This window comes from Thermobia domestica, chromosome 5 (genome assembly GCF_964235325.1).
Source record: "Thermobia domestica chromosome 5, izTheDome1.hap1.1, whole genome shotgun sequence".
In the NCBI taxonomy this organism is placed as follows: Eukaryota; Metazoa; Arthropoda; class Insecta; order Zygentoma; family Lepismatidae; genus Thermobia; species Thermobia domestica.
In genome coordinates this window covers 218,948,041-219,081,547 of record NC_137458.1, presented here as the reverse complement: position 1 = coordinate 219,081,547, position 133,507 = coordinate 218,948,041, and the positions used below count along the sequence as shown (strand labels likewise).

Here is a 133,507-nt window from a genome sequence, read left to right as displayed (position 1 = left end):
TATGACTTAAGCTCTTCCACAATGTGGCTTGAAGAGAAATTATGACTCTCCAGCGTAAACAACAGTATTACTGATGCAGAGTGGTTTTAACAGCATACTAAAGTGGTAGAAGGAAAGAATTCCAATTTGTTTCAATGTTACTGTTTTCTCAGTACCATAATAAAGAATCCTAGTAAGAGACGCGTTTGTCTTTATAGCTCTAATTTACGCACTACATATTTGTACATGAACTCCCTTGATGGGGCTTGGTGCTAATACCGTAGATGGCACATTCATGCAGAGCATAGATCCAGAAGACTGCGTATTTTAGCCGCACTGCCCAAGGAGAAATAATTATTTACTATTTTGTGCATTTATAGACTCTCTCTCTGACTCAGCGTCATCTTTGAAGTGCGTCTGAAGATGCATTCCCTATTAAAGATATTAACGCTTATGATTATTCCTCTCAGCTCCTTCGTGGCTAAGCGGTTAGCACACGCGCCTTTGGCGTGGGAGACCCTGGTTCGATTCCCGGCGGGAGCTCACGTAGTTCGGATTCCACGTTAATCAGTAGGCCACGTCTCATATAACCTCATTGTTGAAAGCGAAGTTAAACTCAAAATCAACTTATGATTACTTTTTAATCCTCTTCTAGTCATTAGCGCATGAACTTTTGCTGCACGGGAACCCGGATTACAGTCCCGGAAGAAGAGCACATAACGCATTACAGTGGTTTTGATCTCATTCCAAACTGCAGGTTATATTTTACATTACCTCATTAGTATCGAAAGCTGTAAATCGAAATCGAGCAACCAATTTCCTTTGGAGTACTGAAATACGGTAGTACAGTAAAATTGCGTACTCTTCCGTAAATGTATATGCCACGTTTTCTAAGAGTTGTCATCATTCAGTTTCTGATCGAGCATCAGGGAACATGACAGTAATCGAAAAGCAGCAGATAATCAATCACCTCTTCCTAGTGAGTAGTATCAATTGTGTTTATCTTATGTATGTGTCTGAGAGGAAATAAACATTTTTCAGTTTAAATGTTTTCATTAATTTGTTCATTATTTTCTAAGTACTTAATACTCTACGCCTTCAAAAGATTCTATCTTTCTTCAATTGTACAAGTTGTGGCTAATTCAACTTCTTAGTTTCTACCCCATACAAGGTTATATGTAATATTGAAGGAAGAACGTAGACTGAAAGTATTTGAGACTAAGACGAATATTCGGACCCAAGAGAAACGGGAATGGAGAACGACGGGAACTTCATAACGAGGAACTACATAATTTATACCGTTTACCGAACATTCGAACGTTAGGGTCATCAAAGCTAGGAAGCTGAAGTAGGAAGGCCATTATAGCCAGAATGGAAGAAAATAGAAACGCTTTCAAAGTTTTAACTGCCGGAATGGAGTGGGTTCTTTTGCTCATTTTATCACGTTGTGAGGTCTCTTGAAACCATTTATGTAGTTATAAGCATACAGTGCATACATGTGGTCCACAATATGTCTTTAAATATAATTTAAATAAAAGACTGATACGTAATGCTGCTCTAAATCGATTGTTAATGTAACAAATCATATTACTGAGGCAAAACATAACGCTAAAGTTTCTAAATATTTTTTCTTAAATATCTTTAATCTGAGAGTTAGAACACTTAAAATCGCAACACCTAGTAACACAATATTATATTTAACGATAACAAGTGGAATTATTTTAGTAATCTTAGAAGTAGTCTCCAAAGTTTCAGTAGTAGATCAATTGATTTAGTAGCAAGTCTGTAACTTTCAGTAGTAGTTTTTTGTTATTTTGACAGTAGTTGGGTAAGTTTTAGTAGTAGTAATAGTACTTTCAAATTAGGGGAGAAACCCCTGACAGAATATCCTGCTCCTTCAGGTTAGAGATTGATGTAGCCCGTTGTAAAAAAGCCCGTTGTAAAAAAATCAATTATCAAATACGGATCGAGAAAGGAATGTAAATGAGAAATGGCTACGGCGTACCACAGAAGTACTCACGAGCCGATCGCTTTAAGGCAGTGAGAAGTGAGAAAGGCCCTTAACCAGGTCCTTAACCATAGCTAAAGAAACGAGTTCAAAAACAGCTGAAGATCAGAATAGGAACGTGGAATGTTGGAAACTTGACAGGTAGAAACTGCAAGTTTTCGGAGACGCTAGTAAAAAGAAGAGTCAGTATAACATACATATAGGAGACTTAAGAGAACAAGGAAATAGATAATGGCTTTTATATATATATATATATATATATATATATATATATATATATATATATATATATATATATATATATATATATATATATATATATATAAGGAAGAACCATAGAGAGGAAGAGGTTGGAATTGTTTTGTATAGGAATATGAAGGAGAAATTGTTGGACATTAAGGAATTAAGCGACACAATTATTATAATCAAGCTGGAAGAAAGCGAAACCTGAAATATATTCAATGGTTATGCCTCATAAGTTGTGTGTAAAGATGGGACAAAGTAGGAATTTAGGATGGAGCTAGATAGTTCTAGTAGTAGATCTAAATGGGCATGTACGACAATCGAGATCAGGGTATGAAGGAATACATGAAGAATATGGATTGGAAGATAGAAATAAAGAAGGCAAGAACATTCCACAATGATTATAATATACGATCGTACTATCCTGAATGCTTTCTATAAAAAGGAAGAGCATCTTATTGCATATAATAGTGGTAGCTCAAGGTCTCAGATAAACTTCATTTTATGCAGGAGACAAAATATATGATGCAAATGACTGCAAGGTGATACCAGATGACAGCCTAATAGAGCAACACCGCCTCATAGTAGCCGATATCTACATCAAGGAAAGGTAGGGAGAAAACGAAAAAATGAAAATGAAACAATGCATAAAGGAGAAGATATCTGGTAGCAATTAACAAGAGATGATATATTACAAAGAAGCGAAGAAAAATACTAAGATGGAAATTAGTGTTGCAAAAGGTTATGATTAGTGGTATATCTACCTGGAACAAAAAGCAGGAGGAAAAATAATTTACAAGCTCCCGAAGGTAAGAGAGAGGCAAAAGAAACTTACTTAGCATATGCATCAAGGATGAAAATAGCGTTGTTCTCAAGCAGAAAGAAGATAAGGAAGAGGTGGAAGAAGTATTTTCAGAAATTTCTCAATGACGAAAACCGGAGGGAAACTTATGAAATTCTATCTATGATATCAGGGACGGGTTCGGCCGGTGACCATTGTAGTTATAGAAAATGTCATGTAATAATGAAAAGTTTTAAAGCCACATGAATGGATAATATGCATATCAAAACATGGAAAAGTGTGGGTTAAAATAGGGAAGGAGTGCAGTGGTTTACACGACCTTTTAATAGAATATTTTAACCAGAAAATATGAAATAACAATAGAGAAGCAGGTACTGTTTGTCACTTTAAACAACAAAGGATATATGCAAGAATGTGGAACTATAAAGGATAAAACTTATGAGCGATGCAATGAAACTCTGGGAGAGAGCAACATTAAGGATTGAGACAGAAATAAATTATAACAAATTTGGATTCTTGCTACGACGGTTGACAATACCTGTAATATTTGTTCTTACGATATTAATGGAAAGGTACAGAGAATATCAGAAAGACTTTTATATGGTTTACATCGATCTAGAGAAAGCGTATGACAGAGTGCCACGAGATCTTATTTGGTGGCACTGAAGAGAAAATGTGTTCAGAACACATACTATATCTGTGTAATTCAAGAAATGAATAATGAATGTAGAACATGAGTGAAAAGTGCGCGTGGAATAACAGAAGAGTTCACAGTTATGATGGAACTCAATCAGAAACTTAATCTTAGCCCATACCTTTCTGTAGTTGTGATGGACGAGATTACAAAGGACATCCAAGAGTTTGCCTTGGAATATGGTTGTGAACGATATCGTGATGGTGAGTGTGAGACCAACTCAGCACTAGAAGAGAAATTAGATACCTCCAGAAAAGATATTGGAGAGAAAACGGTTTAGAATTGGTAAAACAAAGAATATTTACATTATTTTCTCATGAAAAATGTAATCTACAATAGAGGAACACGATTTGACGAAGAAGAGGTGGTAATGAAGAGAAAATTCAAGTAATTGGGATCAATACTGAAAGAAAATGTAGGAATAGAAAATGGAAACAGTAGAATTAGCAGTGGTTGAACAAAATAAAGAGAAGTGGCAGGGTTATTGTGTGACCGTAGGGTACCATACGCCATAAAGAAAAGACATGAGAAACAGTAGTGAAACCTGTCATACCACACGAAACGGAATGTTGGACGACGAAGAAAGGAGAGGAACAGAAACTGCGCGTTGGGAGATGAAGATGTTGTAGTGATTGTTTGGAGTGACGCTAAAGAACAGAATTAAGAACGAAATGATCCGGTTAACAGTAAATGTGGGACCAGTAGTAGCAACGCTATAAGGACGTAGATTAAGGTTATTTAGAGAAGACCTTCGGAATACGTAGCTCACCAAGTAGATTGAATAGAACTACCTGGAAAGTGAGCGTGAGGCCAGAAAAATAAGAAGTGGGTAGATTATGTGGAAAACGATATGATACAGTGTGATGTCAAAGCGATCCGGAAAACCGATCATCTAACTGGAAAAAGAGCTTAGAAGAGGTAGTAGTAGTTGAGGATAATAAGAAGGAAACTTGGTATTTTTAAACTATATCTGCAATGCCAAACAAAATTATTCGGCGAAGTTTTTAACCTACCTCGTATATTAGCAAGATCGTAGTAAAGTACACCATGACAATATTAAACCATCAAACAATATAAAAAAAGAAGTAGGCTGACTTTTATGCGTAAAAATGCTTAAGTGCTCAACATAATATAACTTAACATGAAACGGCTACTATAAAAAAAATACAGCTGGAATATTAAAAATAAAAAACGCATTATAACTAATCGATAAGATTCAAGAAAAGTGACGCCGTTCTAGAGCAAGTATTCATTCTTATTTTTGACGATATATTACCAGAATATACTCCAAAATAATATAAACACGCGTTCACGTTAAATGACATTGAAATAATTTTAATAATAGAACCATTAGAAAAGTGATAATCTTATATCTTAAGCATTATTGTACATAAAAGTTACATAATACTTTTCCTCATCGTATTGTTTAATAATACGGAATTTTAACACATTATACAGAAAGAATTGTGGCGACTATGCAGTGAAATATATGAAACAGGAGAATGGCCAAGAGATTTTCTGAAAACGATCATGATACCGATGGCTAAGAAATCGAACCCAAAGAGATGTGAGGATTATAGAACTATTAGTCTCATATCTCATGCAGCTAAAATTCTGCTCCGAATACTGAACAGAAGGTTATATGGAAGAACAAATAAAGATGTTGAGGAAGAGCAGTTCGGGTTCAGAAGAGGCAAAAGCACAAGAGATGCTATTGGATTATTAAGGATGATCGGTGAAAGGTTTATAGAAAAAGGAAAAGAGGTGTATGTTGTATTTATTGATCTAGAAAAGGCTTTTGACCGCGTGAATTGGGAATTGTTGTTGGGAGTTCTAACCAAGATAGGGTTGAAATGGAAAGATAGAAGACTCATAAGAAAATTATACATGAACCAACAAGTAAGTGTTAGGATAGGGGAAGAATTGACGGAATTGAGTGCAATTGGAAGGGGAGTTCGACAAGGATGCTGCCTCTCGCCAACACTATTTAATGTCTATCTAGAAGAAATAGTGAAAAAGAGCCTACATGATGATGATGGCATTTCGGTAGGAGGTAGAATGATTAGATGTATAAGATTTGCAGACGATATGGCGCTTGTTGCAGAATCTGAAAAGAAAATCAATAAAATGTTAGAAAAAATGAGAAAGGGCTTTGAGGAATATGGGATGAAAATAAATGTTAGAAAGACAAAAGCCATGGTGATTGGAACGAAGGGGTCTGTGTCAAATATAAAAGTAGGAGGGGAGAAAATAGAACAAGTGAATAGTTTTCGATACCTGGGTAGTGTTCTTAGTAATGACATGAAATGCGAACGTGAAATAAAAGCAAGGATAGGAATGGCGAAAGAAGCCTTTAAAAGAAAGAAAAGTCTGTTTTGTGGGACCTTGGACAAAGATTTGAGAAAAAGACTCATAAAATGCTTCGTGTGGAGTGTTGTACTGTATGGGGCGGAAACGTGGACATTACGTAAAGGTGACGAAAATCAACTGGAAGCCTTCGAAATGTGGGTGTGGAGAAGAATGGAAAGAATTAGTTGGGTCGAGCGGGAAACGAATGAGAGAGTGTTAGAAATGGTGGGTGAGAAAAGAACACTTTTAGATATTATTAGGAAGAGGAAGAGAAACTGGTTGGGACATTGCCTAAGAAGAGATTGTATCATGAGGGACGTCCTAGAGGGTATGGTGGCGGGAAAGAGAGGGAGGTGCCGAAAGAGACTACAATTAATGGATGATATTAAAACAGAAAGATCATACGCGAAGACGAAAAGGTTAGCGGAGGACCGTGGAGCATGGAAGCTTCTCAGCTGCAGCAAGTGACCTGCCAATAAAGGCAGAATATCTATGATGATGATGATACAGAACACTACACATCATAATCCTATTTAATATAGAAGATTCAATATGCTATGTTCATAAGTCTAGTTGTTATGGATTATCGGATAAATAGGATTATATTCAACTACTACAAGCTAGCACTAGATGAGAATCAAACATCATGAATATTTCTTTTTTAAAAAAATCGTATTTGTTTCTGAGCTTGTGGATTCTTAATCGTTGCTTCTCTAATAGTGGTACGCCTGTGTATAATAATGTATATATAAATTGCGTATAAACAAAATGTGGAACTTTATTTTGATAACATAATATTCAAGTAGTATTCCCAGCACTATTTTGACTAAGTCCTTACAAGTAAGTTGATACACCTAAAAATCCCTATGGAAATGTTAATACTGAATATATGATCATGTATTAAAATGCCATTATATAGAACTTAGGTTCATAAAATTATAATATTTATCGTTATTTGCTAGAATTCCTTTATACAATCTATTTTTGATCTATGCCATTTGTTTCTGGCAGAGATGGAAAAAGAACCGGTTCTGACCCGCTTTTCAACCGGTGCAAACTCTAAGAACCCATGCTAAAGATATGAATTTGTCCGGGGCGTTTTCACAAAAACCGGTTCTTTTTCCATCCCTGCTTTCTGGAAACATCCCCAAAAAACGTTTGTATTTCACTGGACCTCTTTCCCGTTAATATTGGGTTCTAATCTCGAGACGAAACTTCATTATACTTTGCTTGTGGATATGTTACATTAGCTATGTGAAAAGGTATTCTACAGTATAGGTTTCTTGTGCAATCAAGGAGAAAGTTATAATTACTGTTATTGAATTTCTAATAATTCATTATTTGAATTATGGATTCTTCGAATATTCGTTATTCAATTATTCAAGTATTTTTGTTTGAATAATTATTATGATAATGAATAATTATAGGTACGATTCTTAGAATAGTGAAGTATACGAATATTGAAGACTAATATTTATATATTCAAATATTCGATTAAAAAGATATTCTGCTTACGAATATTCAAATAATTTTAATATGTGTAATTATAATTAAAAATTAATTGCTGAGCTCTGGCTCCATTTCGTTTCCCTTCTTTTATTCTAGTGTACCTGAACATTTATTCAAATTATACGTACGGTATGGCAAAGTATATAAAATAACCGGTAGCCTCAGTTCACTTTTAACGTTCTGATTGACTCCCCGTCCGTGATGTCATGTGGAGGGACTTTTGCTCATCTTGAAACAGTACACCAACTACCGTAATTATATGTATACAGCATTTCACTTGTTCTCTTGAACGATAAGTCGCGATACCCAAGGATGCTATAAAATAGAGGACCTGCTCATATGTGTCTTCATTCTATTAAGTGAATGAAGCCAAAGAAAAACCACAATTGACACCTCTGAATGGCTATTCTCGTTTCTACAATATATGTTGGCTCAAATCATTGCGACCTTCGAATGTAGGCATGTAGTGTGCCTCTCGTTTATTTATATTTAAGTCGTTGCTTCGAATTTATACTATAGTATGGTCATGCTGCACGCATGGGTGTACGAATAGCAATAACAAGAATTTACCCGGAATAATCTTTTATATGTAAGAAAATCACCTATCATAGGATACATATAGCTTTGACCTAAGGCTTCACGATTTTGTGTTAAGGGTCTTCACTACAGCGAAATTAAAGTACTTAGATTCAGAGCCATACCTCTAAAGTTACCTCTTAAGTTATTCAGAGCCATACCTCTAAAGTTACCAACACTGTTTTGAAGTTATTAATGTATCTTTAACAAATACGTTTGTACTTTGAAACATAATTTTGGCAATTTGTATTTATTGTTATTGTTATTATTATTATTATTATTATTATTTTTTTTATTATTATTATTACTATTATTATTTTTATTATTATTATTAAGTTTAAAATGACGCGAGGTATAAGAATAAAAGGGGCAGGCCGGGCAAAGTGAAATTTGTCCTTTTCAGAAACATAACGCGATACATCAAGACACGTGTGTCAGCATTAAACAGGTTAAAGTGGTATGACGCTATGACGTAATGGAAAATTGCACGTGCTACGTTGGGCATGAGTAATAGAGAGAATACGTGTGACATGAAAAGACAATTTGCAGAAGTCTAGGATAGTTTGTGAAGGCCTGAAGAAAACCGGAAATTTTGGGTTAAAAAACAGTTCTCTACCGTTTTTCCCGAGCTTGGAAAAAAACGGGAAAATTGGGAAAAATTGAAATTTTCGAATATTTTACTACATTATCCTTTTCAAATGAAAACTATTTTATACTTACTAGTTTACAGTTAAGATCACTGTTTAGTTATGTTTCTCGGGAAATTTTGTGGCAACAAATATATTTCTACCACTCCTTTAAAGTTAGCACCGTGATAGAATGAAGTTATGGCTACAAAAGATACTAAAATATAATCTTAGTTAGATTAATTAATATAGACGCATTTAAATTATCTTAAGTAATCTTATAAAGTTACCGTTCTATGGCAGGTAAGTGTTAAAATAACAGGCCAGATCATTTTAGTTAATACCAGTATGTTAAAATTAAATATATATTTTATGGAGATACGTATCTTCCTAGTGCTGTGTAAAATTTCCGGAAATTTTGAACCCATTAGAAAAATCTTTTGTTCGGAAATATTGGCAAAACCCGGAAAATCTGAATCTTTTTGCTCTAACATGTTTCCAGCATATAGAACTATTTCGGTAGGAGGAAAAATACTTAAAGCAACAGCTTTTAATTTTACTTTTTAGTTTTTTGATTTCTGATAAAAATCCCTCTTTATTACTTGTATATGTATTTTTCGAACAACTGAAAAAGAGAGATTATCTTATTTACATATAAACACATACACCGCAGAAGTGCGTAAATTTGAACAGCGACAAATATATTGAAGAATGTAACATGTGAAACGTCCGTTCGTTGTTATTAAAGACTAGCAGAATACCCGTTCATCGCAGGGGAGAATACGTTTCATTTTCGGTATAAAGGGTACCAAAATTGTCACCAATGAACTTAGGGCCCCTACAAATTATGAATTCGACCCTAGTATCAGTCATTTTCAATTACTTTTACCTATCACCCTCTCCCTTTAGGAGTATTATTTTGGCTCAATTTGGATTTAAACGCCATCGGAAGTGTCACTGTTTATTTCAGCCACCCCAGAAACTATGGATTCGACACTAATATCGGCCATTTTCGATCATTTTTATAAATACACCTTTCTCCCTCCCCCCCTCCCAAGTTGCGGCGCTGAATTTGGATTTAAAGAGTATCGGAAATATTAATGTTCATCTCAAGACACCCAATAGACATGGATTCGACACTAATATCGGTCATTTGCGATCATATTCATATATATCTCCCCCGCCCCCAAGTTGCACGGATGAATTTGGATTTAAACGGCATCGGGAATGTCTCTGCTCATCTCAGCGACCCCGAACACTATGGATTTGACACTAATGTCTTCCAATTTCACTCATTTTTATATCCCTCTTCCTACCCAAGTTGCGGACCTAAATTTTTATTTAAACAACATCGGAAGTGTTACTGTTCATCTCAGCAACCCCGAAGACTATGGATTTGACATTAATATCGGTCATTTTCGATCATTATATATATATATATATATATATATATATATATATATATATATATATATATATATATATATCATTTTTCATCTCAGCAACCCCGAAAACTATGGGTTCGACACTAAGATTGGTAATTTTCGATGATTTAAAACCATGCCATTTGGAGTGTTGACATTTAGTAGTTGTCCTGTCTGATAGTTCACAATGAATCTTCTGATCTTGCACATATAGCTGGTGACGATCATATCAAGATTAAACAACTGTGTGGAATCAATTTGGTCCTCCACTAACGTAAGTCCTTATGTAAGCCTGTTCACTGTAGCGTATATTTAATCCAACAGTGATACTAAATATGTCTACGGTTCAAAGGGTCGTTTTTGTGACTTTTGCTTATCGCAGAATTAGTATTACATTTTCTTGCAACGTTTCCGGGCAGTTTCATACCTCTAGTCACGCCTATCATTTTGTAAACTCTCCGAGAGGAAGATTCTGGAAAGGTATGTGTTCATTGTATTCTCAGAACGCAAGCAACATTGTATCATTGATAATTACAATCTTATTGGCTCCAATAACTTTTGAAGTTACGTCTCATAGTTCTCATATAGGTGTCATGATTTTTCAATAATACTGATCTGGCTAAAGTTGGAACGTTAAACCAGCTTGGTCCATATCAAATTCAAACAAAGTTTTATCAAGCTTTGTCAAGAATGATTATCTTCAATATTGGTAGTGTTCAAAGCAATGCCTTCATGCTCCAGGATGGTTTGTATACATATTTGGCTTTACCTCCTTAGGTGACACAAGTACTCAGTCAAAGCTTAGATTTTAGATTTAGAGTTAATGGATTATACTGTTCAATATCGTAGTCTCAAATTTCATATACTTCTGCGATTGGTATCCGAGATGTATGGTTTTGAGATCTAGGTTGACACCCATGTCTCTGTAAGCCATTTATCATTATTTTCATGCATACACATATGACGATAATCACTGGTTCTTTTTATATAAATTGAGCCATTAAATAACATACACTCCTTTGAATAATTAATTAAATTTATTTATATATTGTCGTCTTGACAACCTCCTATCGACCATCATATTATTTTAAAACATATGAATATCTCTTATATATATATATATATATATATATATATATATATATATATATATATATCGATATTATATCTAACTTCTTCCGTTTTTCTTTTTCTTCTTCGAATAATCTAACCAGCCTAGTACATATACAAAATACAATTACGCCCAAAATTTACAACTAATAAAAATTTACAAGTAATAACAATATACTAATATACAACGTACCGTTGTACACATTACTGTAAGTGCTAGATCTACCTCTTTATCACTAGCAGGATAGTGAAATAGTAGATTCTTGTTACATCGGCATGGAAGGACGGCGTGGTAGATGTTTTGCGTTGGAAGGATCGTCATATTTATCAGGCCATTTAATTGAATTATGAGTGGCATTTTCTCATAGTTCTGAGTATAAATCCTTGATTGAGATAAGGATATTTATTGCACTTGTTAATATACAGATATAGGATAACGATATCGCGGTATTTTATTATTGTTCTTTCATTTTAATCGACTTTGTACACATTTTCACACAGTTTGTCCTGCCTCCAGAAAACTATTTGATATAACGGTGTGCAGATCACGTAAGGATGTTACTTGAGGGACGTATACCTTACCGGATTCTTCTTCAAGATCTGTTCAATTTCACATCCCACATTTTAAGTACGGTGCATCACAATTTCTACAATCTTGCATTTTTTTCATTCCGTGCGTTTATCTAAATTCCATTTTGTCTTCAGGATTATCGTAAATGAGATGGTTATGTTCTGTAGTGTTCCATTTCATACAGCTGTGTAAATGATAGTCTTCCAATTCATAAACATGCTACTGTAAAGCCTCAGACCTTCTCTAGTACCACTCAATTCGGAATCCTGCATAAAAACTTATTTCTGTTACATGTAAGGTTTTCTTACCTTCCGTCTTCTCAGTGTAGACAACCATCGTATTGCAGCAATCAAGTGTGTACTTCTGCATTGCTAGTCATTCGCCGATAAAATTACAGTAGTATTCGGCTTTGGGAAGTTCCGTCAATACAAAATTACAGTTGCCGGCAATGGCAACACTCTCCAAGAATGGACTTATTTTTGTTTCAGCATTGAATGAGTCATAAATGAAACATATGTTTGACGAAGAACATTGGCATCTTGGACACAACAGTTGACAATTTCCTCCTGGAAATGAAATGTATTGTCATAATGTCCATTCTACACTCCACATCAAAAATAAATGTAACATCTAACGCCGTACAGTTAGGCCACTCAATATACACCTTATTATCCCATAATCCTGTCAGGTAAAGAGATCTCCTCTCTCTCTCCCTTTCTTCTCTTCAGTACTAACATTAGCTAACAATATAAGCGCAATTCTTATTTCAAACTACACATGTATTAGTTTCGATAAAATGAAATAACAAAACCGAGACGAAACAAGATTCATAGGTTGATGTAGGGAGAAACTGAAACACACACAATGAAAAATTGAAACCAATGGATGTCTATTACACAGATATTCAGAAATGAGGCAGAGAGAGAGGGGGGAGAGAGAAGAAAAAGAAAAAGAAAACGGATAAAACTGTGGAACTCAAACGTAGTAAGAAAAGAACCTAACAATATAAAGTTCCGTTTCCAGAAATTCAACAGGAAAATAGAAATAACGTTTGTTTTTACATATTTTTTCAGAACTATTCGAATACATAGAAGATGCTTTAACCATTCATTATGTCACTTTCATAATGGATAGCATACTCAATTTCAAGTAGAACTGTAGATCTCCGAGACATCTAGGATAATGTCAAAAGTTTAACACGCATACTTTGTTTCCCCGTAGTGTTCATTGGACGTACTGATCCAAAAACACATTCTAATATACCTAGTAGATAGCGTTGGTCATATCCTACATTTCAAACTACTAATGCAAGTTGAACAAAAAGTAAAAACGAAACGAAAAGAGAAAGAAAGATAAAATTGAAGAGTGCTATTTCACTACAAAATTTCTATTTGAAATACCCTATATTAGAAGTCCAAACTGTATCGTAATGAAAAGTTACAAATTTTGGAAAGGAAAAGATTATGTTTGTCACATATGTAGCATGTTTCAAATTTCAACGTGATTAAAACACACTAAATTATAGGATGGGAATAAATTTTGTGTCAAACTAGTATAAATAAAATCTAGTTTAAAATAACCAAGGAGGTTACCATATTCTAGTCTTTTCGGAAGATTTATCTGTTCCGAAAATCCAGCATTGATTTTATCTCTTCCGGATATAACGTAATTTGCACAGATAGAATGAACACGTCAAGAGCTCAAACGGATCATCGTGTGAGTCGGATGATGTTGGTTACGTTATAGACCACCACTCGGTCGAGGATTCAAATCCGTAGTGACCCGGTAATTGGACTGAGACTCAGAGGAAAAAAAGAGGTTTTACTTATTCCCTTGCGTTTCAACAGTGTTTCTGTCCGAGATGACCAGGATTGGAGATGTTATCCCCAGAGCACGAAATACGCGACGCCGAAGTTAACAGTTAATTAGATTCCCCAGACCAGGTATTTCGGGCTTCTGCTCCGTTTTAACCTTGGAACATGAAGTAATGTATGTTTGAGAGGGAGAGAGGGGGAGGAGTGAAAGATGCAAAGACAGTTAGTGAAACGTCACGAAAGAGAGAGAGAGACGGGACGAATATAAATATGAAGTATACTCATCATTGCAGTGTATGATGTAGAACACACACACTGTTTACTCGAACTATCGCCAATGATGCGTTCTAAGTTCTCCATCGGAAGATGAATCTGTGTTTTCACCCATTATTTTATGCGAAAAAGTCATACTACCTGATGGGGAATCGAACCAATATTTACCAATTGGAAGTCTGGCCCGTTACCACTACACCACTGATTGCTTTAGCCAATCTTTGTTTAGCAAATGGTGCAGTGTTTCTTTCCGAGAACGATAATACGAAAAGTGTATACTGCAGGTCAATGATGTCTTTCGAATGTCCTGGTAATTCCCTTGCCATTTCCGAACCAACATTCGTAAATTATCTCTATCATGATACAGGTGTTTGCTTCCACATTCTTTCGTATTGCTTGTCCAGTATAATAAGTCGATTCTTCACAATCACTTTGTGAAAAAAATATTTTTGGGCTGAACTGGATTTGAACCTATGTTAGATAGCTGTATTATTAATAAGGCCATTGCATTACCCCTCTACCAAAATGCAATCTAAAATTAGAAGTCAAATATTACTTACTTTAGCCCTGATCTTTGGAACGAACCGGCTGCTTCCTGTAACGTTATTTGCACCAAAGTGCACAACGAAATTGATTTATTTGGTTGGCTAGAGAGAAATTAGTGCCCACTGATAAAGGATAAACATACAATCGAGGAAAAAAATAGAGAAATTCATCATATTTAGCATTGAATTCGCAGTTCAAGCTCAAAAGTAAGCAAATAATAATAATAACCTATATTATAAAATTGAAAGTATATATTAGAGTTTGTTGCTCCTAATCTCTTGAACCACCTGACCAATCTCGATCAAATTTTCAACATTGATAAGGTTCGAGCATGGGAAGCTTTTTTTCATTTCATTTTAACGGTAAAACTTAGGGAAATGAGGAGGGGAAGGAGGGTTGATATATAAAAATGAATAATACATAATAACTCTTGAACCACCAAACCGACCTCTATCAAGCTTTCAACATAGATAAGGTTCGGATCTGGGACGACTTTTATCATTTCAGTTTGGAAGTTCAATGTAGGGGCCGGAGAGAGGGAGATATATGTAATAAATTAAAATGAAAATGGCTGTCTTTATGACTTCATCAATCTTAAATCACCCAACCGATCTCGATTAATTTTCCACATAGATGAAGTTCGGGCTTAGGATAGTATTTATCTATTAACTTTGACGATATAACTTAGGGTTGACGAGAGAGAGAAGTTAAAATTATAGATAAAACTTGATAATTCGTGAAACGAAGGATCAATCACGATCAAATTTTTAACATAGGTGAGGTTCGGCCCTGAGATGATTTTTTTCATTTCACTTTCACGGGACAGCTTGGGGAGGGGTATGAAAGAGGGAGATATACAAAAATAAATAAAACTTAATGAATCTTGAACCACCAAACGAATCGTGATCAAATGTTCAACCTAAATGAAGTTCAAACCTGAGATGGTTTCTGTCATATCACCTTGACGGTGTAACATAAGAGATGAAGAGGGAGAGCGACATTTAAAAAACAACGAAACATTACTGCTATAAGTGGCGAATCTATAATTTTTAGAGTCGCTGAGATTAACAGTGACACATCTGATGCTGTTTAAATCCAAATTCAGCCCCTCAACTTGGAGGAGGGGGAGACATATAAAAATCATCGAAATAACCAATATCAGTGTCGAATTCATAGTTTTGCGGCTCGCTGAAATGAGCAATGACACTGCAGATGCCGTGACCCACAACATAGGGGTGGGGTGGGATATATAAATAATCGCTTGATATCAAAGAGCGCTTTAAAAATACTAAACAGTGACTGAGTAACGAAACATATTATTATTTTTCTCAATTTAACCCAACGAAGAGGATAATTAATGCTAATAATAATAATAATAATAATAATAATAATAATAATAATAATAATAGACTACTATATTGTGAATGTGAACATTTATTATTATTACTAGTAGTAGTAGTAGTAGAATTCTTATTCTTATTCTTATTCTTATTCTTATTCTTATTATTATTATTATTATTATTATTATTATTATTATTATTATTATTATTATTTACGTACTTTTGAACTTGCACGACTTATCGTACTGGACAAGCAATACATACGAATGTGGAAGCAAACACCTGTATCCTGATAGAAACAACTTACGAATGTTAGTTGGGAAGGAGCAAGGGAATTACCAGGGCATTCCAAAGACATCGTTGATCTGCAGTATACACTTTTCGTGTTATCGTTCTCAGAAAGAAACACTACACCGTTTGCTAAACAAAGATTGGCTAAAGCAATCGCTGGTGTAGTGATAACGTGCCAGACTTCCAAATGGAAAATCTTGGTTAGATTCCCCATGACTTTTTCGCATAAAATAATGGGTGAAAACAGTTTCACCTTCTGATGGAGAAGTTACAACGCATCACTGGCGATAGTTCGAGGAAGCAGTGTATGCGTTCTACATCATACACTCCAATGATGAGTATGCTTTATATTTATATTCGTCCCGCCCCTCTCCCTCTTTCTTGGCGTTTCACTATCCTGTCTTTCCATCTTTCACTTCTCCCCCTCTCTACCTCTTACACACACATACCCACTTCATGTTCCAAAGTTAAAACAAGGCAAGAGCCCGATATACTTGGTCTGGAGAATCTAATTAACTGCTAACTTCGGCGTCGTGTTTTTCGTGCTTTGGGGATAACATCCCCAATCCTGGTCATCTCTGACAGAAATATTGTTGAGTCGCGAGGAAATAAGTAAAATCCCTTTTTTATCCTCTGGGTTTCCGAGTTTCAGTCCAATTACCGGGTCACTACGAATGTGTAAATTACGTTATATCCGGAAGAGATGAAATCAATGCTGGATTTACGGAACAGATAAATCTTCCGAAAAGACTAGAATATGGTAACCTCCTTGGGAATTTGAAAACAAGATTTTATTTATACTAGTTTGACACAAAATTTATTCCCATCCTATAATTTAATGTGTTTTATTCACGTTGAAGTTTGAAACATGCTACACATATGAAAAACATAAACTTTTCCTTTCTAACATTTGTAACTTTTCATTATGATACAGTTTGGAGTTCTAATATAGGGTATTTCTAATAGAAATTTAGTAGTAAAATAGCACTCTTCAATTTTCTCTTTCTTTATTTCTCTTTCTTTTCGTTTCGTTTCGTTTTTATATTTTGTTCAATTTGCATTAGTAGTCTGAAATGGAGCAATATGACCAACGCTATCTACTGGATATATTAGAATGTATTTTGAATGAGTACGTCTAATGAACACTGCCTAATTTGCAATCGAACCACGCGGAAACAAAGCACGTGTGTTAAGCTTTTGATATTATCCTAGATGTCTCGGAGATCTACAGTTCTACTTGAAATTGAGTAGGTTATCTATTATGAAAGTGACATAATGAATGGTTAAAGCATCTTCTATACATTCGAATAGTTCTAAAAAATATGTAAAAACAAACGTTATTTCTATATTACTGTTGGATTTCTGTAAACAGAACTTTATAACTTAAGGTTCTTTTCTTACTACGTTTGAGTTCCACAGTTTTATCGGTTCTTCCACAGTTTTATCTGTTTTCTTTTCTTCTCTCCTCTTCTCTCTGTCTCTGCCTCCCTCTCTCTGTCTCTGTCTCTGTCTCTCTCTCTCTCTCTCTCTCTCTCTCTCTCTCTGCCTCATTTCTGAATATCTGTGTAATAGACATCCATTGGTTTCAATTTTTCATTGTGTGTGTTTCAGTTACTCCCTACATCAACCTATGAATCTTGTTTCGTCTCGGTTTTGTTATTTCATTTTATCGAAACTAATACATGTGTAGTTTGAAATAAGAATTGCGCTCATGTTGTTAGCTAATTTTAGTACGGAAGTGAAGAAAGGAGGAGAGAGAGGGGGTCTCTTTACCTGGCATGATTATGAGATAAGAAGATGTGCCTTTTGTGGTGTAACTTCACGGTGTTAGCTGTCGCATTTTTTTAAGCGGAGTGTACCATGCATGAACGTATTCATATCTTCGATGGGTATTTCATTCGAAGCATAATACTTCTGTATATGAAATGTTTACCTAAAGCTGAACGCGAAATCAGAACCACATGAGACCTAGCCTTGAATCGAACTCGGTTCTTCCACAATAAATTATTGTCGCTAGTCGCTTAGTCAGGAGGGAACTTGACTGAAGGTTTTCATGTTTGTAGTCTCACCATGGTCTTAAATATAAACTGTCCAACGTAATTTTATATATTGTATGCAAGGCACAATCGTGTTTATTCGGACGTCGTCAAGTAGAGAGGTAATTCATGAATTAGATCTTGAATGTTAAAGATATGTTGTCACCGTTCACAAATACCAATAAATTCGAGACGTTCACATTCATATTATCTTCAATATTCTTATGCTGCATGGCTTCGATATTCTAGACCATAAGCATTGCCTTCTTTCCATGCATGGTGGAGTGCCCCAAGAAACCTTTACTTGGAACTCTTAAGTAACGTAAGAAAATTATTTCTAGCTAAATCTTACAATTTTATAATGAGAATTCAACATTAAAACCGAAAATGGGTGCTCTTACAATTACTATTTCCAATAAAGTTTGAAGAGCCAAGATGGTGCCCATTCCTTGGATACTAAATCCATACAGAAATTTTAAAACTCGTTACTTGTTAATTGCTAACTATCTTATTGTGATACCAATCCACAAAAAAATAGGCAAACATGGTCGTCCTTGAAGATATTCTCATACTTATGCCTAGCACAATTTGAAATTACAAAATTAAGCGACTTCACTGTCTAAGGAAAATGAAACCCTTATTCGAGACGGCTAGAACGAAATTCTATCCAATATAAATTTGAGAATATTGAGGAAATATATCAGAAATCCCAGTGTTACCCGTGATTATGAGTTTATATGAACCTATTTTCATAACAGAGAGTGCATAAGAGAAACGCGTTGGGTCGAACAAAAGCGTTGTTGATACGCTCCATTACTTAACAAGGAGTGAAAAAGAAAGCACTATAATGTCTTGGCATTTTTCCTGTAGCATAAAGTCAACTTGAACATTAGAAATGCTATAAAAATATTTATTGCCTCACTTAACTCTCCTGGAAATGCCATACGGATACAACAAAACGATCTTCTCCCATAAACAGACTTTATTGTCAATGCTACACTTCGTACGACAAGTAGATAGAAGGAAGAGGTCAGAATGAAGTAAGGAAATAAAAATTTCACTCTGCTATAAAAACGTGATCATATCAATGTAAACTTTGTTGTTCCGTGCCAAATATTTACAACTTTATCCCTAAAACAAATCCAGTGAATTAGAATTCAAATTTCTGCAGCAACTCATATGTAAGAAAACATTATTTACTATCGGTCTCGAAAACTCGTCAGTGTTGGCATCTTCTATATGTATAGTTATCATATGTTTCAGAGATGAAATGTTTTATTTTTGTAATGAGATTAATATTAATTATGTTGCACTTTGCTGTGTTAGAAACAGAGACGCTGTAACTACGTAACATTTCACAAATACTATATGATACAATATTTGCACTATGCGCTCTGCTAGTAGGATTATGTTCAACACTGTTAAGAGTATTATGTCACCGATTGGAGTATATCTTTTACGTTTAGAAGATAAAAGAAAAACAATGTATATAATCTGCTATATAATAGTGTATGTACAGTACATAAATAAGTAACAGCAGAATGAAAAATATTAATTATTTGAAACGAAAGAAAAATTGCGTATTCTTTTAACAGTTTACTTGTCTAGTTGGAATGCAATATAAATTTGGAATTATTTTTATTTGTTTTCTCCGTAATGCAAGTCAATTAAAAGATTTCATACATTTTTTAACTAAAAATTTGTCACATGCCCAAAGTATTTGAAGGGAAAAGGGATAAGTCCACTTTTAAAAATTTTCAGGAGGGCAAAAACAATGCTCTGAAACCAAATAACTTTTGTCTTTGATTTTTTTTTTTAATTTTTCTTAGTGATTTTAGAAGGACTGGTCCCACTTATCCCACAACCAACTACACCATTCGAAAGACATTTGTTCAATGTATAATTGGGCATAAAAACATCCTTTCTGCGAATTGATGAATTTATCCGTTTTATCCCGCCAGCCCTTCATTTAATGTTCCCATTTGGGAACATTGGCGGATGAAGCTATACAAGAGTAGTATTTTCGATTGTTAAACCCACATTATTTTTATTGTTTGTGAGAAGCAAAATACATCTAACAATGCTTTCGTTTATAGGTTATCTTTGGTGTTGAACTTCTGCCATTCATTATGTAAACAGCAGGCCCAGAACGAGAGGGGGCTGAGAATTCATATCTACAGTAACCATACAATTTATGTTCCAAATAGATATGCTAATTTTATTTACTTCCTTTCTAAAATCATCTTCCTTTTTTCGATAAACTTAGAATACGTGTGTAATTCCATTCCTGCTCTGGCTACGCCATTGCTTGTAAGAGAAACACAAATGAACTACAATTTACTGTGCTTAGATTCCATGATTCGCAGGGAAGCAATGATTATGCGTGCGCTTCTTGCACTGAAAACACTCTAAGCGAGCATTCTTTGAGTAAACTACGCATCTCCCTTATTTTCTCGATTTCAGAAATTGTCCACACTGAGAAAAAATGTAGGTGACGTACTTAAAAAGATAGGTTCCATGCGTAATTCCTGTAGTTTTTGGACTTAACGTACAGCAGACGTATAACTGAAAACGCATGTTTTATAATACTTTCTGTATAAGAAAGTATTATACAGAACTTTCCGTATAAAACAATGTAGGCGGTCAGGATCTCACATATAAATGGACGTATATAACATATAGCTGATGAAGGTAACATAAGTATATGCATGTGATGTACGGAAAACTGTTAGATGTCAGACATCCTGCAACGGCATGATGTAACACCTAAGGGCAGCGCCTATGTAGCATACGGATAACGTATGCTCCGTACTGATTTCTGTAGTAAGCAAGAGGATACCGTATATTTGTACAGCGATGGACACTTCTAAATGGTACAGCCATATGGAGATTTACGGCTAAGGTGTACCATTTAGAAGTGTCCACCGCTGTACAATATACCGTTGTCCGGAGAACGGAGTTTTCTCTGTGCATCAGGTTTCCTACACGATGCAGGAATGGATGTTCTAGGACCAAGTCTAGGTGTTATTTCTCATCTTCTGCCTCATAAGAGCCAATGTCACTTCCCCTCTGAACTGAAGATATTGTGTATCATTCTTGTCATGCAACTCGCAATGAAGAATCCAGCTAGACACAACAGCAGCGTTCAGTCCATTAGAAAATAAATTACACCACCATTTTTTTACTGCGTAGCAAAGGACGGTAACTTGACAACAGTTTATCGAATACATACACTCACCCCATGCTAGTGTTATATACACTTACAATTTTTGGTTCTGGAATAGCGATTTTCTTGCCAGCTGTTCGAGAATATCGTTTCGCAGCTCCCATAGGCTCGTGAGTCAAGTAATTAGATGCGAGTGTGACGACAGAGCTATCATTCCATCTGCAGACATACACAATACCATCGCTTTGGAAATAAAAATTTCCTCTTTCCGTTTTCTTCATCTCTTGCACAGATTTCAGGGACGTTTTTCTATCTGGCCTTCTCTAATAGTACTAGTTGCTTTGACTTTCTTCTCAGCTAGTCAGGAGAAAACGCAGACTGAATAATTAATCGTGCGTTATAGTCGGCGAATACTTCAGTTCGATTCCTTGCTCTTCTATACAATCATGTGATAAATAATTCAAATGAACCTTCTCCCTTCATGTTTCACAAAATAAAATACTGAATATAAATTTCCAAATTATTTGTAAATTTTAATTTTAGATTGAGTAAAACAGGTAAAAGACATAAAGTTTACACATTTATTATACGTATGAAAAATCCATTTGCACTAAGTAATATCTTACATAAGAAAGACTTAAGCTTCCTTTATACAACTAATATAAAATTAACCACTCATGGAAATTCATAAAATTCCTTACTATGTGCAAAACTTGTGTTCGCAAATAGGGACATTGGCAGGTTGCTGCAGGGCCGCAAGTTTTTGAAAAGACTTCGCTGGTTACCCATCGGTGGTCACTTACGGCATGGGGTTGTACAGCTTTACCTATTTGTATATGACTTTTTTCCTTTTTATTCTATTAGTGTTTTACAGGGACTTTTGGTCATTAGGTTTGTACTTGGAATTTGTGTGTTGCACTGCCGTATATGAGCATTTAACTGTTAATAATGAATGTAATTAATCTAATTATTGTGAACTTGGGTGAAAAAACTCATTACTAGTATAAGTATCTGATAAAAGTGAAACTATAATCCATACAAAATAAATAGGTGAATACATAAGAGATTAAAAGTCAATAAACCATTAAATATTTATGAAGTTTTGTCACGTTGGGTATCGAAGTAGTAACTTCTCTCCAAATATAATGTCAAAAATTATTATGTCGCCTCGTTATTCTCATACTTGTTGGCAACACTGGTACATACTGGCGCCAAATCTTTCTTTGTTTTGAAAAATTAACTGAATGGCAATTGTTCGCACACGCATCTCTTTTTATATGGATTGCGTAACAGCCAGAGTACTGTTATGTTTTTAGAGAAGTTCGTCACCAGTCACGAGATAAAGGAAAGAATGTGCAATAACGTCAGCGGTTACTTGGAATAAGAATAAAACGGAACCATAAAGTGAATAATTTACTGTTAATTGTTCGAATAGCTTACATTTTCGGTTACTTTCACAATTACCGCTTCAAAACACAACACTACGTGCGCCTTGTTTCAACAGGAAAAACGGCGTTTCAGTCGAGCAAACAGTGTTCGCTTAATAGTTAACAGAATGTGCACAACATACAAAGCTTGTGAACCAAACCTTTTGTGCAAAAATTCATGAAATGGGCTATTTCGTTACAAAACTATTACTCATAGTACAAATGTTTGCTTTCATCCAATCAGCAATCAGAAATGTAAGTTATTTTACAACTTCTCAAAACTAAACTATATCATGTTATTTTTACTCTTGTCGTTTCTTCACTTCCACTTTTAAGAATAAAACTATGCTGTTCCTTTCAACAAAGTTTCAAAATACGTTGAGTTTTCAAGATTCCAGCTTAAGTTAAGAAGTATTGCTACTTAATTTTAGACCTATTGCTTCCACAAATCATATATCTGAAAACAAGATACGACAAGTACTTTCTCAGTGAAAACGTGCAAATAACTACAGTATAGAGATTAAGAGAATTCTAATAGAGCGTTTTAATTTAATGAATAGATTTGTTAGGTATTTTCAATGTAATTTTATAAAAATGAAAAGTGTTTTAATACTTTTTGTCTATTTTCTAATTTATTCTTTTCTAAACACTACTAAATTTGATTTCAATGTATCAGTTAGTTAGATCTGAGAGATTATTTTAATATTTACATATTGTATACCTAATTATAATAAAGGTAATAATTATTATTATAATAATTTAAGCTATACTCTTAGTCATACGGAGTCTCAGAACACAAGTAAATCAGGTCCAGACGCCGAAATTGTGAGAAAAAGGTACATAAAATTTTAGGATACGCTCACGTACATGGGAAAATTACCACTACTTTTTAAATTATAAGAGTCATTTACATACCATTACATTTAAATTCTATACTCTAAAAGAAGAGCCAGACAGAAATCCATAAAGATGCCTTTACCCAAAATGACAAAAACTTTACTTGATTTCCTTGTGCACTCCACCTGCCGCTTTATGTTACTATCTACAAATTGAAAATTAATTTCTAAGCAAGTAATGTCACTATTGTTATATAAAATAGATATTCAGTTTCTAATTAGAAATTGTTTTCTATCCCTCACTCAGTCAGGCTTAATTTAGATCATTTAGAATATCGTACATCACAAAGTTTCCAAGGAACTTTTTATGGCTCTAAAAAAAGGTAACTATTATGAAAATGCAATACCTAAGTCTACGAACGTATATGTGTTGTCTTAAAGCAATTGTAAGAACCTACCGTAAAACTCTACAAACAAAAAAGAATAATGTGTGAACAGAAAATTGCTATGTGATGCCAATACAGGAATTAAATTGTGACACCATTACCACATCTTCTGTAGAAAAATACAAATTCTTGTTGAGAGTTTCTCCCGATTTTATTCTAAGACAGAGAATATCATTTTAGATCTTAGACAGTTCTTAAAAATATGAAGACTCAGAAAATTAATGTTATGTTAATTATATACAGTAGTTTGAAGATTTCTGCGTACTAACCATGACGACATATGATGACCTTGTGTTTATACTTAATAGTGTGAGAGACTCAATATTATTAGATTGTGGAACAAAGCGTAGTACCTCTTTGAATTGGCTAAAACTGTATCCAGGCAGTGAGGAGACCACTGAGAGACATGAGAAATGAAAGAAAGTATTTAGCATTACGCCCCATGGTTATGCTTGGTAGTTTATATGAAGAGGGAGATTAATGAAATGAATGTAGAGAATACTGGTTGGAATGAGAACCACGTAAGGGAACTGGAGAATCTAGAGAAAATGCATTTATTAACCATCACAAGACCAGATACGCTTAAATTTATTGTATACTCTTTCATTCATACACCGTGTCCTAGAGTAGAAACCGAGAAGAAAGAAACACCAAGGAAGAGAACAGCATCATCGCACAATTGAATCGTTGAGTTCGAAAATCGGTCATCTCCATAGAAGCTGATTTGAAAGGAGTGACAAACAAAACTAAATTAATCAATATGTATCTGACATATAGGGTTATATCCATTTTTAGAAAGTATAAAAATGTCAGTTCTACGGACCGAAAATGAAAACAGCCCAATATGTCAAATGTATACTGACTAATTTAGTTTTGGTTTTCACTCTTCTCAAATTAGCTTCGATGGAGATGACCGGTTCTCGAACTCAACGATTCAATTATGGATTCGATTATGAACCTTTAGAAATGCACTGTCCCACGTTAAGGGCCTTGTAGTAACAATTGTGAATCTACTCGTCGGCCAAGATTCCAATGTCATACATCTTATGTCATCTTCTGCTCACACTATTCATCAGACGTTTCTTTCCAGTAGAGTAAAGACTTTGTCGAATATATGGCTGAGTACTAGCAATTCACCATGTCAATAGCAAATCCTCATATCCTCTGGACAATACAAAATTGGGATGGAACTTTAGTGTCAAGCCAAACTTCTAAACTAAAGATTGTTAACTGGTTAAAGCAGTACCGATTTCTCTCTATCTGTTCTCAACAGAAAATGCTCGAGAAGAATTTAGAATTCGAGAGAATTTTTGGTTCCTTATTATAATTATTTCCTTTTGGCTTGAGTTTTTTTCTGACCAGCGTTTACTTGCTGTGGAAGAGGAAATTTAGAACATTTACTGCTTTGATAAAAGGCAAACTCTCCTATACTACCTATAATAATCGCCTTTTTCCTTTGATTACTTTAATTTCAGATTTTTTGTCAATAAAACATATGCTTATCGGGATTAAGACACACTACAATTATACACGCAGATGAGATTCTGGAATAGAAAATATAACCGCTTTAAAATGACTTTTCACTGCATACCGAATAAGGGTTCGGTGTGAATTTTGAAAATCAAATTTGCCATTGTGTCTAATGTAAATATCGCGCTTAAATTTGCTTAATTACTTCTGTGCCTTTAGTGTTTAGACCGATTAAACTCTACATTTTGAAGACTGAAATCATAATACATTTTAGCGCCAGTATTATCAAAATCCCAGTCAAGGTTCATTTAGTCTCTGTTGTTATTTTAGTGTTTTCAATCTCAGTCAACAACAAATTCAGTCAAGCCAACAACAACAACAATAATAATAATAATAATAATAATAATAATAATAATAATAATAATAATAATAATAATAATAATAATAATAATAATAATCATCATCATCATTATCATCATCATCATCATCATCATCTTGAGCCACTCCTCCTGGGAGATTTTCCAGAGGCCATTGATTGTGGCGACGAGATGCAAGTGCTCTTTTCAGTGGGTCAAAAAGTAAAAATCAAATGGGACCTGACATCAAGCAACTTTACTGATATATCCTGGAAGGAAATAGCCTGGATGCAGGTGTCTGCCAGCATCTGTTGCAGAAATCTCTGTGTAGAATTGGATGTGTGTGATGAGGCTTTATCCATATGCACACGAACTTAATTTGAATATCTTGTGTATAAATTGGTGTGAGAAGATCTTGCTTATAAAATGAAGAGTTAATTTTGCAGTTTTAAGCCACCTGCTGAATCGTTAACTATAATTCATAGTAGTATTTTGCGAAAACCAGAAATCCCTTCGAGAGACCTGCTTTGCACTGTCTGGTGAAGTCATTATGGGTTTTTGCGTCTCACATGGTGTACGTTACGGCTTAAATTTGCCACAATCTGTTAGATAAATCCATACTTCATCCAGTGTGTCAACAAACTTACAATTTCCTCTGTATAGATGGTGTACTTACAGGTGCCTGCAGTGGGTCTTTTCTTCTTTCCATCTGGTGCAATAAGAGCATGTCCACAACTCTTAATAAAAAATCATTAAAACATTTTAACAAAAGAGACACTGACCAAAGCTTACAACTTTACTTTATTTTAAATTATAATTTGTAACTGTTTCGGATATCTAGCATATCCTTCTTCAGACACGATCGAAATTAATGAAAATACAGACATATATATAAATGTTGTTATAACAGAGTTATTTAAAAGTTATTAGATATATTTTCTTAGAAAAGAAAGCCACATATTTTATTTTGAAATTTGAGGAACGTTGACAACACTGTTATTTGTCGTACGCAGGAACGAAATATCTCAATTACGCCAGATATTGGGAACAGTCATATAAAAACAATGAAGGGCGTAAGTACAATAGAAGGGAGATAAAAATTCGGAAGCTCGTACCATTCTCCACTCTCCTTGTATATTTGTCGTCTATCTTCACGTTTCTGGCAGCCCCTATTAGTTACAGGAACATAAACCATACCTCGTTGGAAAACATATAGAACACAGATTCCAACTAGGTAACAACTAGGTATTTTTTGTGCCCCCATGCCCAACTTGTAAAAGAAGAAGAAGAAGAAGAAGTTTTAAAAATTAAAAAAAAAAATTAACTTTGTAGAACTCTGGCAACACTCTTGTTTTTCGTACGCAGGAGGGGGACTCAAAAGTTACCTCTCTAAAATCTGTGTCCCATAGATTTACCACAGAGGTATAGTTCATGTCCCTGTGACAATTATGAGCATCGCTAGGGCTGCCAACGTGACGACAGTAAATCGAAAAATATGTACGAAGTGACCATCGAGGTACGAAGTTCCGAAATTTTATCTCTGTTGCTATTGTATCTATACCATTCATTTCTTTATATAATTGCTACCAATGTATGGTGTACTTGTAAGATTAATTTTTCCTGCGTGCGACAAACAACAATGTTGCCAGCGGTCCCACAAGTTTTACAAAAATGTGTTTTTCTTCCAATTGTTTTACTTTCTTCTTCTTTTACGTGTTGAGCATGGGCGCACAAAGGTTACCTCGTTGGAATTTGTGTTCTATACGTTTTCTAATGAGGTATGGTTCATGTCTCTGTGGCAATTAGGAGGGCTACTAGGACTACCAACGTGAAAGTCTACGATTTTCTGCGCCCCACCCCTTTCCCCCCAAACGCCAAGTTGTCGACCACGCTGGGGGGCGACGACATTGGTTTTCACAAACACTATAGTGCATATAACAATAATTAGAAATAAAATTGCGTTAGGCTTTCCATGCATGCTCAACCCCCCCCCCCCCCTTAGATCCTGGACTATACCTACGCAGAATGATTTCTACAGTGAGTATGCGTTTCGTATATACTATCGTTCATAGAATGATTTTGATTCACTTTCTTGTCAACGAGTTTTGTCCACGTGACATCCAACCTTCTTCACAGTTCGACTAGAAAAATACAGTTGGTTATATCAGGCCCGTATTTATATATTGTATAATATATAAACCAATATTAGAATTGAATTCATAGTTTTTGTTGTCGTGGAGATGAATAGTGAAGTTTTAATCCAATTCAACTTCAAGCTCATACCCCACTCCCCAGGGAGGGGGCTGAGATTTTAAAAAAAGAATAATCGAAAACAGCAGGTATTAATGTTGAATTCATAGTTTTCGAGGTCGCTGAGTTTCACGGTATATTAGTGTTACTACACGCAAAAAACAAGTATAGTTAGAAAAGCCAGAAAATGGGTGACAGTTACAATACTGCATGGTTAAAAAAGTGACGACCATGCTTCTAGGCTACTGATACCATAAAATATTGTTGAAATGATATAGCTAGATTTACAATAAAATTGGGGTAAAGGAACTATATTATTGTTCAATGAACAACGGTTTTAGCTGGTATTTCCAACTATATAGACAAGATGTAGCTGGAAGTACAATACAGTATAGTTGCAAAAACCACATCTCAAAAGTAGACAATACACGTAACAATACTATATAGTTGAAAATGCAATGCTGTATTGCTGTGAGGACGATAAAATATTGTAAGACGAACAGTACTGCATTGCTAGAGATACGATATTATTGGAGCGACGATTGTAGCTTCCACCATACTGTATTGTTGCTACTACAATATATTGTTGTTGTCGTGACCATAGAGTGTGGTACACCTGACAATATCTTCGCTGTTTATATCGTGTCTGCAACCATACAGCATGGCAACTGTAACAATACTACATTGTTGGCAATACAATATCCGTGGTGTCCATATTGTATCGTGCACTATACTATATTGCTGCTGGAACGATGTTGGATTGTACTGCCAACTATGTTTGATGGTTGTTCGTACGATCTGTTGAGAGTCCATATTGTACCAGATACTATAATATATAGTTGGTCGAACCATGTCGTGAAAGCCAATATTGTACCCCCTACTAGACTGTATAGTTGTTCGTAAAATCTTTGTAGAGTCTATATTGTACAGTAAGGGACACCTCTGGATGGTACACTTTTGACGTAAATTTCCATATGGGTGTACCATCCTGAAGTGTCCCTTACTGTACCTGTGTCTTATTGTACCTATTACCATGCTATGTGGCTGTTCGTACGATGGCTTGAAAGTCTACATAGCATTGATAGTGCATACGACACGCTTTCGATAGCGCTTTTTCTAGCTTCCATAACGCAGTTTGGTCCTGAGAAACGGAGGCGTGTCTTACAAGATTACGTTACGTATTACCTTGCCCCTGTATAAGAACTATTTTGCTCTATTGTATCCTACCCTTGAATAGCAACTTTTTTCAATTTGTACCACACAAATTTTCAATTTCTTTCATGTATTTTGTTTTCACAATGATACACTGCTATTTGTATCTACAAGGGCAAAAGTATAAGTTTTAGCTAAAAATAAAAAAAAAATAAAAACTGCACTACGGATGCTTGAATTAGCGCCGTAATTATTACCAATATAATATAAACCTTTATTACATCGTACGAAAACATAGTATAGTAACAGGTACAATATAGCCTCTGAAAAAAAAACTCTGGAAACTTGAAAAATGCGTTGCTTATACCAGCAATGCAATATACACTTTCATTATATCGTATGAAGACACTATAGTAACAAATACAATACAGACTCAGGACATGCATTCCATTCAAAATAAATTTCAGGTGGGAAAGCAGTGAATGTTCTCCAATTCTATGCATGTAATACCTCGCACTAATTTCCTCTCTTGTATGTGTTCAACAGCGATCTCGGTCCCTAGACGGTATATTTCTTGATCACTTCTTTATTACAGAATCGAATAAGTGAAGTGTAAATGAATGGTTTACGACAAACGATAGGACCATGGTAAAAAAAAAATGTACAGGGCGTCTCATAAACAATATTAAAAACTCAGACCAGAGATTCCTCGCATGAAACCAAAGCCTATTTAAGAAAGAACTTCAGAAGTGGGAAGCGGCATAGCTATACACCTCCGAAAGTGTGGGGAAAAATGAATTTCACATCTGCCTACCAGATGACGACAGAAGCTACCATAAACTTGAACAAAGCGTTTTTAAAGCAAAAGACCATAATTAAACTTTATTTACAAACTTATTTTCCACACAGGAAAAGTTTTATTATCGAGTGACGGATCAACCGGGAATTCTACTTGATTGCCTTTACAAACTCTGTCCTCCGTAAACCTTGATTTACAATAATGAGGGAAGACTGTAGAGCAGTAAAGAAGATTATGAGGTGGAACCCCCACGTACCCCGAATAAGCAAGGTTAGACGTAATAGAAAGACTCATTTGAGTAACATGTTTTTATGAAAAAATATATACAGAATTTGTTTAGAACTTCCTTCAAAAGAAAAGTGACAATTACGTAACTTTACAAAGACATATTTTACTTTCACTTTACTACCGAAACGTTATAAATGAAACTTATTCTCACAATTAAGTGAATTAACTGAAATATTTATTAAACCCTACTAAATACTACACTTTTGTGTTTTCGTATCAAATACTATACTATTAGCACACAACATCGAAATCAAAAGAAGAGTATTTTTTCTAGATGCTAAATATAAAAACTAAATTTACATTTACCATATAAGTATTTAAAAGGAATGTTTCTCATTGAATATTTACTATACAAACATGAACATTAGCAATCAAACTTTCTGATTACACTCTACTAGAGACTGTTTTACACACTGTACTTTTACCAGACATTTATAGACTTTACTTAGTCAAGAACACATTGTACAGAAACAAAAGCAGAGCATTTTTCCAGATGCTCACAACGAATAATACATTTACATTTACCATATAAACATTTGCATTAAAAAAATAAATTTTTACTTAGTATTTAACATACAAACATGGACGTGTTAATTACATAATGTTTATTACAACCTACTGGGGACTTCCAGTTATTAAAGAATATAACAGACCTCATACACAATTTGATAGACTTTATTAAGAACACATCTGTTGTGTAAAATGTTTCACCAGCTAGTATTATGCAACAGTACAAAAGAATTTGACAATATCTTTAATGTGCTTAAATCACTACCGTCATGGTCGTCCACTAAATTGCACACCACTTGATAATAAACTACAGGATGGCCCAAAAGTAGGTATATAGACCAATATCGATCAACTTTGACATTTTAACTTATTAAGATAATACATTTATTTCCTTCGGTCTGTTCCGAGCTTTAGGTATAAGTGAAAAGAAATTAAGAACAAATAACGAAGAAACTAAGTTAAACATGTATGGATAATAATAAGTAAATGATATAAAATGTCATGAGCCGATCAGTACGGGACTGTATACTTATTTTTGGGCCACTCTGTATACGTAATAAAACTTTCAAATACAAACTAAACATTTATTTGAGACTAGTCAATTTTATATGTAACTGTACCAGTATTATGTAGCTTTTAACTAGATTTCAAATAAGAAACAACAGACGACAAGGAAAAGGTTTAACATCGCAGCGGCATGCTTATAAAAGTATTTGCAGGCAATATCCTGAGCTACAGAAACTTCAATAGAAGCCCACCTTCTCCCCATGGTTTACTAATTACATCGCTCTGAGACAGCTTTTGTTAGCATTTTACTTACAAGAATGATCGTATACACTTTGACGCTACAAAAAAATCTTCCATAAGCCACCCAAATCTAACTCACAGCCCCAAAATTACTTGTGAGGGATGGACAGAAGATGTCTGGGCGAAACGTGCAGTGTAACACTAGTAGAAATTACTTAACTGTTTCCACAAGAATTTTATGATAGACGAGACCGTACTAGAAACTTGAATGGTATGACAGTAACGTTAAATCTTTAATTTATTACCAACTGTTCATTAAATTACTATATTGTAACTTGTATGCAATCAACCTTTGTATATAAAATCGTAATTGTAAGACATTACAATCTATCTACATACGTTGCAAAATAACACTTTGCAGAACATCATTGTGCTTTAATGAGTATTAGTTAGTGTTTAAACAGCAACATGGGAACGCGTATATAGGTAGGAAGGTTGAATAAAGAACTGAGAAAGTATAGAATGCAGAAAGCCTTCATTAGTGATTACAGTAGATAATGGAAAAACACAAGGATAAATTGTTACATTCTGAGAATTGTTAGCAGGGTTCTAATTTTTTCACGATGGAGAATTCTCTGACTTTTCCAGGTTCACAATTACAAATTCCAAGATTTATATATAATGTAAAAGAAACAATACCAACCAACTAGAGTTTCTTAATCTACACATGTAGACACGGCTCCAAAAAAGCACCTCCAATCACATACGGACAATTTTAGTTTCTTTTTTATTAATAGGGATACCCATTTAATAATATTTATAAAAAGAGAACTAAAATCGTCCACGTCTAGTTTGTTGTCTAAGTTTGAAGAATGTGCCGAATAAAGGTGGTATTCTCTTTCCAAGCTGTGTGTACATGTGTATATTTTTTGTGTGATTGAAGATACGAAAGATTTGCAAACCAAATTACTTTCTTTTGTAATATATCACCTACCAAATAGCCAGGTGAGGCACAAATAAACGCAGCAGACCTGTAAAATCCTCATATATATATAAAGCCTCATATTTCCAGTTTTTGTAGTTTCAAGAATTCCCTGACTTTCTAAGGATTTCCAAGTCAGTGGAAACCATAGTGTGGCTGAAAACGAACACGTTAGTGTAACCATGTTTACATCTTTGCGCCCCCTTTACTGTAATATTAACTTGTGCCTTTCTGTATTTCATACTTCACTTCTTTATGCTTCATAAGCCCTACCTAATTTATCCGTGCCAATGTTGTTTTCTAAACAATAACTAATACCCTTTAAGGCCTAATATCAGTTAGTATTGTCACAGTATTAGTTGTCAAAATCTTTCATGTTGCTGAATAACAAAATACATTACAAACAAACAGAAACGTATAAGGCTCCATTACTCATCTCTTTAAAATAAGTAGGGGGTCCTGAAAGAAAATTATTAATGTCGATACAGTTCCACTGGTCGGTGAAACTTATTTCATAAGCACAATAATGTTCACTGTATCCCACTGTTTTTAAGCATTTACACAGAAGGAAAATGTTGGAATATTCATCCGACAAAATTTGATGTATACAGTAAAAAACTGGACCGTCTTCTTCAATTTCGAAGACAACCATCTGTACGTGAAACACATACCCTTTATATCTACACCAACTTACACTAAGGCATTCTTTATGCAAAAAAGGAGGCAGAGACGTTGAATAGTCGAGAAACTGATTACTTCTCATTAGAAACACCCTTGATCCACGTCCTAATTCGTGATCTGAATGTAATCCGTGGTTTTGACGAAATCGATAACAGAGATGTAACTGATGTTTTAGGCTCAGTGTTTTCAGAATATTTTTTCGGGAGCAGGAAACTCGGGCTACCATTTTAGATTGATGATGTTTCGATTCATAGCGCATACTCCAGGTGTTAACAAGTGGACCTATTTCACGAATTATACGTGCATAATGTATCATGTGATGATGTTTGGGCTTTAGTGTCTCTCCAAATAGCGATACGTAAAGTTCATGGTGCTCCTGAATTTGAACAGCAAGCAATTCTGAACAATTTACGTTAAGGACTCTTGCAGTAGCAATGATTACGATTTCTCTTAGCAATATGTATAAATGCCAAACAGAATTATCTGAAGGAACCAAATCTCCCATCATCAAACCAAAATATCGTACAAGATATAACATTTCTGAAGCAGATACATGCAATTTTTTATTTTGAAGGTGGTCTGAAGATATAGGTGGCGGCTTGTTAACATTACTTGGTGTACTTCGGAAGGTTCCGATTCTGCTGTTCAACATTTCTAAGGTGAAAATTCGTACTTCGTTTACAAAATAGTTTAAGATAAGGCTCATATCGTAATTACATACGCCTTCTAACAGATCGTGCATGATATCTACGCTATAGTTTTCTGTAACGTGAAAATTTGATAATACATGCCACACACACTCTTCTTTTATACCAGTTTGGGAACAGTCTCCAATAACAAGTTGTTCTTTATAATTTTCCTTTGTTCGTAAAGCATCACAGTCTTCTTTTACCTGCCTGTGAATGTCAGTTTTCGTACTTAAGCAGAATCTACATGGAAAATTGGCTGAAAAGGATTCCGTGAAACCCAAAACCGAATGAAGCCCCAAATTGTCTCCCAGTATGGCACATACCTTAAATTTAATATTTATCTCATTTTCACCATAATGTATGAAGATACCTATACGCTCCAGAAAGAGTAATTCTTCAATGAGAACAGAAAATGTTTGTTTGTTGCCGTAAGTTTTTCGGTCTTTCGTGTAGAAAAGTTGAGCTAAAAATATGTTTTCCAGTTTCCCCATGAATTCTGGAGGCAAACACGCAACAGTGTAATATACAGCACCAACTTTCTTTAAACCAGCATGGCTTCCCAAAGCATTGTTTGTATCATAATCATCGTAATAAACAAACAAAGGAAAAGTTAATTGAGCGGAAAATGTCAAAATATTTCTCCAATGCCGTCCTTGAACGCATGAGAAAAGCACACTACTCTCTTCGAGAGCTGTTTCTGATAAATGAATCAATGTTGACAAGACGTTAGGCATTTCCAGAAACCGCTTTAGTACATGTCTCATTGGAACAAATTTGCCGAACACAGGTATATTTTCTAAAACTATCTTTTCCTTTTTTCTTTTGTAACACTGCCTTTGTCCTATGATGTAATTTTGAGGCATTATAAGGTCACCAGTTTTTTCCAGGCTTTTTAATCGCTTATATTCGCTATTGAAATTATGAAATGAAGATCCCACAATGGTGAACATGTTTTCTACTTGTTTGACGATTCTTTCGTCAGTCTGAAATGTGTATAACTTGCTGAAAATGTTATCCCTGAGAAGTTGTACGATACTGCCGTTCAAGAGCTCCTCTACACATTGTAAAATATACTGGATGTGCTTTCTGGTGAGATGCGGTTCACTGTATAGTTTGGCTATAAAATAAAATACTTCTTCCTCCATAGCCTCCTGATAGATTTCAGGTAAGCTGCTTTCTGAAAGTCTCTCATTTGTTTTTTCATCTATGTTTTCATTTGCTACTATAGCAGCATCAGTATCAACACCACAAGTTGTTTTATGTTTAGACACATGTATTTTATTTCGAACAACATGAGACATAGACAGAACATCTGGGAAGCCGTGCTGCTTATGTAAATGCTTACGAAAAGAATTAAGAATATCAAATTCACGCCCACACAAATGTTCTCCGCAGCGATACACACTATTTATGTGCAAATTGTGGATACATTTGAAATGTTGCAACAACAGTTTAACTGACCTGACATTACATCTACATATATAACACCTCGGCATTTTACTTTATGTCAATATTTCACAACAAACAAAATACGCACTATTGATTTCTACAGCAGTTCCTCTAACATAAATTCATTTACAGCTGTATATTTGTCCATCTGCAAAAACATTATTCAAGGCTGCTGCAGTTTATTTGCGTTATTAAACTACTTACAGCTGTGAACTTCTTGTCCCACTGGGTAAAAATTTCGTAGATATGTTGTTGGATGAATATCCAAGCTTGTTCACTTTCCTTCGGGTACTGCAAGTGTAATACATGGAAACACTTGAAGCAGATATCCATGGCCTTCAAAATTGTTTCCATCCTGTATAACTGAGTTTCGATGCACACGAAATATGCTTCTGGATTTTTTATATCCTTCGCTATAACTACAGGCAAAGGTTGAACACCACAGCCGAATCTTTTCATCTTCTCATGATGTGCTTCTAAATTTGCCTGGAGGTCAGATGCTTCCTGCAAAACACAAATATTTGATAAGATTATGTTCAAAAGCTGGAATAAATATCATGCATTTGAAATAAAACCTACTGTAGGGACAATCTTAATGTATGTATTTATGCGGACCCTCTGCTCAATGAATGAGGAAATACTGCAGACAATGGATGTATGAGCATTAGCCCAATGAAAGTGAGTCTTCGCCTTGGAAGTTTCGTTTAGCGAAAAGTATTGGTTCGAGGTGCTAGCTAAGTGATGGTGATTTATTGGCTTTCCATTCTTCATTATAGAAGTCCTGGGGGCATTTCTTATGTTTGCATGTGAGGTTACCGCTATTTTTATGCGCATCAATATGATTCGTGATTCTTGAGTTTTGGACGTTCCAACCAATAATAAAAGAATGTACAAATTACCATGTGGACATGATAATGAAACCTTTCCAATGGGTTCGATTTCGGAATTACATTTATGTAATTATTCACTACTGCGGAGGAAAAAGTTAACTAGCTACTAGGAGTATTTGATCCTTTCGGTCTTTCTTTAGGTCTCATCTAAAATTCGCTTCCTACTACACCAAGAAAAGTCTGACAATTTGTCGCGTGAAAAAATCTTCCTCATATGCTCATATAGTTGAATTTATGTCTGGAAAAGGTAAATTGAAGTTCAACGTATCAAAATGAACTCTTATTTTTTCTTCACTTTTGGTATTGTACCGCAACACGGGAGTGCGTTTAAGGTGATATAGCACTTGACGCAGTTGTTTACTTTCTGAGACAATATAAACACGGTGTTAAGATGAAAACTGTGCCTTCCTTTATCTAGGACGAACCAGGGGCGGATCCAAGGGGGGGGGCAATTGCCCCCCCCCAGGAGAGGAAACTTTCTTATTTTATATATATAAATAAAACCCATCCCAAAGTTTGGAGCCCTTAAAGTAACAGTATGGCAACCCACCGTCCCCGCCAGAAGTCGGTCCTGCATTCGCCCCTGGGATGAACTTAAAGGGAAATTGGAAAGAGTAAGAAAAAAAACGATGGTCCTTAAATTCATGCATTTTCTGTAAATTTTCAAAGCCATGAAAGATAATAAGGGTACATTTTACCTAGTAAAATTACAGTCCTTAAACATTACTTATAATTCGAAAATAAAAAGGCATATTGCGTGATTTAGTTGCATTATAGACGGGTTTTAGATTGAGTACAAATATCACAATTCAGTAAAGTAAATGGGTAAATAGTACCAATACAATGATTTTCGTTTAGAACCACATATTCGCTATAAGCAGCATTCAATGGAACTGTGCCACTAAACAAAAAGATAAAATCGCAATTCTAATTTAAGAATTAGAAAAAAAAACTGTTCGTTGATAAAAATTACACACACACAAAACACGATTTTCTTCCCCTGCTTTTGGGGCTTTATGTGTAAATTCATATAAAATTATGTTGCGCAATGAGTGATAAGAATACGGTACGAAGTGGGGCGCCAAGCTGTATAAAACTTATGGTGGCGGAGGACGTGACCAACTGATTCAGTGTAGGGGAGTTTCATTTTCCGCAGCCCCTTATCAAGGGCGAAATTTGGAGGTTGCAAGTGATGTAATGTAACAAACGCACAAGAGCCACCTAGTATCAATGCATGTGAAGTGTATTTGTAGCCGACTTGGAAGTGAGTACGGAACGCTTTCAATTTGGCCACAACGACACATTTTATACCAAATTGATATTTGGTAGCTATAATGCGTTTGGACATAAGTAACATCATTTTCTACCTGAAGGTCTCACTATGACTAAGAGATTGCGAAAAATTAGACTCCGTACACTGAACCAGTTTGAGACGCGTTATCCAGCTGTATAAGTTTTATACAAGAAAGCACCGTCCAACTTTATATCGAACTTGTGAGTTTTGACATTACACTGATTTTTCTGCTACGTTCGCTTTAGCTGCAATATGGAAATGATCTTAAAACTTGAGAATCAATTTTCCCCTTTCTGCAGCGTCGATAACGAAACTCACGTTCGGCTGTGCAAAACTACATGTGAATAATTAAATAGTGCCAACAAATGTAATGTGTCCCCTCAAACTTTCGATGAAACGTAACCATAAAAATTAATTTCACATACATTTAAATTTTGCTGGTTGCTGCTAGGTTACATTGTAAACTATCTGAAACAAGAAATGCGAAGAGTTGAAAAAGAAAGTGACGTCAGACTCAATACTAAAGTGTCATATATATATTTCCTCTGTTCTGACAGAGAGAATGAGTGTTAGTAATTTCTTTCTCTCTAAACCTTCGCATTTCTTCTTTCAGAAAATTTGAAATATAACTTACAGCAATATATATATATATATATATATATATATATATATATATATATATATATATATATATATATATATATAATTCGAATATATATAACTGAATATTTATGGGATTTCGAAAATTTATTATGAAACTTGAAGAAACAGTTACTCGATTTAGACCACCTTTTTGAATCATTTAACAATGTATCTCGGATAAACAATCTTTCGATTGATCTGACGCAAACATCCACTCTTCCTTTGCACTTTTTCATTTTATTTCTTCCTCAGGTTTTATTTGATCCATATACTTCTCTATTTCTACTATACGGTATTTAACTTAAAAAGCAACATACCTTAACATGAAAAAGGAATCCCTGCTGCGCTTCTAACTTTGTTGGCTTCCAGTATCCTTCGCTATCTTTCCTCTTTACCGACGAAGTAACAGGAGGAAAATGTCTACCTAAAAGTAGCAGCAGAATTACATTTCTGGCTCCTGTAAGTATAAAAAATGTAAATGTAATTAGTACAATTGCTTTAAACTGTAACGTCTTAAAAGAATATGCCTATATAACATGAATAATATCACATTACGAAACCTAATGGATACAATGTATTGAATACCAAATACCATATCCTAATTGCATTGGTTTCTAACTACGCATACGTTGGATTAGTTTTGATACAGATCCAATGAGTAGTTTCCATTTTTACTACGATTTTACACTATACGAATGTGACTAAAAAGTGAGGTTGACATTCGGTGTACTTTCAGTTTCTATAGGGTGAAAAGAGAAGTAGACTGACATTTAAATCCATTCAAGTACGATGTACAATTCAAGTACGATCATATTAATTGTTTAATTCACAGAAAATAGCCACAATTTAATCATTAATTTTTACAAAATTTATTGCTGGTATTAAAATGTGGTCGCGTCGAAATTTATAACATATTTGCTGTCATGAGGAAACTATAGACACACGAGTTTAGATATAAATAAAATGTTTACTCCTAGAAGTACATAAAGCTAAGCTAAGCTAAGCTAAAAAAAATCTGGGTTAAATTAAGTAAAGAACAAGTTTTAAGGTTTCGTTAAATGTCTACCGTATGTTAAAACAAAGTGCTGGTTTTCGACAAGTTGGAACGGAGGGCTGACTTCAACAATTCATAACTTGAATTACTCTCATTTGTTCGAAACCAAACTATGATAGCTTTTAAAGAAGTTTATTGTTAATACGTATATCAAGTTTTAAATTGATCTGATGTTGTTCAGAAGAGTTCTTGTATATTTTGTAAGATAACGTTTCTTCAGAACTGAGAAAGCGTATCAATAGAGAGATTTAGCTCGTTTTGAAGTTCAGTGAAATGTCAAGCTAAACCTAAAACTGTTTAGTGTAGATTATGATTTTCATATAAATGTACATTTAATCATGTACATATGTTCGGCGAGCGTATTAAAGCAGGCGTGTGATATTGCCAAGTTGACTGACGAACGATCCCAGGATGGCACATATCATTTAAAAAAAAAAAAAATTCGCAACACTTGCTCGCTTCACATAAAGTACTGGAAAACCATTCCTGTATTACCAAATGAAACTTATTTGCACTACTCACACACTCAAATACTTAATTATATTTAACATACTACGTGAGTCTTACAATTAGTGTTGTAAAAAAACGTTTTTTTACTGTGAAGTTTTTTTTTAATAAAAAGCCGTTCTTTTTCATTTTTTTTTCAAATGTGTTTTTTTTTTGAGAACTATTATTTATTGATTTATGTTGCAGATACGTGAAATAATCAGCAGAACTTGAGTCGAAGCCCTCGTAACTTACATATCGTTCATTTCTTTGTACCTATACGAAAAAAATTGTCTGATTATCCCTTTCGGACCCAGGTCATTTTTGGCGTTTCCCTACATTTTCAGTTAGTGAGTTATTGCTCAAAAACCATTAATCCGATTGATTTGGTTAAGGCCTAGTTTGTTAGAAAAGGGATGTTGCTATTTTTCATGTAGGTTACGTTGCACTGTTGCCAATGGGAGGGAAATATTGAGGGAAATGTAGGGTGAAAATTTACAAAAACTTCCCTAACCGATTTTCAAGATTCTTTGTATTCAGCACCACTGTTGCTACATCGGTCCAAATCACCTAAAAATATTTTTGGTCTGTTGATAAGGTACAGTGAAAACCTGAAGTCGCTGGCTTAGATGCAAGGAGAGAAAGAAAAAAAATCTGTCATCATACACATGAAATTTCGACAGTTTTTACGCCTCAGGAGCAAAAATCAAGATATATCGGAGCTACAGCTTCTCTAATAAATTATCTTATTGAAACTTTTATGGTGCATCCTCTAGGTCAAAGAAGAGGCTTTCAGATAGTGGTACGTTTCTTCCAATGTAGCCAGCAAGAGGGAAATAATAAAGACAAAAGGGAGATTTTCCAAAATTTTCCCTAAAATCGGAAAATAAAATTTTCTGTTAGCTGGCACCACTGCTACCAGACACACAAAAACTATCTTAAAATAAACTTTGGCATCCCTCTAATATATCCTACAAGTATCGTGACGGTATCTAATAAAGTAAGCATGCCATTTAAAAATATCTCATTCTACCTATAAAAGTATGAGTTATCTTCCCACTTAGAGAACAAGGTCTACTGTAAACCTCAACTATACTTCCCCCAATTATTCTATTGAAACTTCCTATACTGTTGTTGTATAGAGCAAAAACGATTCTTTGATACGCTGGTACGTTCGTCCCGATGTAGCCAACAGGAAGGAAACAATGGAGACAAAACGGATTTTGTTTTCAAAATTTTCCTCTAAAATCGGGAATTAAATTTTTCTATAGCTGGCAACACTGCTACCAGACAGACGCAAACTATCTTAAAATGAACATTGGTACACCACTAATATGGCCTACAAGTATCATGGCGATATTTAAGAAACAAAGCTTCTAATTACAAAAAAATAGATTACGGTCAACAGAAAAGTAGAGAAAATCTAAAAAAAAAAAATCAAGGGTTAGAACCTAATACGAATTGTTAGTGCGCCCCCTAATTACTCCACTGGAACGGTCTGTACCCGCTTTTGTTCAGTAAGGACCAATGTTCGACTGCCGTAAGTTGACTTGCGCTCGGACATATAAGTACGGATTTATAAACAAAATTCTCGAAGTTTTTTCCAAATTTAGGGAAACTTTAATATCCATAGTTGGTAACGCTGCGCGTAGGCTATTTGAAAAAAAAACGAAATTCAGAAAAAAACGAGAGGCAATGTTTTGTTTTGTAAAAAAAAATGTTCATTTCTGAAAAAATACGAACGTTTTTTTTTTTTTTTTTCTGTTAACAACACTCCCTACAATACTGATAATAATTGAGCTTTCCTGTTACAGTTCACAACAGTTAAACATGCGCTGAGTGAATGTGCTACTTACCTACATCTAACTCATTCTGTTCAAGAAGTCTTGCATAGATCGCTGCGTCTGGTGCACTTTGCTTGGTTTTCAAGAAAATGTGTTTCAACTTTTCACTCTCTGTGTTCCATTTTGCATATAAAGACACTTCCTTATCAGGAAACCTTTTGGTAAAATCACTTTCGATCTAAAACAAGAACAATAAGTAACATAAGATCACTTTTATTCGAAAATTGTAAGAAGTTATTTAGCTTTCAAAACCTATTATGACCATATTTTAAACTTATGACTTAAACTTAAACGTATGATATATTTTGACCATCCGTGTTCTAAGACTTGTGGGAAACATCAGTGAAAGACAGAAAACCAGATATGTTTTAAATGGGAGTATTAAGCTTGATGTAATCGTAAAAGCGGTTTCTTCCGGTGCTGGCTGTTTAACCAGCTGTGAATAATCTTCATACAGATGTATCTAAGTAGTTTTATTTTGCAATTAAAAGTGGATGCATCCGGAGAGAAGTTTCTTGAGGGCTGACCCCACTTCAGCACACTCGGTATACATGATTTTGAAATACAAAAAATATGCAACTTTATACAGTTTAATCATAGATTTAATTACATATCTATCACTTACCAATGTATATCCCAACGGTTGTTTTAAAACTGGAAATTCCGAAAAATACTCTGCAACTGGTTTACTGCTGTTACGCAGATCAGCTACTCGTTTGGATGAAGTTTTCTTCCAATATTCACAGACCTTCTCCCAAGGTTCCATGGAATTTTTTAACCAAAGAATGCATTCCTCAAGGTCTTCCTCGTCATTCTCTAAAATTATCAGGATTTCGAATATTAGTAGTGTGAATTATGTACATGGATCAATAATATCCATTATACATACTATCTGCTCAGTGAAGAAAATAATATAAAATGTCATCACCAATTGGAGACCAAATTCTAACGGACAGCAGATTGCTCAACGTGTAAGTTAGAAATCAGGGGTTTTCGATTGAACAACACTGTCTTCTTCGGTCGTAACAATAAAAGGAGACTAAAAGGTAAAAACGGTAAAAGACGACTGATAGTTCAAAATCTAAATATCACATTAAGTAAAACTAAAGCACTGACGCACTGCTTGATTTACTAACGTGATTTTTTAGGATTTGAACGTCGGTCATCGTTTACCATCTATACTTTTTAAGTTTCCTTTTAACTTTAAACCGAAGAAGTTTGTGTTGTACAATCGAAAGCTCTTGATTTGTAGTTTAAGCTTCGAGGAATCTGCTGTCCATTGGAATTCAACACTCAATATAGTCTAAAGACTTAATAATAATGAATAACCATATCAAGCAACTAATTGTACGTTTAAAGATTCTCTAATATTTATCGATCACTTCATACATTGCAAAAACTTGGAAAATAGAAGACTGGTTTTCGATCTACATAAGTGAATGCGCTCTTGTGAATGTTTTTTCGTTACGCAGACACCAACGAAGTCAGGTCCATAAAACACCGGTACTCTGTAATGCCCTACGTGCTTCTAACTATTCAGATATCTTGTTTCTACCACTTGCCATTTAACACGTAACTGTGCTTTAATATTGATCGAACTGAAGTGATACTCTAAATAAAGAACTTATTTAAACTAACACTTAAATTTTGATTTTCTTAGGTATCCACTTAAATGTAAATATTATAATTCGAAAATTTATCATAATACCCCGATAACTCACGAAAATGAGAACTGGCTCCTGAAACCCTATAACTGTAGATATACTAACACAGTTCAAATCTACGGATGGATGCAACCGTGACCTCGCGAGGCGATTTTCTCTTGATTCACAAGGCTCTAAAAATGACAGACGACACGATGGGAGAAATGTATAAAAGGTTGATTACTCGGTTTGTAAGCACCTGGAACGTTCTATCGCACGTTCTACAATATTTGTGGGATTCATAATTTAACATATCTACATTTATATCAAACTCTTTACCTTCGGGAGTAATTGGACTGCTTGGAGTAGTATCTTTTTTTCCTTTAATCGGAAGAACTCCACTGTGTCTAAGATGTCGCTTTCGATTATTGTATTTATCCCATAATTTTCCTCTTGCTAACACCTTCTTTCCTTGAAATGCACTATATGGTACATAGTAGGTATGCTATTTGAGAGAAAATTAAAATTAGGTGTGACTCACAAAACAAAACAAAAGATAAATAAACAAAACAAATTAATTTAACTTAAAGTTCACATAGTATATTTAACTGTGTTCACTATATCTGCGCAGTAAGCAAAAGATTGTAAAATGTATTCACCAAGGGATACCAAATTCCAAATTTCTCGAAGCTAAAAACACTAGATGAGAGCTTTCGACTCTGCAAGACAATCTGCACATCACGCATAAACGTAAAAGGAAAAGGTAAATATGATTAGAGAAACGTGAGTATTAAAAATTAAGGGGACTCCTATGGTTCGTCTATGGTGTTCGACCAGTGTCCTCGTGGTCCTGCGTTCAATTTCCGGCTGGAGAATACCACTTTTAGGGCCCATCCAGCGTCAGGCGGCGAACTGGGGAGGCACCTAGATACAGACTTGATAACAACTTAGTCTAGAAAGTTCCTGATACGCCTGTTGGCGGGCAGTGACGCAAGCGGGTGACCCCCACCTAGTTACTCAGGCGGATGTAGTTTCACCAATCGTTAACAGATGTCGTTGGGACGGTCCCAACGCCATAAGGCCTCACACATGAATTTTTATTATTTGTTTTATTACAAATCTAAAGATCACATAAATTAACGTGAATCACTAACGTAAAAGAACGTGAATGATTCAGCTTTACGTATTAGATTTTTAAGTTTCTAGTACTCGGATGTCATCCTTGTGAGTACATTTTACTATGTTTACTTTTAATTTTGTCTTGAAAATGAGAATAGAAGTTAAAAAAACCAGCAGAGTCATCTTTTACAATAATAAATTACCAACAAACTGCTTTTGGTTACATTGTCCTAGGACAATATGTTTTGTTTTTAGCAATTAATGTTTTTGACAATTCTTTCAACAGTGAAAATAGGCGAGTGCAATAATATGGCTGCCAAAGACAAATCGCTTAATAAAAAAACATGACCAAAGTTCGTAATTTATGAGGCGAAGAGTAGAGTAAGCTTGAGATATTTTACGAATCAACAAGCAACCAGTTCTTGGATTACTTGAAAGAAACTGACCCATATGTGAACGTACTAACCTTGTTTTCTGTAGGGAAGACTTGAACAATGGAGTCAGTAATTGTTGAAAACGTTTGACTAGTGATTCTGGAATGAAAAATACAAACACATCATAACTGTACGATATATGCCATGTGGATATTACTGTTACGAGTGTTTTCAGCAAACCAGAAGACACTGATTCATGCATGAACATCATAAATAAATAAATAAATAAATAATGCTCTCTCTCTCTCACACACACACACACACACACACACATATATATATATATATATATATATATATATATATATATATATAATTGAAAATCATTATGTTTGTGACTCTAAAACTCCTGAACCGCCCGACCGATGCCGATCAAATTTATAACATGGATGAGGTTCGAGGCTGGGCTAGTTTTAGACTATTCACTTTGATGGTAGAAAGGTGGTGTAAAAATAAATAACATTTAATAACTCCTGAACCACTCGACCGATCTTGAACAAATTTTCAACATAGATGAGGTTCAGGTCTGGGGTCGTTTTTATGATTTTAATTTGATGGAGAAACGTAGGGGTGGAGAAGGAGGGGGAGATATATAAAAATCAATTTATATAAGACTGGAAGTGACTATTTTTGTAACTTAATAACTCTTGAACTATCCGACCGATCTCAATCAAATTTTCAAGATACATGTGGTTCGGATCTGAAAACATATTTGCAATTTCACTTTAATGGTAGATCCTAGCGGAGGGGGAGGGACGTATAAATAAAAACTAATAAAACCTAATAACTTTTGAACCACATAACCAATCTCGATCAAATTTTCAACATATACGAGGGTCGGGCCTTGGGTGTTTTCTATCGTTTCACTTTGACAAGCCAACTTAGCGGAGGGGAGGGGGGAGATATACGAAACACAATCGAAATAAAAATAACTGCCTCTGTGACTTCATTACTCTTGAACCACCCGACCGATCTCAATCAAAGTTTCAACATACATGAGTTTAGGGGCAGGGATTACTTTAGGCTATTCAGTTTGACGATGCAGCGTAGGGGAGGGGGAGAGACATTTCAAAATGATCAAAAATGACCGGTATTAGTGTTGAATCCATAGTTTTCAGGGTCGATGAGAGAAACAGTGACACTTCTGATGCTGTTTCAATCCAAGTTCAGCCCAGATAGTTGGGTTAAAAATGATCGAAAATGACTAATATTAGTGTCGAATCCATAGTTTTAGGAGTAGCTGAGATTAACAGTGACAATTCTGATGCCCCTGTGCCGCAGCAAGGAGGGGGAGCTATATATAATAATGATCGAAAATGACCTATATTAGTGTCTAATCCATAGTTTTCGAGATCACTCAGATGAACAGTGACATTTCCGATATATATAAATGATCGAGGTGTATTTTACAGTGTAGTATGTTTCAGCTGATATTAATTCAGCATCTTGCACCTCGCAAGATTTGGATCTATATCACGCAAACTGGCTGTGAGTGAGAATGATAGACAGGAGTTACGGAACCACTTCTCTATTTTCTTTTAATGAGAGCGCCGAATAATGTTAATATAGGGTATCACAACAAAGCCCACAGTGCTCTATCGGTAAGACTGAATCAAGGAAAATTCCTTTTAGTGCCAGGAATTGACGGTCATGAGAAAGTCTTTGGGAATTACCATTTAAAAACAAGATGGTGCAAAAGCAATGAAGCAAAAGCCTCTTGTGAAGAAGTTTGGAAAACACACGCAAAAGATATTAAGCCAAAGAGACAAAGTACATTCTTAACTATCTTCAAATTTACCGGCCATTCTTCATCCAAAAAAACAGGAAGAGAACATTTTTTGTGGTGGTTGTGGAGTTTTTTTTTATTTTCGTTGGCTTTAACGTGGGATGTGTAAAGAGTGATGGCACGAGGAGTCTTCGAATTACAACACACATGGACCATATGTATGATACTTTTTAACACTCTCAGCCCCAACCCTGTTTGAGTAAATTTCATCCCGGGACCAGACTACAGTTTGCTATGAACACCGTCAGCCCATGTGTATCTATTTGATACACGTGGTCCATCAGTAAACCCTCACTGTGTATCAAAAAGATACACATGGGGCTGAAAGTGTTAATGCGTACCCTTGCTCGTTATTACTCTATATAAAATAGAAACAGCTGCAAAGGTTTCATATTTACCCAAACAACAGTCGTACAGAATATCTATTATATATATATATATATATATATATATATATATATATATATATATATATATATATATATAAATGAGTATCACTTTCTTCTACTGAAATTTAAGTCGAAACTACTATTCCTCCAAGGTAAATCAACTATTTTGAAAGTCAATTCTCAGCGATCACTTTGACAGTTTCTAAAATTTTTTTTCTATCTGAATTACGTTCATTGTTTGCTGAATCGAATGGACTTTTAATCATTTTGATATCTCCAAAAATAATAGTTATGAAGTTTTCCGTCGAACATAAATTTCTCCAAAAACAGCTCGTGTCATCACTTAAAAATAGTAACAAAAAAAAAAAAAACACGAAAGAAATAAAACAAGAGTTCAGAATGTTTAAAACCCTCGTCTTGAATTTTCAATATACTGCCACATTAACTGTAAAAAATTCAAGCAAATCTAAACTTTGAGCAACACGGACTGGATGATTTCACATGAACTGATCCTACTTCGAATACTTGACTCACTCACTGTACGCAAGATTTAAGATTCTTCAAGGTTAGTCATTACGTTATTACTAATTTGCCACACAGATATATTACATGTTAGCCCTTTCAGGTTTTTCTTAAAAAACAAAAAACTTTAATTACCACTTAACCTCTTTCACGTCACTACACGCTCTATATCATGATTACACTTCAATCACACTTTGAAACAAATCAAAATATAAAACAAATTTAGAGCTACAATAAGAATGCAATTAAAAATACTTTAATAAATAAATCTTACGTATAACAAAACAAAAACAGAAAATACTGCTCTTTTATTCAAGTATTTTACTGAACAAACCTTTTGTCGGCGCCAATGTGACGTATGATTACTTCAGTTAGTAAATTTCTCGTCCTGGAGCTCAAACAATTATGTATCTTGTACTCACTTAAAACTTCTCTTCCATCTAAAGAATTTTCCAAAATGGTTAACAGATCCTACAAGAAAACATTACATTATTGTTTACAGTAACTCAAGGATACAATATTGAGCACAGTAGTATAAGGGAAATTTGTAAGTAAAATACAACTTCTATGACGAAAATCAATATCTGCATTATATTGAGAAATCCTAGTGATATGCAGCAATTGATTTTATCACAATCAGTTCCACAAATATTGGTGATGGCAAACGAAAATTGACCAAAATATATTACTATTATTTGAAGATTATTTGAAGCGGTTCCCTCTGTCAATACTTAGCTTCAGAATCACCCGATTATGTTTCTGCCAGTAAGTTTCAAAACACCTTGCTCTTACAAATGGCAACCTAAAGAGTCGAAAGTTTCAGAGAAGGAAGTCTAACCCTTTAACGTCTTATAACTGTGCCTAATTCTGATTCTTTATTTCTGCTTTTTGAAATACTTTCATTTCTAAAGATCATTCTACCTTCTGATAAAATCAAATGATTATATCCAAATAAAATATGGTTCATTCTTAAGAGCAAGAGTTGACTGCAATATCATTTGGGAGAAACATAAATAACTGTTTCTAAAATAAATCGCCTCTGCTATGCAATAAGAACTATCAGGGAAAAAACAAATCTACCAACAGAATAAACCATATATTACGATACCTTTCATGCAGTATTAAAATACATTATCATATTTTGCGGTAATAGTAGTAAGAGTGACATTACTTTTAAATTGAAAGGAAAGTGGTTAGAATTTTATGCCTAAAATGTAGACTTTCCGTCGACAGCTGTTTAAAAGATTTAAGTATTTTACCACTATAAAGTTTACATATGTATCAGGTAATAGTATATACAAATGTCTGAACTTCAATACAATTTACATGCTTATAATACGCGTTGAAGAAATTTATTTTCACGTCCTATCTAAATTTGAACATAGACCAACCTACGAGGATTTAACTATAGTAACACCGCAAAATGATGCAGTGGGTCACAGTCTGAATACTTACAAAGTTCTGTAGTACACATTGTGCCTGGAAACTGGTTTCTCCTATTACATTGACCGGTACTACAGCTTGAGCCGTCTTAATTCCTCCTCTTGCTAGAAGCATATTGCAAAGAAAATGGTTATTTTATCCATGTATCTACATATATATGTGTACAGGAACGTATACTATCTTCACTCATAATTGCAATGTGAGGTACAGTATGTCAGTATGGGGTCAAGTAAAACAGTACATGGCACAGAACATTTTATTACAGAGGTAAAAAAAAACATCATTAAAAAACATCTAATTTTACACAAACGTACACTTACGTATTTTACATACACATACTACATGCAAGATTGATAAAGGAATCTTTTGATACAAAATGGCGGGTCTTGCCTAATGACAGTAAGAAGACAGGTGTTAACATGATGATAGCTGCTTGTTGATCAAGCTTTATATTACAGGAACATGTAATTGTTAAAAGTGGATCCTGTATATTGGTGAGTAGTATATGTTATCTAACCAGCGTGTGCAATATCTTCATACAAAGCAGGAATTGAATTGATGTTGATATTTGAAGACATACGTTAAGCACAGACGATCTCTAACTTCAGTAACGATTTTTTTTCTTTCCTTTGGATGCACGTTTTTGGGAGCTACGTTGGACGATGAACGCCATCTTAATTCTTCATGCATACCATTACAAAGAAAAAGTGGAGAAAACTGAAGGAGATTCTCCCGTATACTCTTATCTAACAGTATTGCCAAGATGGAGGGAACACGAAGAATATCATTCGTAACCCAAGAAAATGTAATATCTCAGAATCTGGACGTTAAGAACGCAAAGATATGAAAAAATAGGCGTCTGAACATTCAATTAAGAAGGGACAGCGACGAAGAAAAGTACATAGAAGGGTCCTAACTAAACTGCAAGAACAATGTGAATTTCAATATCCATAAGTAACGCCTAACAATCATTTACAGATACCAACAATGATACATTAAGTCAGGGTAACCACTCTTTCGTGATTTCAAAATTCCGTGACATTTTCCCGGTTTCGAGAAAATCTTTTTCCTTAAGTGATCTGCAAAACGTACTTCCTAGTTCACCTCAGATCTGATCCTTCTTAATATTGGAAGTTGTGGGAAGCACTTTATCAATTGTGCTTTCTAAGCTCCCATGCAATAAATGGGCTGGAAAGTAGATGATTATTTGTAAACCACTTATAACTTATTTAACAATTTTCCAGCTCGTCGAACAAACTACAAAAGATTCGCAGAATTTCTGTTTCCGAAACAAATTTCCAGCTTAGCATGAACATAAACATTTAGATGTTACTTCTCGGGCCATGGAAATAATGCTGAACAAAGAACAAGTGCTGCTGGCAAGAAGAAAGTACCACAATGTGGAAGTTTTGATACTGTACGACATTTCACAAATGACAAGCTTCTTGTTGCAAAGCTACGTTCTTTAACATTACCAAAGACTGATGAACCTTTTCTTCGCGAGTTTCAGGGAAAGCTGGCTTAGAAAATTATAAATGAAATGGAATATTTAAGTTTAACGACCCACGGTTATGTCGGTTAGGCTAAAGGAGACGGTGATAATGAGTGAAATGAAGAAAGTGGGAGGAAACGGGAGAACCCCAAGAAAACCCATGAGCACGGTTTTTGTCCATTACAAAGTCCACACGGCGCGAGCTGGGATCGAAGCAGGGATCCTAAGCACCGGAGGTGAACGCTCGACCACTGAGATCCCGCACCCTCGAAAGCTGGCTTAGCTCTTTCCGATTGCAATTCCCTCCAGGCCAGTATATTGTCTGCTGCTGGTTGTTTTGTAAAAGATAGCGTTTTGAAGAGCCAGCGATTAGTTATGATTGATTTCAAGGAAAGTGAAAACGTAAAGTAAGCTAAGTTTGTAAACATGACTAACTTATACACCGAAAGATGTTTTACGAAAAGCCAAGACTATCGGAAAAAGACATTCTTGAATTTCGAAAAGATTGTCGCGTAGGATGTCAGAAATCTGTATTGAAAGTAATGGAGAGGTCACCTCTGGAAACCAAACTGACAAGAGCAATTTGGAGAGTATTCTATTTACAGGTTTCTGTAATTCTTGAAGTTTTAAATTTCCAAGTTTTCAACTCTCCCCTGGAGTCTTGGTCATGAAGGTTAAAAGCAGGAAGAAAAAGAACAGAAACATCAAGGAACAGAAAGGAACGGACTTACAAAGAGGACAAGATATGTGGAAAACACATTGTCAAGTGCGTCAGCTATCTGCAGATGGTCTTGAAACAAACTGAAATATGGCAGTCAGTTTGTGCGCCTTTTCTATTTCTGTTGCAAGTTTGCTAACTCATGTTATTTTTATTATAATGCCAATACTGTGAAAATTTTGTGATAACAGCCTCCCATTCGTCACTCAGTCATCCCTTGTCTAGATTTACTTTTGGTTTCGTTAAATGAATAAATAAAATTTCAAAAAAGTCTCTCTACTTCATTTCTGGCTCCAAATAAAATTTTTGAATCTTCTACCCTGCACTGCGTTTCTTTTAAATGTTTCGATAAACCTGACACCGGATTTTCGCTTTCGAATCTCTAATGTGTTCCTTCACTCTCTTGGCAACTGCATTTTATTTCGCAAATACCATATTTGTCATTGGCATCTGTGTAATAACTCTTAAATTGGGTGATGTGCTTTTCTAGCGTTTTAGGTGGTTTTAAACCTATACGTAAATCGTATTGTGTGTAGATACTATTTCCAGAGCTCCTACTGATCTGGAGAAATTTATTTCCCTGACTTCTCCCTGACCTTTGATAGGAAATTCCATGACTTTTTCATGACGTATGTCGGATGACGCTGACATATAAATAAAGAATAGATAACGGTGAATATTTATATATATGAGAACATTTATTCTATAGAGACAAATAGTAATCAACTGCTCATCGTGCATTCCACTTACCTCCCATAAAAATCTGAGCTACGTCTCATACTGTGACCATTAATGGTTGGCTAAACTGAAATTGGGGACAATTAATGTTAGAAAAAAATATATTTTATAAGACATCCCTGACTTTCCCTGATTTTCAGCCTTTTTCTCTGAGTTTCCTCACCTGCACCATTTTCACTGAGTTTTCCCTGACCATTAAGAACCCTGATTTAATGTAGTTGTCAGTCTAGGAAAAATAGGCAATCCTATCCATCTTTATCCTTCATGTCTGTTTCAGGTTTATCGGAACTTAAATTCCTTTTAACCCGATTATACCAATTATTTAATAAGGAATAACAGTTAGTTCACCATTGGATGAAGATGCCGGATTTATGCGCATACTCAACACGAGGGGTGATGTGAAATTGTTCCTGTGACACTAGAAACGATAAAATTAACTTATACATTCGTGAAAGGAGAGAACAATCCAATTTGTTTATGCACCACGTCATCTGTAGGTGCGAATTCAATAACACAGAAACAGTGAAAAAATGAATGACTGGACCAAAGATGTTCTCAATACATGAATACTGGATTATTCAAGCACAAGAGCTAGGCCGTAGTACAAGATTGTAGTCTGAGTGGAGATCACAGACTTCAGGAGTGAACGTGTGTGTGTGTGTGTGGCTGTTCTGAGTAGGGTAGTGGTTAATGTATCGGCACGGTATGCCAAAGGTCCCCGTTTAGTCATTCACTTTTCACGTGACGTGTAATATTGTTTATTCACTTAAACTTACCTTGTTTATTCACAGTCAATTCTGAAATCACCACTATTTTCTTACAGGCACCTCTTCAGTGGGAAAAGAAGGTGATTTGAACAGCAGTACTAACCATTTGAAACCTTTCCTCTCATAAACATCTGAGAACGTAGGTTTTAACTTCATATTAATAACACTAGCAATATCTCTGAGGTCAATCTGAAACTTTCAAATGATAACTTTTATAAGAAGTAATAAATTTGGATTCTAGAGAAAAAATGTTACTCGTAGAGAGTAGGGGCGGTGTAACAATCGAGAGAAAGCATGGGGTCTGGAAAAAAAAACCCATAGAGCTAAAACGTGGTTTGGAGAAAAGTTCCTAACGGGGAAAAATGGGGTCTCGGGCGAATTCCAGAGCGGTGTTCATACGGAAAAATGAAATGAAATCTTTAAGTTTTACGTCCCACGTTTATGACGGTTAGGCTAAAGGAGACGGTGATGATGAGTAATGAATGAAATGGTGGAATGAAGAAAGTGGGAGGAAACGGGAGAACCCCGAGAAAACCCACGAGCACGGTGTTCATACTGAGTCTCCAGCGAACGAAGCTACTGTGTTTATTACAAAATTGTTTAGCACTCGCTCTAGCTCAATTCACATGCAGTATTCAATGACCTTTTAGTATACTATAAAACCCATGAATACTGACTGACTGACAACAGTGCATGCCAAACTATGCAGTTCAAACCGGTATAGCTACAAGACGAAACTTCGCATCAATAGTAATCATTAAGTGTTGAATAGATGTCTGCGGGCAGAATCCAAGAGACAAGGGTGATTTTGTTATAGGAACAGCACAAATCAACGGCTATCTTTGGAAGATAGTATCTTATATTTGCATCTAAACAGAAATACCCTGTTTCGAAACGACATAAAATTACAAATCTTCACAAAATTAAAGATTCTAAACAGAATTTCCTGATTTTTCCGGTTTTCTTGGTTGACTGGTCACCGTGTAAATCGCGAGTTTCGATCATTCAGGGAAAGAAACTATCCGGAAAGCATGTAAATACGTTTATTAGGGTGGATCGAAGAAAGAAATGCAGTTTTAAAGCTCTCACCACTAAAACGATGAAATATATACAGTATGTTATAGCAGCTTTAAAATATAGGATCCAGACAGCTGTAAAACGTTGTTAAAGTAGCCAAAATTTCAACAACAATGGCCATATCCGCTGCTGTAACAATACTTCACATTAACGGTTGAAATACATACTTTGCGACGTCTTTCTCATAGATAATCAAATCCTTTCAATAATAGATATTTAGCTTTTCTGAGGCCTAAAGATACCTACTTTTGTCTCATTAATAAGGGTCATCGTTTGAGTACGGTAAAGTTACAAACTCTTCCATTTACCCTAAAATTTATCACAGAGATGATAATTTGCCATAACCATACCATTCATGTGCACAATGTAGGTTTGAAGTTGAACTGTAATCAAAGTTAAACTTACGTGGCTCCGGTGAGTTATTAACCGCTGAATCCAACACGTCTTCACAGTTTAAACTTTCGTACAAATACGTTTCAGCGCTTTCACCAGCAGCAGCGATAATAACAGTAAAGTCACACACCTGAAACTGAAATTATATGCAGTACTTACTGAAAATAGATTCATTCGTTGTACAAAGGATACATGCCAGTTTCTGGTGATATTTCAGTTACATTTGTAATCTTTTAAAGAGATAATAGCTGTATATTTTAGCATTAAAAAGACTCGTTAATATGTTTGTTAGTTTTTGAATTAATTTCTTGGTACCAATAAATTTAGAACGTATTTTCATCTCGTGAAGCTTTTTTTTTTCTTTCGGAAAATCTACCATTTTCGGCATGAAGCATCCTATAATGACTTGAATGTTATTACAAATTCAATCTTCAATACAAAGAAACGCATTGTATAATGTTTAAAGACATAGTTTCATTGAGGCTAAAAAACAAAACGAATCCACTACAAAACAAACAAACAAACAAACATACACACACACAAAAAAGTAGATCCTGTAGCACAGAAACTGATCTTAACATTTCGCAGAAATCAACGCCATGCGTCTATCTAAATATATATCATGTTAGCCATAGCTTCGTCGTCACAGCATTCTTTTGGACTAGAAAGTCGAGAATACAAAGAGGCCACTGAATAATCCACTCTTTCCTCACAGTAGAAATACTCGGTCAGTGTTATGTGTCACAAAGTGAATTAAGGCCCTCACCAAGACAATAACTACATAAATAAGTTTTGGAGAAGCGAAAAGAATGCATCTTGAAAGATAGCTATACGTTGGATAAATAGCATCTTGAACAATAGCTACACGTTGGATAAATATTTTCTTCAACTCCGTATCGTATTGTAGAGAATATTTTCTTGCAATTGATCGCTCTATCAAACAAGTAGAACTAGAAGCGTAATGTCGATAGGCGTATTTTACAAATGACAAAAAAAGATGATATTTTTCCAAAAAGTCTACCTGTAGCATGGTATTTTTTTCTAAACGACGATGCGTGGCTGATGGACCAATATCTTCCAACAAGATAGAAATAGCCTATAGGCAATTCTGTCATACTGAGATATGGTCCTTTCAACATGTTAAGGAACACCGTCCCGAAGATGTTGCTCACAAAGAAAAAAAAAGTTTTAGGTAAGTAGATCAAAAACCAAACAACTAGTATGTTGCACTGTGGACTGATTTAAATCAGGGAGATATACAGGAAAAAAATATCACGGAAGTCATTTCACCTTGATATCTAATACTAAAATTCATGTATTTGCAATACTGTCCTTCCTATAAAGATCAGTATTTCAGATATAGTTCCGACAATAAGATAATGTGCAAAGCTTAGTGGGTTTTAATAACGTGCTTTTTTCCAGAATGGCGCAGCCTGAAAAAAGAAATTGTCGCAAAACCTGTCACGTATAATCATATGCAGTTTTAAAGTTATGAATATTTATCTGAAAGTAGATCCTATCATAATCACTTCTGAGATATGTGTCCGGAGTTCTACTTTTAACATTCACTTGAAGATGCTACTGAGATACAAGATCAAACGCTCATCCATATTGCAGTCATTCCATGTCAAATCAACACTAAGCTTGAACCTTTCAGATTCACTTAACTTTTAGTACACGGTGAGACAGAAGTCCATTTTTTTTTTTTTTTTACTTTTAAACATATTTTTGAAAATTGCCCAACCCCACAAAAAATTCCGCAGTTTTATATACATAAGTTGTCATAAGTCCGTAACCCTCAGTCATATAAAACTAATTTCCGGCCCATTTTAAAGTTGTTGCAATGCCCTTCAGTTGATATGCAACACAAGAGAGTCTGTAAATAAAAACAAAATTACAGGAACAATTATGAACTGATTGGAGCTAAACTTAGTACAAAAATGAGTACATATTGTACCTTACTTGATTGTCATCAGTGTGATCCAACAGTTATGAATATTAACAAATGAATTAGATATTTTCGCTTTTAGGAAATGCGCTGTATTAAAATTAGTGTATTGATAAAGTATCTGTTATTACTAATTGGGGAAGCTCGAACAAATACCCTAAAAAACGTACTTAGTTAATTAACTGTATTTCTGCTGAATTTCGTACCTCATTAACAGAAGAACTACTACTTTCCGTTGTTTCTGACACTGGAGTGGAACAAGATATCGGCTGGTGTAATTTCATATCCTCCTTATACTTCTCGTAGCTCTTCATAAATCTAATTCGTGGACCCACCTTTGGGATTAACTCCTTTATAAGATCCGGAGTGAGATGTTGGAACGTGTCGTCGTCAATTTCTTCATCTGTAAATACGAATTCAGTGATGATTTTTAAGGTATTAAAACTGGCCCTTGAATCAAAGTAATGATAAGAACAGACTTACGGTGGGCACAAAAAATGTTCATACATTTATCTCAAATTGTTCAACCGTTTCCTTCTGATGTGATCAGAAACAACAGGCAGCATTGCTATCAACATGAAGAAATCATAGGAAATGCCCTCTTCTTTCCCTTAAAATGAGAATTCTCAAAACCACTGGGACACGCGTCCACTTATATTTAATATGCAATTAATCTTTCAAGTTTCATCTTCGTAGCTTGAAAAGATCGTGAGATAGTCAACTTTTCGTACCAATTTTGACTTTCCAGCTCCCACTTAGAATACGCACTTTAATCAAAGTAACATCATAAATATCCTGGTCGAAATGTTAATTTCAAATGATCTAATCGTTTTCCGCCATGCAACTAAAATAAGATCCTACTATAAAACGCAGGGTTGGCAAAAACCATGGTTTTTATTTAAAAAAAACCAAAAAAACCTGTTTTTTTGGTTTAAACCAGGTTTTTTTGGTTTAAACCAGGTTTATATGGTTTAAATGATTTGCTCTATATATTCATATCATATATGGACAAAAATAAGTTTGTTTCGCCTTGATGTTATTATGCAACAACCGGGTTATGCTGGAAGGGGTCACATAAGCTTAAAGCGGAATAAAAACCGCTTCTCGAGTTACATCCGAGAGAAATTGTCCTCCATTTGAACTCGGAACCAGGACTAATTGGCCACAAATGCGATACGTCTGCCGACTCACTCACGAAGGAATCCTGATAAAAAAAAATACGTTGTACTGATCTTTACATGCTTCTTAATATAACTGTCAAGAGTCATTTCAGAAGGACAAAAAGATAAACAGTTGCACAAGTGAAACCATTACACAGAATTAATTACATATGAACAATTTCAAAGTACGACGGAGTACAGAAGAACTAATCTAGTTCAAGTTAGTTAACAACGACTTTTATTCGTACAAATTAAAGAAATAATCAGTAAGAAAAGTGATTAAAGATACGAATTATTTGAGTCCACTTTGGCTCAGACTCATTTATACATAAATAGATACCAAAGATACTTCTCATTTCACTAAATGCCTCTCGTGGGGTCTGTATGACGCCCCCCCACACACACACAAAGTACGGCATTTTCGATGTATTTTATCAATAGTAAACATTGAAACGAAACAATATTTAGAATTTTTCTTCGATTACAATTACATAACAATAATAATAACTACAAAAAATCACAAAATAAACATTTATAAACTTGTAAAAAAAAAGTTGCTTTTGTAGTATAATCTTTTTGAGTAATGAATGGGGAATTTAGGTCTGAATATAATACGAATAATATACGGGAGTGAAACGTGGTAACCCACAAATGTGTGTTCATCAAGATTTTACAAACACTTACACTTTTACGAACATTTTTTTGTTTTTTGGTTTAAACCAGTTGGATTTTTTTTGAAAAAACCAGCTGTTTAAACCTTGGTTTAAACCATGGTTTAAACCACCTTGGTTTAAACCAGCCAACCCTGATAAAACGTACACTGATTCCCACGTTAGTTCAGCCACTAAGAAGCTATGGGTGCTAAATGAACACTAAAAGCCTTCCTGTTTCAACTGACATCCTAATCACTACTCGCTTTGCAAATGAGATAATTTATAGGGCCCCACCGGGAATCGATACCTGGACCCCTTGATTACAAGGTGAAAAACAGATCTAATCTAACCTATTGATATTTTTAGGTAACGCTGTACAAACAAAGTGGCGGAACAAGTTTACTTTATTGGGTATCTCAAAAGTGCTTCAAAAATTACTTCAAATGTAATGACGGGCAAATATGTAAAGCGGAGGCAGATTTGCGGGCTGAAAGCCAAAAGGGGAGGAGTATTTTTATCGTTGGGTCCTCAGGGTAGCCGCTTTCACTTTCTTCAGCATCGCCATGTGACTAAAACGAAACTGTAGCACAAAAAATAATAATTTTGCCATTACTACTACACACGACTGTATTAAATATACGTAAATAGGATTACTGTTTTCGCAAACTATGTTGTCGATTGGCCTACTTAGAGTAGATTTGGTTACGTCCAGGTAGGCCCCAGATACCTAAACAAACACTTTCTGTTACCAGAAATAATTGTCAGAAAACACAAAGCAACCTATGCTAGGTGGCCGATAAAAAGCATGAATTTTACTTAACTCGGGCAGAGCAGGGCGAAAGTGGTAGGCAGGCGGGTTAGCGCGGGGCTGCATCCGTAGGGAGCAATCATATCAGCGATGGTGGGTATACGCATGAACTCCTATTTATTATCTGTAAATTAACTTTTACATACTGTTGATTGTCAGGAAAAACGTACATATTCATTTTAATTTTTTCACCATCAAAATTTAATATCGTATTTTACCTGTAATGTTCCGTTTGGTAAAATAATTAATGTCCTAAATTAATCAATGTTTCAGATATTCAATGTTTAAAATAATAAAAGGAAATACTACACCAGGAACAACGAAATTTTCCAACTCCAGCAAGTTCTAGAACAAAACTCATAAAAACACAAGGCATTACTGCTGTATGCCAGACCACACGAAAATAAATAAATAAAAAAAAGATTATTACTCAATATCTCCCCCAAAATACTAGGTTGTGACCCTGGCTTACTTAGTAGTGCTTACTGTTCGAAATACAGTGTGGACGTATGACATACAAACCAACTTGTGCAAGGTGGACTCTAAAAGCACGAATGTCATCTAACCGCGTTGGGCAGAATTGCGGCAGGTGGGCGCCAGCGATAGCGATCGGGTGCGTACACAGGAGCAGGCGCTTCAGCGATGGTGAGTATACGTATAAATGAGGATAGAGGAAAACACACACTATACGTCATACAATGCATGACTTGTGTGCAGAATAGGCGAGGGGGGGGGGGACTAAATGCGATTCAAAAAAGTACAAAATTAAATGTTAGATATTGCTCTTTCCTGTGGTTTGAATTCGTTTCCACACATAAACTGTTCGACTGTTACGTATACTATGCCCATCACACAACTTTAAGAATTTCCACTCCTTATTTCCGTATAACCTGATAAAACTCAAACACGATATGTTACACTTCTGATTTACACACCTTTTTCACACTGCCTTTCCCATAATCATAACAAGTGTACCTCTCCGCTAAATAGTCCCTTTCGCCTCAATAGACACTGCCCCTTACAACATCAAAAACAACTAACAAGAACAAGTATTTTGTTAACTTCAACTATTCCCCTCACCTTACTTTCAATCACCCTTCCACATAAAGCAAAATAAATTCTAGAATTCATCTGGTAAAATTTCTAAGATTGGTCCGCCGATACAGCAGTTAACTCAAAACTAACTATTATATCGGAATTCTTGTAGCAAAAACAAGTTAAATAATACATTAGTTTTTATGAGCTTGAGGTAAAAAGCTCTCCTAAACTCCAACAGTATAAATTACACACACACACACACACACATACACACACACACATATATATATATATATATATATATATATATATATATATATATATATATATATATATATATATATATATGACCATAACTACATACCCATAAAACTCACATAGATAAATACAATAAATACAATTCAGCTGCATCTCTCATACATATTACTTACTTCTCACTAAAGTACAAAATTGCAAACTGCATAACCAATCTTATCCACAAAATTGAAAACGTACTAGAAAACTGCAAGGGTTACTAATACCACAAACTTATTTTCTAACATCCCACCATCGAACCGATTTTTATTATTTATAATGTTTGTGTTGACCCTGGCTTAACTTGGATATCATACACCCCTGAGGGCGGGGGAGGGGTATAATCGAAGTAAAAATACCAAAATCGAGCAATAGATAAAACATATAGTCCAAATGAACACAAATTTGTGTGGCCAGGCTCGTGCACGTTCACTAGAGAGTCTGAACTTACGCGATCATTATCCTTACCATCACTTTAATTATTATCGGGTGCGTTCACAGGAGCAGGCGGTTCCGCGGTGGCGAGTATACGTATAAATGAGGATAGAGGAAAGCACACTTTATACGTCATATAATGCATGACGTATACGTCATATTAGTTTGGTGTTGTTAAATATAGTAGTATCAAATTGAAAATAACAAGACAGAGATGTAACGTCAACAGCTAAACGTATACGCGAGTTAGCAAGAGATCGCAATAATCGAGGAAAAGATGGCTCTGGCAGTCTTTTGAAATGGTTAATTATTTCAGAAATATAGGTTTTCTGAAGCTTAACTTTTGTTCAATTGTTTTCCGTATGAGGAAATTAAGTAGCAAGCTCTGCGATCGAGTGCTGAAATATAAAAATTCCTGTAATATTCATCTTGTAAATGAGACTGCCAGAGCCACCCGGTGCTCGATACCACAATGCGCATGAGTTCTGACTCTCTAGTGAGTGTGCACGAGCCTGGCCACACAAATTTTTGTTATTTGGAGTAATATATGTTTTATTTTCTGGTCGTTTCTGATATTTTTATTTCATGATTATACTCCCCAACCCGAGGGATGTAAGGTATCCAATTTTAAGCAGTGTCAACTCAAGTATCATAAATAATGAATCGATTCCAGGATCGGGTGTTAGAAAATAAGATTGTGGTACTAGCAACCCTTGCACTATTGTGGATGGCCTTGATCGTTTCGAATTATGTGCTTAAAATGGACAAGCTGCATAAGCATGTATGCCACCTAAATTAGAGACATTACTCAGAAAATCACACCAAATATAACATTAGCTATTAAAAATATTCATTTAATCTCAAACATTGCATTCAATTGCGCTCCTTTGGGGGGCGCGGTGGCTTAGTGGTAGAGTCCCGGGTTCGATCCCAGCCTCCGCCAAGTGAACTTTGTGGTGGACAAACACCGCGTGCGTGGGTTTTCTCGGGGTTCTCCCGTTTCCTCCCACTTTCTTTATTCCAGCATTTCATTCATTACTCATCATCACCGTCTCCTTTAGCCTAACCGGCATAATCGTGGGACGTAAAACTCAAAGATTTCATTTCATTTTCATTTTCTGTTCTAAACGTTGCGTAAGATTGACATGTATAGCAAGGAATGTGGAGCGGAATTGAAATGAAATCTGTAAGTTTTACGTCCCACGTTTATGCCGGTTAGGCTAAAGGAGACGGTGATGATGAGAGATGAGTAAAATCGTGAAATGAAGAAAGTGGGAGGAAACGGGAGAACCCCGAGAAAACCCACGCACGCGGTGTTTGTCCACCACAAAGTTCACTTGGCGGAGGCTGGGATTGAACCCGGGACCCCAAGCACCAGAGGTGAACGCTCTACCACTCAGCCACCGCGGCCCCAATACAACTAGAAGAGATTAGTTATATATATATATATATATATATATATATATATATATATATATATATATATATATATATATATATATATATATATATATATATATATATATACGAACCAAAGGAATAGATTCACTGAATCGAAAAAAATGAATGAATTGCTAAAAGAAAGTATGGGAATTGTTCAGTTTTGGGGACGGGGGCAACTTTTCAACCGAATTTTTGCGATATTCTATTCACATTCGGTTAGGTTAGGTTAATAACATTTCATTCCGAGGTAACGTTAGCAAGTGAAGGCGGGTTAGAGCCCCGCAGTACATATTGTTTTCTAACTTTGTTAGTGTTGGCCCCATCGCTAAACAATTACCGAAAATACATGCCCAGATGTATTTTAGGCTTACTAGTGCAAAATAATTTCAAGTGCTTTACGACGGATAAAATAAGGGAGGGCATACGAAGGATGACTCCCTTAGTTACCCTTTCCCACTGATGTATATTCACCATCGTTCACGCGCCTCATCCCTGAGAACGTAGCTTCGGCCTGCCCTGACTCGGTTACATAGGGTAAACATTTAGGCTTTTCAGTGGCCGCGTAGCACAAGCTCGTTTGTTTTTTGGAACTGTAATTTTTATGCAATACACGCGCAAGCCGTATTTATACACAAATCGTAAAAGATGTATAATTTTTCAACAGTTACTTCTGGTGGCCCAATTGAATTTTATCTGTGCGAAGTAGCTTTTCATGTCGCCCAACGCAAATGTTTTAGGCTATAATAAGAAGGAAATTTGTGGGATATAGTATACGACAGTGCCTCATCATTTAGCGAGGACTCACGAAGTGCAGTCTTTTAAGGATTATTCATTGAGGATATAGGAACTTGAAAATGAGGTAACAAGGCGACTTTCATTTAATTACTGAGTAATATAAAATAAAATGTACGTCGGTTTGCGTTGTGTTATGGTATGCGAAGAATAATAATGTGCCCTTGTACGTAGTGTATGAGTATATGTGGGGGATTTGAAGCACATATCGCATGTCACGTGCACGTGGATGCTTCTTACTACTTCTAAATGTAATAAAATCATTTTTATACGTAGTGCAACAGTAGGAAGTATCCACGCGCATACATCATGAGGTACTGTTGTATACCATTACCAATTTGTGAAAGAATTATATTTTCCCAACAATTATTTCGGATGGTCTACCGAAAGTAAACGTACACGATCCTAAGTACGGGATATACAGTTTAAGGACAGTAATGCTCTTTTTTCCGTAAAAATTATACTTGCTAAGATGACCCGAGTAATTTGCTAAGTGAACAGTTGTTAAGATTGAATAACTTGACCATTTCTTTAATAACATCTACTTTAACATATATTAAAAACTCAAAACAAATAAAGCCCTACCTTTGAATATCTTGATGTATGTGCTGAGATTATTTCTTTCTAAGAATGCCTCCATACTCCTTTCGTCAAGGGTCGAAGCAACATCCCAATACAACAAAAACAAACTCTTCCGCGCCAGGTCAGCCTGGTTGCCTGGTTGGTTCAACTCACAGTATTGCCAGAGTAGCACACTCGCATTTCATGTTGTGTTCAAAGGACAAAATATGAACAATACACATTGTGCACGCAACTATAAAATGATTAACTATATTTTATAATTCTCACAACAAAACCGCTATGATTATTAGAACACAGCACCAGGTTGTTTCACAAATTTTCTCAGTGGGAGCAGCAATTTACTTTGACTATACCGTTTAACTATAATTTTATTGTACACGTAACCCATTTTGTTTTTTGAGTGTAATAATAGTGATTGTATAGGTAAGAGAAGAGCTATTTCGACGTCGAAAATAAGAAAGATAACTGCCGGATTTTCATGACGTTGAAGTGCATCTTTATTCTTTGGGGGGGGGGGAGAGGATGACTTCTTAAAAAATAATCAGATATATGCTAGCTAATTAGTAACTGCTGTAATCAGAGCGAATTAAACACATTAACATATTTTCTTGCTCTTGCGCGGGACTCTGCGGGTTGCGTTTTACATATTACTTTATTGTGAATCTTAAAAAGAATTTAAAAATTTTGCGCCCCCTAAATTCTGCCGCTCTGTGCCGCCTGGGTTACATACTGAAACATAATATGAAGGACCCAATACCCGTGAAAATCACTTTGTAATATTCAATGCTTAAACGCACAAAGATTATTTGTTTCGGAATCGGATTAGAAATTTTGGACTTAGCATTAATTTCTTTATACTAAGAAAAAATAATTTTGAAGAACTTTTATATAATTCTTCTTAAACAAGATATTACATCTTAATGGATGCTTGTAGAGCTTGGAGTCTTATGAACATTTAACAATCACATCGTACTGTTCGGAAAGTAATAATAATAATATATTTTATATTTTCTAGAATGAGAATTTGGTGCCAACGTCAAGAAGACATACGTTAGATTGCGGTAAAGTATTATTCGATAGTTTTTGTTATTGATTGATGAATTATCATTGTTATTGATATATAATTGTTTAGCAACGGAATTTTTGAATATTTTTAAGTTTGAAATCTAGGATTCATAGTAGGGCCTAAGTAATATCTTTACTATAGTTATTATGAATTCGTTATGCGAGATAATTCTGTAAATGTGCTGTTTCTACTTTTATTACTATATAATATATTTAGGAACGTTACTGCCGTTTATTAACGTATGTGAAGTTGTTCCCCCACTTTCAAATTTCGAATTCGAAACCAAAGCCAATCGTTTGTTTTTCGTTTGTTATTACTTGTTTTGAAGAAAAAATCGTTTGTTTCTAAAAACGTACAGAAATATTCAAAAAATAAAGTGGGGTCCCCCAACTTCACACAAGCCCCCCACTTTGAAATCTAGATTCGAAAGCGATGGCAATCGTTTCTTTTTCGTTTGTTATTGATTGTTTTGAAGAAAAATTCGTTTGTTTCGAAAAACGTACGGACATATACAGAAAATAATGTTGGGGGCCCAACTTCATAATGCCCCCCACTTTCAAATTTCGAATCGAAACCGAAGCCAATGTTTGTTTTTCGTTTGTTAATGATTGTTTTGAAGAAAAATCGTTTATTTCGGAAAACGTACAGACATATTCACAAAATAAAGTTGAGGGGACCAAATTTACGCTGCCCCTACTTTCAAATTTCGACTCGAAACCAAAGCCAATCGTTTGTTTTTCGTTTGTTATTGATTGTTTTGAAGAAAAATTCGTTTGTTTCGGAAAACCTACGGACATATTCACAATATGAAGTTGGGGCGAACTTTACGGGGGTCTACCCATAAGAAATCCACCCCTGAAAGTTTGCCGTACCTTTTGGTTACATATAAACGTAACCAAGAAAGTTCTGCCGTTTTTTGTGGAGATCTGTGTCCAATTGACTCTCATACCATGAGTTGAATGGAAATGGAGATAAAACGAAGGTCAGTAGCAGATGTGGGTACAAGGGCAGGCCCGTGCTGGCCCACCGGGACACCGGGACGTGTCCCGGTGCGCCCTACGAAATATCACAGTATAAATAAAGGTACAAGTTTTTAGTAATAATTTCTTACAGTTTTATTGGTAAAGAACCCGTGAAAGGTGCAGTGCGCCCTTTACATTAGGCGCCCTTCCGAGACCACATCGAAGATGAACGATGATATTTACTGTTCTGTATAGCACAGCTCTGTACAATAAATACACACCGTTACTGTTGGCGAAGAACCCGTGAAAGGTACAGTGCGCCCTTTACATAAGGCGCCCTACGAAACATCACATTATAGATAAGTGGTTTTAGTTATCCTGTATACCAGCTTTGTTTAATAAATTCATATACTGACTGGTAGTACAGAACCTGTGAAGAATACAAGGCACCCTTTACATAAGATGCCCTGCGAAATATCACATTATTTTTTATTTTATTCTTCTGTATTTCAGTTTTGTATTATAAATTCATACAGTTGCTATTGGCAGAGAACAGTTAAAGAATATAATCTAACTAACTAACTAACTTTATGGCCTATGGAACCCGGAGGTTCAATGCCGCGTTCACAAAAGCTCTCCACTGACTTCTATCCTTAGCTAACTGCATCCAGTTTCTACTTTGTATTCCAATCTCTGTGAGATCCATCTTAATATTGTCCTCCCATCTACACCTAGGTCTTTCTAATGGTCGTTTTCCAATTGGTCTTCCAGTCAAGACTTTGAAAGAGTTTCTACTTTCTTCCATTCTAGCTACATGACCTGCCCATCTAAGCTTCCTATATGTAGCTCCTCGTTACATAATTTCCGCCATTCCCCATTCCCGTTCCTCTTGGGTCTGAATATTCGTCTCAGAATCTTGTTCTCAAATGCTTTCAGAAAGTTATATAGCTATAAAACGAAACAATGTGATACATCAAGAATAGTTCTGATAGTCAAACGTACGATGCGTTTATGTGATACTACACTGACACTAGTCTCTAATTTACGATTTATGCGGCATCGAAGCTTTCACAGTCTTAATATGCATCCATATATCCGAGCATATTGATTGTTCCTGTGTGTTTTAAAACAGTGTTCGTATAATCAGTACCTGTTGTATTTCTGAAATAAAGCTGTATTATTTTCCGTAAAATGTGGTATTCCTGTCACCACGGCACGGCGCGTCCTCAGGTTGTGGATTGAGGAGAAGGCCTCTGGGATATAGAGGTTAGCTGTGAATATACTGAGTAAGCAGTCGCGGACAGACAAGGGGTGATAATCCAGCTTGAGAATTTGGTGTGAGGCTAACAACCTCATCCATTAAAAACAAAGGATTTTTCAGATAAGTTCGCAGAATCCTCGGATCAGAACTGATAACTTGGCACGAACTCCGCAAAGTAAAATCGACATGAGATTTGGAACATAAAATATAAGAAGTCTCTATAGGACAGGCGCGTTAAAATTTGTAAAAAATGAGTTTAGAAATAGAGGTTGGACCTAGTGGGATATCAGGAAGTTAGATGAGAAGGAAATGGAAGAGTCAAGTCGGGAAATTTTACGTACTTTTACGGGGAACAAATTAAAAATTACCAATTAGAAACAGGGCTTTCCGTTCACAAACAAATACGTAATATCAGCAATTGCATAGGTTGAATTTGTTAATGATAGATTTTTCTTTTACTTCTCTTAAGGTCGGTGGTGTAATATTATTATTTTAAATGCACATGCCCCAACAGAAAATAAGGATGGCGATTTTAAAAAAATACAGTTTTTACGAAAGAATAGAACGGGTATTTGATCATCTTCTGCAATACCATATGAAAATTCTGTTAGGCGGTTTCAATGCGAAGGTAGGACCAGAGGGTATTTCCAAACCAATTATGGGGAATAAATGTTTGCATAAGGAAAGTTGTGACAGCGGCGTTAGACTCGTGAACTGACAACATCCAGAAACCTTATCGTGAAGATTACAAAATTCCAACATCGCGACATTCATAAATATACATGGACTTCATCAGATGGAAAAACACATATTCAAACTGACCATGTTTTAGTAGACAGAAAAGAACAGTCTAGCACAACTGATGTTCGGTCGTTCAGAGGAGTTGATTGTGATTGTAAGAGAGAGACTATCGTTGAATAAAGGAAATATTCAATATCTGAAAACGGAGCGGTATTTTGTTTAAAATAGAGAAGAGTCAGGTGAGAGGGGAGCCAGATTGAAGTGTCGAATAGATTATCGGTTTTAGAAGGTTCGGAGTGCACTAGTGTTCAAGATACGTGGTTGAAATTAGAGTTAACTTTAAAATTTCAGCAAAATAAATATTAGAGCACGCAGAAATACGTAGGAACAAACCATGGTTCAATCAGGAATGTACTAAAGTAGCAGAGAAGAGAAAACAGAAGAAACTGCGTTGGCTACAAAATTCGAACGAAATAACTACACAAAATTTCATTGTCATCTGGCAGAAAACTTCTAAAACTTTTAGAACAAAGAAACGCTACTTTTGAAAGTTAAAATTAATTAACTTGAAGACAATAGTTAGAACAAAAACATTCGGGACATGTATAAATGCATCAACGAACTTAAGAAGGGCTATCAACTTTGTACTTATATATTAAAGAAACCTAAAGGAACAGTTCTCACTGATACAGATAGCATCTTAAATAGATGAAAAGATTTCTTTGACGATTTGCTTAACACATAGCCAACGTGGAGAAAGTGAAATGCATGCAGCATAACCGTATATTCCAGAACCTAACCAGGCAGAAATAGAAATCGCTATTTAAAAAAAAAATAAATAAATAAATAAACACACATCTCCGGGTGTAGACGAAATTCTGGTTGACTTAATTTTAGCTGGAAGGGAAAAAGTTGTAGAGCAAGATACACAAACTCATTCTCATTATCTGGAACAAGGAGGATTTACCACAAGAGTGAAGAGAATCAATCATTGTTCCAGTTCAGAAGAAAAGCAACAAAACAGATCTAATAATTATCGAGGTATTTCTTTCCTGTCAACATCCAATAAATCCTCTTAAACATTGTGTTAGCAAGATTGACTCCATACGCAGATGAAATTATTGGAGATTATCAGAACGGATTTAGGTAAAATCGATCAATTATCGACCAGATATTTACCATTCGACATATACTTGGAAAGAAATGAGAGAATACAACATCCTGGCACATCAATTATTGACTTTAGACTCTGGTAGGAGGGAAACATTGTACAACATGCATACAGAATTTGCAATACAGAAAAATGTAGATTAATTAAGATATGTTTAAATTAATCCCGAAGTAAGGTTCGAGTAGAGAAATTCTTGTTCACGAGCTTTCACGTTGAGAATGACCTGAAACAAGGAGATGCGTTGCCGCCATAATTATTTAACTTTGTTCTGGAAAACACTGTATGGCAAATCAAAGACAGCAATCAGGTACTAGAGCTGAATTGTATTTGCCAGGTTATGGCGTATGCTGATGATGTAAATTTAATAGGGAATGATAGAACAATAGAAAGGAATGCAGAAATCTTAATTAACGCTTGCACGGATATAGGCTTAAAAATAAACGCAGAGAAAACTAAATAAATGGAAGTTTGTCGGGATCGTAATACTACATTTTATGGATGCGTTAAAATACCAAATAATATTTTCTTTCGACAAAGTGGATACTTTCAAATATCTAGGATCATTATTAACACACCAAAACCATAATCACTAAAAAAAAGTTGATGTCAACTGAAAGCAGGGATTTCGTACTATTATTCGGTTAAAAATCTTTTGTTGTCGCCTAATTCTGTTGAGAAATTTGTAGCTCAAAATATAAAACGATAATCATGTCTGTTGTGCTGTATGGTTGCGAAACATGGTAACTGACTCTGAGGGAAAATCGCAGACTGAAAGTATTTGAAAACAAGATTCTTAAACTAATATTCGAGCTCCAAAAGGAACGGGAATGGGGAAAGGCGGAAACTTCATAAGGAGGAACTGCGTAATTTTATACCATTTACCAAACATTGTTAGGGTCATCAAGTCTAGGAGGCTCAAATGGTCAGGTTATGTAGCCAGAATGTAAGAAATTAGAAACGCTTTCGAAGTTGTAACTGGAAATCCAAATAGGAAAATGACCGTTAGTAAGACCGAGGCGCAGATGGGAGGACAATATTAAAATGGTTCTCGCAGAGATTGAAATATAAAGTAGAAACTGGGTTCAGTTTTCTAAGGACAGAGATCAATGGAGCGCTTTTGTAAACGCGGCAATGAGCTTCCTGCGTCCATAGGCGTGCTATATTAAGTTGTTGATACATTTAGCTTCTTTTTATTTGACAGAAATGTTATTACAGGAACTAAAAAGTTTTTCTATAGTAAAGAGGATTTCGATTCGAGGTTAGCTATTTACGTTAATACTAAAACAAATTTGGAAATTTGGTGGTGATTTTCATATAAAATGTCACCCATACTTTCTTTCAAAGTCTCTCTCTCTCTCTCTCTCTCTCTCTCTCTCTATATATATATATATATATATATATATATATATATATATATATATATATATATATATATATATATATTCCCGTTTGTATGGGCGCCCTTTTAGTAGACTTGTCCACCGCCCTCATTAGTATCCCAGCACGGCCCTGTACAAGGGGGGGCTCGAAAGTTCATGAAATCACCAAGAATAAATTTACGTGGGAGAACCATTTTAATACAGTATTCAACGTATTCTCCCGAAACCTCAATACACTTTTCACAACAATGTTGCAACTTTTCTAACCCTTGTAACATCGTTGTGAACCTTACATTTCTACCTTTGCATTTCTAACTGTCGGCAATCATTTGAAAGTGAATATCGAAGAATCATCAAATAAAGTAAATAGGGACACGTCATTTTGTTATAAAATTACATGTCGAGTAGATTTTATCTGATCCCAAACTGTTATCGTCGAATATACACGGTTAAAGGAGAACTCTGATTAGCTAAATTCAAAAGATCTCACTAATTTAACCATCTACAAGCGATGTGGACTTTGTCTCCTCCGTGGCCAAGTCGGTAGAGCACGCGGATAGTCATCCAAAGGTAAGTGGTTCCCACCCACCCTGGAGTACATTTAGTTTTTACTTGTTTAAAGTGTTGTTTAGAGACTCACCTTAATGTAAACACATTACGCATATAGGCGATTTAACATATTTTGGGGGAGTAATTTTGTGGTTCATTGATGCTTACGGCATGGGAAACATAACTAGAACATACTTGACACGTTCTCCAGGTATATGTCAGGCATGTGTCTAAAGGGGACATAAACTGTGACTATCACTTGCCAATCATTGTGATTGTGATACATTGTGATTTCTCTCTCAGAGGTACATAAGGCACATACTAGACACATTCCCATGTACCTGACGGAACATGATAGACATATGCCTGCTATGTGATTGTGCTCTTAGGGAAGTTGGCCCCCCAACTTTATCTAGTGAATATATCCGTAACTTTTTCGAAACAAGCTATTTTTTAAACAATCAATAGCAAACAAAAAACAATCGATTGACATCGGTTTCGAATCAAAATTTGAAAGTGGGGCGGCTAGGTGAAGTTGGCTCCCAACTTTATTTTGTGAATATGTCTGTACGTTTTTCGAAACAAACGAATTTTTCTTCAAAACGAACGAATTTTTCTTCAAAACGATCAATAACAAATGATTGGCTTCGGTTTCGAATCGAAATTTGAAAGTGGGGAGGGACAACTTCACATACGTCGTGTATTATGTAAAACAAAGATTTATTAGAAATGAAATAACACTTTAATTATATTTTTTCCTACAATTACAGACATGTTATTATGAAGGAATGTATTTATGTTTGAGCATCAAGCTATAAATGTTTTATATGTGTTTCCGCTATTTGTAAAGTAATAAATATTACACCTTATAAGGTGATAACAATTAATCTCGTCAGCTATACATTACCCTGAATTACCGGAAGATTAAATTATATTGAGTTGTTTCAATTTTTTATGGTGTTCATTTATGTATTTTGCGAAATTTATCAGTTATAGATAGAAAAGAATATTCACATATGATAGTAGCGTTTTTTCAAAGGAAATTTGCTTGATAAAATATATTGATATAGGTGGAATTTCTCGTTTTGCATTAATATACAAGTAAATTTATTATTTTATTGGCTAAAACTTATGTATAATTTGAAACTAAGGGGGCAGGTGTTCAACCCCAGCGCTAAATGACGTCAAAAACCTGCGTGTAAGTAAAACAGAGAAACAATCTAACAAATACAGCATTAAAATTGTTGCAAAGTTACTCTGTTCTCGCGTTTTCTCTTCTACATGCATTGCATTATATTCGGCAACTTTTGATTGCTTCATACACTTTAAGACATCAAGCGAATGTTACATTATCACAAATATTATTTTCGTTTTGTAGCATTAATATGTGCATTTTTGTACAGAATTCAAGAGTAAGAATGAGTGTGATTCATTCTTTGTGTTTGTCCGAAAAGTTTTCTTATAGTCGTTTGGATGAATTTCTAACGAAACACTTGAGATAAGCATTCTACAATCATTTTATCAAACACATGAACTTTACGTTTATAGATATGTTAACATCTGAAAATTTGGAATGATAATATCACATACATAATTGCCAGATATTTTATTAAATTTCACTCTAGATAAAGAGAATAAACTGGAAATTTACATTGATACTCTTTCATTTCTGAAAGCCAGACTTTCAGCATAGAAATCATATGTGTATATTGATATTGCGGAGAAATTTGTATGTCACCCATTTCAGAAGATTGCAACAATAGACCCCTAAATACTGACTTTAGTAGTTTTTTGGCATCTAGTAGAGCAAGTTCCTAATTATATATTCATGACACGTAGCAAGCTGCTTTACTTTCTTGCATTTTACAATCAAACTTGACATTGATGAATAGCTTTTAATTATATATTTTACTTTACTTTTCCGCATTTCTCTTGTATATGAATGAGTTATACATCCGTTGCACCTGTTTTAGATACGACACATTAGGTTGTTCAGACGTTGAATTATGATATTAGAATGAAAACAAAAGAAGCGGCTCTGTTGGGTACTGAATTATGTTGATAGTTCATAATTATTTTTCTGTGTAGATTCTTAGCATGCATTAGGAAGGGTGGATATTGCTTTGTGAAGAATGAATAATGTGTTTAACGTATAATAAATGTCTTCCGGTGAAAGAAAAGTTAATTGGACAAGCAGAATACAGAAAAGACCTTTCGGAAATAAAATATGCAGATCACACACGTAGAACAATTTAATATAAAGTTGGATTCATTAATATGCGGCACATGTAACGCGACAGCTGCTGGTGGAGAATATTATGGAATTTTGATCGTTGGAATGAGTGAAAGAAAGTACTGGAAACGTCGAGATCTTTCTCTAAGCGTATTATTGTTGGAATAGGGGAAAGAACACTCTCGAAACTTCTGGAAAGATTTAAGGGTATAAAATAAACGATTTATTTGCATGATTCGTACAATGTATAAGAGATAAGAAACACAAATATACTGTTGGAAGAAGAAAATTGATACATAGAAGGCACCGGAAGAAAAAAAACATTAGTAGGCACTAACTTTGTAGTTTTCTTGTATTATACTTGTTCATTTTTATATGGGAAAGAGACATATTGTAATTGTCTGGAGTATAAGGGGGACGGAACTGTTTGGTTTTAATCGGGAATTGATTGCGGATTTTCCGGTAATGAAAATGATATGATTCGGTGTACTTTTATGGAATTATAACGTGACTAAGATATAGTATAATGTAATATGGAGGGTACAAGGAATCAACATTTTTCATTGCACCGGGACTCGAATTAGTACTCTCCATGTGGAAAACCGTACGCTAAATATTTTGCTTGCAGTGCGAACTTGTTACTTATACATAGCTATGAATTGTGTAAGATATAACAGGTATATATAAATTATATTGTACAGAAAGTTAGCAGAATGCGCCCCGGGAATCGAACCAGGATTTTCCACGTGAAAAGCCGTACGACAAACATTTTGCTTAGCAGATGTTGTTACTTATATGTAACTATGAATTGTGTGAGACACAACAGGTATATGTAAATTATATTGTAGAGAAAGTTAGCAGAATGCGCCCCCGGAAATCGAACCATGGCTCTTCCACGTGAAAAGCCGTACGACAAACATTTTGCTTAGCAGATGTTGTTACTTATATGTAGCTATGAATTGTGTAAGACGTATAACTGGTATTTAGAAAGTATATGGTAAGAATTATTATTATTATTATTATTATTATTATTATTATTATTATTATTATTATTATTATTATTATTATTATTGTAAACTGTTGTGTTTTGTTTCATAAACGCTAGTGTAACAATGAGGTTATATGGCGACAGAACGTTTAACGTTACCGAAGATTGAACTTAAGGGTTTTTCATGTTGAAAGCTAAGGCAATAAAAAGAGACCCGAGATTGTTTGAACATATTACCCAGGATGAAATGTAGTAGTGAAGTTAAAAGGGAAACTTTATACTTATATTTTGTAATTGGAAATCGTAATACAGCAAATAATTAATTTTTAATTCTTTATTGTTTTAGGTGGTGAAGGAAATAAAAAATCTTAATAGAAACACGGAGAACAAACCTTATTTTCCTGAATTGTTTGTTGTTGAAATATAGCGGAGGTTTTTTAGTGAAAAGGAGTTATAGATTGGCCTTAAAATATGGATTTACTGACATCGTTAGATCTTAGTGGTATGAAATATCGAAAATATTGGATAATGTGTGATATGAATATTGAATACTGAAATATTGAATACTGAAAAAATTATTATAAGTGTTACATCCAACGAATATACTTTCTAGACTAAAGGAGACGGTGATGATGAGAAATTAATGAATATGGTGGAATGAAGAAAGTGGGAAGAAGCATGAGAACCACGACAAAAACCCACGGACATAGTGTTTGTGTACCAAAAAGCTAACTTGAATCAAGCTGGGATTGAACCAAGGACTCCATGCACCAGAGGTGAACGCTGTATTGCGTACCCACCATACCTTTTTTCTATGTATTATATTGGATGAATAAAGTATGCATGTATAAGTTGGTGGAATGAGAATGTAGGCGGAAACGGGAGAACTTTATACTCACACAATGTTTAAATTAGAAATGCACTTTGAATGAGGGAAAGCATTTCGTTTCAGAACTGACTTATTTTAATGATCAGCGCTATTTAATGTTTATGAATGAGGAAAGAAACTTACTGTAGCAGTTATTGGAGAATTATACTTTTGAAACTCTTTATACTAAATTAGGTGTTTATATAACTTCATACATACTAGTAAAGAAGATATATTTAATAACACGTAATGTACATTAGGGACAATTTTGACATTATTTAAACAGTGTAGGTAACGACTCTTAAGGCAATACAAGAGACGGACAATTTGACAGCGCAGATTAGTCTTACACCACAATAGGAATAACTTTGCTTTAAATAAGAGATAACACTTTGAACGTATAGTTTGGTTAAAATTGCTTTACTTTAGAACTCATAACATTAAGTACAAGGTAACCAACACCATTGGCGATAACTATTAGCAGGACTGTGAGCGATGGGAATTAGCGTATTGGAGAGACAGATACATTTTGCGTACGTAATAATAATGAGTATGAATATTTGACTTTGGCACCTAGAAGATTATGCAATCAACATTTTATAAATGTTTTGAGGATTGCATATAATATTTACAGACAGTCTGATACGATTTTGTATTTTATGTGATGTGTGATGAATGTTTGTTTGAATTAAAAAGGGTATTAAATTTATAGGTCTTGTTTGTAAGTTAGAAAAACAAGTACAAATTTTTGTAATGGTGTTATAGTCGCTAGAAGCGAAATAATTTAATACATTCTATTACAGGTAGTAGCTAACATGTCCTTTTTTACAGTTGAAATAGATATCTGTCAATTTAAACTTTAATAAATACTAGTCTGAATTTCGACAATTTCAAACTTTATTATAATTGTTACAAATGCATAAGAAAATAGTATTTTAATGTTTTAGTTGTCTGCATATACAGTGCAGATATATTTGTGAGTGAATACATGACACAGTTATAACATATTAGAAGTGATGAATTTAGATCTTCCTAAACCTTAAAGAGATTATATTGTGCAGTTTTCACTTATTGAGTTAAATTTGGTAATTTAAGACGAACTGTGGTTTTGCTTTTTACCCACTGCAGTTGTATTGTATTGAAATACTGAACTTACTATATCTGGATTTTTAGTTACTGTTTTACTGGTTCTATGAATGATTTGGGAGGGCTGTTGTTTAAAGTGGAATTTGAACCATTACTAATGCTTGTAACGAGAATCTACATATATCTGTTGGGAAGTGTGGACTTTCTTTTACGCAGATTAAAAGTAGCCTGTGTGTAAGACAGCAATACGAAAACGAATATTTGCACAACGAATTGAATTACTATTGCTTACAACAAGATTTATTTTAACTGTACCTGGGACTTTTGATTGATAAGTAAATTAGTAAATTATATTTTAAAGCGGTGTTGAGATTTATTTTGTATTAGGTTATTGACTACTGTTTGGATTATTTTTAATTTATGTTTTATATAACAACAAGGTTATGAAGAACAATATAACAGTAATATGGGTTTCGAACCACAATAGGAATAACTTTAATGCGGTTGCTGTGTATGTGAACTGTTATGGAACATTAATCACTTAGTATATAGCATTTTTATATTATTGTAACTGCAAGAGAACTGTATTATAAGACTACCTAACACATGTAAATAATAGTTAGAGCTAAAATACTGAATTACTGGCAACTGAATTGTTAGTAAGAGTAATGTATTTTTAAAGAAGTAAACTGGTATTAGAAAAAAATAATCTTAGTTGTTTGTATGTTATATGAAGAAACTTGTGTTTAAGAAGCAGTGCATTAAAAGAAAAAAATAATTGTTTTCGAAGAATATGGTAGGAAACTGAAAATATTTAATACTTTATTTTAGATTTTTAGAGACATTACCAACGTAAATAAATGATGAACTATTGTCGATTGAACGGGAATCACTGAGGTTGATACCTTGTGTTTACTTTATGATATGAAGACTTTAACATTCTTGTTTACACAGTTACTTTTGAATGAAAACAACATATAATCTTGTATGCAGAATGGATTGAATTAAGGGCGTACCTACGCGAGGGATTCATTGGATGCGGACCACATTTAAAACTCTATAACCCAACAAACATTTCAAAACTTTCTTAAGAGAATTATGGTTGCAGTAGGAGAGAAATGTGTGATATACTGTAGAAAACTCGATGTTACAGTACCCTTGTACTCTTTATGTCTTATAAAAAGAAGTTAGTGTACTCTTTTGCTGAGAATATAAATGACAATATTGTAAAAATACGTGTCGTTTTATTCCAACTAGAACCATGTTACTTCAATAATGCTTAAACGCAGTGACTGTTAGTGCAGAATCCACCCTCCAACAAATTTCAGGATGTGCAGACCCTTACTTGGTATATGATTTTAAAAAGAATAAACATTGTACGGTAACCTCTTGAAAGTTGTAGACCCACAGTGAAGTATAGTCGGATATGGGGGGAGGGCACGGTGACTCAGTGGTAGAAGAGATTTTGATGTCTGTGATTTAAAACCGAGCAAGTGAACTTTGTGGTGGACAACATCTCTTTTCTCCCGGTACTTCCATTTCCTACATTTATTTATTGGCTTAATTAGCTTATCCGATCTTTCTCTGTTGTAATAGAATCATTGCAAGACTATGATCATACCTTATAATTATTATTAAATAATCCTTATTGAAGGTTTAATTTACTTCATGATTTCCTTGGAAACAAAATTTTTTTGCTTGAGATGGATTGTTTTCTCAGGGAGGATATGTCAAAATCATGAGAACTTGCTTACATGCTGTGTGCCAAACATAATAAGCCCTTGGCGGGCTAAGATCGAACCATGGACCCATCACGCGCCAGAGGTGAACGATTTGAAGGCGATGAAGAATATTTTATAACCCCACAGTAGTATTAATAATTGTTTGAGATTTTTAGTATAATATGTGATACACAGGTTACACGAATTTTATTTTGTTCTTTTTGAACTAATGTTTAAGAGGACCAGAAGGATAGATTTCAAGAACTACCTATGGTCCAAGGATTACAGTTTTAATTTTACAGCTTTATACACATGCATTCAAAATTATAGGGTCATTAGATGGTTGTATAAGACTCTTGTTGGACTTGACTTGATTTTGAGTTTAACGTCCCTTTTCACCAGCGAGGCTATATGAGACGTGGACCTACTGATTAACGTGGAATCCGAACCACATGAGCTCCCGCCGGGAATCGAACCTGGGTAGACTCTTGTTGGAATAAATATTTTCGCTGGAACCTTTTTTAAAATTTAATGTAAAACGTTAAACATAATGAAGAAAATAAGAACATGCTGAGGTGAAATAAACTTGAAAACTCCCACCGTGCAAAAGAATTAAGGAAAACAGCCTCTGTTTTCAAGCTGAGACTATCCATGGTTGAAATTGACCACCAAATATAACGATTATTTTTCTCAGATGATGAGTTTGTATGCTTATGCCAGTAGTTAAAACTGGAAAAGTGAACCAGGTAGTGTTTGCAAAATGGTATTAAATGGTTCAATCTCAGAACATGTGCAATTGTGATGGACAAAAATTCCATGGGTAGTGGTGCTGGTGGACAACAACAAATTCACGAAACATCTGTTGGTATTAAAATTAACGATACATGAACTTTCAAAAGACGGAATGTTTCTTTATCTGGACTGTTAATACTTCTTTGAAATTTCATCGGAACAAGCATTCAACTTAAACTATAATAAACGAACGAACTATCTAGTTGTATTATAGGAGGGCGATACAGGTGCGGATGAAAAGTTTATGTATTGATTTTGAATACGAGTTGTGTGCGAGTAATTCAATTTTATTTAACTTTTAATATTAGAGATTATTTTATACGACCATTTAATATTTTATTATTTCTTATACATATTCGCTTTCATCATTTGTCCATTGTAATGTTAGTAGAAAAAAAATGTTTTATTTAACCACATAAGCACGAAAACCTACAAGAAAAATACTAGACAACATTCATAATTATTACTGTACGGAATACCTCTTTGAACGGAAACAGTTTTTATGTCCATTAGTAGAGTGTATCCATATGTCACGAGGATCCATTAGTTCAATCCCAGACAATGACAATTTGTGGTGGACAACACCCTGTGGATTTTCTCAGGGTTCTACATTTCCTGCCACTTTCTTCATATTCAACATTTTTACAATCATTAGCCATTCAACGTTGCCTAGTTGTAAAATGTCTCAAGTATATGAGTATATAAGACTCATGCCAGAATAAATGTTTTCTCTTTGCTCTCAAGCCAGAAAAAAAAACTCGTATCCACGAAGTGAAATTTGGCGAGTAGCAACTCGAGAAATTTCACTTCTTAGATACGAGTTTCTTCTTTTCTAATGGATCCTCGTGCCAAATGGATACACTCTACTAATGGACAAAAAAACTGTTGCCGTTCAAAGAGGTATTCCGTACAGTAATAATTATGAATGTTGTCTAATATTTTTCTTGTAGGTTTTCGTGCTTATGTTGTTAAATAAAACACTTTTTCTACTAATATTACAATGGACAAATGATGAAAGCGAATATGTATAAGAAATAATAAAATATTAAATGGTCGTATAAAATAATCTCTAATATTAAAAGTTAAATAAAATTGAATTACTCTCACACAACTCGTATTCAAAATCGAGACCTATAAATAAAATACCCTTTTTAATTCAAACAAACATTCATCACACTTCACATAAAATACAAAATCGTATCAGACTGTCTGTAAATATTATATGCAATCCTCAAAACATTTATAAAATGTTGATTGCATAATCTTCTAGGTGCCAAAGTCAAATATTCATACTCATTATTATTACGTACGCAAAATGTATCTGTCTCTCCAACACGCTAATTCCCATCGCTCACAGTCCTGCTAATAGTTATCGCCAATGGTGTTGGTTACCTTGTACTTAATGTTATGAGTTCTAAAGTAAAGCAATTTTAAACAAACTATACGTTCAAAGTGTTATCTCTTATTTAAAGCAAAGTTATTCCTATTGTGGTGTAAGACTAATCTGCGCTGTCAAATTGTCCGTCTCTTGTATTGCCTTAAGAGTCGTTACCTACACTGTTTAAATAATGTCAAAATTGTCCCTAACGTACATTACGTGTTATTAAATATATCTTCTTTACTAGTATGTATGAAGTTATATAAACACCTAATTTAGTATAAAGAGTTTCAAAAATATAATTCTCCAATAACTGCTACAGTAAGTTTCTTTCCTCGTTCATAAACATTAAATAGCGCTGATCATTAAAATAAGTCAGTTCTGAAACGAAATGCTTTCCCTCATTCAAAGTGCATTTCTAGTTTAAACATTGTGTGAGTATAAAGTTCTCCCGTTTCCGCCTACATTCTCGTTCCAACAACTTATACATGCATACTTTATTCATCCAATATAATACATAGAAAAAGGTATGGTGGGTACGCAATACAGCGTTCACCTCTGGTGCATGGAGTCCTTGGTTCAATCCCAGCTTGATTCAAGTTAGCTTTTTGGTGCACAAACACTATGTCCGTGGGTTTTTGTCGTGGTTTTCATGCTTCTTCCCACTTTCTTCATTCCACCATATTCATTAATTTCTCATCATCGCCGTCTCCTTTAGTCTAACCAGTATATTCGTTGGATGTAACACTTATAATAACTTTTTCAGTATTCAATATTCATATCACACATTATCCAATATTTTCGATATTTCATACCACTAAGATCTAACGGTGTCAGTAAATCCATATTTTAAGACCAATCTATAACTCCTTTTCACTAAAAAACCTCCGCTATATTTCAACAACAAACAATTCAGGAAAATAAGGTTTGTTCTCCCGTGTTTCTATTAAGATTTTTTATTTCCTTCACCACCTAAAACAATAAAGAATTAAAAATTAATTATTTGCTGTATTACGATTTCCAATTACAAAATATAAGTATAAAGTTTCCCTTTTAACTTCACTACTACATTTCATCCTGGGTAATATGTTCAAACAATCTCGGGTCTCTTTTTATTGCCTTAGCTTTCAACATGAAAAACCCTTAAGTTCAATCTTCGGTAACGTTAAACGTTCTGTCGCCATATAACCTCATTGTTACACTAGCGTTTATGAAACAAAACACAACAGTTTACAATAATAATAATAATAATAATAATAATAATAATAATAATAATAATAATAATAATAATAATAATAATAATAATAATAATTCTTACCATATACTTTCTAAATACCAGTTATACGTCTTACACAATTCATAGCTACATATAAGTAACAACATCTGCTAAGCAAAATGTTTGTCGTACGGCTTTTCACGTGGAAGAGCCCTGGTTCTATTCCCGGGGCGCATTCTGCTAACTTTCTGTACAACATAATTTATATATATACCTGTTATGTCTTACACAATTCATAGTTACATATAAGTAACAACATCTGCTAAGCAAAATGTTTGTCGTACGGCTTTTCACGTGGAAAAGCTCTGGTTCGATTCCCGGGGGCGCATTCTGCTAACTTTCTCTACAATATAATTTATATATACCTGTTATGTCTTACACAATTCATAGCTATGTATAAGTAACAAGTTCGCACTGAAGCAAAATATTTAGCGTACGGTTCTCCAAATGGAGAATACTAATTCGAGTCCCGGTGCAATGAAAAATGTTGATTCCTTGTACCCTCCATATTACATTGTACTATATCTTAGTCACGTTATAATTCCATAAAAGTACACCGAATCATATCATTTTCATTACCGGAAAATCCGCAATCAATTCCCGATTAAAACCAAACAGTTCCGTCCCCCTTATACTCCAGACAATTACAATATGTCTCTTTCCCATATAAAAATGAACAAGTATAATACAAAAAACTACAAAGTTAGTGCCTACTAATGATTTTTTTCTTCCGGTGCCTTCTATGTATCAATTTTCTTCTTCCAACAGTATATTTGTGTTTCTTATCTCTTATACATTGTACGAATCATGCAAATAAATCGTTATTTTTATACCCTTAAATCTTTCCAGAAGTTTCGAGAGTGTTCTTTCCCCTATTCCAACAATAATACGCTTAGAAAAAGATCTCGACGTTTCCAGTACTTTCTTTCACTCATTCCAACGATCAAAATTCCATAATATTCTCCAACAGCAGCTGTCGCGTTACATGTGCTGCATATTAATGAATCCAACTTTATATTAAATTGTTCTACGTGTGTGATCTGCATATTTTATTTCCGAAAGGTCTTTTCTGTATTCTAAGTTTCCAGTGCTTTCTTTCACTCGTTCCAACGATCACAATTCCAGAATATTCTCCAACAGCTGCCGCGATGCATGTGCTGTATATTAATGAATCCAACAATCTATTACCTTGTTCTACGTGTGTAATCTGCATATTTTATTTCCGAAAGGTCTTTTCTGTATTCTGCTTGTCCAATTAACATTTCTTTCACCAGAAGACATTTATTATACGTTAAACACATTATTCATTCTTCACAAAGCAATATCCACCCTTCCTAATACATGCTAAGAATCTACACAGAAAAATAATTATGAACTATCAACATAATTCAGTACCCAACAGAGCCGCTTCTTTTGTTTTCATTCTAATATCATAATTCAACCTCTGAATAACCTAATGTGTCGTATCTAAAACAGGTGCAACGGATGTATAACTCATTCATATACAAGAGAAATGCGGAAAAGTAAAGTAAAATATATAATTAAAGGCTATTCATCAATGTCAAGTTTGATTGTAAAATGCAAGAAAGTAAAGCAGCTTGCTACGTGTCATGAATATATAATTAGGAACTTGCTTTACTAGATGCCAACAAACTACTGACTTTGTCAACTTACTTAATAACTTGTAACTTTAAAATACTATTTAATGCGTTTTCTTCATGCTTTTTCTCATACATGCATTTTTAAAACACAAATACTTTTATTTTTATTTTTTATTTTTTATTTATTTATTTATTTATTTATTTTTTTACTTTCTTGAGAATTTGGTCATGACAAAACCCCATATTCAAATTGTTATTGTTAATACCTTCAGATATTTACTAAGCAAGTTGAGCTCTACATTCTTCAACGTTTGTCAACATTGGATGAGCTCTGTAGGTTGGGCAAGATAAAGATCAGAAGGAACAATCAAGACACAATATTGAAGTTGGTTTCTAGAAACATCTGTAAAACCATATAACAAAACGAAACAAATTAATATTTCTTCTTTATTTTTTCAACAGAATGCGGGCACTCAAAGAAAACATCAAGGATTGTTGGAGGAGGATTCGCTTCACCAGGAGAATTTCCATGGCTTGTTCTTATAAGATTAGAGAAGAATATTCACTGCTCAGGCTCCATTATTAGCACTCGTTACATATTAACAGCTGGCCATTGCGTATACTCGTAAGTTTAAACAAATGTGTAAAATTTAAATATTATTTTAAAAGTATTAATTAGTTTAGCCCTCAGAGCAACGTTGATTTCTACATGTGTACCTGCACTTTCGGAGCCTCCCACACAACATACTAATTTCTTTTCTTTCTTTTATTTTAAATGCTTTTGAACATCAAATTATGATCATAAATACTTGTAGATATTGAAGTGGTTATTATAACTAAGTCTTAGAATATATTTTATTATACAAGTGCGTACCCAAAGGGTTTTTCGTGTCCTAACATCCCTCTTCTATGCAATATTGTGAAAAGGTTAAAAATACTATATTAATATAAAAGAGGATATGTTTTGGCTAAGAAAGGTATATATGATTTAATGTTGAGTCTAGCGTCCCTTTCAGTAGCGAAGCTATACGAGACATGGACTTACAGTGTAACATGGAATCCAAACGACATGAGCTCCTGCTGGGATGAATCCGAGTCTTCCACGCCAAAGGTGTGTACAGTAATTGCATTGCCAAGAGGGAGCTGTAGGAAGCGTTTATATTTAAACGTTTGAAATCATTGAGAAAATGACACATATTATTATTATTATTAGTAGTAGTAGTATATATTTATTATTGTGATTTCCCCACCGGAGAAAGTTTGAGGTAGACAACATCGTGCGCGTGGGTTTTCTCGGGGAAATCTCCTTTCCTCCTACATTCCCATTTCACCAATTATTTCATCATTATTCATCCGTCTCCCTTAACCTAACGGATATAACCTTGGGACATTAAACTGAAAGATTCCATTTCATTTCATTCATTTGTTGATGCATCACAGTATAAGCCACTGGTAGCCTATATTATTAAAGATATAGTCATATTTAATAATTATGTTATCAATATGCATACAACAGGCACGTAGCCAAGGGGGGGGTCCGGGGGGTCCGGACCCCCCCCTTCGAGACCAGAAATGAAAAAATTAAGGAAGGATAAAATAAAATAAAATGACGAAAAGAAGGATCAGCGTTAAAAATTAAAAAGAAAACTACAGGAAGCTTTTGCTTACTCTTTCTTATGAGGAGATTTGTATTACTTGCAATATGGTGGCGAGGTAAGCGAGATATTCTGGAAGAGTCAGGGAATTTGAAATTTCAAGAAAAGTTATGGAATTCTCAGAATTTCTGCTACTAGTCAGGGAAATTTCAAGCTTTCGAAAGCATAGTGCCGTTGTGTAACAGCGTGGACATTTTAAATCATAATTTTTCGTCATCGCATCCTTGCAGTATCAAACATGTTATTTCAAGGACAATTTTATATTGCTCCTTTAACCTGTCATTTGGAACCGACAATAGTTGACGGAATAATAAAAACAAAAATTTATGTTGAAAGAAAGTTCTGTTAGCATTTGATTCAACAGAGAAAGGAACGTATATATTGTAAAACTAGTTGAACTTACACATGCTTGCCACAGGGGCTGCATTTGGAAGTCAACACCTGTGAGAGTATCACCATGGATCTCAGCAACGGCGAAAACTATGGATTTGATACTAATATCAGTCATTTTGGGCTATTTTTTACATGTCTCGGTATCCACACCCCGCTGAATCCCAGCCCGCATACAATTGTAAGTAAATTTGCAAGTCATCGCTAATGGAAATGTCACCATTGATTTCAGTGACCGCGAAAACAATGGATTTGACACTAATATCAGTCATTTTGGATTACTTTTATATGTCTTGGTATCTCACCCCCCTCAGGTGACCCCCGGCCCGGAGCCGAATAGCGTGAATTTGGAAGTGAATGCGATCCGAGTTTCACCATTGATTTCAACGACCGCGAAAACATGAATTCGCCACTAATAGCTCAAGTGGTAGAGCGTTGGCTTCGCATTCAATAGGTCGTGGCTTCGAATCCCGCTGCCAACCATCCTGACTGAGATTTTCCAGGGTTTCCCTCAGTCCTACCAGGCAAATGCCGGGATGGTACCTACTAAACAGGCCCTGGCCGATATCTTCCCATATCCTTTCCATTGTTAATGTTGTCGGATGTCCAGTGTAAAATGGCCTCTGAGCTGTATCTGGTGATTGTTAAATAAATAAATATCGGTCATTTTCTACTACTTTTACATGTCCCGGTAAACGCCCCCTGAGACCCCCTGGTTCGAATTTCGACAAAAACGTTTAACTCTGGTCTGGAACCTGGACCAAGGTATTCGTGACTAAAATTTGGTAACTCTCGGTCAATTTGTCTGGTTTCCAAGCCGGTTCCGGTAAACGCCCCCCTGAGACTCCCCTGTTTAGAAATTAAAAAAGAAACGCTTCGTCTTGATCTGAGGCCTGAGCCAGGTACCCCTGACCAAAATTTGGTAACTCTCGGTCTATTCGTCTGGTCCCCAGGCCGCACACAGACAGACAAACACACAAACAAACTCTTTATTTTATTTATATTAGAAGATAGTTTACAAGACAGTATTGAGTACGTACTTTTTATAATAATTGAGGTCATAACGAAAGGAAAATTGTTATATTTGAATAAACAGGAGAAGGACGTAAATATTGTAAAATCTTTTTCAATACTTTTTTTTATTATTTTGCTCGAAATTTCTTCATAGTTTGTTATTAAAATACTTGCCAACATATCCTAATTTTATTGTCCTAACAACCCAATATATGTTGATAGTAAAGTAGTTAAGATTGATCGAGCTCCTGTGCCTTCAGAATTTCATGTCACTCTGCCCCCCCGTTACGAAATCCTGGCTAAACGAACCAATATATGTTCCAGTAAAATAGTTTAGAATGATCGAGCCCCTTTTGGGATGACCACAATATTTCATGTCACGGACCCCCCCCCCCCCTTCACGAAATCCTGGCTACGTGCCTGCATACAACCCAAATTAAGTCATAATTTATTCTGTCTTCTTTTACTTGTACACTTTGGTTGCAGCTTTTCTACCTTACAAAAGTAGAACAAAACGCGACGTTATTCTAAAATGTCAGGCGTAAGATCGATATTCGGAGCAACGGATATAAATTTGTATATTTTTACGTGTGTGACTTGAAAGCTGTTCGTACAATGTTGTACAACTTGGTCTTGAAAATTTTTGGAGCAGTGCGTAATTACACACGACCATCTTTAAAACTTAAGTTTTTTTTATTTTCATTGTTTCTGATCTATTATCTTCTCCGGCGTCAGAATCTATGGAATCTTCCATGTCGTTAGAGCCATTATTTTTATCATTTTCTTGGAAAATAAGATTAATATTACCCATGAGGTACAAAAGTCACTACTATTAAAATTGCTGGATAATATGAACTCCTCAGGCGAACATAATGATATATCACATTTTTATAACTTTCGAGTAAACTGAAAAGAAAGAATACGATTCCAATGAAATCAATGCAATAATACTTACCAAACAAATTTTTCTCGCCTTCTCCAGGCATTTCCGAAACATCATTACCTATATACTCTTCTGTGGTTCAATGACAACATTCCACCTAATAAATCAATTTCACTGGAAGTAAAAATTAGCATTATATTCGTTCGCACACCTCATACAATTAGCTCAATCCGTTTGCTAAATTGTAAAGGATACTCAGTTTTCAAGGGATTTGCAGTCATTCAGAAACACCCATTTGAGAACATAATTTGATTAAACATTAGAAAACTTTAAAAATACACTAAACCCCGAAGTTTAAATATGAGGAATTCTACATTACTAATCAAAAATTTCTGTACGATCAAGTTGGAAATTTATTAAATGCTTGGTTAAAGATGTAATATAACGTCATACTTTTTTGTAATAAAGAAAAATATTTAGTATCTACAAATAAGAAATATCACATACGAAGGTCTCTCAGGACTACTGTTCGTTTGAGATTCAAGCAAACACATCTCATTGCTTTGTCTGTATTTTGGAAAGCTATACATCTATTCTAGAATAGTTCGTACAAAATTTTGCTGGGTTATTTGTTTGATATTTTCCAAAATGTTTTTGGTATTTACATTTCAAGAGAGAAAAATATTGATTTCTTCTGTTGTGATTAGTTTATTTGGTATTATGAAGTAATTGAGAAGGTATGAAATGATTACTGTTTTTACACTCGTGGCTAACTAGTTAGAGGATGGGCAAACGCCCTAACATATAGGCCTTCCTTATAGGGATGCACGCGAGACGAGAGTGAAAATTTTATGCGAGACGCGAGACAAGTCTAAACCATGCGAGACGAGACGCTAGACGAGACTCGGTTAAGTCTCGCACGAGAAGTCTCGCGAGACTTCTCGCAGTCTCGCAACATTTAGACGCCTAATAATTACATTTAATTGTATATTTAGTGATTTTACATTTATTGAGTTTTCTAAGTTGAGCGTTAATGCCTCCAGGAACAAAAAAGTGATTTGGGCAATAGACATTTTATGAGATTTATTATTATTCAAGGTTGATTTTCAGAATTAAAGCCTTCTTTAGTTTCTAAAAAAGAAAAGCTTTGTAAATTGGAAATTGTTTACTGCATCGATTTAGGACTTTATTTTGTGACACAAACATATACACGCGGGGGCGCACGAATACATGAACTTCTGTTTTTGGTCTGACAAGCGAATAAGACTCCCTATTGCTGCGAAATGTGATATTTCTGATGTTTCTGTCTTTTTCACATTACTACTAGCGATTAATCTAGGGGGATGACTGGGAAATCCCCTCTCGTCAAAGTTTATCCCCGGCCCGGCTCGCAGAAGTAACATATTTTTACATGGAATAAGTATTTTCTTTCTATACATTTATCAAAAACATCCCCCTCTAGTTCGGAAGTTTAATTCAAACACTAGTTTGGTAGGATGGCCCTATAGGTTTGGTGGGAGATGGTAGGAATGGCCCTATATCTGGTGGTGATGTCACGGTGAATGACCTAGAAGAATCTCCCTCGCGAGACAATGGCTGTACCGTAAACCCACCCGCTCTGAGCCTCTCTCTCCAGCTGCAGGGGGTGGTTGGTAAACATCCACAAGCTATGCACATTTGTCACCTCAATGCACAGTCTCTTTTGAAAAAAATAGACGAATTCAAAGCTACTTTTAACTCCTTAAACATGCATGCCATCTTAATATCGGAAAGCTGGATGAAACCATCATTGAGTAACACTTTGATCGAACTCCCAAATTATCAACTTTTGAGAGTCGATCGCACGGGGAAGGGGGCGGGAGGAGTATGTGCGTATCTACGAAACGACCTAAAAGTGAAAGTGGTGAGTCAATCGCCTAATATTTATACATGCGAGAGTGAATTCCTTATATTAGAAGTGAATTTAAACCACCAGAAGGTGCTTTTAGCAGTGGTGTATAGACCACCTAAAGCAAAATTTGACAACTTTCTAAACGAGATATCTAAATACATTCCTGTATACCAACATATCATGGTTTTTGGGGATACGAATTATGACTTACTTTCGATGAAAGATGAGTGTAAAAAGTACAAAGAATCCCTTCTCTCACTCAACCTTTCACTGTGTGCGTTGAAGGCAACGCACCATACAATCAATAGTGAAAGCCTCCTAGATCATATTATAACTGCAGACCCCTCTAGAATTGTCAGTCATGGGCAATTTCCTGCCCCCGGCTTTTCACGTCATGATTTAATATACGCTAGCTATTCACTAAAAGTTCCTAAATATAGACCTAAAATCTCCACTTTTAGAAATTTAAAACACATAATTGATGAAGCATTAGAAAGGGACGCAGCGCAAATACCCTGGAATGACATTCTAATTAAACCTTCCACTGAAGGCAAGCTAGAATTATTCAATAGCTTTATTCACACTCTCCTCAATAAACATGCACCTAAAGAAACCAAAAGATTTAAAAAACCTGCTAACCCATGGATCACACCAGACATTTTGCAGCTCATGAAAGAACGGGACTTGGCATATCAGAAATTTAAATGGTCCAGGGAAATTAATCCTAGTGATTCTGCCAATACTTTTGAAGAATATAGAATCCTCAGAAATAAATGTACACAAAAAGTTCGAACTGCTAAAGTTAGATTTGCGGCTGATCTATGCACTCAAAGTAATAACCCCAAATATCTTTGGAATAAGTTGCGCATGTTCGGTATAGGAACCCGTCAGACTGACGTACAATCTATACACATTCCGCTTAACGAACTAAACGATCACTTTGCTCAGGTCCCTACTATAGACGATGTTACAAAAGAATCTACTATGAAAAACATACGCGAAAACCCAAGCATCCACGAAAAATTTAAATTTAGAACGGTTTCTGTCCTAGAAATAGAGGTAGCTCTGAAAAAAATTACATCCAATTCAATAGGGGCGGATGACATCCCACTACAATTCCTTAAGAAGATCAGGAGATATATTCTGTTCCCTTTAATGGACATATGTAATTCCTCTCTACTTTCGGGTTGTTTTCCTAGCCAGTGGAAATTTTCTCTCATTCATCCCCTCAAGAAAATAGCACAACCACTAACGGCGAACGATTATAGACCAATAAACGTGACGCCGTGTATTTCGAAAGTTTTGGAGCATATTGTATTAAATCAAATGTCTGATTTTATAACTTCCCATGATCTCTTATGTCCATATCAATCTGGCTTTAAAAAAGGACACTCCACACATACGGCTCTTATAAAAATTACAGATGACATTAGAGAAAGCATAGATAAGAAACAACTCACAATACTGTTACTTTTAGATTTCACTAAAGCATTCCAGTCGGTCGATCACGAAATTCTTCTAACAAAACTTAAGTCACTCTTTCATTTCACAGATACGTCGGTTAAATGGTTTCGTTCGTACATTCAGAATAGATATCAGCGTGTTTCTGTTCTGGACAATCAAAGTTCATGGACAACTGTGCACTGTGGAGTTAGTCAAGGAACGGTCTTAGCACCGATTCTGTTCTCTATGTACATAAATGACTTGTCTCAACAAATTCGCCACCTTAAATATCACTTATATGCAGACGATGTTCAAGTATATACTTCCACAGATCTTGGAGATATAAATGACACTATCTCACTCATAAATTTAGACCTGGAACGCATAAGTGCCTGGGCCCAATCTAATAATTTATATCTAAATCCCAATAAATCTAAATGTATCATAATAGGTTCGAGAAATATTCTCTCCAGACTGCAGAGCACCGCACTTCCTAAAATTACATTAAATGGCACACATATAGCTTTTGATGAAAAAGTGAAAAATCTGGGCCTCATATTTGATCAGAATCTTCTATGGGCGGATCATATAAATCATGTATGCAAAAAGGCGTTTGGTGCACTGCACTCTCTATACCGTTTGAAAAATACGTTGCCTTATCCAATTAAGGCATCTATAGTACAAAGCCTTGTACTATCACATGTTGATTATTGCATTGGAGCTTATGGCAACGTAAATAAAGAAGCGCTAAGAAAGTTACAGAGGGTTCAGAATGCATGCGTTCGGTATGTTTTTAATCTTAAACGTTCAGATCACTTGACGCCGTTTTTTAATGAATTGGGCTGGCTAGATATCCAAGCTCGCTACATATATCAATCAATGACAATTTTATTTAAAGTTTTGACATTTGGTATGCCTATATATCTTCACAATAAACTACAGTATGTTAGAGATAGCCACAATCGTGATACTCGCTCTAGCAGATCAACACGGTAGTCGATACCTCGTCATAATACGAATCAAATGGCTAATTCATTCACAATCTCTGGTATTAGAGAATGGAACAGACTTCCAGCAGATGTAAGGAATTCACCTTCAATTGCGACATTCAAAAGAAATTTGAAGCAATATCTGATAGCCTTAGCCAATGTATACCAATCTCGGGAATGATGTTTTTTTTTTTCATAAAGCTGAGCAGTAGCAACCAATTGTAAACAGAAACTTGAGGTATGTATCTATAATACTAGGCTAGTGGGGAGGTATGGGGGAGGGGGGAATGTAAGGTAGTATACTTTTAAGAATATATATATCGTTCTGTGTATGCTGTGTGTATAGTTTTCTTGTTTTTATGATAAATAGTATGAGGGTATGGGGGGAGGGGGTATGTAAGGGAGCAGATTCGTGTGTAGGGGTATATGTGTGTGTAGGTATATATGCATTAATGTAGTAATTGTATTTTTATGGATTTGATATCAATTGTAGTATGTATATCTTGTATACATTTGAGTTGGTTGAGTGTAAGAAAAGGCAAACATAGCCTTAACTCTGCCTTTAAATAAATAAATAAATAAATAAATAAATAAATAAAATAAATATATCTGTCAGTAATTCTATTTTCTAAATCTGGCAAAACTATATAGGTTGAAAGCGAAAGTTAATAAAATGCGATAACGCAACATTGATACAAGCGCGAACGAATCGAAGGAATTGGGTCGTATTGTGTTGTGAGGAGTTCTTTTGTTGTCTAGAAGCGCTTTTGGTGGTATAAAAACATTTTTATAATGGAAAATCACCCTTCAAGGAAACGACCAAAACGTGTAAATGTTGATAGTGGCGACGATATTTTAGAAGAGCCAAATATTGCTGGAGACCTCTAAGCTGGAAAACAATGTTGGATCCAGCAACAATTTATGCTGGTTTTGCTGTAAATTATGCTATTGATTTGACAAAAATTAATGGTCCAGCAATCAAATTCCAGCACAACTTTTCTTTTAATTTGAAGCGGAGGGGACATAAGTTCGGATACCATGTTGAACTCTAGGTTCCGTCTCCTTAGGATGTTATGAACATTCATTCTATTTAAAGCAATGGCAAACCACCATGGATTCACCTTGCCAAGGAATTTTAGGTCAAATACCTCCCTTCGCGCAGAATATCACATCATCATTCATTAACAGGCATAGAACAACACATTGCAAAATTTTGACCCAGAATATATGCGAGACTGCGAGACTATGCGAGAAAGTCTCGCGCGAGACGCGAGATGAGACTCAAAATTTTATGCGAGACGAGACGAGACTTTTCCATTTCTCGTCTCGTCTCGCGTGCATCCCTACTTCCTTACCACATTTATAGCTAATTCTCTTTGGATAATTCTCATAATAGTGGGACAGTACATAAACTATTTCGGTCCTCACCATGAATTTTATATATTAAACTCCTCTAAATGTAGGTAATGGATGAAGTTTATCAAAATCTAGAAACTCACTGTTTGAACTACCAGACTTTAGACTATGTCAAATATCTGCTAGTTATACCTACTGCTTGAAAGAGCCTCCCTAGCAAGTAGAGGCTTACCAACATAATCAGTGCTGGAATCCTAGCTTTATATTGTAATCTCACCTATCCTTTGAAGTACAGCGAGTCCTAGTTAACGAATTGTATGGTATGATCTCATCTCGAAAGAGTCCAACCCAACCGAAGAACTCTGGGCTTAAGTAGGGAGGATAGGTTCTTGGCCTTACCTCTTTACTGGTCTTTCAGAATTGTGTCCAGAGGTTCAGTGGAAGTGTTGAACCTCCACCTCCAGAAGCCAAACAAACTTATTACTCGGTCATTTGGAAGGTATTCCATAGGCTTCCCTCCCTCGGAAAGAACTGCAAGTCTCAATGCCATGCTTACCTCATTTTACGAAAGAGTTACACTGTATCTTACTGAAACTAATATTTGACGTACAGTCTGCAGCAAAAAATCTGCAACATGAACACAAGTTTATTCTGAAGCTACGCCTAACAGCGCAGAGAATCAACATACGTCTAACATGGAACATACGTAAAGTGTTGCACGCCGATTTCAACGAAATTTTGCAGGTAGATACTAGACACAAAATAAAGTGATCAGTTTTTGTTTGTTTGTTTGTTTCGGCGGAAAAGCGGTTTGAACGGGCCTAGGCCCCTCCCGAAGTATTTTCAAAAAAGCTCGAAATCTGCAAAAGAACATAAGCAATTTGCAGAAAAAGGCAGTACATATACCAGATAGAAAATTAAGGAATACTTTTTTTTTGTATGAGAAAACGGTTGCAGGGGGAACAATGGCTCGCATTTAAATATCTCAAAAAATAATGACAAAGGCCAAAATCGAAAAAGGGCACAAGCGATTCCGAGGAAACTATGCATGCAGATACTAGACCTAAAAGTAAGAAATACGTATTTTTTTCATTTCTGCGGAAAAACGGTTTGAAAGGGCCTAAGCCCCTCCAGGAAAAATTTCAAAAAAGGTCGCAGTCTCCAAAAGGACAGGAATAATTTGCAGAAAAGCATATGTACATACTAGATATACAAGTAAAATATACGTATTTGCTATTTCCTGAGGAAAAACTATTGCAAGAAGAGGCACATCCCCACCAAATTCATCCAAATACTGTGGAAAGGTCACAATCCATAAATCATCACAAATAATTCGGATGAAAGTATAAATGCATATGTTAGACGTGCAATGTAGAAATACATATTGCAAGTACTATTCACCGCTTTATAACACAGGCCAGCAGTTTCTTAAGTACAATATCTTACGCAACAAATGTGTCACAATAATGACATTCCACAAAAATGCTGTAAACAAAGTAATCTCTTACACCAACCACAACAAATCACAGCAACGTGTTCAGAAATGTCACATGTCGGGATGTGATTCGTGGCAAAATAGAACTCTGCTGGGGTCTTAAATTGTGCAGGCTTGTCTGTTGTGTAGCCAATGTAATACCACGCGTATTGGATGACATATTTGTATCTTGGAGAGGAGAATTGATTATGTGTCAGAGATTGTAGTTTGATTATGTTATCCCGTAGATGCAAATTAATATCAGACTGTTGCAAGATAACAATGTCCGAAAAGCGGCGCACAAATGTCTTCCACAAGCGAAAAAAGTACACATCTAGTGGTTGTAGCTTCCAAGTTAAGCCTTGAGGTATTGTAAGTAGCACAGTATTTTTCTCTTCCTGTTCAATGGAGCGTAGGGTATTTTCACAATGTCCGCTTCAAACGTCCAATAGAAAAACTGTTTGATGCTGTGTTGTAGGAAAATACACGTGCTCTAGCCAATGACGGTAAAGTTCCTTTGTGACTTTTCCTGATTTTGAGGCAGCAAGATATACGTTACATGGGCGAAACACAGTGTTGTGCACGCGTGGACCGAACTCACCAGTTGGCTCCTTCAGAATAATGAGTAATGGTGCAATCAAAGCACCATCGGCAGAGATGGCCGGTTGTATTGTATAACTGTGTGTTGTCATACTTACGGATTGAACAACTGTTTTCACTTTCTTCATTCCCTGAGCAGCCAAGGTTCGACCGCCATGCATTTCTAGTTGGAAACCACTTTGATCGGAGTTGTACACATTAGCTGGGCCGAATTGGATAATATGGTGTTTTACATTGTCAATAAACGCAATTATGGTTCTCAATATGTCCTCTTTAGTTTCAGACGTATGTGTCGTACCTATAAATTTCACCTTTCGCGATACGATTTTGTATGTTGTTTTAAATTCCCACAGCCAGGTATTTGATGCTTTAAATGATGGAAGGTGAAATCTGTTGCTGGCCTACAGAGCCCATCGTCCTAGATCAACATCGTGTACTGGAAAGTGTGCCTCACGAGCGTCTTGGAATTGCCGAAGAACGTATTGAGACACCTGCGATATCTTATCCTTCCGTGTTCCTCTACCAATGACTTGCTTTTCCCAGCGTTCTAGCTGCTACCTTCAGGTTACCTTTCTAAATTTTGCTTGTACGGATCGAAGGGATAGTACCACTTCTCCAGTAGACAGCCTTTTGTTTGTATGGAAAGGTGATGTCTGCTTGACCATGTACGGTTGTGCCGCCATCGCACTCGTCATCCACAGGAGAATATTGCGCGATATCCTCTTCCCTGTCGTCCTTCGCAAATGCTAATGTTAATATTTCTTCTGTGTCCAACGTAACCATATCGTCCATCCAGTATTCCAGCAAGCATTGCAACATGCATGTTGTATACCATTCCTGTGCTGTTATTAATGACTGGTCGATGTATCGCTTCAAAAACAACAAACAGTAAATGCAGAATGTTAGCGGGATTCATGGTGGATTTCTCTTCTTTAACACGCTGATGGAATAACGAATTTATATCATACACATATGAGTGTCTGACGCAATGTACTTAACTTCTTGATTATATATTGTGTACACATGGTAGATATTGATATCTCATTTTGCATGTGTGGCTCATTATCTTGAAGTGTTCTTTTGTGGCATTCATGTATCATTATCACAAGTAAACAAGTTGTTGCGCAAGCCAAGGGCCAGATAAGTATAATTGCAAATCACCTTGTCAATTCGGTCACACAGAGTTACTATCGCTCGAACTTATCATATGCAGCGATGAGCATGACCACCTCGTAGGCTTGCTACTGCAAGATAACATTATACATATTTCATATTACAGTTTGACATCTTCTACTGCCCAATTATATGCACTCAACCCTTGAAACGGTTCTTCAGAATACACATATCTCGCATTGTTTGTTCAGTAAATGACACTTTAACAGCTTCCAGTCTGTTAGACGTAAGATATTCGTATGTCGTTTCGGAAGTTGTTTCTTTTACGTGTAGTTTCTCCATGAGTGGGACATGTACATTGGCTCGTAATAGAAAGACATACACAGAAATATATGTTGGGTATGTGAAATATATACTGAAAATTTCTGCAAATTGTTTGTGAGGTTTTGGAGATTTAGAGCTTTTATGAAAATATTTCGGAAGAGGCTTAATCCCCTTCAAAGAGTTTTTCCGCACAAAAGAAAAATACATATTTCTTAGTTCTAAGTCTAGTATCTGCATGCATGGTTTCCACGGAATCACTTGTACCCTTTTGTCGAATTTGGCCTTTGTCATTATTTTTGGAGATATTTAAATGTGGGCCGTTGTTCATCCTGCAACCATTTTCTCACACAAAAGAAAAAACCCATATTTCTGAATTTTCTACCTGGTATGTTTATACGCCTATTTCTGAAAATTGCCCATGTTCTTTTGGAGATTTCGAGCTCTTTTGAAAATACTTCGGGAGGGGCTTAGGCCCCTTCAAACCGTTTCTCCGCAGAAACGAAAAAAATACATATGTCTTACTTTTAAGTCTAGTATCTGCATGCGTAGTTTGCTCGGAATCGCTTGTACCCTTTTGTCGAATTTGGCCTTTGTTATTATTTTGGAGATATTTAAATGGGGGCCGTTTCTCCCACTGCAATTGTTTTTTTCACGCAAAACATATAAACCCTATTCCTTAATTTTCTATCTAGTATATGCATACGCCTTTTTCTGCAAATTGTTCGTGTTCTTTTGGAAATTACGAGCCTTTTTGAAAATACTTCGGGAAGGGCTTAGGCCCCTTCAAACCGTTTTTCCGCGGAACTGAAAAATACGGGTCACTTTATTTTGTGTCTAGTATCTATCTGCAAACTTTCGTTGAAATCAGCGTGCAATACTTTACGCATGTTCCTTATAAGTGGTACGAATCACGCCAGGAGAAACCTCGGCATCCTTCTCTGCACACTTATTTTGGAGCAAAAGATTTCATCGTTTCACAACAAACTTATATGCTCATGTTGCAGGATTTTTTCTGCGGACTGTACATCATCCACACCACATAGATATTGCAATTTGCACTAATTGCACTTCACCCGTAGAGGCGGCAATAATAAAAATTCACAACCATCAACAGTATCGTGGTGCAGTATCATGTACCGTCCCAGGTTTAGTAGCCTATGTAGCCTGTAATAGTTGAGCTTGCATTGAACGGCCCTTAAAACTGTCATACATGCCCTGAGCCTCTATACCTACTTAGAAGGCTAGTGATCACGTATGCTGATACCTTACTTCCCCTGATAGGTTATGTATGGCCATTGGCCTGTAGACTCATGCTCTTTGAAGTAGAACCAAATACAAAAAGCAATGTTTTAATTCTTTCAAGCTCTGCGATTATCAAATCAGACATGAAGCGTTTGACTTCTGGTCAGCGTATATTGTTTTGACCACCTATTTAATTTGTTTATGTGCCGCTTCAATATATCTATTCAACTTCCTATTCAAATCCTAGTCCAAATTTAAATTATTCTTAAGAGAAAGCACATATTTTAGTAATTAGTTTAGCGAAAGAAACACGAAGGATGTGAATTTCATGGATTTCTGTTTTGTTTCAGATACCCAATAAGTGACCTTGATGTTGTTCTTGGAGCTCATAACTTAGACTTTGTAAAGAACGCTACAGTAATGCAATTAGAATCCATCTACATTCATGAATATTTCTTGAGAGCAGAAATTCATGATTATCATGATATAGCTCTTGTTCGAGTTAAAGGCTGGATACCATTTACAGACACAATTTTGCCAATATGTTTACCTCATCCAGGTAATAGTTAATGTAAAAAGTAGTTTTCATTTACGTGGATATTTTTTAAATACAATTATTCATTGAATAACATAGTAGATGGCTAGGATTTGAAGTACTGTATATGAAGTAAATGTTATACTAAATAGTTCATTACAACATCTGCAATGGAATCATTAGAGAACACGATTAATGTAATGAATAATTTTATACATAGTGCTTACTTCGACATAACTTTTGCTAATGTACTTACATCGTTCACTTATCGAAAGCTGTACTTGTCTTTTGCTGCTACTAAGAAGCCAGTTGAGAAGGGTTCATATACATAAACAGATATTGATCTCATCTAAGTGCCAGATAAAAGTAAATGTTAAAATTTGTACCAGCTAAAAATACGAAGAATCTACCCGTTTAATTAAGACGTAGAAGTGGTGAAACATTAATTATTTCTTTATCTATTAATACAATGTTTTGGTTCCAGTTGAAATGTCAGTTTACACTGGAAAAGAAAACAATCGACATTAGAATTTGGTCATGTTCGATACGTTACTCTTATAACTTTAATAGGACAGACGTAATTTTTTTTCTTAGATACGACATTTCTGCCACTGTCAGAGCTCGTATGTTTCTTTCTGTGAAGTGATTATAAGACCAATTTCCTTGTAATATATGGTGGATCAAATAAAAAGAATTTTGGGTTATCAAAAGCTAAAATCAAATACGAAAACCAATTTCTTTCGCGATTTTGAAAAACTAACTTTTTGTAGATAAGTTCCTATACGTCGAATTGTCAAGTGATGTAACTTCACTATAATAGAGGGGCTTCTACGGCAATCTACGTAATGTAATATAACTGTAAGATCGAAGTCGTTTGAATGAAGAAGTGTTAGCATAAGTGTTACCTCAATATTTCCAGTGATGGAAAATGAAAACGCGAACTCCGTGACATAGTTGTATTTCATACCACGTATACCTTAATCATCTGTGTGTAAAACAATTAAGTTAAATCTCGTTTAATGTTCCAATTGCTTTTCTCAATGAAGGACATGTTTTCTAACAATTGTGCTTAAAAAAACGTTCAATATTTCACTTTCTCAACAATAATGTCTACTGTTAGTGTTAATATTTAATTGCTACCTATTTTCGTACAGTGATATTTTATTATATAGTAAATTCAAGATTATTCGTGGAACTCTGAGGCGCTGTGGTAGGAGTCACACTTTCAATACTGACTTAATAAACAGTCGTTTATTTATTTATTAGTTTGTTTACGTTCAAGAAAAATCTGTCCACGTTTTTCATTAGGTTTCATGTTAAAACTCATGTTCTGTACTTGTAAATGCATTTTTAACAAACTTTTATCAGAAAAGAAGCAAAGAGCAAAAGATAAGAAAGGAAAGTAAGAGAACAAGAATAATTATTCTATGGATAATCGATAGTTTACTTAATTCTTATATATATTTAGTTATACAAACGTATCTATATTTATTTGCGAACTTTAAATTTTATGTACTATCTACTAAGGTTCGGACCCATCAGGAAAAACAGGAACAATTGCTGGATGGGGACGAATGTCTGAAGAAGGTGATCCCTCTTTAATTCTTTTGAAAGCTGAAGTACAAACAATGTCCAGGGAGACTTGTCTCAATAATTCCGGGTACATGTCTCGACAGCTAGGAGTTGACAGTTTCTGTGCTGCCAGAACGGGGATAGATTCATGTTCAGTAAGTATCATAAGAATATTATCATTCTACAAGAATATTATCATTTCTATACTATCTACAAGAATATATCACTCTAAGAATATTATCTAATTCTACAAGAATATTATCATTTAACAAAAGAAAGCTGTGCCAAGGTGCCAGTGCAACTTCTCATGTGATTTTCGATAAAATTAGAATAAACAGATGGTTTAAGATGTAATATTTTCCTATACGGTAAGAATGCTATTTATCAACATAAAACGAATAGTGAGGAATACCATTATCAAGATTTTTATTATGACACTAGCAAGATTACAGTACGGAATACAATGAATCCCCAATCATAATTAACTTGTACACTTGAATATTGTCCGAATACATACATACATACATACACACACACACACACACACACACACATATATATATATATATATATATATATATATATATGTGTGTGTGTGTGTGTGTGTGTGTGTGTGTGTAATATTGAACAGAATAAAATTAAATTCTTGTTGCCATACTTTCGTATGTAAGTTTTGAGAAATAACGAATTTTGTGGCTCTAATAAATTCTGCTGAAACAGATTTTATAACTTTATGTACTGTACATGTAATCTTAAATAGAACATATATTACCTAGTGTAGCCATAAATACTGTTGCAAAGTACCAGAGACTACAACATGGTCCACAGTGAAAAGAATTAAAGAGTATGGCGTTGGAATTTGCGGTAACACATTATGAGTGTCTATCAATTTCTAGGACTCAAGAAGCTGAGAAAGCAGTGGGGCTGTACATACGAAGAAAATTCCGTACTGAATCAGGCAATGATAGCCTATGATTTGAATATTCCTATCGAGGCATATCCATGACACTCGGTAATGGTCATGTTCTTCTTGCTTATCGATGGTCAGTTGAATATTTTCTTGTCTGAGGCCGCAAAGGTAACATGAACATCAACGCCTGCTTCAGTCTACGACAACAAAGGGCACAGAGGAAGTTCTTATTATCAAAGGGAGCTTCAATTGTTAAATAATATGGTGTATGCGTCATCATCTCGGGAAATCGGACACAAAATTCCGAAAATCTAGAGAAGCCATCGTCCTGTGTCAGTTACAATGGGGGAGGAAGAGATTTTTATGCTGGCACAACACATTTCATTGTGTGAGAAAGGCGTGAAAAACGATTGTCCAGTTTACCAAAACACTATGATGGAGAATGTAATGAAATACTTGACAACCATTCTATTCAGAACGCCCTACTAGACATTCCAGAAAGATTCCGCTCTTGCCCGAAAGGCGAAATCAGTGGAGCACAATGTGCCTCAGTACCGTACATATTCACAGATAAATGAGTTCCTAACCCTGATCTTAATCCACTAGGTTACAATCTGTGAGCAGTGCTTGGGACTGTAGGCTTAAGACTAGTAACCACAGTTGATTGATTGAAGCGCTCTTTACTGACTGAAACGACTTTTGTTCTGGAAACGGTGTAAGCTGCAATAGTCGAGTGGCTTGCCAGGCTCCTAGGCTGTGAGGGCGCTAACTGTAGACAGTTTAAACACGATTAAAACAAACCGTTACACATCCTTTATGCATATTAAATTACATTTGACCAAATTGCTTGTTTCCTTTTAATAGTAACACAAATAATCTCAATAGACACACTTACTACCGTAGCAGATACACATGTAATATCTGAAACTATGCTTACATAGTTTCCAGACGTCCACAAGCAAACATCAATAGTTCTGAATGTGTTAAGAGTTCCTACATGGCATTGTGGATATGTAGTAAATATTGACGCTTTTAATTAAAATGTAAACGTAGGTAATTTAATATCCTCCGAGATATTACACAACATGTTGTTCATAATTCCCCTTCAAGTTACATAACTATTTGACTGAAATAAATAAATAATCCATATTAACAACATAATTAGCATCATGGTGAAAAGAATAGTAGAATTGAGTGTTTAGTTGATATGGGAGTAAAATGTTCCGCTCAGCAGCAAGAACAAATAAGACATAAATTTAAAATGGCGTACAAAACCACATGAGTCACTACTAGGAATCTATAACCATAATAGCCATGAGGGATCTCTAATGTTTAGTTGAATTTACACGTAAAGAGTTGGAAGTAATTAGAACTCTGTAACTACCTTATTATTCACTTAGTAGATAGATGCAAATGTGCTATAGAAATGTTGAATTTAGCAACTTACCCGTACGTAGAAAAATGCATTGATGTACAAAACTTAGGGACGAAAGTTAGTTTGACATAGTGTGTAACTCTCATGCGGCATACAGCAACAAGTGCTACAATGTGTACTTTTATGCAGAAACAATAACTTATATTAATATCACTGCGTATAGATGTAATTTTAATTTTAGTTCCAATAGCATCTAGTAAATCTTGATAATGAACAACTCCCCACGTATAGATATTGAACAAAAACCACGAAAACCCTACTTTTGCAATGTATTATATGCTACTAGTAAGTAAATATATCTCTCCATCTACTAAAGGGTGAAACATCTTGGAAAAAGGTTTCTATCTTTATTAGCAAGGACTTAGCAAATGTACAGGTATATATAATGAAAAATCAGTTTCAGAGATTCCCAGCAACATATACGTTGACGTATTTTTATAACACTGCTGCCTATTTTACTTTGATAAGGTCTATAATTACGTTCAAAAGAGGAATTATTAGAAAAAAAGTATTTGGAAAAGCAATTTGCCAGTTCTTAGAACAAATTTTTATTTTGTCAATCGCCATTAAAATGCACTCAACTGTTCTAATATAGTTAAGTGAAACTCTTCACAGCAGAGCTTTGACGAACATTTTTCCATGTTACATTCAATTTGACACAAATATAGGGCAAACATATTTCAAACATAAAACTAGAAATCTGGTTAGCGTTCTTGAACTGTTCCCAAAGGAAAACGCTTCGATGCTTCCAAGGCAAAGAAATATAGCAGCCTATGCCATGACCAGTGAAATATCTCCAATTATATAACATTATTTTCTCTAGTCCCTACAATGCAGACCAATTTTAAAAAATCAATGAAACTCTGCCTTGTGCGGAAGGTCAGATCCCATTTATGGGAACTTTTAGAAAAATCCTTGAGGGAACTTTATTCCACACACTTAAAAATATGCAATTATAAGCAGAAGCCTGAACGTTAAATGTTATCGCACAGCTAATATTATTTTGTGTCAAATGCATTCTAAAATAACATCTCCTGGGATGAGTATGTCATATATCTTTCCCGCATAGAATATGGGCGCACTACCGAGCTCATATTTTCCATGTGTGCACTTTCATAATATGGAGCATAAAAATTACACTATTAAAATGCTGTTAATCAACAATAAGCACGATCAGAGTGCCGGGAAGAACTTCGTAGTTCATTCCTACAGGTCACCGCGTGAAGTCTTCGGTAAATATAGTGAGATTAGAAACAAATGAAAACTTTCGGGCAAAAACCCGTCAAGTCCAAAAAGTGAAAGTGTAAAGGAGATAGCTTCACAAGGGTTTCTCCTCATCTGATTTTCTTCAAACTTGTCGCATATATACTAGATCGAAAATAAATCGACGCGTATTTTTTTTATTTCTTTCGGAAAATAGGTTAAGCGGGACCAAGGACACCTTTTCAAGAAAGGGTCCTCTGAATTAAAAGGGCCACTTTAAAGAAACGAAACTTTGCCCATGCAAAGATGACTTCAAAGCAGGAAATATTGGTTTTCTCCTTTCTGCGAGAAAAGGGTTGCAGGGACAATGCTTCCTTCCAAATAACAAAGGACCCCGCACAATCCGTACGGAAATTGGATTTTGGCGGAAATGCTTGAAACCGTGATATGTTGTAGATATTATGTTACTAAGAAAAATCTCAACGGTCACAACCACAAATCACTGACCATTTGGCCACTACAGGGCCACTTTTTTTAAAACAGCAGAAGGTAATGTTATTCTGGATTTCGGTGGAATTGCTTGAAACCGTGATATGTTGCAGATATAATTATACTGAGAAAAAAGTCTCCATTTGCAAAACTATGCATCACTTACTATTTGGCCACTATAGGACCACTTTTATTTTAAAGAGGTGAAGGTAACAGTATTCTGCAATTTTATGGAATTGCTTGAAACCGTGATATGTTGTAGATATTGTGATCTTGAAAACCACTCTCAATAGAGACAACCACCAATCAGTGACCATTTGGCAACTGCGAGGCTACATTTTTTAAAACAGCGGAAGGTAAGAACACTCTGAAATTGTGATAGAATTGAATGAAACCCTGGAAAATCATATCCCACAACCCGAAAAAGGGATTGGGAGAGTATCTACCAACCTCATTTAAGCATAGAAAGGAAAGCCCTGGAAGGCAGTAGACAATTTTTCTCAGAATCACGAAATCTACAGCATGTCACATTTTCATTCATTTACACCGAAATCAAAAATATCGTTATACCCGGCTGTTTTAAAACATCTGGACTTGTGGTGACCAAATAGTCATAATTCGATAGTTTTGTCCATTAAGACATTTTCTTATGATGAGATCTTCAACATATCTCAGTTTTACTGAATTTTACAGAAATCCAAACCATAATTATACTCGGCTGTTTTCAAGAAAGTAGCCCTGTAATGATCAAAGGATTAGAGATTTGTGGTTGTGTCCATTGAGACTTTTTCTCAGGAAAACAATATCTACAACAAATCACGGTTTCTGTCATTTTGACCAAAACCCAGAATATCACTATCTTCTGCTCGGCTGCTTTCAAGCAAGTGGCCAAGTGGCCAAACTTTCAGTGATTAATGGTTATGCCCATTAGGACCTTTTTTCAGGATCACTACATCTACAACATATCATAATTTCAGTCATTTTAAACGAATTCCAGAATATCACTATCTTCGGCTGCTTTCATAAAAGTGGCCTCGTAGTGGTCTAACGATCAGTGATTGGTGGTTATGCCCATTAAGAATTTTTCTCAGGATCACAATATCTACAACATGTCACGGCTTTAGTCATGTTTACTGAAATCCAGAAACTTCGGCTGTTTCCAAAAAAGTGGACTTGCCGTGGCCAAACGGTTAGTGATTTTTGGTTGTGCCTATTGAAACTTTTTTCTTAGGAACACAATATCTACAACATATCACGGTTACAAGCAATTCCACCAAAATCTAATTTCCGTAAGGATTGTGCAGAGTAATTTGTCATTTCGAAGAGGGCCGAAGGGGGGCAACACTTTTCTAGCGAAAACTACAAAAAAAAGTATTTCCTACCTTGAAGTCATCTTTGCATCGCCAGAGTTTTTCTGTGATATGTTGTTAATGTCGTGATTCTGAGAAAAATTGTCTAGGGCTGTTATTTATCCCGTGAGATGAACATCTAAATGTTGTCTATGCTTAAATAATGTTGGCAGATACTCTCCCCATCTCTTTTACAGATTGTAGGATATGATGTTTCAGGATTTCATACAATTCTACAATTCCAGAGTATTCTTACCTTCTGTTGTTTAAAAAATGTAGCCCGCAGTTGCCAAATGGTTACTGATTGGTGGTTGTCTCCATTGAGAGTTTTTCTCAGGATCACAATATCTACAATATATCACGGTTTCAAGCAATTCCACCGAAATCCAGAATAACGTTACCCTCTGCTGTTACCCTGTAGTGCTTCATTTGTCAAAGATACGAACTAGATCTGACAGCTCTCAACGAAATGTTTCTGTTTCTTAAATGTATTATTATGTTCTATACACAAGGCTGTCATATATACCACAAGCACTGGAGAAAAGAACTTCTCGCATAAATGGAGGTCTTCTGATATTGCTGCCATAAACATAGACTGTCCGAGTAATAGAGGGAAAAAACGAACCCAACTGGCAAAATTGAAGGTTAGAGGTTTGTAATTCAAAAAAGTAAACTTTCCATTCACATCTGAAACGGAATAAAGAAATTGTAATTTTACCATCAAGTTACAGTTTATATAACGATTCAGTTTTATGGACCATAATAAATTTTATGTGACAGACTAGTGAAAGTCGAAACACAAAGATGGATATTCTTGTAAAGTTGTTTGGTTGGAGTTCTTTCTCAGTACCAAGGGTACATAAGACGAGGATTTACAGTGAGAAATTTAATTTCCGAACAAACATAATGCGTTCAAATATCAAGATTGTCCTACTACGAGTCGAACGCTCGTGCGCCAAAGCGGTGCGTGCTATCCAATAAACCAGCAAGGATGGCAGAAATTACATTGAAACATTTTAAATTACTCTTATATGCCTGATTGAAAGAATTTGTAAAATGAACTCAATATTGGCATCAAGTGAAATTCAGGTCTAGAAATATTAATCATGTGAAACGAAAATGAAACCTTTCAGTTTTAAGTCACAAGTTTATGTAGTGTAAACTACACGTGACGGTGATAGATATGAAAGTGAACAAAATGGTGGATTGAAAAAGTTGGAGGACCCCGAGAAAACCCACGCAGACGGTACTTGTTTACCACAAAGAAATATCAATCATAATAATTATAATAACTCTATATTGCATCTACAGTATGTAGTATAAAACATGAAATGAATTATCATCTCATATTTGTGTATGTTGATCATTTTCTCCTTGACCATAACAAATGAATTTTTCAAATTTGCAGGGTGATAGTGGAGGACCACTAGTGAGTCAGATAGCAGAAAATAAAATGGAACAAATTGGTAAGTAATTGTTTTAAAGTATGGAAATTAGAACTTCATATACATCTATCTATCTGTAACCAGTGGCGTATTTAGGGGGCTTCCTGGCTTAAGACTCCCCCTCGAAATCTTATATACTATAGTAAAGTATATGAAATATCTTGCAGAATTTTCACATTTTCAGGCAAAGCCCCCCGTCCTGAAATTAGCAAAACCCCCCGAAACAAATTCGTAAATACGCCACTGTCTGTAACTATATACATTTGAATAAACTGTATATCTGTAACTGTATATATCAATTCTATAAAATAAAACTGATGGAATATTGTGAACGGCCAATTAGTGCTACTTTATTTTAGCAGAATACTGATTTACTACATAGATTTATCACTTTACTAGTAGATTAGAAATATATATATGCATATTTAAGACATTCAAAAAGTTTATTATCTAGTAATGCTAGTAAATTAGAATTAGAACATGTGTGCTAAACAATTGATAGATAAGCAGACAGTATAAAGGTGATTAAACAAATTTACCACTGGCGAAAAATTCCTTGAGTTCACAAATCACACGGATTGTGAATTAACCATGAATAAGAAGGAAGTAAGGGCCGGTATTGAAATCACTTATACCCAAGCCTATAATATATTAGGAGAAAAATTCCAGCCAGTAAAAAAGCATTTTCTCAAAACTTCACCTGGTTAAGGAATAGTGTAAGTTGGTATATGAGACTCACATGAGCAGACTCTGTTTCAGCAAGCAATATGAGTATGTATCTGTGCATGTTGCTTTTTAATAGAATTATTATATTTTGGATGTAGTTTTAATTCCACTAAGAAATAATTTCTTAATAATTATCCATGGATAGGTCATCGTTGGCATAATTTAAACGCACTTCTCAACAATTGAAACTGCAATAATAGCGATAGAAGGCCATGATTTTTGTATGCATGGTTCATACTTGGCCAGATGACTCACCCAAATTGTAACTAGCAGCAATTAGCATGCGTGCATGAAAAATCAAATACCGTTATATCAGAGGTTGGGTATTTTGCAGATTTTTATTCCACTTCGTGCAAATAGAAACAGTTATAAAGTTATTAGTCTGCCTGAAATGCTAAAGAGGGCATTCCTGATATTAAAGTATGTCTTCGTCGTGTTATTTTGTCCTTTCTACGGTGAAAATTCGAAAGAACGTTTGGATAGATGATGCGTAAGGTCACGTAAGGAGGTAGAGAAAAGAGGAGAGCTTTTTCCTTTTATAACCTATATTATAGGATGGCTCATTTTAATTTTCCACGGAAATATCTCGAAAACGGTTGAAGATAAATGAACCAAACAATAACTCAAATAGGAAATGCCGTGGGGCAAGTCGAATGGTACTGCCATGCTGTCCATTATGGCTGCCCTTCATGGAAGCCCAGAGTCCAAGTTACATGAATGAAATGATACCTCGTTCAATAGATCTTTAATAACTAAAGAGCAAATATATTTCATAACAGTCAGCATTTTCAAAATGGCCGCCAAGATATGGTGCCTGTATCAGATAAAACGTCCAGTACCACTAATATGAAAACGGTTGGAGATAAATGAACAAAGCAACAACTGACAGAGGAAAATGGTATGGAGCACGTCGAATGATGTTGTTTAGGTGCCCCTCAGGGCTGCCTTTCATGGAGACCAGCTCCAAACCTCGAAATTTTAAATGGAAACATGAATCTAGATGTCGTGTGATATTTCGTTTGATAGATCTTCAAACACTAAACAGCGTTGTGGCAAAAGCTTTTTCATATGGGTCACCGTTTACAAAATGGTCGCCAAGACATTGTATCGGTGTCAGGTAAGACGTCCAGTTCCACTAATATGAAAACGGTTATAAATAAATGAACAGAATAAAACTCGTATAGCATATCACAGATTGTATTTATCATTCCACGGTTTTAGAATGATGCAACAGAGAAAAAGATGATTAAAGTAAAAGTAACATAATGCAAAGGAGGAAATCTAATTCTTAGAAAATTTTCGTTCCAACCTTTCTCCGTAAGTGGGTGAAGCAGCAATGAATGGCAAAATCTCATTAATTACCCTGGTAAAATCTAATTAATAACACTAATTATATTTAATGATAAATATACAATTAATGATATTTACGTTTTTTATTCTTGTAATTCAAATAGGTTAAATTGATGATGAGACCATGTATAAAAGGAAGTAAATATAAACTGTTTCTCGCTTCTTATATTTCAGGACTAATATCTTGGGGAATTGGTTGCGCAGATGCAAATTACCCTGGAGTATACGTGAAGGTAGCTTTCTACACACGGTGGATATATGCTCGAACCAAAGATTCGTCATACTGCAAAAAATAAAACTCCCAACAAAAATAAACTGGAACAAATAAATAACAGTTTTACTTCTAAAAGAAATTTAATGGTAAATGTAGTTGATATGTTACGTAGGAAAATATTACAGGAAAGAGAGTTGATATTCAACAAGTAAACTCATAATGAACGGTTATAAGTTGGATATTACATTTCTCATTTAAAAAAATGTGAAATAATCTTTAATATGTTTCGTTTAGTTTCTTGGAAATAATACATTCTCCAAAAGATTTTCATTTCGTACCGAGAGTAAGTATACTCTGATAAATAATAACCATTCATAATTCTAAAAAATCGCAAATAAACTTTTATATTAATATTTGATTATTACAAAATGTATTCCTTCCGCATAGCTCTATTCTGTAAGCTTTTTAAACAGATATTGAAGCATAATGCGTTGCTGTAAATGAATAATATGTTGCAGACTCTTCCGTTTTTGTGTGCTGGAACTTAATATCCCAAAGTGTATAGTTCTCCAAGGTACAAATACGTAACTTTTGTTAATTTTGAACTTGTAAACGGATCAGAAAGTCATTATTCATAATTAAAAGAAGTCAATACAAAAAGAAAAGATAAATAAACACAAATTTGCTGTGTTCATATCTTTTAAATTAATAACTTAAGAAAAATACATTTTATTCTAAAATGTGTTTCATGTGATTAAAACTAATACTACAAAACTAGACTTGCTACTGATTTTCTCAAGGTTAAAAAAACATAAGTTTTTGATAAGAAGTAAGTTAAAATACGTATAGATTTATTTTAGTGCATATATCTGCTATCATCTACATGAGTTTAACTATAGAGTCCTACAAGATAAATCATTCTTTCCTTCCTAAACTTATAAGAAACTAGGAAGAAAAACAAAATAGAAAATTTTAGATGGCATTTTTTCGAATTTTACAACATTACTATTATACATTAAATAATACTTAAACATTATTAAATACAATTTTATTATAATCATAATAGTAATAAAATGACTATAAAAATTTTAAGTTACAAATGGTATTAGTTATTTTTAACAATTTACCAAAAAGATAAGTTACATTTGATACCCACTTATTACACTCTACATAATATTTATAAAATATCAGGGAATGTAGCATCTTCTACGAAATCATTCTCGCCAGATTGATCACCCCGACCTTCTCTTGGTTGCGTCTGTGTTCCGAGAGTTCCTTTCCACAACTACTTAGCTGTTCCTGGGTCCTGAGATTTCCTACCATTCTCTTGGCTGAGCCTGGGCCCTGAGAGAAACCATACACCGAGCTATCGGTTCTGACTGGCCTTTGAGCTTTACATGAAAATGTTTCTTGACTGCGACTGGCCAATTGAAAAACCTTAGTCACCTACCATTAAATTAAGCGACTTCATTAGTTCGAACCATCTTTAGAATTGCACTATACTATATAATAGTAAAGTTTTTATAATATAACGGTTGTAGGAAAAAGTCCAATTCTCTGTGCCATCATTTGTCTCTACCATCCTGCTTTCAGCAGAATTTTACATGGTAGATGCGTCGAAGTTAATCTGATTAATCTGATTGACAAGGACACTTTCCTACGGGACGATCATTGTATTAACTGGAAACAGGCGATAGATTTCTGTCTGAATGTGCTTGATTGCCTAGTAAACGATTTACAATTAAGTCACCAGTTATTCGTTCTTTGCGTTACTCTGTCTAGAAGAAACACAAACTAATGAACTTATTCTCCAGAAATTTAGACTACCAATCGCTCAATTTAAACCTATAGTTAATTATGAGGAAAAGGAATCCAGAGATTGTATATTACATTTGTACTTCTTGGCACTGTATTTAAAAAATAAATCTTGTTCTGGATTAAAACAACTCATTTCTCTGTTGACTTTAACAGAGAAACAATTTATCAACAAAATCAAGAACAATATACCCTGCGATTTTCAGACAGGATGCGCATAACGCTGAAACGTATGATTTTCAATTTGTCACTCCGATTAACAAACTTTGCTTTGAATGAATGAAGTGCACAAGTTAAATCAACTATTAACCAAATACAGACGCAAAATAAATACCTAAATACCCAAATTCATGACATTAAAGCAGTAACTTCGAATTAACACTTGGACACGAATTTCACGGTAGCATCTGAAGAAAAATGTAACCCAAATTCACCATGAGATGCTTCAACTAGACTATGCTACTCCAACCAATCAACGATTTTGATTATTTATCTAAATTTCGAAATACTCGAGCAACGCTCGGTTATTAGTATTAAAATTTTATTAAAGAATAAAGTAAATGATATTTTAATAAGATCTGTACTTGCACGGAAAATGATACAAATTAATCCAAATCTAATCTGTTTACTTACAGAGCAAAACCTCGGATTATTTTACCAATACACAAAAGCCTATCTAATTTCTTTGACTGTTCATTACACGATATCGTCATACAAACATAAATTATACACAAAATAGACTTTCATCTCTTGTGTAAAATATTTAATAATGGCTTTTCAACAATAGCAACGCATCTTCGTCTCAAAATGCCTGAATTTGCAGTTCGGACCAGCGCTGGGATATAGGAACTGGACTTGTTACTTTGTAACACATACAAAACGTTTCCTATGTATGTACATGAGCAAAAGTGAATTCACATTTCCGAATTTCATTCCCTGCAACGTTAGACAACCAACAATACTGCTCAGGTTTGTTTTTTGAGAACTACACAAGGCGTTCTACAAGTGCACTAGTTTGTTTGAAAAATGTCAGTCTGGCAAACTTCAGAAAAATAGAAAAATATCCATGCTTCTGCGATGAAAAAAAAATCAGTTAGAAGACATAGTTTAGTATCTATAGAGCGATTAATAACAAGAGAGAGTTAATGAGAAATTTTATTTAACCTTAGATATACCAAGGAAAAATCAATGTTGGTCAAACATTCATTTCATTTCACAGGTTACAGTATTTTGTAAAATTTCTGAATATTTCACATTAATCGTTTCAACCGAGCCAATGGCACATACCAATCGACCCAAGTTAACCGAGCCAGTTGAACCGAGCCGGAGTTCAAGCTGAGCCGGTGGCTAAGGGCTCGAGCCAAGCCGGTTGACACCACTATTTCCAACTCGATAAAGTTTTTGCATAACTATCGTGAAGAATGAATCGATTTAAGCAGTGTTTAATAGTTTACACGGTACGGTGAGTAGAGCCATGTTTTTTTTTTTTTTTTTTGCCCCTTGTTTGGTTATGACCCGAGTACTCTAAATAATATCCTTAACTTTAAGAGTTTTATGAGCATACAGAAAACCAACTTGAAACTTGATAAATTTCATTCTACCGCTTGTTGAATAGAAGAAAGGAAGATCGTCTAGAATAGACACGAGAGGCACACGTACAAGGCAAGTATATAGTATATTCAACATTTGCCAACATTATTTTAGTATGAGCAACGATCGGAAAGCTCCTTTACAAAAGTAACTGCTCTACAGCTTAATGATAAAAAAAATGTATCTCGCTATTACCTAGTTGTCCAGAAACGTATTCGCTACTTAAGCTCTTGTCACAAATACAGTTTACTTGACATCATGCATTATACCTAGGTAATGTATATGTCATGGTATCTATATACGTAACTGAACTTGAAAGTTTGGTTAAAATATTACATAATAGCTTTGTCTGTCAATTTGCATTTCACAGTAAAGTAAGCATTTTGTCTGTTCTTTTTAAACTATATATATATTACTCCCTCCCCCCAAAAAATATATATGCTTTCGCTGCTAGAATGGCACGTAGGTCTATTTTAAGAGTCATTATTATCCTTTTGACCGATCGTCAGTACGCAATTTATTTCAGAAAATTTGCTTCCCTCTTTCATCATATAAAAATTTACTAAAAATTGTGAGGAAATGTTGGAGTTACCAAATATTTTTGCATTCTGGAAAAGATTTATTTGTCGCTTTAGTGTAAAATTCGCTACACACTATAAAAATATGTAGCTCAGCTACAGGTTTAGACTTGTAGCGCCGCTACAGCTAGAGCTACAAAATTTGTAGCTAGTTATTGTAGCTTTGCTACAAATAGTGCGCTACTTCCGAACCGACTAGGAGTTCTATTAGTAACAACTATCACCTAGTATAACTTGGGTCATATAAAGTATATAAGGAAATGTTGATGATAAAGTAACGCGATACATTTTAAAGTAACTTAACCAACAGATTGAACTCTAGACAAGATATTTCACTTATCTGTCAAATTATATTTCTATATCTTGATTTTGCTCTTAATGTGCCTATACTATATTAGGGCTATTCAAAATTACCTTATATATATTCAAAAGTTTGGACTACTTTTTAGAAAATTCATTTTCGATGATTCTTGAATCTTCACGCTTACGCTGTGAAGCACGAGTGAACATCACCGTGTCATTGGTGCCCAAATTGATACTCATTAAACTCTTTTACTCATATCTCCAGCAGAACAGCAGAGTGTATTAACAGTAAAGAAAATGTGAGTTAATTGTCACTTGAATATCTTTTCTCCAATGAAAATCCTGCGGTGTTGTATGGATGCAAAACATAGTGTTGTAAACAAAACGTGTGACGTTTTATTTTCAACAATATAGAAAATATCGTTCTGTTTAGTGTTTGTTTTTTAAATGTCCAATAAAAAATATTGCCCTACCCACGTCAACCGATAAAAGCTACTGGACACTGTTGTGCAATTGTTTAAATTGGTCGGCTCGCGGCTTGTTCACCACAGAGAAGAGCTGTGAAAGACTCTCATACATCACGTCTACCGAGCCGATGGCGCACCTCAACCGAGCCCACTCAAGAGGATGGTTCATCTGAGCCGAGTCGAACAGAGCGGATAGCTCATCGCAACCTAACCGATTCTGCGGTGCGCATTACCGAGCGTTTATTGGGTACCTCTACTAGAAGGATATCATCTCAAAAATCTATCTAGATATGTGTCAATTGTTGACGGACTGTGCAACTACTAATGCTACTGTGAGAATTTGAGTTCAGATTTCTAAAAGGTCAAAGGTTTATTGTTAATGAACTTCGCTGCAGTGCACCTTCGTTAATACTGACCCAGAAACCATTAATGTTATCCATGAGAGTATTGCAAAATCAAAACCTTTGGTGTTCTATAGAAATTACAGGCATTTTGCATTAGAAGTTACATCCTCTGATGGTGTCTCGAGAATACAAATGTGTGGCAGAGTATAAGGAAAATATTCAATAGACGGGTTCCCAAATCTGAATGCTAGTTCAGTGTTTTTTTATCTCTACCTTACCCTGGAAGTTGAAACATCGCCCTGCGCAGGCTCTAAGATATACTAAGTAGTGACCCACTATGGCCTCAACTTATTTTGATTTATCATCAGACAAGCTTTTCTATAGGAAAATTTGAAAGAGATCTCACTTTCGAGCACAACATTTATCTTTAAAAAAGGATCCAACCAGTTTTTTTAATGTATGGCTTACATCAATGTATGGCTTGCTTCCACTACTTTGAACCTGAGACAAAATCGATTTGAAAAGAGTAGAGAACACACCTCATCCTTTCTTGTAAAATACAGTCTTCCAAAAGTCCTGCAAAAAATTAAAAAGCTCTAACTGAAAGTACTACTTACAATTTTGTATTTCGTTTCTAACGTTTAGTGGAATTGTTAAACTTTTTGTTGGCAACAATGAGCGGATGTAAACTTTGACGTCATAATCGCAAATCACGAGACAAAGATCTACTCAAGAAAAAGCGCAGTAGTAGTTAGGGGTGGTTACTTGTGGCGCATTTCCCCCCTCCTAATATTTTTGATCAGCGCAGAAGGAACCAACTAATTATACAGTTACATGGCGCAAAGTATTCCCATAACTACTATGCTAAAGTGAGATTGAATATGCTTTTATGACATTTAAAATCATAAAAACTCTATAACATTAATAAATTTTCAAAGTAAAAAGCACCAAAACCTGTGCACAGGTGGACCTGAGAGGACTTACGCCTTTCTCTTATTTGTTTGTTTGGTTTGCTTTTGGCTGCCTCTCAGGCTCCTTTTTCTGTTTGTTTCTCTTTCTGCTGCTGCTTTTGCTGCTGCTTCTGTTGTGCCTCCGTTTCTCTTTCTGCTGCTGCTTGTGCTGCTGTTACTCTTGTGCCTCCGTTTTCTTTTCCCGACTAGCGCTAGTCTCCATTCACGTCAACTCAATCTGATTTCCTTGGCTTATAGATGAGAGAGTGAAAATCCTTCTTCTGGCTTGGAGGCGACTCGAACCTGCGACGACCACGCCGATAACGACTCATAGCTGGCCAGACCATGAGCGAGCATACTCGGCTAACATGTACTCAAGGAAATCAAGTGAAAATCGGGCCTTGTATATGAACAAATACTTCTACAAGCAACGCCATCTATTAGCAAAGTGATAAACTAAGTGATATGTAACGCCATCTATTGAGTAGGTGAGTAACTGCTTGAATATGTTCACCTGCCCAGCAAATTTAAAACGAAAAATAAGAAAATTGTGGATATCTTGGTTCCTATAAGAGATAGAGGGTTGATATTTAATTTTTGGCAATTAGTGTTTGGCTGACCCATAAGTGTTGCCAACCTATAAAATTAAAAATCATTAAGCCTAGTAACAAATTTGGTCCTAAGTTTGCAACACTGCAAAAAATAAAATTCATAAATTTGAAAAATAAAAAATACTAGCATAATCTACATAAAATTCTAAGACTTTTTTAAAGAATAACATTTTCCCGAAAACTCAAAAATAAACCCGTAAAAAATTCCCGAAATTTAGAATTGGCTATAACATCGTCAAATATTAACCGATTTTCAAAATACAAACGTCAATCAATAGAGAAATAAATTTAATTTTTTTTCAATGTATTGTAGGTTGCATAACTTTAAGGATATTATTTAAAAACTCAAATAAATCTCTTATTTATGTATGGATATTTAAAATTCGAATGACATTCAAAAGTACTGCTTCTCCTTATGCATTGTGTATGTTTAAAGATCTCAGTTTTATGGCTTTATAACCATAAAACACTTAGAACACACTTAAAATTACAAGTTCGGATACTGATAATGGAATCTTCTGCTAACCTCGTTCTCAATAGAAAACAATGACTTCTTAAACTCTGTCCACTGATCATAATTCAAGCTGAATAGACAGCCGTTAATATCAAAAACTACTTGAACTTCGGTTTGCACATTTTTCACAATTACATTGAAATTGTTAGTAACTATAAACTTCTTTTAGGGATCCATTTCTAACCACTCCATTTTTTACTTCTGACGACATATTTTTCATTTTTTTCATTTTTTGGATTTACATACAGAACTCAACAGTTGGATAATTATCTTTTAAACCAGTGTATTTGATTTTTATTCCATCTTTAACGATCTCATCAATCATTTTATCTGTTATGTGTTTTGTAAATCTAGGCGGAAGAAAGACCTTAAACTCTTCACATTCAACTAAAATGCTCTTTCCAAACTTAGTTTTAGTGTTTTCCATTTTCACAATCTTATATTCTGTATTTAATTCTAATTCTCTTAATACAATAACCTGTTTTGGGTCAAGACTTCCAAGCTTGTTTAAAAGTTCAATATGACTCGCCATCGTATTTATTATATAGAAAATCAATCAACACTCTTCAATTGTGATCGATGATAATGGAGCTATATGGTTTAAGGGTAAGGGCGTTGTTAAAATTTTAGAGTATGAAAAGACAAGAGACGCAATTCAAAACAACGTCAAAGAAAAATATCAAAAACAATTCAAGGATCTAAGGGCTAGTATCACGGGCCCTTTATCAGTTAGTCATCCTCCAACCGTTTTCATTAACGAGCCTGGTCTCTACTCATTCTTAAGTTCCAAAAAAGCCATAGGAGACCATGTAAGAGAAAAATATCAACGAGAGTATTCTAGTTTAAAGGGTATCAAAAAGATACCCTTGCATCCTCAAACTGTTTTCATTAACGAACCCGGTCTCTACTCATTTCTTACTAAGATAAAAAAAGCCTAAAGTAGAACCGTTTCAAGATTGGGAGATCCCTGAAACAGGGAGTTTAATTTCGTTTATGGAAAACTTCCATAAACATTACAAACATACATTTAACTATCTAAAACTCTTCTACTACTTTCTCATTCTTGGGATCATATGTAGTTCTTTTGTCCAATTAAAATCGCATAACATATAGTATTAGCAGCCACAGCTTCAGCAAAGTCTACAACAATCTTTATGTTTGTTCTCTCATTTACCGATACCTTCTTCCTCTTACTACAATTAATCACATACATTGGCCTGTTATCTATAAACTCTTTAGGGTCATAGTACATTTCAGTGTTACCACATGTTATTCTCTTAAATGCAGTATAGTCTTCGTACATCTTAAAATAATCCTTGTTAGCAATATCTAAGTTTCTTGATTCTTTTGGAAATACCTCATTCCTTCCATTCTTAAGATAGATATTCTTTACCTTACAATGATCAAACTTACTTGCATCTGCTGTTTGTTTGCCACTTCTATCAGTTTGGAACATTACAACTACGAAATCAGGCATATCAAATTGTCTAGAATTAAATTGAGTAGTAACATCAAATTCCAAGAAAGAACCTGGAACATTCTTTTGAACACATTGATAAGTATGGAATGAAAACATGACTTTAGGTTCTTTAAGAATATTCAACTTTAACTTGTTTTCGTAATTAGATTCGTATTCAACAATAGGCATTCTTATCTCCATGCCTTTTATTGTTATTTTCCCATCATGAGGAGCTGCTCCTGATCCAGTCCATTTGTACAATCTGCGGCAAAAAACCTGCAACATGAACATATAAGTTTATTGTGAAATGAAGAAGTCTTTTGCTCCAAAATAAGTGTGCACGGGAGGAGGCCGAGGTTTATCCTGGCGTGATTCGTTCCACTTAGACGTTATGTTCATTCCCTGTGCTGTTAGGCGTAGTTTCACAATAAACTTACATCCTCATGTTGCAGGTTTTTTGCCGCGGATTGTACAAGACATCGTTATTGTTGTTAGCTTTTGTAAATGTTATTCTCAATCCACCTTTTCACATAACCTCTTTATAATCACTTAAGAAGCCTGGAATTAATCTTAATGGGTACAAAACGCTAAAGTCCTTTCTCAGACAAAATTTATCATCCGTTTCAAATCCTGCTTGTTTTAGATATTCAACTTCTGGCTTGGAAATCTTTAATGTTCCGACAGCTGTAGATGTTATTCCTGGTAGTTCAATATTATCTATAACAACTCCATGCTCTCTAACCTCAATTTGAGGAAAGAAGAATGGTAAGAAGTTATCTACAAGTTTTATAGTAACATTTGCGCCAAATGTTCCTCCAACCGATGCACCAACAACTTCAAAAGTCATATGACAATCTGCTTTGTGTGGATGTATAAAACCATCGCCCACATCGAAATCAAACTCAATATCTTTGTTAGCTTCATTCAAATTATTAAATGTTCTTGTGTTAGCTTTAAAACTCTGTAACTCGTAACTCTCAACACTATCCATTTATTATAAAAAAAATCATGAAACATAGTTCATAAAAACTGTTTGAGGATGAGCGTTCTGTAAGGGGGGTTAAAACTCCCCCTTGGCGCTTTTATGGGACATACCCATAAAAGAATCATACATAATAACATTAAAAACTTATAATCCCCATCCCAACTTAACCTTAGCATTCATAGCAGTACCAACCCCAAAAGCAGCTAATCGTTCACCAATTGACGCATCACTACTAAATGCTCTTTTCCATGCTTCAGTTTCTAGTTCCTTATCTGCAATATGTCTTGACTTTGTATCTTTATTGTCTCTGTAGTATATATCGTGTTCTTTACAAGCCTCATCTAATGGATTAATACCTTCATCGCCTCTCTCTAACCTTTCTTGAAGCTTAGTCCAAGGCCCGCAAAATCTAAAACCTGGAATATGTAATTCAACTGGAAGTTTATTAATCAAGTCATTTACTAACCCTTTCCCAAGCTTCTCATCATTCCAGAATCGTGGTGGTAATGTATTTAAGATCGTAATCAAATAACCTATACCTTTTGGATCATTAGGAATAAACTGTGAAAGCTTATTATTAATCATACTCACTATACCTACTTTCTCATTGTAAAAGTTATTATTGCCAGCCTTTTCTTCTCCATCTATAACCTTTTCTTAGCCTATCTATAAGCTTTCTCACGTCATCCACCCATACATATTCTTTAGGTATCTCGGTATATTGTTTAATTCCTTCCCCAGACTTTGGTGTTTTCTTTCTTGGTGGTGTTGGAGGTAAAGATGGTTTAATATAATTATCCCAAATAGGCTTGATAATATTAATGTACTTAGAACCTCTACTAGATGCTACCTTTTTATCTCGATTATATTTTTGGAAGGCAGCATCTGATTTTATTATTATTTCCTTGTACTGTTCAAAATCATCATCATCATAATCTTCAATGGTTTTATTAGTATTCATCGTTAACAATTCAAATAGACCTTCTGTTCCTTTATAAGTTTTACCATTAATTATCAAATCATCACCATTCACTTTAACTTCAGAATTTCCTACCTTATTTATTATTTTTCCATCTTCTTCTACAGTTCTTATTCCAAATACACTATCATTTCTTTTACTATAATATTTCGTTGCAATCTTACCAAATGTTTGTGCTGTTGTTAAAGGTTCTACCCCTTCCACTTTGTCTTTAATTTGTTTTCTCATCTGTTTTATTTCTCCGGTTATAGGCGTATCGCTACTACTTGGAGAACTATCATAAGTTATCTTTTTAGGTGTTTCTAGTAGACTAGGATCAATTGAAGCCGACTTATGTGCAACTGGAACAAGTTCAGTTATTAGATTTTTATTTTGTTCTGCTACTTCTTTGATCTCACTTCCCAAGTTTTGAATAGCATCAATTACAGGTTGCTCTTGTGTTTTAAATTTATCGTATATACCTGCTCTTTCTTTCTTCCAAGATTTGAAGCCCTTTATCAAGAACTCCTTCAACTTAATATTCTTATCAATTTCTTTCTCATCCATTTATTGTATAGAAAACGAACAAACGTCAATAAACGTCAATAAACGTGAAAAACGTCAATAAACGTCAATAAACGTCAAACGTTAAAACGTAAAACGTGAAAAAACATCAAACGTTTAAGAAGTGTTTTATCTTGTTCCTATAGTTACCATTGTTTACCTTCCTTGTCATATCAATTACTATAAAACCATATTCTTCTTGCCAACATTTTGAACATATCTCTTTAAATTTATCATAAGACATATCTCCTCCAACAAACTCATTATACACATGTTTAAGATTAGTGTCATCTTGTCTGAATATGCATAGTAAGTTAACGTTATCTCTTATAAGCTGTTTAGGTACTTTTGAATATGTTTGTGCAAGATAGAAACAGTCTAAATGTCTATGCCTACCTCTTGTAAAGTAATTTCTAACAGTATCTTGATTCTCTAAAATGTAATCATCAAACACAACGGCAGAATATTTTTCACATTCATCAATAGGTACAATAGAATCATTACCGCTTAAGAACGTTGCTATATGCTTATTGAACTTTAGTTCTGCCTTTTCAAATCGATCTTTTAACTGCTCATACTTTGGCTGATTCATGCTTTTAGAATATATGTAGAAGTAATTATTGTTTAACCAACCTGGCTGTAATAAAAAATTAAATAGCAAAAACGTCTTACCACACCCAGATGAACCCACGATAAGGCATCGAATATCATCAGGTATAAGCTCTCCATTTCTTTTCTTAGCTGTTGTCTCTTTTATCATCTCTTACATCCCAATTAATAGTTTTCTTACTCATTTATTATAGAGAAAATCATCACCTTTTATGATCTTATTTGCCTTAGAGTATTCACACCGTAGAAACGCCATCCAAGATCATGTAGACGAAGAAGATAAGAAAAAATTTTCAGAAGTTAAGGGGGGCAATTCACCGCCCTTACCAAAAACACATCCAGATACAATCTTCATTAACGAGTCTGGACTGCCTTCTTGTAAACGTATGTGACTGATATGGTGTTATTGATTACCTGCTAATTTGACCTCATATGATGCTTGTTTAAAAACCCTCGGAATTCCGATTATTAATATTCTGTTCATAGTACTAGTACAGACCCGGTTCGTTGATGAAGCTTGTGTGAGGTTGTTCATTTGGAAGGGTGTCCGGATTACGGACGCCATTTGTAGTTTCCAGGTCTTCAACGTGTATATTTTTGGTAGCACCGATCGGAGCTCCCAAGCTTGTTTGTGCCTTTTGATTTGTTAAAGAACTCTAATCCTTGATCATTCACATGTGAAGGGCCTGAAAGTCTTGTAAACGTTTCAACCCAATCAGATACCTATCCAATCTTGAAACCGCTCAGCCTCTTTCTTTTTTGACTTCATGATTAGAGAGTACAGACCCGGTTCGTTGATGAAGGTTGTGTGAGGGTGTACGGTCGATAATGATGTGTCCGCGTTTTGGACACTTGTAGTTTCCAGGTCTTCAAATCTACTCTTTATGATCTTATATCTTTAAGCTGTTCTCTGATTTTAAGCAACGCACCTTTTATATATTCACTATCCATTTCACCATTTAATGTTATTATCATCTCTAACTGTTCTTTAAATGAGTTAATACAAGTGACAATGGTTTTATATTCGTCTTTCCTTTTGCTTATGTTTAACTTAGAAGACAAACCTGTTATTATAGCACTTCCAGTTGCAAGAGACGTTGTTAATATCGAGTAAATTGTTACAGGTATTAAAATATTAATAAATCCAGTTGTTGCAGAAAGTATAACTGATAACGTGATCAAAGTGTAGTATGCATATTTAACAATTCGTAGTTTTCTCTTTTTCTTCTTTAAACTGTATTCTAACGTTTGAATGACATCTTCTATTAACTTGATTACTTTCTCTCTTGGAATATCACTAGGTAAATCAAACTCATTCATTTATTATATAATAAATGGCTAAGGTATTTAAGTGATACTTCTGTTTTAAAGAAGAAACTCCATTACGAATTAGACAACAGGAGCAACTATTTAAGTATAGGACTAGTTGGGTTTTACAGTACATATCTAACTCCAAACATAACAACAGAGAAAAACAGTTTCTCATATGGTGATAGACAAGTTTTTATACCAGAAGGACAATACAGCTTAAACAGTCTTAATGAATATTTAAAATCTCAATCCATCAACATAACATTATCAGAAGATAATTTAAGAAATAGAGTTAAAATTGAAACTGATAGTAATGATGTTACAATTGGGAGTATAGGCACTGTCCTCGGGTTTAATGTTTTTGAAGTTTTAGAAAGGAACAAAACACATATTGGAAGTAAGTTGCCAAAGTTTCATCCGTTTGATACTATAAATGTTCGCTGTAATATAGCAGATGGCATGTTTGTTAAAGATACAGAATACACACATAGAGAAACAGGGATTATAGCATGATTTAAAACAGATGCCGAGTTTAAACATAGCATTATTTACGAACCTACTTATCCATTATTTTTCCCTATATCCAAAGACAAGGTTGACAATTTTGAGATAAGGATAACAGATGAGAATGATTCCTTAATTGATTTTGGTGGAGCTACAACAACTGTACTTTTACAAACTAAGATTTTCTCTTAAATAAATAGGAAGATGTGTTCTATTAAAGGTTGTATGTTTAGTGTTCCTTACAGTGAACTAAAGGATCTAAATATTGATCATGTATTAACAAAGAAACAACTTAGTGATAAATCTAAGAAAATTAAAGAAGGTAAAGGAATGAATTTAACTTTAACTACTGCACAAATGAAAAAGATTAAGAAAGAGCATATGGGCGGTTTTATCTTTACAATTCCAGCCATTTTAGCAGCTTTAGGAGCAGTTGGCTCATTAGCAGGTGGTGCAGCAGCGATTACTAAAACTGTACTGGATGCTAAGAGGAATAAACAAGAACTTGAAGAACAAAAAAGACACAATATGGCTATGGAAGAAAAGCAGGGAGCAGGTAAACCAAAGAAGTCAAAAAACTAAAACCATTGACCACCTTCGATATAGAGAGGTTGGCTAAAGAATTAAAGATAAAACGATTTAGAGGTGTATTTATGAGTGATGAACTTCCACAAAAACCTTATGTAAATGAGTGTGGTATAGTTAACCTTGATAAATCAGAAAACATTGGTACTCATTGGCTATGCTATTGGAAAGATAACAACATAAAGTACGTGTTCGATTCTTATGGTGGTGTTCCTCCTAAACAACTGGCACAATATCTTGGTACTGAAAACTTATTTTACAATGACGAACGAATACAAGACTTTAATTCAGTTATATGTGGTCATCTTTGTGTTAAGGTTTTAAATCTTCTAAATTAAGGGTATTCTTTTAGTAATGTTATGTATATGATTAAAAATGATTAAGTTTAAGTGCTTTTATGGTTTGTATCCATAAAAGTTTTGTCGTTATCATGATTAAGAGCGACGACTACCGCAACGGGTTCATGAACGCAACTAAACTTTGTAAGGATGGTGGTAAAGACCTTCATGATTGGTCAAAAACGAAAGACTCAAAGGCCCTAATACACGCGTTTAACGAAGAAACACAAACAAACTTCCGAACGGAAGATTTTCCGGTTGCAAAATACACCATCATGACACAAAACAAAACATCAGAAGAAGATAAGAAAAAAATTTCAGAAGTTAAGGGCGGCAATTCACCGCCCTTACCAAAAACACATCCATATACAATCTTCATCAATGAGTCTGGGCTTTACTCTCTGGTTCTACGGTCAAAACTACCCAAAGCTAAAGAGTTTAGCTTGACGATCAAGAGTTATTAATATTATTAGACGTAGAAGGCAATGTATGGTTCAAAGGTAAGGACGTTGGGGAAATTCTTGGATATCAAAACCCACAAGAAGCAATCAGAGATCACGTAAAAACAAAATATCAACGGGTATATAGAGATTTTAAGGGTGAGCAAAACGCTCACCTCCTTTCAAACATTCATACAATTTTCATTAACGAGCCCGGTCTCTACTCATTCTTAACAAGCTCCAAAAAGCCTAAAGCAGAACCGTTTCAAGATTGGGTGTTCGAGGAAGTGTTACCAAAGATTAGACAAACCGGTCAATACAAACTAACACAGCCCAACGACATGCTTCAGCTAGTGTTATGTATATGATTAAAAATGATTAGGAGGCTACAGCGTAGCCCTCGGTAGGTTTAAGTGCTTTTATGGTTTGCATGCATGAAAGTTTTGTTTAAGATAAATATGGAAGCTATACACAATAGATTTTTAGATTATTTTGAGAAGCATGAGGATGAACTAGATGCACTAGATAGATATAATTATTATCAGTATTTTCAGGATGTTAGCGAGATAGACTTAAAAGATAGAAACAACGTATATAATGTTATTGATTATGGAAAATGCTAATACCAAAATTTTTGTACACAGAAGAAGAGTTGGAAAAGTTACGTCCAATAATTACCTTAAAGGAGTTGTTGACAAATTATAGTTTTAGACCATTACAATGCAGTTATTGTGGTAGTAAGTCATTAACAAAAGTATAAGTATATACATTTGTGACGATTGTTCTGTAGAGAGTGGTTGGGTTTACAGTACTTGTGAAGAAACGAAAGCTGCTTGCGTACGAAAACCATGGTATGATACTATAAAAAGATTTAAGTTACAGCTATCTCGTTTGCAAGCTTTACAGGATAGAATTATTCCCGAAGAGGTGCTCAAGGTGTTAAATGATGAGCTTAGAGATATACCAAGAGATTTAATATCAACAAAAGATGTTCTAGAAGTACTAAAGAAAAACAAATACACAAAATATTATGATGATGTTTATTTAATACACTATCACCTTACCGATCAAAAACCATTAAAATTACAACATATGTAGGAAACACTTATAAATGAGTTCGAAAACTTACACGAGGTCTTTAGGGAGCTGTATCCGGAAAGAGCATTGTTTATTAACTTGAAATGTGTACTGTACTATCTGTTGAGAAAGCATGATGTTCATGTTGATATTGATTTTAAACACTCACCTAGACAAATAGAGATGTTAAAGAAATGTTTTGAAAAACTAGGATGGGCATTTTCTGTATAATAAATGAGTATGGATATATTTGGTAATGTTAAAGATAGGAAAGGTGATGTTGATATTAGTGAAGAAAAATTAAAATTGTTGGAGAATTTAAACGATGTTGTTAGCGTAAGTCAACTTAGGTCAATAGAAGCTCAATTAGAGAACGATAGAAAACGATTTGAAGATGCATTAGAAACGTTACAAGACACATACATAAAGAAAGAAGATTTTCAAAAGGTTAGGATGGATACTACTAAATTGGTTATGCAGAAAGAAACCATGCCTCTATTATATCGATTAAGAGTTAAAAATGTTAAGGAGCCAATCTTTAGAATATTTAATCTTTCTAATGGTTACAAATTTCTCTATAATGGAAAAATAATGCACATGGACTTAAGTTTGGATAAATACTTTCTAGATATATATTTGGGTGATACTTTGATTAAAGAGATACCTTTTGACTTTAAGAAGAACGATATAATTACGATTAAACCAAATAAAAATTCTGCTATGGAAGAAGGACAATTATTGTTTGTTGTAATGTACATAGAAAGAGAGCTTTCCTAAAGTCGTTTGCTATATGATAAATATGGATATCTTTGGTAATGTTAAAATGACATCAGAGTTAGATAATACAGTTGTGAGAAAAGATATTGCTATGTTAAAAGAAGAGCTTAACTTCATCAAACGGAGTTATGTTATAGAGCTTCATAGTCGATTGATATCAGAAAATGTTGAAACTCCGTTCTTTTTAATACATAATCTATCTATCGCATACAAATTTCTTTATAAAGGTAGGTTAATGCATATAGAATCATCTTACAATACGTATTATATAGATATATATTTAAATGGTTCTCTAGTTGAAACTTTTCCATTGCACTTTAATACAAATGATAAATTAACAGTTAGACCATCTAAAGATTCTGATCTGAAACATGGTAAATTATTATTGCTTAATATGCATGTAGAAAGAGAAGACGAAGATAGTGATGATGATGATGAGAATGTTGATAGCATAATATTAAACAGCGATAGTTATTGATTTTCTATATAATAAACAGGATGTATTGTGTTAAGTGTAAGAAATCAACAGATACGAAGAAAGATACTATTAGAATTCAACAAACAAAGAATGGAAGATATCTAAAGAAGGGTATTTGTTCTGTATGCGGTGTTACTAAAACTCAATTCGTTAAAAAGCCCGATTGACTAGAAGAAGGTAAAGGTGTTAGAGAAGACATTATAGAAGAAATTCACAAACCATCTAGAAAAAACTTTGACAGATTAAGCGTAGTTATAAAATTTATCGATGATCTTTGGCAGGCTGATCTTGTTGAAATGGATAGTGGAGTATTAAAAGGTGTTTCCAAATTAAATAAAGGTTATAAGTATATGCTAACGATTATAGATCTGTTCTCGAAATATGCGTTTGCTGTTCCTGTTAAAGATAAGAGTGGTAAGAATGTTACAGAAGCATTTGAATCAGTGTCAAAAGTAAGTAAACCTATTAACTTACAAACTGATCAAGGTAAAGAGTTTTACAATAAAGAGTTTAAGAAGTTGATGGAGGAAAATAAGATTAATCACTACTCAACCTATAGTGGTAAGAAAGCTTCTGTTGTTGAGAGATTTAATCGAACACTTAAACAGAACATGTGGAAAAGGTTCACCACACAAGGGAATTACAAATGGATAGAGATATTACCAACACTAGTTAAAGAGTATAATCATCAAATTCATAGAACAATTGGTTTAAAGCTTATAGAAGTTAATAAGAAGAATGAGCAAACAATATTGGAGAAAGTGTATCAAAAAGAATATAAGCGTGTTAAGCCCAAATACAAGTTAGATGATCATGTTCGTATAAGTAAGTCGAAAGGGTTATTTGAGAAAGGATTTACACCTAATTGGTCAACAGAAGTATTTGTTATTAGTGAAGTTATTCCATCCAATCCGCCAACATATAGAATTAAAGATTTAGAAGAAGAGGATGTGCAAGGTAGATTTTACGAACCAGAACTAATAAAGACGAAACATAAAGATGAATACTTGGTAGAAAAGGTGTTGAGAAAGAAAGGTGATAAAGTGTATGTCAAATGGCTAGGGTTTGATGATTCACATAATAGTTGGATAGATAAGAGTAATGTTGTAGTGTAAATATAAATGTTTGTCTTTTATGGAATAATAGCCATAAAAGGTTGGTTTAAATAAGATAAGAGGGTAACGAAACGGCTGTGGAAATTATCAAAAAATAACCGACCCCCAGAATTCTGGGAGTCGCTCCAAAACAAAGTTACATACAAACAAATCAAGGTCCCGGAAACGGGGACCCGCGTTAATCCACAACAACATACAATCTTCATTAACGAGATAAGCGGTCTAGATATAGACCACTTCAAAGAAGCGACGTAAGCATGTTTGAAAGGAGTCCAGTGGACCCCACGAAAATGAAGTTAAAAATAAAGATTTACTATATAATAAATATGGGTACTATGGATAGTCCTCTTAGTTTAAACGATATTTGCTATGAACAGATTAAAGATGATTACTGGTATGGTATTTTTGGTGATTTCAAGTTGATTATAGATAAAAGCACTGGATATTTTAACGCTACTAAACTGTGTCAGAGTGGTGGTAAGAGGTTTGATAACTGGCTGAAAAATAAAGAATCAAAAGAACTAATAGAGTATATTTCATCTACTCTCATAATAGGAGATGAAATTATCAAAACAATAACAGGAGGTAAAGGTGAAACATGGAACGAAATAAGAGGAACATATGTATGTAAAGAGTTGATTTTGGATATATCTCGATGAGTTTCTCCTGAGTTTTACCTTAAATGCAATCAAATCATTATCGACTATTACACAAAAGACTTTAGACAATATAGAGAAAACCAAGAAGAATTGCAATCAAGAGTAGAAGAGATAGAACAAGTAATGGAAAGATTAAAAATAGAAAACAAAGAACAAGCACAAGAAATATCAAAACTCAAGTCAATAGCTGCAGAACATACAGAAGATCCAGGGAAAGTACACAAACTAGTTATTATTAAAAAGAACCTCACAGCTGGTCAGCTTCAAGACATAGTAGACAAGTACGACACAGACAAACACGATCAGGTTAGGCGTTACGAGTCATACAAATATTGGGTTGGAAGGGTCCAGCAGCGAAACATCAAAGCAAGACTTCAGTGTCTCAAAGAAAAGTACCCAAGCATGTCAGTGTTATCAGAAACCAAAGATCCAAACTCAGTCAACCTCCTAAACAAAGTCAAAGAAAAATACAGCTGTGTTGTTTCGTATGGTTGCCATGTGGATATTGAAGAAGAAGACGACGAGTTTGTTGTTGATTTGTTTTTGAGTATAAGAGATTCGTAAAGGTAAGGGGTATGAGTTTTAGACACCGCCCTATCAGAAGAAGAATTGATTAACAGTATAGATCGCTTGTATGATAGGTTATTATCTGATAATTAAGGTTACGACTTTTATGGTTTAATCCATCAAAGTACAATTTCAAGCGTTAAACAAACCATCTGTTGCAACATCAAACGCTAAATTCAACACACTACCTAAATCAGGATTATTATGATATTTTCTTATTATAACTCTCCAATCTACGTAATGTCTAAATAAATATATAAACTCTGCAGAGAGGTTTTGATAAATTGAAATATTTTGCCAATGAACTTTGTCTTTAAACTCCTCAATAAATCCTTCTGTTAAATTTTGAGACATCGAAATCATTTCCCAATCTACTTTGTCAGCGTAATCTCTTATAAGGTTTTCTGATAATTGTTGATTTCCAGATAAGCACGCCCAAGAAACTTTATCTGCATGTTCTCGTATAAAGGCTTCAGAGAGTTTGTTTCTATAAGATATAGCATCAAAATCAACTTTATCTATAAACTCATTAATAAATTCTTCAGATAGCTTTTGGTTATACGATACTTCTTTCCAATCAACTCTATCTGCAAATTCTCTTATAAAGTCTTCTGATAAGTCTTGGCTTCCTGAAATAATCTCCCAATCAACTTTATCAGCTAATTCTCTTATAAACTCTTAAGATAACTTTTTCCATAAACATATTTCAATCAAATTAACTTTCTGCATATATTTACGTATGAAATCTTCTGTAATGTGATCATAGTTATATTCCTCCTCATAATTATCATAACCTATAGATAACCATTGTTCATCGGTCAGTGAATCTAATATCTCATCAGACAAATTCATAACGTTTGCATAGAGAATGTTTTGTATAAGAAATGAGTTGTTTTCTTTAGTGGCCTTCTTGAACAAATAATCTAACATACCTATGGACACACTAAAATTTATTTTGTCTTCATCATTATAACCACCAATATCTAAATGTTTACATACACAATCAAATATAGGTTTGTAAGATAATATTTCCTTAGCACTAGTCATGTTCGCTTTTATTCTTAGATTTTTAAATTTATTTCATTTTTTTGTTGGTTTTGTATATAATAAATATGGAGAAAGAATTTGATTTATTACATGATAGACTTAACCTTATTCATGAAGATCTTAAACTTTTAGCAGCACTACTAGAGAAGCAAATACTGTTAAAGGAAAAAGGATTATTAATAATGCAACAAAAAACATCTGATTTGAGTAGTGATGATGAATATAAATATGGTAGTGATGATTATGATGATGATGATGATGATGATGAGTAAGTTTACAAAAATGATTTAATTTTAATATGTGTATATGTGACTTTGATGGGTTATTCCCATGAAAGCCGTGTTCTAATACAAAGCGTAATATGTAGACAATGGCAGGAGTGTACAATGTTAAGTGTTGTATTAGAATATATGGGAGTAAAAATAGTATGAAAATGAACTGAAATAATCCAGCGAAGATAAAAATTGAGTAGTAAGATTTTCTATAGAATAAATGATGAGTAATTACAATAGATTTACCGTAATAGAGTTAAGACGACAATGTAAGGAGAAGGGGATCAGAAGATATTCCCGATTAAGAAAAGCAGAACTGATAGACCTGAAACAATATGACGATGAACAAAGCAGAAGACAGATTAGAAATATATTCCCATTTAAAGAAGAAGTATTTGAAGAACCAAGAATCAAAGTTGAACCACAACCAATCGATGTAAAACGCCAGAACATTGCATTAAAATCAAGATTAGAAACATGGAGATTTACAACAGATTACAAACCACAAGATCCACTTGAACAATATATTACTGCAACATCTAAAGCTATATCAAACAGATTACAAATTAGCTTAAGTAAACATAGTTCATTGAAAGCTAATCTTTATATAAGTTGTACATATAAGAAAGGTGAAGAAACTGAAAACTTCTATTTTAACACTGAAAACCAGGAAATATACCGATCAAGTAATCTAAAGGAAGAAATAACTAAGATGAAACAAAAATTAAGAACAAGAATGGATGAGTTCCAAGCTAGAGGTTCTGGTTGGGCTCTTATAAACATTAACTTTTTACAACTAGCAATCGTCTAATATACACCATATAGAGGATCAACATACATAGAATTACCTAAACAAATTCAAAACAAAAAGGCAGTAATTAATGTAAAGAATGAAGATGAAAAATGCTTCTTATATTCAATTTGTTCTGCACTATACCCAGTTAATAAAGATTTACAACGACCTTCCAAGTACAAGCAAGCCGTCAAATACTTACAAGAGAAATTAAAAAATATTCATTTTCCTGTAAGACTATGCGGTATTCCAAGAGCTAAAAAATTACTTGATATTTCTATAAATGTTTATGCATATGATAAAGACTATTCAATCTATATACATCACACACAAAACAAGCAAGAAAATCATGTCAATTTATTATATGTAAAAGAACAAAATGAAGACCAAGTTAAAACACACTATTGTTGGATTAAGGATTTAAGCAGACTAGTATGTACACAATTAACTAAAAAGAGAGCTCGAAAATATTTATGTGACAGATGTTTGTTATACTTTTACTCTCAAAACGCTTTAAATAAACATGAGCAAGATTGTTCGTTAAATAAACCAGTAAAAATAATAATGCCTGAAGAATGTAAATGTGTTGAATTTAAAAACTACCAATACATAATGAAAATGCCATTTGTGATTTATGCTGATTTTGAATGTTTGTTACATGAAGTTATGGGTTGTAAAGAATGTTATCAGGATAACGAGCCATATACGAAAAAATATCAACAATGTAAGCCATCTGGATTTTGTTATTATGTAGTAAAGAGTGATGGAAGTAAAACCAATCCTGTTGTGTATAGAGGTAAAGATGCAGCTAAGAAGTTCATAAGAATGTTAAAGAAAGAAGCCAAACAAATATCAAACATATATAGTCAAAATAATGAACTACCATTAACACGTAAACAGATAAAAGAGTTCAACCAATCCGAATCCTGTTCTTACTGTAAAGTAAAATATACACCAGAAAACCACAAAGTTAAACATCACGATCATATAACAGGAGAGTTTGTAGCACCTCTATGTAATAACTGCAATTTAAAAGTTAAAGTACCAAAGTTTGTACCAGTGATCATACATAACTTGACAGGATATGATTCTTACTTGTTTATAAAAGAGCTTGGATGTAATAAAGAAGAAATAGATCTAATACCCAATAACGAGGAAAGATACATATCATTCAGTAAAAAGGTTGGAACTATTAAATTGAAATTTGTAGATTCATTTAGATTTATGGCTTCTAGTCTAGACAAATTGTCATCGAACTTGAAACCTGAGCAAATGATACATACGCAACACTTTTATCCTAATCAAGAACAGTTTCAACTTGTAATAAGAAAAGGTGTTTACCCATATGATTATGTTAACAATTGGGATAGGTTTAGAGAAAGAAAATTACCACTAAAGGAAGCATTATTCAACAAGCTTATGAACACACATATAAGTGATGAAGATTATGAACACGCAAAGAAAGTATAGAAAACATTTGACATTAAGAATCTCGGACAATACCATGATTTATCTTTGAAAACAGATGTATTATTGTTAGCAGATGTGTTTGAGAACTTTAGAGAAACATGTCTTAAAGCTTATGATCTTGATCCAGCTTGGTATATGACGGCACCAGGTTTAGCTTTAGATGCAATGTTAAAGATGAAAAATATAAAATTAGAATTATTGTGGGATTATGATATGGTATTAATGGTAGAGAAAGGTATAAGAGGTGGAATTAGTCAGTGCTCAAAAAGGTATGTAAAAGCAAACAATAAGTATACGGAAGATTATGATAAGAACAAAGAAGATTCTTACTTAATGTATCTAGATGCCAATAACTTGTATGGATGGGCAATGAGTCAATATCTGCCGTATAAGGGATTTTGATGGTTAAGTGAAGATGAGATTGAAGAAATAGATTTCACAAATATACCTGATGATTCTGATACTGGTTACATATTAGAAGTTGATCTTGAATATCCTAAAGAATTACATGACTATCACAAAGACTACCCATTAGCTCCTCAAAACATATGTCCGCCTGGTTCAAAACAATCGAAGCTATTAACAACTCTATATGATAAAGAGAAATATGTGATTCACTATCGAAATTTAAAACAGTGTCTTTCACTTGGATTAAAACTTAAGAAGATACATCGAGTAATAGAGTTCGAGCAATCAGATTGGTTAAAGAACTATATAGATTTAAACATGCAGATGAGAACTAGAGCAACAAATGACTTTGAAAAAGACTTCTATAAGCTCATGAACAATTCAGTTTTTGGAAAGACTATGGAGAATATTAGAAAGAGAGTTAATATCAAACTTGTAAGTGATGAGAAAAAATACGAGAAACTTGTAGCAAAACCGAATTATAAGAGTACTACAGTTTTTACGGAAAATTTAGTAGCAGTTCATATGAACAAGGTCAAAGTGCAATTTAACAAGCCGATTTATGTTGGTATGTCAAGTCTAGATTTGTCAAAATATTTAATGTACGATTTCCATTATAATGTGATGAAACCAAAATATCAAGACAAAATAGAAGTATGTTATACAGATACCGATAGTTATATATACCATATTCAAACAGAAGATGTGTACAAAGACATGAAAAATTACATTGATTACTTCGATACGAGTGATTACCCTAAAGATAACAAATATAGGATACCACAAATCAATAAGAAAATACTTGGTAAGATGAAGGATGAAATTAAAGGTACAGTCATAGAAGAGTTTGTGGGTTTAAGAAGTAAGATGTACATTATAAAAGCACCTCAAATAGATTTAACAGATAAAGACTTTAAAGGTAAGTTCGATAAAGAAAAGTGTTGTAAGAAAGCTAAAGCTGTTAAGAAGTGTGTTGTGTATAAAGAACTTTCATTTAACGAATATAAGGACTGTTTGATTAGCCAAAAAGAATATTATAAGAAGATGAATTTGATTAGAAGTTATAAGCACGATTTGTACAGTATAGAAGTAAATAAGTTAGCTTTATGTTGTGTGGATGATAAGAGATGTGTTTTAAAGGATGGAATCAATACCCTACCATGGGGTCATTATAAGTTAGAAGAGTTGTAGTTTTAGATGTAAGATTTTAGATTATAAGTTTTTTAGATGTAAGTTTTTATGATTTTAAATGTCATAAAAGCATATTCAATCTCACTTTAGCATAGTAGTTATGGGAATACTTTGCGCCATGTAACTTTGTATAATTAGTTGGTTCCTTCTGCGCTGATCAAAAATATTAGGAGGGGAGAAATGCGCTAGAAGTAACCACCCCTAACTACTCGCAGTCTGTGGCGTGGTTTTGTGAGTTAAAATCTAGTGTTTTGGTGAGAAGAAAATTCCGACAAAAATATCACAAACAACCACCTGCATGTTCAAGTATCAAGAAATGGTAAGATAAGTTCCTAGCTACCGGAAGTGTCTTGGACTTGCCTCGTAGCGGAAGGCCAATAACCAGTGTTGATGTGATTCAGTCCGTGCAGGAAAGCGTGTTGCGAAGTCCAAAGAAATCGTTCAAACGCAGATCCTTGAAGCTGCGAGTGCCAATGACAACGCTACACAATATCGTTCGTAAGAAAATGATACAGAAGTTTACAAGCAAAACCGAAAGATGTTCAGGACCTCCGGAAGATGATACGTGATGTGATTGGGAGTATTACGGATGAAGCACGTCGAAGTGCCATTCTTGGATTCCCGAAAAGACTTCAGCAATGTTTGGACGTAAATGGTGGTCATCTGGAGGCTTGGTGTTGAAAAAATGCTTGGAAACCAAATTTCAGACTTTCTTACAAGTCCACTAAAAG

At 34.7% G+C, this 133,507-nt stretch overlaps 2 protein-coding genes and 1 long non-coding RNA gene across 3 annotated transcripts; 1 reads left to right on the top strand and 2 right to left on the bottom strand.

The window, feature by feature from the left end:
- The first annotated feature begins 22,682 nt into the window (after positions 1-22,682).
- Positions 22,683-108,989, top strand: LOC145684769 (trypsin iota-like). The gene is made up of 7 exons (XM_081757141.1): positions 22,683-23,039; positions 64,339-64,384; positions 82,858-83,020; positions 97,120-97,328; positions 98,832-99,031; positions 105,671-105,728; positions 107,958-108,989. Exons 1-7 carry the CDS (start codon positions 22,968-22,970, stop codon positions 108,077-108,079), a joined length of 870 nt encoding a protein of 289 aa, XP_081613267.1. The 5' UTR covers positions 22,683-22,967; the 3' UTR covers positions 108,080-108,989.
- Positions 35,516-55,976, bottom strand: LOC145684557 (uncharacterized). The gene is made up of 10 exons (XM_081756950.1): positions 55,944-55,976; positions 54,183-54,306; positions 48,998-49,089; positions 47,877-48,013; positions 44,878-44,944; positions 43,632-43,797; positions 42,275-42,465; positions 41,662-41,827; positions 38,583-38,722; positions 35,516-35,943 (listed from the first exon to the last, which is right to left on the bottom strand). The coding sequence occupies exons 1-10, from the start codon at positions 55,974-55,976 to the stop codon at positions 35,599-35,601; spliced, it is 1,461 nt and encodes a 486-aa protein (XP_081613076.1). The 3' UTR covers positions 35,516-35,598.
- On the bottom strand, positions 55,192-63,638 carry LOC145686411 (uncharacterized). The gene is made up of 2 exons (XR_014131608.1): positions 63,327-63,638; positions 55,192-56,521 (listed from the first exon to the last, which is right to left on the bottom strand). It is a non-coding gene; the product is annotated as an uncharacterized LOC145686411 (long non-coding RNA).
- Positions 108,990-133,507: the final 24,518 nt, after the last annotated feature.

What these genes read in the sequence shown, in the direction of transcription:
- LOC145684769 (XM_081757141.1), top strand. Translation starts at nt 22,968, where the DNA reads ATGGGCTATTTCGTTACAAAACTATTACTCATAGTACAAATGTTTGCT. An exon ending in AAGACATACGTTAGATTGCG is followed by an intron (nt 64,385 to 82,857) that starts GTAAAGTATTAT and finishes TTTTTTCAACAG; the next exon opens with AATGCGGGCACTCAAAGAAA. An exon ending in AATATGTTTACCTCATCCAG is followed by an intron (nt 97,329 to 98,831) that starts GTAATAGTTAAT and finishes CTATCTACTAAG; the next exon opens with GTTCGGACCCATCAGGAAAA.
- LOC145684557 (XM_081756950.1), bottom strand. Translation starts at nt 55,976, where the DNA reads ATGACTGAGGGTTACGGACTTATGACAACTTAT. An exon ending in AATGTGTACTACAGAACTTT is followed by an intron (nt 48,014 to 48,997) that starts GTAAGTATTCAG and finishes GTTTTCTTGTAG; the next exon opens with GATCTGTTAACCATTTTGGA. An exon ending in CACATTGGCGCCGACAAAAG is followed by an intron (nt 44,945 to 47,876) that starts GTTTGTTCAGTA and finishes TTTTCATTCCAG; the next exon opens with AATCACTAGTCAAACGTTTT.